This window comes from Periplaneta americana, chromosome 4 (assembly GCF_040183065.1).
Source record: "Periplaneta americana isolate PAMFEO1 chromosome 4, P.americana_PAMFEO1_priV1, whole genome shotgun sequence".
Taxonomy (NCBI): Eukaryota; Metazoa; Arthropoda; class Insecta; order Blattodea; family Blattidae; genus Periplaneta; species Periplaneta americana.
The window spans coordinates 146557108-146675875 of NC_091120.1; the positions used below are offsets into that span (position 1 = coordinate 146557108).

General features: G+C 34.7%; 1 protein-coding gene and 1 long non-coding RNA gene across 6 annotated transcripts; one reads left to right on the top strand and one right to left on the bottom strand.

The window, feature by feature from the left end:
- Positions 1–11873: 11873 nt before the first annotated feature.
- Positions 11874–91778, bottom strand: LOC138698277 (uncharacterized). 4 transcript variants are annotated; one of them, XM_069824066.1, is made up of 4 exons: positions 21933–21952; positions 19866–20067; positions 13529–13684; positions 11874–12518 (listed from the first exon to the last, which is right to left on the bottom strand). In XM_069824066.1, exons 2-4 carry the CDS (start codon positions 20043–20045, stop codon positions 12240–12242), a joined length of 615 nt encoding a protein of 204 aa, XP_069680167.1. In that variant the 5' UTR covers positions 20046–20067; positions 21933–21952; the 3' UTR covers positions 11874–12239. The 4 variants fall into 4 exon arrangements, with proteins under 4 accessions (XP_069680167.1, XP_069680165.1, XP_069680166.1 ...); XM_069824064.1 differs by lacking the exon at positions 21933–21952 and adding an exon at positions 91524–91663 and having other exon boundaries at positions 11875–12518; XM_069824065.1 differs by lacking the exon at positions 21933–21952 and adding an exon at positions 31788–31923 and having other exon boundaries at positions 11875–12518.
- A 48-nt stretch (positions 91779–91826) lies between these two features.
- LOC138698278 (uncharacterized) lies at positions 91827–97930 on the top strand. 2 transcript variants are annotated; one of them, XR_011331816.1, is made up of 7 exons: positions 91829–92163; positions 92291–92450; positions 93414–93570; positions 93677–93927; positions 94190–94315; positions 94542–94749; positions 94981–97930. It is a non-coding gene; the product is annotated as an uncharacterized lncRNA (long non-coding RNA). The 2 variants fall into 2 exon arrangements; XR_011331815.1 differs by having other exon boundaries at positions 91827–92450.
- The last annotated feature ends 20838 nt before the right edge of the window (positions 97931–118768 follow it).

Consider the following 118768-nt stretch of genomic DNA (forward strand, 5'->3'; position numbering starts at 1 on the left):
ATTAATTGTGTTCAGGCCTGTCGCTCAAATTAATACTTTTGCAAGAAAACTTAAAATTCGCAAAAATTCTCGTTAAAAATACTGTTGCAGATGGAGTACCTTTAACATAAAACATGTTGCCAAAGGGCAAGCTAAATGTATCCCCAAAATGATTTCCTGTTACTTTCAAAACGACATTTATAAAACTGGTAACTGAAGCCTTAGCGCGCGCGTTTGTGATGAAAAAGCTAGAGGTGGGCTTATAAGAAGCCCTTTAGTATGTCGTTGTTGAAGACAAAAAGACAAATATATACTATATATATATTTTTCGTAAACTAGTACTTTCGCCCATCTGAAGATGATGCCTAGAGAAACCAAAACGTTACATATCTTCTTATTTAACCAATCAGCCGCCATTGTAGATATAGGCTTTAATAAATTAAGAAAATGCATTGTTTTGAGTTCATCAGTTTTTTCAATGTTTGTCTTAATTTCACCTCTGTGGCGCCATCTGAAAATGTAACTTGATCAAGACCAGATTTTGCAGAAAAACGTATTTGACCAATGAAGAGTTATTTTGAATATAGACGTTTGTTAATATTATGAAATTATTTTACGACGCTTTATCAACTGTTGTGATTACCTAGCGTCTGAATGACATGAAGGTAATAATGCTGGCGAAATGAGTCCGGGGTTCAGCGCCTGAAGTTACCCAGCATTTGCTCTTAATGGGTTTAAGGAAAACCCCGGAAAAACCTCAACCAGGTAACTTGTCCCAACCAGGATTTTAACCTGGGTCCGGTCGTTTCACGGTCGGGCAGGCTAACCATTATTCCACAGCGGCGGACTTAAATAATTTTTCTCGTTAATCGCAAGCATTAAAAAAAAAGGAAAAAGCTCTGCATATAACTCAATGTTCTCTATCATCTGATATCTTCTATTGTCCCGAACTTTTCTTCTTATTTAACTAATCAGCCGCATTGGGATACGCATATTAAATATACATGTAAGAAGGCATTCTCTATTCTACATTCACTAAAAAGATTGTATCATTATCCATCTAAATTAAAACAGACGCTGGTACAGACACTCATTCTACCTCACTTCGATTATTGCGACGTTTTGTTCAGTGATCTCAGGATTGATTCCGCTCAGAAACTACAGCGTGTTTATAACGCGTGCGTCCGCTTCATTTGTAATGTTCGATACTATGATCATATCTCACCTTCTATCGAGAAGTTATCATGGCTTAGGTACATGAGAGGAGAAATGTGTACTCACTTTCCCTCTTACATCGAATTATGCACACTTCATCCCCCTATTATTTATTCGATCGTTTTCATACTCTCTCTCGCTATCATAATATTAATACTCGATCACAACGCGATAACACGCTAGAAATTCCACTTCACACATCATCTCTGTATTCCTCATCTTTCACTGTTGCTACCTCTGGTCACTGGAACTCTCTGCCGCCTGAGGTCAAGGGCTGCCGAACATTGAAATCTTTCAAATCCAAGTTAAAAAATTATCTTATGACGAGTAGCCAAATTAACTTACTATTATGACAAGTGTTGTATTGCATGTTTCCACGTATTCACATTTTTTTATGTTCTAGTGATATTTAACTTATTTTATATTTTTGTTTTCATATTTTCCGATAATGGTATATCTCTAATATGATAAGTTGAGCTATATATAATCATAATTTTCCTTACTGTGTGTACTTAAAAATATTGTATTCATCGTATGCTTTGTACTGCAATATTTTATTACTACTATTAGTTTTATTATTACTATTATTATCATTATCATCATTATTATTATTGTTCTTATTTTTTATCATGATTATTATTATTATTATTATTATTATTATTATTATCAATTATTGTCTTATTTTTATAGGTCTACTTTGTATGCCTAATTTATTTTGACCTGCTGTTCACATTTTATTATGCTCTTTTCTTTCTTTCTGTATGTTATATATTATGTCTGATTTCTTCTTACTTGTTGTTTACATATTATTATTATTATTATTATTATTATTATTATTATTATTATTATTATTATTATTATTATTATTATTATTATTATCTTATTCAGTTCTGTGTGTAAAATTGTAGTGTACTTTATAAATTTGTAGTGTTTTTGTAACGCAGTTTTTACTCCTGGTTGAGTGTTAGAGAAGGCCGTATGGCCTTAACTCTGCCAGGTTAAATAAATTATTATTATTATTATTATTATTATTATTATTATTATTATTATTATTATTATTATTATCTCCCGTTCAGTATACCTTTCAGTGCATCTTTCAGTAGGCTGTTTCTTCTTAGTCAGTAACCCAGCCAATTTATTTTCCTCTTTCTGATCGGTTTCAGCATTATTCTTTCTTCACCTATTACTGCAAGCACAGTTTAATTCCTTTAATAATTATTTTTATTAAATTTAATATAATAATATTGTTGAATTATTATTTGTATGTTTATAAATTTTAAATATAAGTTACTCAAGATTTCAATTTATTACAGACTAGCACAATGTGAAATTTATTTTGGTACTAGCCGTACCCGTGCGCTCCGCTGCACCTGTTAGAAATAAATATAAAGTAATTACATAATTAAAATAGGACGTTTGATCCAGGGAACATTCGTGTTTGTTAGAAGGATAAATCGTTTAATATGTTACTTAATTGAAATTGTATTTAAGTAATTAAATTGCGATCATTTTGGTCCAGAGAGCACTCATTTGGTGCAATGACAATTCCTTTAACATGTTTTTTATTTGTTATTAATGCAACTATAGTTTAATGAAGATTGACATATCATTCAGTTTTAATGTGTAAACTTTATATTACTTGCTATATGGTTCCATTGAATTAGGGTAATAACTTAATTTTAACCATCGTTTTCTACGTCTTCAGTAAATGGCGCTTGGCCCACTATGGTTCTGAACCCTTCAAATAACTTAAATAGTGATACAGCATAAACAGTGATATGTAATTATATTTCTTTCTTTCGAAAATGTAAGAATTCACGATCTCCTATGTACCATTGCCATGGAATGAATAAATATGTTTTTTCTTCCTACTCAAAAATTTTATATTTTGCACATGGGAATTACTGCAGGAACAACAACGCTACAATCTGAGGCGGCGTTGAAACGTATTGTATAGTTATTTTAAAAGTCTATCAGACCTACCAAATTTTGCATGGAATAAAACTTATCGGAAATAATTTTTAAGGAAACTTTTGTTATGTAATATTTTTCACAAAAAAAAACAATAATAAGCGAGATATTTCGATTTAATTCAGACCCCGTTAAATGAAGTATTTTGAATGCCATATAGCCTAAAATCTAAATTACAAGGAACTTAATTATATTTCAATTTTCATCGAAATCCGTTCAGCCATTATCGCGTGAAAAGGTAACAAACATCCAGACAGACAGACAGACATACTGACAAAAATTTCAAAAAAGCGATTTTCGGTCTCAGGATGAATAATTAGTTAACACCAACTATTTTTGGAAAAGCGAAAATTACCAGAAAATTTTTGGTTACATATTTATTATTATATTATATTATATTATATTATATTACATTACATTATATAAAAAGTGCGTTGATAACGGATGTACTCCGATAAGAAAGTTTTTAATTTGTTGTGGGGGCTCGTGAATCTCAGAAGCAACAACTTTTACAACAGCGCAACATAATCTGCTTGGCTCATTACCCAATTTTTTTTGTATTGCATTTATTGCATATATAGTCTATTTTATGTATTTTAACACGATTCGATTGAGCATAGTTAAAATTTGAATTATGAAATAATGGATTGCTGAGCTAACGTACTATTACTGCATACTAAATCAATACACTCTCATTGTTCGTTAATTCTCTGAGATTAAAATGAGTGTGTACATAAATATTATTTTAAGAAATACAGAAAACTAATGTACAAAATAGCCTATCAAATTTTCTGTGCATTAGAAGCTATTTTAATTTTATCTGTCCTCGATTTACTAAGAAGTTACTGTAATAACATTATAGCAGTATGTCCATCTAGAGAAACTACACTTTCCAATGGTGAAATAATAATTAATTATACAAATCGGTTGATTTAACTTCCGATATTACTTCATACCAACACAGAAACATTGTCTGTAGGCTAAGTTTAATAGCTTTCGATTGTTGCTGTCCAAAGCTCCTCTTTCGATTGTTGTTGTCCAGTGGCGGCTCGTGGGTACTGAATTCAGGGGGGCTGCATACAAAAATAAACCATGCAACTTACCTTATTTAAAGATTAGTTCCATGCGCCTTGTCTTGTACGTTGCAAACTTTTGAATCATCTTATTAAAATCCCATTATGTCGTTTAACATAGTCTTTACAATGTAAAACATAGCTAATGCTGTCAGTCTCTCTTCTCTCATCGTATTTCTGAGATAGGATTTTACTCTCTTCAAACACGAAAAGCAACGTTCTGGTTCGGAAGTAGTCATTGGTATGGTGATAGCTATGCGTAGTAGTTCCACAACTTATGAAAATGAGGCCTGCAAGTTCTCGGATAGAAGAAACTGCAAGAGCTTGACTACGTCACTGTTATTTCTGAATTCTTGTATCTGATACAACACAGTGAGTTCCGTTTTTAGTTTGTCTTTATCGAACATTGGAAAAAGCTTCACACATACATTTAAGTCATTTTCAGGAAATGTGCTTTTGTAGCATTCAAATTTTTCTTGGCACAGAAGAGAAGATAACATCAGATGATCTATGAACTGGAATCGAGTGTTAGCTTGTGTGAAAATTAGGTCACACACTTCCTTGGCTGCCGTAACCCTTGTCTGAATCCCTTCGACCTTATGACGCTTTTTAGGGTTTTCATTTTCACAGATCTCGCTGCTCAACTGTGCACTGTTCTGTATTATCTGTATGGCATTAACAAAGCTTGATATACAGAGTCGGCCTCGGTAGCATAGTCGGTTGCGGGTTCGATCCCGGCTCAGGTAGATGGCATTTAAATGTGTTTAAATGAGACAGGCTCATGTAAGTAGATTTACTGGGATTTAAAAGAATCCTGCAGGACAAAATTCCTGCACACCGGCGACGCTGATATAACCCTGCAGTTGCGAGTGTCGTGAAATAAACTATAATTTAATTTTTTTATATGCAGATTTGAATCTTAGAAATATCTAACTGGCGATAATATATCTACATGATACATCAATAAATGAAAAAAACTGAGCCAGAAATTGAATTCAGGATCTTCAAGAGTACGGACCAGGGCGCTTGCCTCATTTATTGTGATGTTGTTAAATGTTTCAGATTCCATTATGGTGGAGATCGAGAGAAGAAAGCAGGGATACTGGATAAATTAGCAAAAAATACGCGAGCTTTGTAGGTCATTTTGTTTAGCGGCTCTTTCCATTATGAGATTCAACTGATGGGCACTTAATTTCACATTTCTCCTGAATTGTTAAGGTACTGAACTGAACAGACTGTAAATATTGTATAGAATTAAACATTGTTGCACTTGTTATACTCACAACGTTAAAGAAAATGTATTTAAAACTGCGCGCTACTGACAAACTGCTGCAAATTTTGCAGCGCCTGGAAACTCTGGATTCGCGGCCAGGGGCAGCAGGGGGAGGGGTAAAACTAACGCGCAAAGCATCCGAGACGAGACTGGCAGCTCCAGGGGAGGAAGTGGCTTCACCAATCCGTCCTTGTCTCTCGTTTCGCTCTGACAGCACCAGAGGAGAAAGTGACTTCACTAACGATTGCGTGCATGTCATTGAGAGCGAAATTTAAAAAAAAAAAAAATTCGAGCCGCTAAATAGAGACTGTATAATAAATGTATTTCAGAACATAAAACGAGACGAGCCACAAATGTCTGGGGGTGCTGCAGCTCCGCAGCTCCCCTTCGAAAGCCGTCCCTGTTGTTGTCCAAGGCCCCTTATAGACGAAGTCATTTGTTATTTCATTGGACTGTCTTAGATGGCGTTATTTTAATTTTAAAACTCATTTATCTCATTAAATGTCAGTCCTATCAAAATTTTGTAAAGAATAAAACTTATCGGAAATCATTTTTAAAGAAACTTTTGTTATGTAACATTTTTCATGAAAATCAATAATAAGCGAGATATTTCGATTTATTTAATTCAGGCCCCCTTATAACCTCCCTTTTAAATAAAGTATTTTGAATGCCATATAGCCTAAAATCTAAGTTACAACGAACTTAATTTATATTCCAATTTTCATATAAATCGGTTCAGCCATTATCGCGTGAAAAGGTAACAAACATACAGACAGCCATACAAACAAAAATTTCAAAAATGCGATTTTCGGTTTCAGGATGGTTAATTATATATGTTGGGACCAATTATTTTTGGAAAATCGAAAATTACCAGAAAAATTTCGGCTACAGATTTATTATTAGTATAGATAATATAAAAATGCGAAATAGATTTAACAGTGTTAAAATATCTTCGTTTCTAAACCATTGGAATGAACTACGTAAAGATTACTTTTTGATCCTACAGCATTGATCTATTAATAACCATTAATAACCATCATTCGTATGAAGTTTACTTCATTATTTACTATGTAAGCCTTTAGAGTTTAATAGCTTTGTCTCTTATAATAAGCTACCAATTAAAATACAATGAATGTGCATAATTGAACATTTTCTCAATATCATCAAATTCTTACCTGAATGCAAAAACTAGGCACAACTGAATTCTTTACACTGGAGAAAACAAAAAAGTAGTTTTACATTTGCTAGACTCAACACCGGTTTCAATAGCAACACAAGTAACTTCTCTTTATTTTCTGGAAAGGTATTACATCTTCTGCCAATTAATAATATATTGTACGGTTAAAAACCAATGGATTTGGAAAAAGAAGAATTAAGTAGACATAAAAATGGATGGTTGTAACCCGTTTGAAATATTAATTTACACGTAGGCCTATGTAAGTAGAAATAGTAGTAATCAAGAGACTTTTACTGGCTTCGAAAGAATGAGGAAAGGTAGAATAGAAACCACTTATTATGTTTTGGCTTTTCGAAGTCGTGTTACATGGAACAATTCTATTGTCTCATTATATCTGTAAAGCCGGGTTCATTGGTACTTACAGAATTAATATTAACGCAGAGAGAAAATTGAAGGTTTCATAGCTATAGTGGGCCAAGCTCCATTTATTAAAAACGGAGAAAGCAAGGGTTAAAGTTAAGTGAATACTATAATTCAATGAAGATTGACTTATCATTAGTTTTAATGTGTATACTTTATATTACTTGCTATATGTTTCGATTGAATTATGATAATAACTTCATTTTAACCCTTGCTTTCTACGGTTTTAGTAAATGGCGCTTGGCCCATTATGGTTCTGAACCCTTCAATTCATGAAAAATATGAAGAAATGTGAACACTTATGAAGCATTAAAAATACACCAACTATTATGGGATATGAAAATATTTTTGCAGTTAATTGGATTTAACATATTTCGTGAATCGTGGAAATCCTTGTTTCCATAACTCTAGCTAGCATGGTTTAGATTTAGAACATGAAATTAGGTATTTTGTCCATCACCATTCTTTGACAATATACCAATAACATAATCTTAATCCATTTGGATTGTTATAATATTTCTTCACATTACTATATTTTATATTCTAAACTTCCTTGCAGGCCTCATGACTGAAATCGGCAGTTGACGGAATCACTGTAGAATACAATGTGGTGTACTGCAGTGATTCTCAACAGGTGGGCAGCTGCCGGCATCAAGAAGATTGAGAATGGCTGATGAAATGAGTTAGGATTAAGAACAGATAAACAAGTGATATTTTATTTCATTTTATTGCATAATATGAGTATTATATCTTTAAGAAAATGTGTGTTGCATCAAGATTTCACTAATATTGTCTTCAATAACAATCAGCCCAATTTCATGAACTTTTCTTAAGAGTTTAACAAATTAGGCTATACAAAAAGCGTTTTTTAAAAACAGCTACCCATTTATGCGGTCGGCATACTGTTGTTTCAAACAACCTCAAGGTTGTAATTGATCAGCGTCAACTACCACACCATCAAGATGTCTCTAGAAATTAGCAGCAATATATAGACCTATATGTATAGCTGTACTCATAATCCAGGTATTTCAGTTGAGAGTTGCATTCAGTCACTAACTAGCCAACTAGCATATTCGCTCAGTCACTACCTCGCTCATTAACTCATTTACTAACTCGCTCACTCAATAACTCATTTACTCACCAACTTACTCATTTACCCACTCAATAACTCGCTGGCTCACTAACTCATTTATCCATCACCCACTAATTCATTAACCCACGCAATAACTCTCTAACTCACTAACTCATTTGATCACTAACTCGCTCATTCATTCACTAACTACTCATTTACTCACTAACCCACCAACTCATTCGCTAACTCAACTATTAGCTTATTAACTCACCTGCTCACTCGCTCACTTACTCAGTCACTCATTAACTCACTCAGTTAACTCAATCACTTCTTCGCTCACTCAATAACTCACTCACCTACTCATTCAGCAACTCGCTAACTCACTCAGTAACTCACTAAGTCACTCACTAGCTCCTCCTCAAATATTCAGTGATGTTTTCAGATCATAGGGGAGAGGATGAAAATAATAACAGGTGTCTAGACGGAGCCATTGAACCGGAAAACGATATATTTTTGCATGGCAATAATTTGCACAGCCATTTAGCATTATTATTTTAGTGATTGCCATCTTTAACATTGTTTTTTTAATGTTATACTATGCTTTCTTAAGAACAGACTTCCTCATTACTGGCAATCGTTTTGAAAGAATGAAAGAATATATCTCCTGGGCAGCTCAGTCGGTAGAGCATTCGTGCGCTAAGCGAAGGATCCCGGGATTGATACCCGGCCGCGGAACAATTTTTCCCTTGAAATTATTCAAGTCTGCTTCACAGGGAGCTTTACCTGAAAGACAGATTTGCATAATGAATCTCAAGTTTTCCTTACTAGCTTACACAATTTTTTACCAACACTGGTCCTCACCTAACATAGGATTGAGCTGAAGTGGTATGTAATATCAGTGACGCTACAATAAAGACCGTCCGTCCGCGACAAAGAACCACACCCTACAGAGGCGAAAAGAACACGTTTCACGAATGAAAAATTATTGTTCACTGCAGAACAAGTCAACAGGTCAACATACAGACCCACCGGAAAGAGATACTTCAGACGCCCCAAAAATATCTGGGAAGTTAATTTCCCATTTACGCGGAACGGACCTTAAGGATTCTATCTTTGTATTCGATGATGATAATGGTGATGACGATGTCAACACAATAAATTGTGGCAAAGAACTGTTATTCTTTCGACTGAGCACCTATTGCTAAAAAATGTAGGGTTAGAGTTGGTAAAACATTGTGTTCGAATTAGAATGGAAGGTCTCACAGCTGTTTGCTTTTTATTGAACTTGAAGAGAAATTTGCTGAAAGAGAAAGGGGAAAATTACAATCAGAAGAAAAATAGTTTGTAAAGCGTAATCTGTGGAAGCTTGAATTCGAGGTTCTTCGGGCTGGATTGACTTTAAAACATCTGTGAAAAATCGTCAATATGATTGGAATCACAAAAAAAAAAAGTCAGGAATTGTTAATTTTATTATCGTTTTCTTCTGTACTCCGTAGTTAATCCTAAAGAATGTAACTTTCTAAACCAATTTTGATCTAAATTAAACCTCCAACAAAGTGACGTTAGATCACAACGAACTATGATACCTAGACGTTTCTAAATCAACGTAATCCTTTAACAGGTCATGTTGTGCCTACCTAAAAGTACAGCTCATGCATTTTATCAAGACACTCGCGATGCGCAGTAGGGGAACAACGTTTCTGTGAACCGGATAGGAGTAGAAGGGAAGGTCGGGCGTGTGTCTACCGATTCAAAGGCAAAGGCTAACCCATTCCCCTATAATTCGTAAGTAGACTCATCCGATCTCGTGCGCAGCTCTGTAGGAAGAGTGGGGGAGTGTCTGGACATAATGCATGAGTTGTACGACCTTTATTATATTTTCGAAGCCTTTATTAGAAAATTTGTTGTTTTTCTAAACATGAGAAGGAAATAGATGTATAAACAGTTTAAAAAACTAATGAAGGCTGTCAAGAAAGAATGTGATTTGTAGGCGGGGTCGAGTAAGAGTAAGGTTGTGTAATTTATCCATGACTGCATTACCATTGAAAACTCTGACACCAGCAATAATTTGGAAATATTGATGAATCAATCAGCTTCTGTGTGCCCGTTATAATGTATTGAATAACGGTGTCGTGCTGAGTTAAATTTATTGTTGGTAATGCCCTTCAACATTGTATAGTTACAATGTAGGCTATAATGGCTGAACCAGTTGCCAGTAATTCAAGGCTTAAACGTGATAAGAAACAGTTCGCTACCTGACATCGACGCTTCATAATGTGAGTACATTTTTGTAAAAAAAAAAAAAAAAAAAAAAAAAAATCTAGCATACATTCGATGCTTTGTGTTAGGTTGTTAGCTTAAAATAATTACACTGAACAACAAGATTTTGCTCCGACTTAAAACCATGTGTCCCTTATGGTTTAGTGTGCGCTGAATCCGAAAATGCATCTCTTTTCTTCGTATCACGTAAGGTTTTTAAGATATACTATGATTTCACTTTTCGATAAGCACTCCCCTAGGAAACATCTGGTGCTGGTTGAGGGTTGTAATCAAAAACAAAAGCTAATGCATTTTATGATTTTATGACTTATTTCCGGTGTCTTATGGTTGTTGGCATGTTCTTTTGTACTTCTAATAAATAAATAGATATTGGTCCCTTCTATTCAGTAAATTTCATAATAGTTCAAAGTGAGGTCTACGCAATGAACAAACAAGAATATGATTTTCAGTATTTAAAGCAAACGTTTACCATTTTGAGTGAATGCAGATTAAAAGGGTGCATTTTCATCGGTCCACAAATTCGCAAAGTTATGGCTGACTCTTTGTTTGAAGAAAATCTTTCCGTTACGGAAAAAATGGTATGGCGCGCTTTCAAAGATGTTAGCTCAAATTTCTTGGGAATTCTAGGGCACACAACTTCATAGAAACTTGTTGTGGAAACCATATTAAGTGCATATAAGAAAATGCGGTGTAATATGTCTCTAAAAATACACTTTTTACATTCTCATTTGGATTTCTTTCCTCCCTACCTTGGAGCGGTAAGCTACGAGCATGGGGAAAGATTTCAGCAATAAATATCTGCGTTATAAAGGAAGATCATCCAGCATGCTTGCAGACTATTGTCGATTCCTTGTAGAAGGCAGTCCCAGATCTAGTTATAAATAAATGTCATCCAGAAAATTCTTTTAAATGGTAAGTTCAAATTCCGACATTTTTCTCAATATACGCATGAAATATTTTTGTTGTGGTTGTGTTTTAAACTATGTAACATCATTTTTGTATTCAGTACACATTTTTCAAGTATTATGACGCATTTTTAATTCCTAGTGTGTTGTAATTATACCAGTAGGAGTGAAAAATTAAAAAAAAAAAAAATATTTTTTTTTTTCATAAAAAATTGAATTTATTTCCCACGAAAATGGCACGTGATGGAGCAATTAGGATTTTAAATTCAGATTTAAGGCACACATGTTAATAATACCGACCTATTTTTATTTCGGAGCAAGACAAAAAGTAAAAATTTGTTGTTCAGTGTTATCTGTTATGTCACGTCATTGGTCACCGATCCGTAGTGTCGGTGCGCTTCATTTTTCGGCGCGAACAAATGACAATCAGAGATCGGGGCGCGGTATTTTTTTTTTTTTTTTTTTTTTTTTTTTTTTTTTTTTTTTTTTTTTTTTTTTTTTTTTGCTGACATGTAGAGAGTTCGTGTATGGAACGAGGAATATGTTCATCTATGGGCCTTTTCCCTTCAAAATTATTTTAAATTTTTTGACTGGAATAAAAATGTTCTACCGATTGGATTTTACATGCTTTCTTCCTCGCGGCCCAAATTATCCTTGCACTTTCATACCTGTTACTTGATTTTCTTTTCCTTATATCAAGAACATAAGCATCACTATTATCCACTGATGAAAAGAGGTATTTTATTTTTAATTTTGAATAATTACTCACGTGTCTTACTACCATACACCAGCACTAATGTAATTTAGCTTATAGTTCTTGCTTTTTCAGTCATTAACCCGACACCCGTAAAGGTAGGCTATTGATCACCATCTGTTACTCCTCCACATGGCAATGTCTGGCGATGTTCTCTAGAGCTTTATTTCTGATATTGAGGAGTGATCCCCTGCAAGTAGGGCAGCTGTCCAGCCCTGGTTTACAAGTATGACAGATGCTGTGTCCATTCACGCATAGGTAGATTGGCGGGTGCATATTTTCCATGCAGACCGGGCAATTCAGTTCCACTAGTAGAATATTTTCGATGTCTTTAATCGGGTTGTCCGTCTGGGTCTGTTCTGCCACTGGTTTCCCCGAGCGTGTCCATCTCTTCAAAGGCTGCAATAGAATAAATCTTTGCTAATGTATTGTGATTATAAAATATTTCGTTGAACGCTTAAAATTGTCCCTAAATTGGAAAAGAATGCCGGCTATGAAAGGAAACTGAGACAGTCAATCCAATTATTTGCAAATGTTGCTTTATATGTTCATAAACTGCCAGATTTCGATACTTTCAGTACTAGGATGCATAATCAATAGATTGAGTACGTTTATGTAAATGCACGTATTCATTTTTATTCAGGATAAATATTATATAGGCCTAATGTAGCGACTATTGTGAATAAAAAAGTTCATATAAACATGTATCCAATTTTCAATGGGTGTAGAGATACAACTACTTGAATATTATACATAACAAACCTTAAAAAATGTATAGAGGAACGACATGTGGCTACGTACAAAGAAATAATACATGTTATTCTTCTGAGATTGTCTGAGGGCAGCACTGTTCATAATGGATGTAGAGAAACAGCTGTTTGTAGTTCCCTTGGCTACCAGGATGGGTATGCTCTTTTAGCATGACGACGCCGCTATACATTTTAGTCGTCAAGTGAAGATTTTTTGTCTTAAATGCGTTTTTGTCGTTTTATCAAATTGTTACCAAATGTCGGTTCAAAATAAAATGTTACATAATATAGCCAACCCGCTCCCTAGATCTCACAGCCCTTGATTTTTACCTTAGGGTCACCTTAAGTCGCATGTCTGGGCGTCACAACATCTGCAAGCCCGCATTATCGATGCCTGTCATGTGACGAAGGAAAGGTTGCAGTGTTTACATCGGAACTAGTTGGAACGCATTCATTCACCTGTGCCTGACTCTCGAAGACCGCCACATTGAGCATATTATTATGTGACATTTCTAATTTCAACTGGCATTCCTTATGTATGATGACTTTTGGGACACTCTGTGTATGTTTATAATGGTATCATATACCAGATCTTGTTATTTATAACATCTTCGGTCCAATAAACTCTGTATAAATAAACTTTTTATAATAGCTACTTACTTGAATTATCTCCCGGTTAATAACGACGTGTATTCTTCTGTAGAGGCATTCAGCAACTATGACGTTTCCAAGAACTCGGACATCCTGAATAGAAGAAGTGTTGGGCAGTACAGCAAGTCCAATAGCAGCTATATGGCACACATCTTCAGCATTTTCCTTTGAAAAAGAAGACATAGATCTATATTATCTGACCTGACATTAATAAGAAAATGAATTAATTTAAAATCCGTTTTAGATAAAAACAAACGGATGCCATTAGAAGGTATATAAATTTTAGTGACATATAGGCCTATTACGCAGTTATAGTAAACCATTTGACACGGAAAATGATCGCTCTACTGTAGTGTGACTTTGTCTGAATGTCGTTAGGATTAACGCGCGATTTACACAAGGAAAAATTAAGTATCGAGGATGAAGTCAAGTCGTAGCTATGACGTATCTATATGTCACGAAACAAAATATTCCCTACGAAACCTTTATAACAGCGGTAGAGCTCTTTCTTCTCGTTACAAAGACCAGAGTTCGAAGCTCTCTATGCGAAACGCATGCCCATGAACACAGCGTATACGATGATTTCCGGGTTATTGCAAGGTGGAACTATGCCTCATTATACTGTTTCTTATAGTTTCCAGACGTCATTATTTCTGAGTCTTGAGGTTTTCTTTTTTGCCACCAGATGGAGTATTAGCAACGGAACTGGCGACAGTTCTTCAAGTAGGTGAGAAATTATGCAAACCTAGATGTCCTTGTGCAGATGATGTCTTCTCTTGGGGGAATGGTAATGTCTGCTTCAACACGAATTTCACATCAATTTTCGGCTAGAACCAGATCGTACTCAAACATGTTATCCTGTAGTACGTCAGGATGTCAACTCTCTTACGTCATTAATTGTTAATCCACATGGCCTTTAGAATCAAGGCGAAGGATATGCCGAAATAATTGATCTTCTGTGTTTGTATAAAGAGTTGTGACTTTTCCTATTTGTCCGATATCAACGAAAATTAAAATATAAATTTTAAAGACTATACAATTCAGTATTAAAAATATCCAGACCTAAGCAATTTACACATTCTTAAGTTTAAAAATAAAGTGAAAATGTTTGTATGATATTTGATAAATTTTATTATTATTTTAAGTGTTACTAGCATTATATGTTACTAATATTTATTGTATCTATCTGATGGATGTAACCTATAAGATAAAACATTGTAATAAATATAAATAGATCATTTTCTTAATTAATAACAGTGTATATCTCTAATAAATGATTTCTTAGCATCGCCACAGATATACTTGATTGTACTTGTCACTATCTCTGTCACTAGAGAGTTCTTGAAATTTATATTTTCCCCGCCATTCATAAAATATTTTGATATGATACCTCTTGCACAAAAGGGGAGATCTATAACTGAAACTTGATTAATATATTTCAGTATTATTTGTATTTATCCTGGTAATAATGAACAGTTTGACTCGTAGACACTTTGTTTTTCAGCATTAACTTCCCATGATTGTATGAGAAGATTCGAAGAGAACGGCAGTTACGTAGACCTTCGGCTCTCCCCCCCCCCCTCCCCTATTACCAATAATGCATAACGCAATGTCAATACGGCGGTTGCTGTCGTCTGCGATACAACAAACTTTTCTGTTGATTTTCGAGTTTCGTCATTTTTTTCCTGGTTATTATACGCTTATTTAAGTTGTGTTAACTCTCGCTATGTGGTTTTATATTTTATTTGATCCGTTTTAGTATTTATTTTATTATTGTAAATATTTGTGTGTTATTATTATTATTATTATTATTATTATTATTATTATTATTAAACACAGAATAAATATAGGAAATACGTGTTATTATTCGGTTGAGAAGCTTTTGTCATCTAGTCTTCTGTCAAAAAATCTGAAAGTTAGAATTTATAAAACAGTTATATTACCGGTTGTCCTGTATGGTTGTGAAACTTGGACTCTCATTTTGAGAGAGGAACAGAGATTAAGGGTGTTTGAGAATAAGGTTCTTAGGAAAATATTTGGGGCTAAGAGGGATGAAGTTACAGGAGAATGGAGAAAGTTACACAACACAGAACTGCACGCATTGTATTCTTCAACTGACATAATTAGGAACATAAAATCCAGACGTTTGAGATGGGCAGGACATGTAGCACGTATGGGCTATAGAGTGTTAGTTGGGAGGCCGGAGGGAAAAAGACCTTTGGGGAGGCCGAGACGTAGGTGGGAAGATAATATTAAAATGGATTTGAGGGAGGTGGCATATGATGGTAGAGACTGGATTAATCTTGCTCAGGATAGGAACCAATGGCGGGCTTATGTGAGGGAGGCAATGAACCTCCGGGTTCTTTAAAAGCCAGTAAGTAAGTATTATTATTATTATTATTATTATTATTATTATTATTATTATTATTATTATTATTATTAATGAATTAATTTCTATTACTATCTTTGTATCATCTCCGTCACGGCTGTTCTATTATTATGATGATGATGATGATGATTATTATTATTATTATTATTATTATTATTATTATTATTATTGTTACTATTATTATTGTTGTTACTATTATTTCTATCATCAACATTATTATTGATCTCTGTAAAATTTATGTAGACTACTGGACTGTACCCGAGCACGAGCATAGCCTATGCTCATTTCGGGTATCTATTCATATGTATCATTTCAAATTTCAAAATGTAGATAATATTAAATAATTAAATTAAATTAAAACAATAAAAAAATTAAGATTGGTGAATGGAAGATGAGTAGTTTTATACATGCAGCAAACACAGAGAGAAAAACAGATAGATGGACAGATTGCGAACTCTCCGAAGGCAAAGAAATAACAAACATTTTGATAGAGACAGCCTCCCAGGTCATTTAAGAAGGATCAAAAGCGTAATCAGTGAACTCGACACATGTCGAGATGTCCTCAAAACACAATGTCGAAATCTCTCCGAGATCGAAAAGATCACAGCACACACGTCTGTGGCCTAATCTGTAAAATATATCTAAAATAACATTGGTCAACAAAATTAAACATATTTTTTGTTAAAAGACAAAGAAATGGTGATTCTTATAGCATTTTTCGTGCTGATTTCAGATCTGTATTTAGAATTTTCCTATCACCCAGGGTTTTTTAGTAATTATATGAAATGTACTTCAGACTTTTCTACTATCGATACCTTGTAACATTTTACCTAAATCATATTTATTTACCTAAAATGTGTGTGAAATAGATTTTAGGCTATACTTCACTTCAGAAACATCTCTTTTAAGTGTCCAGTAGTAGTCTGATACAATATTTGAGCTCCATTTATCCTAGTAGCGCCTTTCCATTTCATGAAAATTCTGGTGAAAACGCTTCCCATGTTCATCGCTCATTATCCGAAGGTTTTGAGGAAAGAAAAAATAGATGAGAATCCAAGAAGTTATTTTGAGAGATACATGACACTCCATCACATTATAGTTCTGAATCAGCTCGCTGACAAGTTCTCTGTAATCTTCTGATCTGTGGTTCTTAGAAAGTAACAGTCTGTTGAATGATCCTTAGGTTCCCGGCATATCATGGAACTGGAAAAAGCATATGACGGGATCCTTTTAGCTGCCAATTAATAGAATCACATGGAGCACAACAGATTTCCGGGACCCAGTTCATGTCCTCATCTATTTTTCAATCAAAAGAACACTCGTAAGCTCTTTTTTAAGTAGTGTAGTAGACCTAAAATTAAAAGTTAACTAATCACAAACATAACAAAGATTGTTTATGTGATTTATAGAGTATTTCGAGGTATGTCTCGCTTTATAAGATACTTTTACCACACTTAAAATTAGGACAGAGAAAACACAGGTTATGAAACTTGTTTCATGAATGTAAGTTCCATCTCAACTCAGAATTAATACTAACTCTGACAGTCTAAAGAGGAATAGAATTCATTTTTATGAATTCTGATTTCACAGGCAACAATGATCTAAAGTTATAAGTCAATTGTTAAGGCAATAAAATGAAATATTTGAAATATTTCCTTTTTATTACCATGTTAAGGACTGTTCATAGCAATAAAAATAAATAAATTTTTATAAAATTACTAAAAAAATGGTGGGTGATAGAAAAATTCTGACTTCACTTTTGGAGTCAACAGATGAAATTAAAAGAAACAGTAGAAACTGTTCATTTAACAAAATCATTGACTAGTGAATTTGTGCATCTACTAATATCACGCTCATCCAGTCAAAGAACAATAAACTAAAGATAGTACTGTATATTTTATATTTCATGACCGAAAAGGAAAGTGTAGCTCACATAAAATTGTGTTTATTGCCTTCTGTTAACGTAAAACACAAGTTGAAGCCACGAGTTTCACTTACACAGAGATTACAGACACAAACAAGACAGATCTTATAGGCTATAGTTAGAAATTTTTTCACTAGGAACAGTCTTCGAAATGGCTGCTTTTCTTAAAAGTGTGGAGATTTCCCAAATGTCGAGATCTACTAAAATGACCCTATAATTTCCTGACCAGATTTACGAAGAATGAGCATTCAAATTAAAACCTGTATAATAGGGTGGAGTGAAAGTATGAAGTTTATGGACTCAAAATGTAATACCAAGGAAAAGTTGTGGGATGATAATATCATAAACAACAATTCAAAATATTTTTTCTCTAAATTAATATATAGAGCATCATAATTTTGAAGTTCAGATTTATTAGCGAGAGAACATTCTCCAGTGATTTAATCTGAACAGGATACCAGGAACATGTTTAAAAAATACATGTTAAAAGACTGCATATTTTTGGTCCCCTGTTGTTTCATCTTGAAGTATCACAAAAATATCAATTCATAAGAAAATTGGGAATAATAATTAAACTCTTAGGTATGATATAATTAATATAATAAAATTAATGAAAATTCATTTTTCTTATGTTATATGGTATTTAAAGCAGAATATCTCTAATTAATATAAGAAATCTGACCTTCTATCCTGTATTCGCAATGCCAGAGGGACTAAACCCATCACAATTACCTACCTAACATGACGTAATGAAATATTATCTATGGGTGAAAAATGAATTAAAATCTGACTTCAGATCAAAAGAATCTACTGTTGGAGAGATTTCAGAAAGAGTTGGTGTAAAAACTGAGGAAATCCAGGTAAAGGCATAAATTCCGAAAGTCAGTCATACAAGAATATTAAACTGATTCGTGCTTACTATGATCAATACACGAACTTAATGAAGTCTTGTAAGAAACCACATAGTGACGACATCTAAAATTACAACATTGCAAAATTCAAAGAAGGAGCAAACAAACTATTTGATGTATGCAGTTGCAAGTGCAAAAAAAAAATATATATATTGTTTGACCTAATTGTGATAAAGAGCGCAGTGTTTCAAAACAAGAAAGAATGTTGATTTATTTACCACTCAGAAAAAATGAAAAAGAAAACAATAATAAATTCTAATTAAAATAGATAAATGGACTGAAATGGAATTTTTGTCATATTTTATGTAAAATACTATATATTTTGTCCCTTTGGATCCCCTAAAAAAGTACTACGCCTATATACTAAAACCCTAGTTTAGAGTCTTCCAAATAAAGTTTTAAATATGTGATTTTACAGCAATTCATTAGCTATGTAATGAAAAACAAAATAATAGAACAAATGTACAAAAAAAGCAACAAAAAAATTGTGATTTTAAGAAACTTGAAAGCCGTTGGGGCACCTCAAAAATTAAATATAGAAACTCCAAATTTTTCACACTCCTAAGTTACGTGAAAATACAGATTTTTCAACGATTACATTTAGAAAACAGATAAAAACAATTTCATGTATAGATTCACTCCACCCTACTGTATAACCCTTCTCAGAAAATTGAAAAGTTAAAAAATTTAATCCAATATTAATATAGTCATTTGTGATATAGGCTTACTATTTTAAAAAGATAGAACCAAATAATATAACCTAGTGGGAAAATAAGGAAATAAATTACAATTTTCACCCAAAATCCAATTCTATTCCACCTTAAATTATCATACAAAAAGTGATGTGTTTTATTGGAATTTAAATTCTTAGAATTGTGTAAGGACCATTAATTTAGTTAATTAATAACAACAAATCAAATGCTTTTGCTGCATCAAGAAACTTGTAGATTTTGAGTAGGAATAGAACCATCTATTAGATTAGAAGAAATCGCTGCACACATACAGGTAGATAACCTTAATTGTTGATATTGCTAATGATTCCTATACGATAAATAACAAAGAAACACTCTGTAAAATTTCAAGCACTTATAAAAATGTATTATCACTTATCATTATACACACCATTACGTAGATTAGTACCCTCTTCCACAAGGACTGCCGAGGATTCCGCATGACTAACTTGTCTATGTAGAGAGCAATAGAGATGGAGCCCAAACCGAAGATCATTCCAGACATTGTGGAGTTGGGTGAGAAATAGAGAACTGCGAGAAAGAGCACCAACACGAAGTCTTCCGAGTCCATCTTGTAAAGGGATGTCAACCATCTTAAATCAAATACATTAAAGAGTATCATTTCAAAGTTACACAACAGCTTTCAGGTGTGTAGCTTACCGACCATTGATCCTTCTGCGAAACATAATCTCGATACAATAACAGGAAGGTACGAGTTTTTATAATTGAAGAGTACACTGCAAGAATGATGGATGCCATTTGGAATACATTTTGCAGGAGAAGCAATTGAAAGTTTGAAATCCTTAGCGCTCAAAGCTGTGATTTTCCAATCATTACTGGACAGTGACTATCAGTGTTAATGCCATATAACTCTGTATGTTATGTCTTAAGCTATGCATTGACAGTCTTGGTTCATTTTCGACAAGAAAGTGACATCCATCATTCTTGCAGTGGACTCTTCAATTAATAATATCCATTTTATACCCTGTGACACAGAAGTCAGTTCACAAATGGGAAACATTACTCTAATTGAAAATACAATTGTATACAGTATGCAAATCTGTCTTTGAGATATAATTCTCTGCGAAATTATTCATGTATACAGTATGTTCACTACCGCAAATGTCGAATATGTGCTCCATTTAGGCCTACTTGATGCTGACATTCTTCTGTGACACTTAAAAGTGTTGCAGGTTGGATGTGCTGGATAACACGGGTGATCCTTTGTTTTAAGTTATCTATAGATGTAGGCTCTGCCTGAAAAAAACGTGCTGCTTCACAAATCTCCATAGAAAGAAGTCAAGAGGTGTGAGGTCTGGTGACCATGACAGGTCCACCTGGTCCAACCCAATGCACACCGAACATCTCATTTAGTTTCTGGAGAACTGTTAGAGCATAATGTGCCGTAGCCCCATCTTGTTGAGACCACATTCTTATTCGTTTGTTCAGTGGCAAATCATACAGGAATTCCATTACAGTGCAGTCATACAGGAATTCCATTACAGTGTAGTCCAACAGAAAATATATATAAAAAAAAACTATTCTAAAATACAATTCCCCATATGTGTGTTGGTTTACATTTGCATTAAAGAAATATGATGCCACAATAACCATATCATGTAGTATTCCACACCACGCCTAACTTTTGTAGCACCAGGTTTGTCAGCTTCATGCATCCATCTTGGATGTTTTTGGACCAGTATCATGCATTTTGTTTAGAGCGTGCCCATCCAGAAAGAATAAGCATTTGTCACTGAGCAGAACATGCTGAAGGAAGGATCGATCAGTACGCAAATTCTGTGTGATCTAGTTGCAATATTTTCGCCACTTAAGTGGATCCTCTTCTTGTATTGTGTGTAAATGCTGCACTATAATTTGTAGAGGTGAAAACGTACAGATTTCAGTATTCTGCGAACATATTCTCTACTGATACCACTTTCTCGAGCCACATAGTGCACTGATCTATTAGGGCTGGTCCATCTTAGCAATCACGTCTATTGCATTCTGTCCGGCAGTAGCAGATTTGGAACAACCAATTCGTTTTTTGTCGAGTACACTGAAAGTTGTTTTAAATTTATGCAATAATTTGGCTCCATTTTGATATGATGGTTTTGGAATGTTAGGATGACGATGATGAAACTCGTCTGCAGCTTGTCTTGTCCTGCGATTGTCCCCACAAGAGCAGTACTAGCTCCACTCGCTGTTCAGGCGTCAACCTAATCTCTTCAATTTAATACCCATGTTGGATCCGATTAGCTATATTGATTTATCAAATGTTTTTCACAAAAAACCGTAATAAACTTATCTGATATGATATTGTACTATTATATCAAAATAAGATAAGTTTATGACGGTCTTTTGTGAAAAACATTTGATAAATGATCTCATCAACTTTCAATAAATATCAGTATCACAACTGAAAACAATAAAAAATAATGTTACCTTCTTCAAAACTTACCCAACTCAAAATAACAACTCAGTAGGTTCAAAGAATAAACAGAAAAAAAAAGACAAACTATCTGTAGCATTATTGTTTACCGTATCATGGCCTACTTCAATTTATGTACAGAATCTATTCAGGAAATCTGATAAGGAGATGAGGTGGAAAATTCTAGCGGTACAAAAGCGGAATATGTACTGACAACCTAACATTACAATGAAAAAGGATCTTGGGGGAACACGTCATTATGTTACTTTGTGGAATAATTATTTCAGTTTTACAATTAGTAATGTTTCTCATTTGTCAACTGACTTCTGTGTTACACGGTATCAGTCCCCTGGAAATTTTCCTTGGCTATATCTAAGTCACTGCCTGCTGGATCGCATCTTATGGCTGCGTAACTGACTCCTTATTCCTCTTTCTTAGTATTGAGTTTTGCCTGGAACATTATTGTCCAGGTTCGACGCTAGAGCGCAGCAAGTAACTGCCGTTGGTTTAGCTGTGCTAAGTGTGCAGAGTGAATAATAATTTTTAATTTGAAATCTTAGAAGTAATTACAGTGTATGTAAGCAGTTGTTTATTAATTATGTGGTTGTTCTTGAACATAAATTGGAAGTAACTCGAGTTAAAATACATTTAATTTAATGTTGTTTTCTAAACAAAACTTTTTATAGGATATACAAAACTTGGTTTCCTAAACATAACAATATTAATTACTAGCCTTACCCGTGCGCTCCGCTGCACCCGTTAGAAATAAATATAAAGTAATTACATAATTAAAATAGGACTTTGATCCAGGGAACATTTGTGTTTGATAGAAGGATAAATCGTTTAATATGTTACTTAATTTAAATTACATCCAAATAATTAAAATGCGATCATTTTGGTCCAGAGACACTCATTTGGTGCAATGACAATTCCTTTAACCTGTTTCTTAATTTTTATTACATGCAACCATAGTTTAATGAAGATTGACATCATTTAGATTTAATGTGTATATTTTATTTTACTTGTTATAGGTTTCCATTGAATTATGGTAATAACTTAATTTTAACCCTTGTTTTCTACGTATTCAGTAAATGGCGCTTGGCCCACTGTGGTTGCGAACCCTTCAAATAACTTAAATTATATAATATAATATAATATAATATAATATAATATAATATAATATAATATATTATATCAGAAGATACTGTAATAACATTATAGCATTATGTCCATCTAGAGAAACTACACTTTGCAGTGGTGAAATAACAATTAATTATACAAATCGGTTAATTTAGCTTCCGATATTACTTCGTATAAACTCAGAAACATTCTCTGTAGGCTATCTTTCATAGCTTTCGATTGTTGCTGTCCAAGGCCCCTTATAGACGAAGTCATTTGTTTTTTAATTCACTACACGGCCTTAGATTGCAGTTATTTTAATTTTAAAACTCATTTATCTCATTAAATATCAGTCCTATCAAAATGTTTCAAGGAATAAAACTTATCGCAAATTATTTTTAAATAAACTTTTGTTATGTAAAATTTTTCATAAAAATCAATAATAAGCGAGATATTTCGATTTATTTAATTCAGGCCCCCTTATAACCACCCTTTTAAATAATGTATTTTGAATGCCATATAGCCTAAAATCTAAGTTGCAACGAACTTAATTTATATTCCAATTTTCATCGAAATCCGTTCAGTCATTATCGCGTGTAAAGGTAACAAACATTTAGACAGACCGACAGACACACAAACAAAAATTTCAAAAAAGCGATTTTCGGTTTCAGGGTGGTTAATTATCTATGTTAGGACCAATGATTTTTGGAAAATCGAAAATTACCAGAAAAATTTCGGCTACAGATTTATCATTAATATAGATAATATATTTAAAATGGTGTAACTTTTTCCTATTAAATCTGTCATCCATGGTATTACAGCAACATGAAGTGGAAAGGATCAGAACACTATATCTTGTATTTAATTATAACTTGATTTACCCCATACCTTTGGAAATATTATCTGTTTGCAGTATTTTACTCAGCATTTCTTTTCGGGGCTGGGAGAGTTCTTTTAATGAGCGCAAAATTTATCACACTTCGAATGGACATGTTTATATATGGGGAAGTTACTTTCTAGCAATACTGAACTTAATAAAACAGTAGGCCTAGTGTCCGTATAACATTTCCATGGATTTGAAGAAACTGGTACAGCATTTTACAAGTAGGAAGTTATCACAATACTGTCGTTAATTCGAACCGTGATTTCCAATAATCTCTTAGCTCGGTTACATATATTTCTTCGTAAATATGCTTAAACTTTTTTAAATATTTTATATTAGTTTCAGACATTATTTTTATTACATAATTGATTTTATTAATAATTTTAGTAAACGCCTGAAGTAAACATAGGTCTACTTGTATAATTGTATTTATGTGATAAAAACCCGTTAATTAGTATTTGTGTTTGGATGTAGTATCGCTTAGAAAAAAAAAGTTTTAAGTTCAGTATTAATATTACTACATATTAAGACTGTGGAAGGATCCGGACACCCTGGGCCATCGTTTCCCTAAGCCCTTGTTTCTTAAGGACATCGTAACAATATTTATTTTAGGGTACTTTGCATATACTGATAATGTTAATAGCGGTGGGAACTACCTGCCACCTAGCGGCAAAATAACTTTTTTCATTACTCGCACATAAACGATGATTGAGCAGGCAGTGTAAGCAAATACCTTACTATAATAATACCGGACAGCTAGCAGTTCTTCGCGCGAACGAAGCTGGTGCTGCTACCTAGGCGCCGGTGTGGAGATACTTGCGAAGCAAGCTGTAATCAACTGCAATGTATATTGTTGCTAGGCTAGTTAATAGTTTTATTAATTAGTGCTTGTTATAATGTCAGGGTGTATATGTGTTCTGTTTATAATTGCTACAATTACAGCATTACAAACTGCTCCAAATCATATTTTCGATTTCCGACAGTTCATAAAACGTGAGTCAACAAAATTCTTTATTAGGCCTAATGTCTTTGTCTCTGTGTTGATAAAACAATAAAAAATAGCTTTTTTATTTAGGCCTAATAAATGAATAGAAGTTAAAATATATTGGACATTTTAAGGTTTTAGCAAATTAAGTTTTATTGTTGTCTACATGCCTTTACTAATTATTACAAGCATCAGATTACTACCATTTTTATCTTTGCAGTTGTCAGCAATGGGTATATACAGCGTTATTGTAAATTCATTCAGAATTTTTTTTGTCTCACTAAAGCAAAGAAAAAATACGCAACAATTAATTGAAAATAATATGAAGCATGCAATATTTCTCATAATATGCAGCTCTGATATAAAATAATGTTACATTATATAGGTATTATTCAACATTTCTTAAGAGTTTCGTATATTATCCCACATTAGTAGGCCTAACTCACGTTTTAAACAATAGTCCGATTTCTGCTATGTTAATATTTGTATTTCTGGACGTAATTCCACGCCGCTCCGCTAGATGTCAAGTCCCCGATATTTCGCACTCAAGTCAATGCTGCTAGTATACAGCTAGGTCCGGTATTATTATAATAAGGTATTTGGTGTAAGCAGTCATAAGATGCGATCCAGCAGGCAGTGATCTAAGTACAAAATGGCAAGGTCTCAATTCATAAAGATCTTAGAGAAATTTCTTTTCTATTATTGCTTCTAGATGTAACATGTCTTATGACCTAAACCATTAAGAATAGAAAGAACTATGTTTTGCAGACTGAACTGATCCAGTGTTTAATTTGTAATGTCCAATATCTTATCAAGCGAAGAAATCTGTATTAATATTACTCGTACTTTCTGACCAGCTGTTTTGCGATGGAACACACCAGTTAAATGTATATAAAACGTTATTACCAGGGAAAGGATTTATATGTAAATACATATTTACTTATAAAGCTAATATAATTTATATTTTGCATTATCTTTATGTTTCACAATGTGTAGGGTTGAAAAATCCTACTTTTATTTTCCATATTTTTCCATATTTTAGAGTTTAGTACATATTTTCGTTAATTTCCATATATTTTCCATATTTCATATAAAACAGTCCATATTATATTAGGTTTAACAATAAAACAAAACAAAATTCCATTAACTTTTAAAAATACATTTCAACAATAGAGATTTAAACACATGTTCAGTAATCCCTTTAACATCAGAGTTATTTGAAAATTAGCAGTCCTATCAACAATGGGAAAGTAAGTTACAAAACTGTATTAATTTAATTTAAAATTTTTAACAGACTTCAGTTGTGCAGCTCAACAGTTAAATGCCAGTCAGAGTACACATAGGTTCAGTTTTGTAAATCATACTATAAAGACGGTAAATATGCCAAAAGTACGTCATTCAGTCAATTTAAAATCAAAACTAACAAGTTACATTTCAGAATTTAAAGAAGATGGTTTATCAACTGACAATAAAATATTATTTTGTAATTTGTGTCAGTGTGCAGTATCATCTACACAAAAGTTCCTGGTGCAACAACACATTACAACTAGTAAACATCAGGCCAACAAACAACTAAATTCCAAGCAGAGACAATTGTTTTTAACACAACCAACAACATGGAATGTAAGATCTGAGTTTAACATCGACCTGTGCCGTTCTCTCATCTCTGCTGATATTCCTCTCTACAAACTAAAGAATAAGGTCTTCAGGGAATTCCTTGAAAAATATACTCAACATACAATCCCGGATGAGTCAACACTTAGGAAGACGTATGCTCCATCCATCTACGATGAGACAATACAGAAGATAAGAGATGAAATTAAAGATAGTTCAATTTGGGTTTCCATTGATGAGACTCCCGACAAAGAAGGTAGACTTGTTGGTAATGTAGTTATCGGTTTGTTAAGTGAACAATATTCTGAACGAATTCTTTTACATTGTGATGTTCTAGAAAAGTGCAATAACAAAACTATAGTTAAACTGTTCAACGAAGCTATGGGTATCCTGTGGCCAAAGGGTATTATGTACGATAATGTGTTATTCTTTATTAGCGATGCTGCCCCTTATATGGTCAAAGCTGGACAAGCATTATCTGTTGTATATCCTAAATTGACTCATTTTACTTGTGTGGCGCATGCATTTCATCGTGTGGCAGAAGTGGTCAGAGACAATTTCCCTAAAGTAGATTTGTTGATTTCATCAGTGAAAAAAGTATTTCTCAAAGCTCCCAGTAGAGTTAACGTGTTGAAAGAAATGTACCCTGAAATTCCATTGCCACCAAAGCCAATTTTAACTAGATGGGGTACATGGCTAGAAGCAGTTGAATATTATGCCGAACATATAGACTCTATTAACAATGTTCTCCTTGCATTGGACTCTGAAGATGCAGTCTCAATTGATACTGCGAAAACAGTTACCTGTGACATAAGTGTGAAGAATGACTTAGCTCACATTCAGCATACATTTTCATGCATCATAAAAACGCTCAAAAGTCTCCAAAATAGGCACCTTTCACTATCTGAAAGTTTTGAAATTATAAATAGTACTGTGGAACAACTGAATCGTGGTAGAGGTAAAGTTGCAGATGCAGTAAGAGCTAAGGTGGACACTGTACTTTCAAAAAACCCTGGATATGAAGAACTACAAAAGGTTGTTGCTGTGATGAGTGGTGAATCAACAGTGAAGATTAACTTGGACTTATCCCCAGCAGACATTGTGAAATTGAATTATGTACCAGTTACTTCTTGTGACGTCGAACGCTCTTTTAGTCGGTATAAATCTATCCTCAGAGACAATAGAAGAAGATTCACTTTTCAGCACTTGAAAGAAATGTTTGTAACCTATTGTTATGGTAACAGACAATAAAAATTGTGTTTTGTTGAAACTACATTGGAAGATAAGGTACGTCCATTATATTTTTTGTTTAGTTTGATTAAAATGTACCAATATTTAACGTACATAGTCATTTTTTTTATAATTTTAAGTCCATATTTAATTCCATATTTTGGTAAAAATCCATATTTAATTCCATATTTTGGTAAAAATAACTACATATATATTTACATATTTCATATATTTTTAGTCCATATAAATCCGTTCCCTGGTTATTACGTTTATACTTCGACGGAACTTGTGAAAAGTATCTTATCGCAAAAAGTAAAAGGGAGAATGTTCACATAATGTATTGAAATTCGTTCTTATTCTTGTCCCGGCACAGGTATATCTTAGACTTTCGTATTGGGGATGAAGATACACAATTGAATCGTCAATTGCAGAAACCCCACATGTCCATTTGTGTATATTTTTCAGGAGACAGAAAAAAAAAGTAATTATCTTCGAAAGCTTTTGGTACCGGTACTTTAAAATTACTATTTTTTTACAAAAACATAATAATATCTAATATTTGTCATACATGAACTTTAATTTTTCCTTTAGAATTTTCGAAAAAAAAAAAAAAAAAAAAAAAATTGAATTGCCTGAACATGTAGATTTCTGCAATTCATGAATGGTAACAATCATTTCACTTATTTAAAACAATTCTGATGTGAAGAATATGGACGGAACGATTTTTTTTTATCTTCTAAACAACTTTAAATGTAAATTTAAGACAATAAACTGAGAAAGTACACAAACATTCAATAACGCAAAATTATGCGAATAGTGGGCCTATATTTGATTTCTCTAATGCCTGTAATCTATACAAAGCAAAGAGAAGCTCACTGAATTTTTTCAGTTTCTAAAAAAAATCACTTGTTCTGGACTTGTGGTGTTTCTCCAATTCACTGTATGCTTAAACGTGAAATGTAAGCCTACACTGAGTACTGGCCGTGTGGGATTTCTGCACCATTTGAAAGACCTATGTACTGTATGAGTATTACAACCACATGAAAAAAAAAAAAAAACAAAAAAACAAAATTTGAGACAAACTTAATCCCGCTACCTGTCTAATTAAATCCCATCTATCTTCGATTCTACTTCTAAGTCTACTTGCGCACTTACCTACCTAACTATCCACCTTTCTACATATATTCCTATCTACATTTCTACTTACCATTTTAACTACAATCTACAAAACCTACATATTTACCTGCCTATCTACATTTCCTACCGACCTGTCATCCTATCTTCCTCTTGTATACCTACCTGCCTATTTAAAAGTCTATACAATTGAATAGTGTGATCCCAAAACGCGTCAAGTCCATTTTTTTATCCACTGGTCTACGGACTGAGCGAGTTTTCAAGTGCCATGCACAATAACACAAACTTTTATACAAGGATTAATGTTGTTTTCGAAGAAAACAAGTTTAAAATATGATGGAAGTCTCAGACACAATCATATACAGGGTGTTTCCGGTCTAGTGTTATTAACTTTCAGGGATGATGGGGAAGGGTACATGTATCAATTTGAGATAAGGAACCCTGGTCCGGAAATGACTGAGTCGAAAGTTATAAGCAAAAATAGTTGTGTGAAAATGAAATAATTTTATTCCTTTGTACACCTTATTTATGTGTATTTATCTGTACATCTTACACATACTGTATTCATCTGACGTTGTTTACGTTGTCTACTTACAGTATTCCATTCAGTGCGCTGTCTGAAGTGTGGAAACAGGAAACTGCACTACAACAATGCAGATAATGTAATGTGTAACGGACATGATCGGTCCTGATATGCACATCTGTAGACAACAGTGTACATGTACAGGGACATCATTTTATTTTTACTAACATTTTTAATATTAACCTGCCTATACCTTTGGATTAATGGTTTAGAGCCGGAAACACTGTTTGCTATCCCCTTCCACGATTGAAGTTCGATGATTCTGGAGTAAAATACAAACAAATCACTTTACTAGGTATAGGAAGGAAGAAAAGTAGTTCATCCATTTACGTAAACTAGGAAATATCGTAATTTTGAATTTGATAATTTTCATTAGGTTTTTTTTTAATCAAGATACAGTACAGATTAACAATAAGTGTTCTTACTCAACGAACTGAGTTATCCATGCGAACGTATTCATTATGTAGTGTATATTATACTGTCTTCAGCACATTAGCGTACAATATAGAAAATGAAGTTAAATTGAAAAATAATCATAATACGGATATTTAAACACATTTTTTTTAAATGGTGGCCGTTCATTTCGATACAGGCTTCAGTTCTTTTGTGCATATTATCGCACTATAGACTATTGCATCTAATTCCAATTACCAGTTTCGTCCTTCGTACGAGTAACCCATGTTGAAATAATTCTATACATAATATATAAAAGATTACCTTACGTACTGTAAATTAAATCTTCACTTCTGCCCGACCCGCACAGATAATATTACTCAGGCATGCTATCTACTGTCCGTCCAAGTGGTTATGTCGTAGGATCGTAGAAAGGGGGGAAATCACGTGACAGTTAATTACTTTTATTTAAGTTATTTTAAACATTTGTGGGTGAGGGAAATCGTGATGCGACGTAGGCAAACGGACGACAGTACCTGTGCGAAAATATGATTCAATATTGAAAGCTCTTTCGTCACTGGAAAGCGCGAACATATTTCTGGAACGTACTATACTAACTAATTCAATACTGTTTGTGTTTACTACGACCTTAAGGCGACTTTAACTGTATACGCTTGGTTCTGTGAGGAGAACGGTTGGAAGTTCACTAGTAGAGGGGATGGGAGTGAAGTACATTAAAAAACTCAGGTACAATAAAAATTGAAGTAAAAATAAAATGATGTCCATGTACAAGTTGCAGTGTCCAGTCGATCAGTCCTTGTGAAATGGAAATGTACACAAGAGCGGAATATGCAAAACTGATTTTCGAATACGGATGAGCCAATGGGAACAGTAGACAAGCTCACAGTTTGTATCGGTACAAGTACCCATGTAGGAGATATCCGGCCCATACCATCTTTCCACGACTGTTCCAAAGGTTAAGGGAAGGAGGGCACGTGGTGCCAAATTACAATTCCATTTCCACACAACTATTTTTGTTTATAACTTTCGATTCAGTCATTTCCGGATCAGGGTTCCTTATCTCAAATTGATACATGTGCCCTTCTCCATCATCCCTGAAATTTAGTAACACTAGCCCGGAAACAGCCTGTATATACGTGTGTAAATTATAAAAATGGCCGGAATGGACTGAGCAAGTTTTGGGATTACAGTCTTCAATTCTATTATCCTACCTATAACTTAGCTACCTACAAGCATACCTACAAAATTAACTTAGGCCTACCCTCCATCCTAGCTACATTTTCACCTATTATCATTCTACCTTCGGATCTACATACTCACCTACCTACATATTCACCTATATACCTACCTACATATTCTCTTATCTACTTACCCACCCAACTACTTACATTCCTCCGTCCTACTACCATTTCCCTTTGGAATGTACTTTGCATATTCACCTGCCTACCCACATTTCCGCATATTTAATACTATTCTACTTTAGAATCTATCGATCCATCTACCTACATATGCGCATATTTACCTGTCTGCCTATATTTTCGCGGGCCTAGTACCATTCTATCTTCGAATACACCTATACCTATCCATCTGACTCTGTACATATCCATCTGTATATAATTAAATCTGTCTACATTTCGGCTAACTACAACCTGTGTACCTACCTACCTGTGTCTGCATGCTTACCTCCAAACGTACCTATCTGATAGTCCACAAACTTACCTGCATGCAAACTTAATTCCCTGCGTAGTCATTTACAGACTTGCTGACTGTCTACGTAACTGGAAACGTCCGTATTTTCATACTTATTTGGTCGTCTATCTGCAAAACTACTAGGAAACTTACCTGACTGCCTTCCTAATTGCAAACCTACTTGCAAACGTATTTGACTGCCTCTCTATCTGCGAACATACTTGCAAAACTTACCTGACTACCTACATACATTGCCACCTTTATGGCTTAATCTCTTGCGCGGTGGTCTTCCAAGCAGGCTGCCCTGGTTCTATCCCCGGCGAGATCATGTTGGAATTTGTGGTGGACAAAGCAGACATTGCAGAGGGTTTTCTTTTGTCGGGATAATCCCGTTTCCTCTAATAATACACCAATACTCTCCACTTTCCCTTCGTTTTATCTATTAGGCTTCTCTGCAAAAGTTAAAAACAGACCGCAGCAAAGGGTAGGCCCAATACGAGTTTACGATACTGGTAAAGGGACTGGGGATGCTGTCCTTGGGGGGGGGGGGGCTTATCAGGCATTCATCTGAGAACGGCACTTTATTCTGCCGAAGCTGAGACAGAACGGTCCACCTATCAGCATCGGATTCACAGATGCCACTCAGGCCGCAAATCGGACTTGAACAATCAATGTATATATAGAGCGCACAATGGGCCAAAGCAAGTTTACCTAAATGCGAAAATCCATCCTCGGTCCAGCCCTCGAAAAGTCAACCCAAGCTAAGCCAAGTATGCGTATCAACTTGCAAAGATACTTTCTTGTCTTCGTACTGAAAACTTAGTTGTCTGCCTAAACCTACTTGCCAACTTAGCTGACTGCCTAACTAGATGCAAACTTAGCTGATTGCCTAACTACATGCAAACTTAGCTGACTACCTAACTACTTAAAATTTAGCTGATTGCCTAACTACTTAAAACTCAGCTGACGTCTACTTGCAAACTTTGCTGACTGAGTACTTGCAAACTTAGCTGGCTGTCTAACTACTTACAACTTTAACTGACTGTCTAACTACTTAAAACTTAGCTGACTGCCTAACTACTTAAAACTTAGCTGACTGCCTAACTACTTGCAAACATAGCTGACTAACTACTTAGAACTTTAGCTGACTGTCTAACTACTTAAAACTTAGCTGACTGCCTAACTACTTGCAAACTTAGCTGACTGTCTAACTATTTGCAAACGTAGCTGACTGTCTAACTACATAGAACTTTAGCTGACTGTCTAACTACTTAAAACTTAGCTGACTGCCCAACTACTTGCAAACTTAGCTGACTGTCTAACTACTTAGAACTTTAGCTGACTGTCTAACTACTTAGAACTTTAGCTGACTGTCTAACTACTTAAAACTTAGCTGACTGCCTAACTACTTGCAAACTTAGCTGACTGCCTAACTATTTGCAAACTTAGCTGACTGTCTAACTACTTAAAACTTAGCTGACTGCGTAACTACTTGCAAACTTAGCTGACTGTCTAACTACATAGAACTTAGCTGACTGTGTAACTACTTAAAACTTAGCTGACTACCTAACTATTTATAAACTTACTCGATTTCTTGCCGGCATACATTTGTCTATTTTTTTTTCTACGTGAATGTCCGGTCGTGTGTTTTTCCATCCGTATGAAGACTGCTAAACAATCCGTCTCATCCACAAATCCTTCCATTTCACCAAAAACGTACTTTATCGTCTGTCTTTATCAGTGACTTTTTACATAGAACTAGGTCTGAAGAGAGAGGTTAAGTTATTTGGGAATTCACCGTCACGTAAAATGCAGTTCTTTCTCTTATTATCCTTGGGTTCTAGTTGTGCTCCTAGTGTTCCACTCGTCCTTCTCTTCTTTTCACTTGTATTCCCCTTGTCTTTCTATAATTCCCATTGTTTTACTTGTGTTATTACTTTCATTATTCACTTTATTGTTGTTTTACGGTCTAGATATTAATGTAATAACTACTGTAAGCCATTTAATTTTATTCAATTAGAATTAGAGTCTGGCTGGGCGGAAGAGAAGGCCTAGTGGCCTTAGCTCTGCTAGATTAAATAAGTAATAATAATAATAATAATAATAATAATAATAATAATAATAATAGTCTGTAAGACGACCGTGGCGTTCAAACTTCATGAAACTTATACCATGGCAGATCTAGTCCATCCTTTGCTTTACAGGGCCTTACCCAATAGAGGGGAGTGGAAAAATTGGATCGAAAATTGTGTCGCAGGAACTCTGCTGTTGGAATTTTCCATGGAATATCTATGAATACGAGATGTAATAATTTCACATACCGTTGCAATCATTCTCAAGACGTGCTTCTTAAAATAGAGTTATTCCGGAGTGAGCTGCCAAGGATACGTGTTCTCAAACTTTTGACGGCAGTCATGAAGTGCGAATGCGTAAAAGGTAATGGAGTAAAAATGAGGTTTATGTGGGTAGCAGTTTATTTTAGAAGGTCATGACAAAGCTTTGCAGCACAGTACTAGTAGAAGTGGAGGTAAGTTTTAATATCCTACAGTCGTATTTTCGGCACAGATATATGAAACCCCTTCTATGGACCATCTGTGCACAAGTCTAAACGTCCTCCTGTCCAGAAAAGGGAAGTAACATCCCTTTCCAACCATAACGATTATTACACAGACCCTCGAACGGACGGTGGAACAGTAGACGGGCGCGTGTTGAAATCCTAGTTGGGATAAGTTACCTGGTTGAGATTATTTCCGGGGTTTTCCTCTCAGCCAATTGAAGCAGAATTGCTGGGTAATTTTCGGCGTTGGACCTCTGAACTCATTTCGTCATCTTTAATTCACATATCATAATCATCATCATCATCATCATCATCATCATCATCATCATCATCATCATCACCCATACAGGAGCCCGAGTAAAGTCACGGTGCGGCGTGCTGTACCTGTACAAGAGCACGGTTGTTCGGCTACCCAGTCATTCACAGAATAGGAATAAACAACTCATTCGTACAAGAGAGAAAAATCCGCTTTAAAAATGTGATATTGCTACATTTCTTAACTTATAATTCTTTGTTTCACTTTATACTGATTTGTGTTGGAAATACAGTGAATGTGAAAAATTATAACGACCACGGAGTCTCAATGCTAGACAGTTGGGATAATAAGCCAGGGAACTCGATTCAATCTCGGTCGATCCTATATGAATTTGAGGGGTTCAGAGCACAAATAGTGTAACTCCACTTTTCATATAGGGTAAAGTTACCTAATTCCGTGATACCTCTAATCCCGTGATACTTTTTTCTAACTGGATGTCAGTCGAAGATTTGCTGTTCGATCATAGCGCCAGAAATCTTTCTCCAAAGGTTGCATCTTTCACCTACTTTTGAGACATCGGTAAACTTTGAAGTAAGATACCCAATCCCGTGACATTCGTGAAAAAAAAGTATCACGGAATTGGGAGTATCACGGCAATAGGCAACTTTACCCTAAATGGAGCTATTGACATATTTTATAGCAAACCGAGCGAGTTGGTTCATGCGTTCCGCATGAGACTCGCATTCGGGAGGTTTGTGGTTCGATTTCCGGACCGACCAACCTGACTGTGGTTTTTCCGTGGTTTTGCATAGTTACTTAGGCAAATGCTGGGTTGAAATTTTCATTGCCACTATCCATTTCCCTTCCCCTCCAGTGTAGGAAAAGAATTTAGATTTCATATCACATCATTCATTTTTCTCATTCATTCAATAGCCATATTCAGGTCAAGACGCATGTCTTCATTCGCTTACGGGAGGGCGTCCTCTCTAAAACTGTTCCTGAGTTCCAGGCCTTCCGCAATATCTCTACCAGAATTCATTCCTTAAGAGCACTTCCAAGGGCGCTTCGACACCTTGGAAGGGCCGTTGGAATGGATCCTGTGCTGTTTGGTCACTTTAGTTGTATGAACTTAGAGCGGGGAGGGTAGGAGCCCCCATTTGGTGAGCGGGTGGGGGGGTCAAATGCGGCCGGTGGGCTGGTACACCCTTCTCTTCATTTAGCCCATAAAATGTTGGGTGCACAATAGGCCTGGGTATGGCCGACGTGTAAAGGGCCGTCCTAACCCGCCCTAACTTAAGGTTATTATACGAAATATCGACTCCGCGCCCGAGCGAAACTCCGGATTGACAGGCAAGTGCCTTAGCCGACTGAGCTACGCCGGTGGCTTTCAATTGTGTTCGATTTATTTGTTTGTCAATTTAATGTTCCATATAAAGACTCATGAAGTTAATATTTTTTTGTAAATTTGTGTTAGACCTAAGTTATATATAACGATTTATAAACGCTATACTCGACTATAAAATATTTAGAAACTACTTATAAGACACTTCGTAGCTGTTATTCCAAAACCTTGTAACTTCATAAAACATTTCTCAGCAAGAAGAAACATATTTATAAAGCGCAAGCAGATGCTTTCACGAAATACAGCTATCAAAGTAAATCCTCGCACTGAACATTTGTCAGGTTTTGTGTTGTCAGAATAAAGAACCAAAAACTTGTATACGAGTATACAAACATTAACTATACGAGGTTTTGTATTTTGTCATATGAGGAAAATGTGTATGTTCATTTTTATAAGCGTTCAATAAATCATTTAGGATCGATATTTTGCAATCGATTAGCCCACAACCTCGATTCGGACGGAGGTCATTAGATTCACAAGGTGTTGGAAGAAAAGCGACGATTTGTAGGAAAGAAACCAGTTTCGTTTACTTAAAAATGCAGATCTTTATGAATGATGTATCAAAGCTTATTCAAGAATACATGCTCTAAAACAAAGAAGTTTGGGTAACTGTGTAATGATGGTATACAGGAAATTCAAACATAGGAATGGCTACTTTATTAAATTTACAATTCGAATAAGAGATTAATTTATTTGTGAAGTTATAAACAGTGTGTTACACAGCTCCATGGATACAAGAAAACTAGTTTAAGTACCTACGAAAATACTCAACTTAAAAGAAGGTCAGTTTTTTAAATATTAAATATGATTTTGTGACCATACTCGAATAAATTAATCTTATTAGATAATTTTTTTTGCTCGACCATATTATAAAACGCTCATTACATGTGACCCAACTGTATCTTAATGACATACATGAAAGTACTGTTATTCATTATGTTATTGCAACTGTCGATTTCCAACTAAGCATATACATATTGATTAATATCGTACTCGCAACATCTGTCAAGTCTTGAGAGCAAAAATCCAAAATGGCAGGCGCGAGTTTTGAAAGTGACATTGATCGTCGAATCACTCAAATAAACATTAACCCAACTTCAAGCATTCCACTGGGAACCATTCCCAAGATAAATTTCACAAACTGCACAATCAACAACGTGTATATGAAATAAATTAATTGTGTTTATGTTAATTTAATATCCTAATTAATTGAGTTAATTTCCTGTGTTTTAATGTGTATTGGTTTGAGGTTAAAAATCTCCAAACAAGCCCTGCAAAAAATGAATAAATATGGCGTACACTGCACTGTTGCACTACTCGGGAACACGCTGAAAAGGTACTCACACTCGTGCCATCTGTTGCAGTAGTCCAGAATACGCTGAAAATACACGCATGTTCACTATTTCATTATCACTAAAGAAACAAGGTAAGATATTTGTAAAAGACATTTAATTATGGTCGAACAAAAACAGTCGTATGCATCTTGCCTATCATGGTAATTAGGACGCTCGTTTCATAAACATACTCGCGTTTTAATTCCTACCATTATAATTGGCTCGTTGCATAATATAACACTCTATCACTATATTATCACTAACACTTTGTAATCAACCACAACTGTCTCGGTAAACTTTTCTAGTAATATTGTGGATATTCATGTCAAGGGCATAAAATATCTTACAAATTATTAATATCGAGTGCTTATAGTTCAATCCGTAACGATAATAATTTTATCAAAAAACATGTTAATGAATAGCCTATTTTTGAACACTTTAACAGACATAAACCCATCACCTATAGAAAAATCAGTACAATATAAATACATAAGCATATTCTGATTATTTCACACGAGAGTTAAAGAACAATGTTCATGAACAGTATTGTCAGTGACATTTGTTAGGTAGGTTCCAATATTTATTAACATTACGTACTTGAAAACTGTATTATTCTGTCCACACCGAAATAAAGTATGAGAGAAATATATAACACATATCTGTGAACCAAGTACAGTTATTATTTTCTGTAACATTATGGACAAAAATAAATCTTTCGAAATGCAATAAAAATGTACAAGTCAGAAGAGAATTAGTTTAGGAAGAAATTTGATAACTGAATTATTAATTAATTATCCAAAAGATTCTTGTACTTCTTTGTGAATTTACCCTACTAATTTCGATCATAATAAACAATTAAACCTGAATAATATGTCGCAAATCTATTTAAGTCTACAGATCACATGATTGTTGCTAATCAAGGAAATGATGACGTACACACTTCTCTGTTGTACTGTATGTAAGATTTGTAAACAATTCTAAAAAATCCTACTTAACGTTTATAAAGGTATTGTAGAATTAACAATAATAAGCAATGCCATTTTTATTTGAAGTATGACATTATGCTATAATATGCTGCCAAAGTTATTACCACACATGCACAGTTGCTTAAGTAGAATTATCCCAAAAGTTTACGAAGATTTGTTCATCAACAATGCTGAAAATTTACATTATTATATGTTAATAAATACAAAGTGATCGACATATCCTTTCCATAATTAGGATTAGTGAAGGTGATAAAAAGAATCGACAATGAATTGAGAACCATGTTATATAACGTCCCTTTTAACACATTCATATTTGAATACTAGCCGTACCCGTGCGCTCCGCTGCACCCGCTAGAAATAAATATAAAGTAATTACATAATTAAAATAGGACATTTGATCCAGGGAAGATTCGTGTTTGATAGAAGGATAAATCGTTTAATATGTTACTTAATTTAAATTGTATTTAAATAATTAAAATGCGATAATTTTGGTCCAGAGACCACTCATTTGGTGCAATGACAATTCCTTTAACATGTTTCTTAATTTTTATTACATGCATCCATACTTTAATGAAGACTGACATATCATTTAGATCTAATGTGTATACTTTATTTTACTTGGTATATGTTTCCATTGAATTATGGTAATAACTTAATTTTAACCCTTGTTTTCTACGTATTCAGTAAATGGCGCTCGGGCCACTATGGTTCAGAACCCTTCAAATAACTTAAATTATATTATATTATATTATATTATATTATATTATATTATATTATATTATATTATATAAAAAATGTGTTGATAACGGATGTACACCGCTAAGTAAGTATCTAATTTGTTATGGGGGCTCTTGAATCTCAGGAGGAACAAATTTTATTTTACAACAGCGCAACATAATCTGCTTGGCTCATTACCGAATTTTTTTGCATTGCATTTAATGCATATGTATTTTATGTATTTTAACACGATTCAATTGAGCGTAGTTAAAATTTGGATTATAAAATAATGGAATGCTAAGCTAACATATTATTACTGCATACTAAATCAATACACTCTTGTGGTTCGTTAATTCTCTGAGATAAACATTATTTTAAGAAATACAGGAAACGAATATACATAATAGCCTATCAAGTTGTTTGTGCGTAAGAAGCTATTTTAATCTTACCTGTCCTCACTTCACTCCGAAGTTACTGTAATAACATTATAGCATTATGTCCATATAGAGAAACTACAGTTTCCAATGGTGAAATAATAATTAATTACACAAATCGGTTAATTTAGCTTCCGATATTACTTCATACAAACACAGAAACATTCTCTGTAGGCTATGATTCATAGCTTTCGATTTCTGTTGACCAAGGCCCCTTATAGGCACCGTGCATGGGTCTCAAAATCGTACTGGTGGCGCCGCGCAGTGTCTCAATTCCTAATTAACCAGGGGCTCGCAGTCATTCACAAGTCATGTGCGATATATAAATTAAATGTGGCTTCTGCCGATAAAAAGTTGTAATATTAGTAAGAATGGGTTCATTGATTTATAGTGTGTGCCCCAAGGGCAGGTCTTTCACTGCAAACCCAGCAATCTCCAGTCTTTAATTTTTTTATAGACTCAGTGGAAGGTTCAGTGCTGCTAGAGGAGTGTAAAATGTTAACTACAGAGTTCCTGAAATATCAGTGAAGTTGTTTGGCATTTAAATCAGATTTCAGACCATTGAATGAGGGTGAACAGTCATATTACGAAAACATTGATATACTTATATTTGATGTCATGACGTGTGTAATATTTGCGTGTATAATGTCTCTATAAATTACGTATTTTAATGTGATTAAATTCTAAAAGTAGTCTTAATTACACTTCCTGAATAATGGGCGACTGGAAATTCTCTAAAACACAACACATATTGAACAATACCATCAACATACTACCTCTGATTGAGGTTCTGGCTGATATGTACATCTGTTATCAGGCTGTACATCTCACTTGACGATATGTGTCAGAGGAAGAACAATATTGTTTGTATGCATCTCAAGTCTGACTAGTGTAATATGTAGCTAGTCGGCGATATATGCAATGGAAGGGAAAAGCAACTGCCACCCTACCCCATGATATTCTGGCCTAGTTGCCTCATAAGTGGTGCCTTGTTGGTATCTCTTGTGAGGTTCAGACTTCTCTTTGGACAGTTGAATAAACAACAAGATGATGAACATGCGGAAGCAGTTCAATTGATAGTTTGTGTAAAATGTTATACTGTATATTTTAATTCGCTGAATGCACCTTTCAACATGAATTCGAGCACTGGCAACGCTGTAAGTAGTTTCGACTTCTTCAGCTGTTAATTTATCATCGTGCAGATACGGTGGATCCCTTTATCGGAGAGGTTTGTTATTATTCCGGGAAAACCTGACTTCATCACCACCTTCTAATAAAGTCAATAATCTGCAATCAGTTGTTATGAATGTGTCACTCGATCTGCTTCGGTAGCATTTCGATTTGAAGGCCACCATCTGATCCACATTGGGTGGCTGTTCCACTTCTGAACAATTAATTGTCACTCTACATTTTTCAATATTGCAGGCATTGTTTCCTGAATACTTTCTCTGCTAGGCCAAAACCCAAAATCACAGTAACCATTGTGGATGTCAACAACATTAAAGTGGCGGTAAAAATAAATTGTAATTATAATTGTACGATTAACTCCGAACATCACCCTCATAGCAGAATACGACAATCCAGTTTTCATTTTAATTTTAAAATATGAGTAACGATTTCCTTTACTAATCGCACTCTTGGACAGAATTTTTCGAAAGCTTTTGATGAAATTCACTAATAAAAATGGCAAAAATAATATGTATGATCTACATCTTGGGACGTTTCGACTATCTATGGTAGCTATTTTTGGTTTAAATGATAGAATTGGAAATATTTCTTATTATGATTCTACGGGTATGATTGTTTCAATTGGCAGCAATTTTAACAATATATTCGAAACCACAAATCTCACTCCCATTAAGTCTGGTAGTTCTGTCCCATCAGCACTTGAAATCAATAATTAAATATCGATATGAATATATTTAAAAATAAGTATATTATTATTTATTGTTGCTAATATTATACATAATAGATATGTAAAGAACTCAGTAATTATGTACTTTTTGAAATTTAAATGATAAATTCCTGTCGATGTTAACTTAATGGTTATTTATAAACATAATACTATATAGGCTACATTCTATTTTTTATACCAGGCCTAGTATATAGTAATACTATGATTACAAGCAGTGTAGCCTTATTTACTTTCGTCTGCGTACTGCATGGATCCACAATTAGCGTCGTTGCGCTTCAGTTTTCTGTTTTGGGAATGAATAAAAACAATATCGGTTGGTGTGTTCCTATAAGCATTACTACACTCAAGAACACAGCAATTTGCATTACCTTTCCGCTTTTTAGGATCATCCATATTTCTAATCATTTAACCTGAGATGTTAGGTATATTCATACGCTTCAAGCACAACTCTATCGCTGCTGTCCCGCAGTTAGTAACAACAGTCGCCACCAGAGGAGCTTGCATGGTGCCTATAGACGAATTCATTTGTTTATTTCATTACATCGCCTAGATGGCAGTTATTTTAATTTTGAAACTCCTTTATCTTATTAAATATCAGTCCTATCAAAATTTTTCAAAGCATAAAACGTATCGAAAATGATTTTTAAAGAAAGTTTTGTTATGTAACATTTTTCACAAAAATCAATAATAAGCGAGATATTTCGATTTATTTAATTCAGACCCCCTTATAACCCCCCTTTTAAATAATGTATTTTGAATGCCATACAGCCTAAAATCTAAGTTACAACGAACTTAATTTATATTCCAATTTTCATCGAAATCCGTTCAGCCATTATCGCGTGAAAAGGTAACAAACATACAGACAGACAGACAGACATACAAACAAAAATTTCGAAAAAGCGATTTTCGGTTTCAGGGTGGTTAATTATATATGTTGGGACCAATTATTTTTGGAAAATCGAAAATTACCAGAAAAATTTCGGCTACAGATTTATTATAAGTATAGATGATTGGTTAATTAATATTAACCCGGCACTCTAACAATCACACTCACATTCATACAAATTTTCAGACTCTAGACACCCAGATAATTTTTTTTCTTAAAAAAAAAATTCACCGAGAGCCGAGCCCGGGAATCGAACCGGGGACCTCCAGATCTGTAAGCCAGCACGCTCACCAACAGACCACGCAGGCATTCGGTTCACTTATGTGTCTTGCGAAAGCCACCAAATTTTATGGGTTAGATCAAGTTAAATCTCATTTAGTATAAAAAAATATAAGCTACATAACCGTATGAAAGAAATATACTGTATATATAATACAAAATTTACAACGTTTGTAAAATTTTTACCTCTTGCGCATAGTACGGATATCCTAACTTTACTATATAAACGAATTTTTATAAATGCAATTTTCTGCCACCAAATTTTATGGGCTACTTCATAGTTAAATCCATCTCATTTGATATAGAAAAATATGAGATACGTAACCGTATGTAAGAACTATACTGTATATCTAATACAAAATTTGCAACATTTGTGCAATTTTTACCTCTTGCGCATAGTACGCAATATCCTAACGTTCTATATAAACGAATTGTTACATGTTATATTTTAGCCAGGATGTGGATAGTACTCCACTGTAAATGAACCGGGGAGGAGAGCTATATCGTAGATATCATAGTTCTGGGCTATGGCTTTGAACTTGGTCAGTGGTTAGAAGTCCACTGTAAACGGACCGGGGAGGAGAGTTATATAGTCTGGGCTATGGTGGCTTCGAACTTGGTCGGTGGCAGGAACTCCACGTGAGACTTGGCGTTATTTTCTTCGTTGCTTTCTTTATTTATGATAAAAGACTGTCCGGACGATGGGGAATACATAACTGGTCGATCACAATATAAAGAAGAATCAGTAGGGACAATTAGTAGCCCTGGCCATCTCAAACGTCTGGATTTAATGTTCCCAATTATGTCAGGTGAAGAATACAATGCGCGCAGTTCTGTGTTGTGTAACTTTCTCGATTCTCCTGTAACTTCATCCTTCTTAGCCCCAAATATTTTCCTAAGCACCTTATTCTCAAACACCCTTAACCTATGTGCCTCTCTCAAAGTGGGAGTCAAAGTTTCACAACCATAAAGAACAACCGGTAATATAATTGTTTTATAAATTCTAACTTTCAGGTTTTTTGGCAGCAGACTGGATGGTAAAAGCTTCTCAACCGAATGATAGCAGGCATTTCCCATATATATTTATTCTGTGTTTAATTTCCTCTCGAGTGTCATTTATATTTGTTACTGTTGCTCTCTTACTATGGCATCTTAGCATTATAAATTGTAGGAAAGAATTTATGAAAGAAATTCAATTCGGCATCCCATAGCTGACAAATTGTGTTGTTCACATATGTTCGTATCGATTAGTTGCGCCTGGAAATTGACATTGAGTAAAGAGGAATGAATGACCTTGAAGGTTATGTTACAAAATGTTCGTTTATTTTGTCAATATAGTTTCTCTGAACCACAGAACTTTTTATGTGATACTAGCTGTACCCGTGAGCTCCGCTGCACTTATTAGAAATAAATATAAAGTAATTACATAATTAAAATAGGACATTGGGTCCAGGTAACATTCGTGTTTGATAGAAGAATAAATCGTTTAATATGCTACTTAATTCAAATTGTATTTAAATAATTAAAATGCTATCATTTTGTTCCAGAGACCACTCATTTGGTGCAAATATAATTCCTTTAACATTTTTCTAAATTAGTCATGAATGCATCCTTTAATAAATCACTCCAAATTAATAGAGTTGATTGTGTACGAATATCATTTTTATGTTAACCTTACTGTGCATCTTTTTTTTTTTTGTTAAGTTTATTTTATTCACGCCTTAACATCTGTGGTCATGTTGCATGTTTAGATTGTGTGGTTATATCAGTAGGCCGTTTTTACTCTTGTTGAGTTTCCGTTTCTATTGCGTGTTGTAGATGGCTTGTGTTCATGTAACCGATTATAGACTTTGATTGATGTTTTTGGTATTGGTAATTGAGGCGATGATGAATAATGGCATGTATCTTTCCAATCCGGCATTTGCCTTTATGACTAAGGTAAATCATGAAAAACCTCAGTCAGATTGGTCGGCCACGGGGTTTGAACCCGGGACCCCCGAATGCGTGTCTCAAATGCTACCGCCTGAGCCAACTCGCTCGGTTGTATATCATTGTTTATGAAAATAAAAAATGAGGTACCCTACATAAATATTATTTTAAGAAATACAGGAAACGAATATGGGTAAATTATGAGCGCAAGAACGCAATTTCATGTCGCTTTTTAAAATACCTCAGCTCCAGTGATCTCTATGGTAAAATGAGTGTATAAAATTAGAGTATTTTATATGGACCAAATAAAGTTGCAATAATCAAGCTATACAATATTACGCAGAATATCAAGTTTTCTGTGCATACAGATTTCTTTTCATCATACCTCAGTTCTCATTTGTAGCATTACACCCATCTAGAGAAACTACAAATTTCGAATAGTGAAGGTTAATTAGCTTCTGAGATTACTTCATACAAACACATAAAATATTCTCTGTATATTAATATTGATAAACGTCAAGGCCGCCTTAAATAGACGAAGTCATTTGTTTCGATTTCATTGTAGCCATCGTCGTAGTTCCTGTAATAACTTCTATGTGATATATCGATTTTCAGATTTTTGCTCTATTAAATAACTTAAATAGTGATGCAGCAAATAATACAATCTACTATATATAACTTAATTATATTTCTTCCGAAAATGTAAAAATTCACAATCTCCTATGCACTACTGCCATATATTTAATGAATTTGTTTTCCTTCTTACTAAAAAATTTAATATTTTGCACATAGAAGTTACGGAACAACGATACTATAATCTGAGGCGACGGTGGAAATGTATTGTATTGTTATTTTAGAACTCTTGTATATCCTTAAATATCAGTCCTATCAAAATTTTGCTTGGAATAAAACTTATCGGTAATCATTTTTAAAGAAACGTTTGTTATGTAACATTTTTCACAAAAATCAATAATAAGCGAGATATTTCGGTTTATTTAATTCAGGCCCCCTTATAACCCCCCTTTTAAATAAAGTATTTTGAATGCTATATAGCCTAAAATATAAGTTACAAAGAACTTAATTTATATTCCAATTTTCATCGAAATCCGTTCCGCCATTATCGCGTGAAAAGGTAACAAACATCCAGACAGACAGACAGACTTAAATATCAGTCCTATCAAAATTTTGCCTGGGACAAAACTTATCGGAAATAATTTTTAAAGAAACTTTTGTTATGTAACATTTTTCACAAAAATCAATAATTAGCTAGATATTTCGGTTTATTTAATTCAGGCCCCCTTATAACCCTCCTTTTAAATAAAGTATTTTGAATGCCATATAGCCTAAAATCTAAGTTACAACGAACTTAATTTATGTTCCAATTTTCATCGAAATCCGTTCAGCCATTATCGCGTGAAAAGGTAACAAACAGACAGACATACAAACAAAAAATTCAAAAAAGCGATTTTCGGTTTCAGGGTGGTTAATTATATATGTTAGGACCAATTATTTTTGGAAAATCGAAAATTACCAGAAAAATTTTGGCTACAGATTTATTATTAGTATAGATTTGCTATTACGATGCTGAATATGTAAGCACTCCTTCAAGAAACAAACCAAAAATTAATATTCCATAATGTTATTATTTTAACACCTTGCCGGCCTCGATGGCGCAAGCTGTAGAGACACGGGCTGTCTCTACCGCTTGGTCCAAGGGTTGTGTGTTCGAGTTTGCGTCGGGCATGGGTGTTGGTTTTGTATTAATTTAAGAAAAAGGAAACAGAAAAAATGAAATTTTAATACAAAGGAAACTTTAAGAAAATGGTCTCTGGCCGTTAGATTAAAAAAAAAATATACCCAATTATAAATACAAAAAAGGCAGTTTTAAGCACTATTAACATGAGGCTACTTGAGAGATATTTTAACACAGTGTACTGTTAAGGGCTTCCGAAGTTAGTCATGAAAGTTTCATTATGTTGTGAAAGGAATAATGTTATTTTGTTGTTATTTAACATTTAAAAGGCTCTGTTGTAACAAAGTGATAAATGTTATTTTTCGTTGCCATGTCATCTAGGCTATAACGTTCTGTTATGATGTGATAAAGATAACAGAATTGTTCATTTTTTAGGGTTCCTTTTTAAATCAATATAATAAACAATTGTTTTAAATTCCTTATGTTATCACACCAATGTAACCACGACAATATTTTTTTTTTTATTTGAGCTATACTTTAATATAAAAGTTATGTTATGTTACAACAGTGATGTGAGTTTTGTTATTTTTGTCTCTTTCTATTGTAGAATTAAATTCTGTTATGATCAAGGTAATATATTTTAATTTCTTGTTTGCTATTTCATTGTATGTAAAATTATGGAATGTTAATAGGGAACGAAACGAATTTTAATTAATAAATGCTGGGAAAGATATCAAAAACAGGAAATGGAGAAAGATTTTAAATGTTGATTCTCTGAATAACATGCTATCAGATGGCATGATATTGTGTCTTATATAAAGGCATATACTTCACTTTGAGAATTTGTGTAGTAGTGAAAATAGTGTCAATGCTAAGTTTGTTAGATGAAGATGATTTAAATTTTATAAGCAAATGGTTTCGCATACAAATACGTTATATAGGATGAACAATAGATATGGAATATTGCTAATAACTTCTTAAATTTAAATTTTACAAAAAAAAAAAAAGTTTATACAAAAGCTGTTGATGATAAACCATACAGTATGATACCAGTGTTCGAAAATAGTTAGCTATTCAGGCATACAGGACTTTACTTTTAAATAACATTCTAAGATAACCGGGGGGTAATAAGGCCCACCTAAGGAATAAAACGTTCTTTTTTTGAAATGGAAAAGTTTAGCAATTTTTAAATAATAGAATAGCATACTTTTATAGTTATCCTATAATATTTTACTTCAAATAAATATTCAAACAGACACATAAATGCTGTGAGCAATGAAAATTAACATCATGTCACTGGGCCTTATTTCCTGCTGTGACAGATAATAAGGCCCGCAATAAAGAATAAGTATTGAACACAATTTGGACATTCAAAGTCTTCAGTTTTTTCCTCAGTGAGAACTACACATTCATCGTGTACCCAACATTCACAAGAGACACACACGTGTATATCTACAAAAATATTCTCTTCGCAGACAGAACACATCAGTGTCCCCTGGCTGTTTACAAATCCTGAAATTGATGGTTCATCCAATGTCCTTTCTGCATTAGAAATTGTCAGTTTTTCGTTTGTTTTATTTCTTGCAAAAAAGATTGTGCTTCAGAGTTTGAACTTTATAGTTCAGGGACTTCTATGAACTTGTGGGCGTTTCCACGTATTTATTTCATGGTCCTTATTTCATGCTCTGTTACTTCGCGCCAATTTTAATTTATGGAGTGCTCATGTGCCCATTAGCGAAAGTTTGACGGTAGTCCCAAACTTCTTAATGTTTACACAATAACGTGCATTTAATATTATATTAACGATTAAATATCAACTTAACTTTTGCAGAATTTTATGAAGAAAGCAGAAATAATCACACATAACTTGTTGTCACCAGTCAGTTACAAACAAGAACGAGAATGTAATTTCTTTATGCCTCACTCGAATGCAAGAAGAAATAGGTCTTAAGAGCTGTTGCTCTCTTTTGCAAAAGTGTATAACTAATGGCAAAACTAGGTAGTTGGCCTTATAACATGCTGGGCCTTAAAACCCCCAGGTACCTTATATTAAAATTTACGTATCATATTTTGAATCTCCATTATATTTTACGTATGAATGAGTAGAAATTTTACCCATTCACCCGTTTCATGCATTTTAACTATTTATCAAACTTTTTTCCGCAGACTTAAAATTTGAGACAAATATGTAAAATCATGTTGAGTAGGCCATAAAACTAAATAAAACACTATGACTAACCAAACTTGGCAGCAGATGCTCAAAAGGAGAACTATTCACAGCCAAACCATATCCCAGTTTGATTTCGTGATAAACTGGGTCATTGTTTGGCTGTGAATGGTTCTGTATTTCCAATAGTTATACAAATTAACTATTTTATATTACTGCGACTCAAACTTAGAATTTACTATATAATCAACATAAACCAAATTGAGTTTGAGTTTCAGTGATTCTCGGCATCGTAATAGCAATTATTACAGCTTGTAACTCGTAACTTGTACGCTACTTGGCAAAAGATCTTAATTTAACATCCTTTTTATCACCTCTACCAAACCTAGAACTTTTCAACAGTGTTGTGATCCAATCTCACAGAACTACCTTATACATGCCTCATAACTTCTCGTGTTAAGTCTATGTAGATTGAGCTGTAAGCATGTTTATAAACATCGTATACTTGTTTTACGTTAAGAAATAATAAAACATGTTCTATAATCATGGAATCGCAAATGCTTTTGTTCTCGGAATAATAGTCACAAAAGTGTTACAGTTAATATTACTTAATTTCAGAGTATCAGTTCAGGGTATAATAGATGTTCCTTATAATAGATGTTCAAAGTTCACTTTTTCAATCTCCATACACGTCTGGATAATTTGTAAGCACGATTTCCTTGCCTCTTGTGACATCCAATTTGAACACTTTTCCATATATCTTCTGCATTGCTTACTGGTCTGAAAGTGACTCCACAGATGAAAGAAGTAGTGGACTGAGGTCCGGTCATCTCGATGGCCACAGCAATGCCACCGCATCCAATCCATCGTTGAGGCATTATTACCTCTGATGAGGCGGGAGAAGTTTGCTTGTACTTTATAAACTACCTTGCTTCTTATATTTAGTCGTACATCCTCAAGGAGAGATGGCAAGGTGTTATTATGGAGTGCAAATATGATATTTATTGTAAGGAATTCGAACTTAGCGTGAACCAACGAGTCTTCTACTCATAATTTCTGCCCAAATGTTTACACACAAATTCTCAAAGCTATCATTTAGAATGAGGATTGATGTTTTTCTTGATATGTTCATTCCAAAAGTTATTTACACCTTTTCTCGTGAGTGATACTTTGTAATCAGCACATGAGTGTTAATTGCAACTGTGAACACAATCTAGTAACGAAACACTATGGATACAACGGAGTGGAAAGGATGGTCCTGATCTGATAAAAAGGTAAAGGTATCCCCGTAACATGCCATTAAGGCACTTGGGGGGCATGGGGGTAGAGCCCCATGCTTTCCGTGAAACCAATTACTTAAACTTCATATTATTCCGACAAAGAAATATTTGCGACCTCACGTTTGTGGGATTTTATATACAGACTGCTCCATTTATCTTGTGCACCTATTATAACTTTTTGTTTGGATAGGTATTGAAATTTTTGTTTTTCAGAGTTATGTTAGAACGAGGGGCTAACATGAGTGTAGAGATTAGGTGCATGTAACTACATTATGCTATAAGATAAGCGTGACGTCATCAATTTTTCAAATAGCACTACATACTTTAATCATGTTACATTGATTACACACAATAAGACGAGTTCAAAAATGTATCACATTATCACCTTCCCAATCAATAACTACAACAAATGCAAAATGAATGCCATCAGAATGTGTCGTTTGTTGTGGTGCCCCATTCATCTTGTGCATTAACTTACACAAAACGAAAGACGACTGACGTCCGTACACGTTGTGTGTTGTGTGTTTGCTGTCTTAACATGTAAACAAACCACAACTGTCGACGACACAATTCACGTACAGTGACCTGTACGTTCTCCGGAACTGTCGGCACTCGACTTCTTCCTGTGGGGAACTGTAAAGGACAGTGTGTACCAGAACATTCTGACAACACCAGATGACATGCAGCAACGCATTCGACAGGCTTGTGTGTTCATTCAGCCAGCAACATGCCGGGCAGTCATACGGTCTTTCGGGGAACCCCTTCGAATGTGCATTAATGTGAATGGTCACCATTTGAAACATCTTATGTGACTCTCAAAGCATAACATTATCACATTGGAAGTACGGTTTTGTTTCGTTTTGTTGTTGTTATTGATTAGGAAGGTGACATTGTGATACATTTTTGAACTCGTCTTAATATGTGTAATCAATGTAACATGATTAAAGTATGTAGTGCTATTTGAAAAATTGATGACGTCACGTGTATCTTGTACCATAATGTAGTTACATGCACCAAATCTCCACACTCATGTTAGCCCCTCGTTCTAACATAACGCTAAAAAAAATCCAATACCTATCCAAACAAAAAAGTTATAATAGGTGCACAAGATAAATGGGACATTCTGTATATAACACTCAAACGAAGTTTTTAAATATACTTACTGCTCATTCTGTACATTTACATCACATCGTCTATCAAACCTACAAGTTTGTGTTAATATAACAACACCATCACCAAGTACATAGCCTATGTCTCATATGTAATGGATCGTTGGTATCTGCATAACAGTAGCTGACACTTAAAGGATTAAATATAAATCCATCACCAAAATCAATGACTCCAACCACCACCGACGAAGATGTCACTATGCCACCCATTTAATTACTTTTTAAAGTGCTTCGTAATATTTTACTTTCAGAGTAGATTGTCATGTAAATTTATATACTTAAGCACAAATGAGTTTAATAAACAGTGATGCAATATCTAAAAAATTGAAAATGCATTTTCCTTGTGTTTTATTTACTCATGAAATAACAATAATGACAACAAATAATCTCTTTAGCTGACAACACCTTCTTGTAAGTGCAGCATTAAGTATTTTGAGATATTTCGAAATATTTTGAATAGCTTATCATTCATTACAATAAGAGTTCAACTACTTTCAAGAATTGAACTTTAGTTCATTTCGATGTCTCTCAAATTTTAAGTACTGTACATAAGTACATATCTGTAATTATGACAAACAAAATGTAAATGTCTAAGCATGTGTTTCATAAAAAATAAAATTAAGCACTATAATATTAAACTATTGATAATATCATTCTTATAACTTAATTCCATGACTAGGACATACCGAATATGACCTGAGAATTACTTTATTAGCTTTGGTACGGTTTTATTATCAAATATGTCACAACATTCCAGATCTCTGCTTACTTTAGTTAGCCTTTTATTTCAGCTCTTTGACTTTTTTCTTGAGTGTTTAAATATATAGATTTAAAAAGGTAACTTCATATATTTTGGCATTATTTTAGATAGCTTCTTATTTCAGCTCTTTGACTTTTTTCTTGAGTGTTTAAACATATATTGTAGATTAAAAAAAATAACTTCATATATTTTGGCGCTATTTTAGATACCTTCTTATTTCAGTTCTTTGACTTTTTTCTTGAGTATTTAAAAATATAGATTAAAAAAGGTAACTTTATATATTTTGGCGTTAAAATAACGTAATACGAAAATAAAAAGACTATGATAATTTTATGATTTTGTGTATAAATATTTGTTCAATACTGTAGTGCAGTCGTGGCGAAAATGTGAGCAATTGTGGCTCGCAATGATAGCTATGCACTTCTCTTGCTTCCTACCTCCCCCAACCCACACCCTCTCACTCACTGCAGTCAAACTCCGTTCCATTTGTATGTATCTCTAACGTGCGAGTGGCGTATCGTCGCAATGTCTCTCTCGAAACCAATGTACCTGTACAAAAACCTCAAATAGGATGGGAGGACGCATTTTTTTTTTTGCTGCCAGTATGATGAGAATATTAAATGTATGATTTGTTCACAGGTATTACGAGGAAAATGGTTGTGTAACATAAAACGGTATTATACTACACGTCACTCATGAAACATTGAAAGGTTAAGTATTATTATTGTTATTATTATTATTATTATTATTATTATTATGATCATCATCATCATCATCATCATCTCTGTACGTCGATCCTTTTTCAGCAGATGTACGAATAATGAGGTTAGCTCACAGATTTACAATGTGATGTTAAATGAAAGCTAGATGTAAGGACTTGACAAATGTTGAACTTTTCAAATCTTTGCTAAAAATAAATATCCGAAGCTTCGTTCTTTCGCTTGCTCTGTTGAAGCCATGTTCGCTACAACTTCCGTTTGTGAAAAATTATTTTCAGCAATGAAAATAGTAAAATCCAAATTTAGATCACGACTGACAGACAAATACCTTCGTGATCAACTACGACTGGCAGTAAGTGACATAATTCCTGATTTTGAAACTCTGTCGCAGAGACATTCTGAAGACAGTTAATTTTAGGTTGTGATAATGTGTTCTATGTTTTCTTAATCATTTCTTTCTTCGTTACGCGTACTAAGTTAAACATTAGTTTGTAACCTTATACTGTATAACATTATATTTAAGTGCTTGACTAAGGAAAATGAAAATCCGTTAATAAGTCGGACAGTTGTTTCACTTCCCCTTCGGGTGTCCGTCTCTCTCCATAGGTGCTATGCACGTTGCAGATTACACAGTGGCTCGGCGCACAATCACATTTTCGCCACGGCTGCCGTAGTGTATGAATTACGTTTTTAAAATGAAATTACTTCACTAGAACAATCCAGTAATATGCGATTTCTAAGTTATAATTTTGTACTTGCCAGAAAATTACAAGTTCGCAGATGTACATAAATGCAACTGAAGTGGAAAAGAAATGACGGAATTGAAATTAAAGCCATCTGAAGAGAAAATAAAGAGATTTACTAATTTTAGTTGATATTCTATTAGTGAGAATGTAGACTGAACATTTCAATGGAGACACCGAACAGAAAGAAAGGAAATAAAAGGATTGTTAGGAAATATGCACACAGGCGAAAAAAAAAAAACAGAAGAATTGCAGCAGAGAGAGATGAGAAAGAAATGAAGAAAGAAAGAACGAAGTAAATGAAAGTAAACGAGCAAAACAGGGAGAGAAAGAGATAAAGAACATAAGTAGGAGAGATAGGTAAGAAGAAAGAGAGAGAGAACAAGAAATGGAAAGAGAAAAACAAATATAAAGAAGAAAAAGAAGGGCAGAGAAAGGAGAGAGAGTATAGACAAAGGAAGAAGTAAACAAGAAAGTATGAGACAGAGAGAGATGGAAATGGAGAAGGGAAGAAATGAATAATACAAGAGGGGAGGGCATTTTAAATTATTGTACACAATTTTAATGTATCTATGCAATTCGTATTTCATGTAATAACTTTTCAGACTTTGCTTACAGGGACATTCTAATGTCTCATGTAAATTACACGAGTTAAGGCCCATTTACAATGAAAAGTAATCGCAAACGCAAAGGATATACACGTTTAAGATAAACTCAAGACATAATGATAATCCACAATGAAATCACAAACGACATTACAATTAAACTCCAACATCCAGACTCTCTCTTTTTGTATATATCTATGTTATTGATTGAGTTGATAAAATGGATATTTTCACTAACTCCGTAATGATTGACAATGCAGCAGTGCAATGCTTCAACAATTGTATTAGTTATACAACTTTGATTACACAACTTTTAACACTAGGCCTATATCACTTCAGAATATGTATTATATATCTTTCGTGTGTTAAATATTACAGTACCTGGTTCACTAGTTTCAGCGTGTTATTGGTCATCTTCAGAACTGGTTGTTGCTGGTCTTGGCGTCTTTTGTTTGTTTCATGTGGGGGTGTGTTTGTGTAGTGTAATGTGGAGTCAAAGAGGTGTGTGTTCTGAAAGTGAGTTGTGTGTTGAATATTTCATTTGGATGTGTTTTTGTGTGTCTATATATTTCATATTGTTCTAGTGTGTTTAGTTTCTGGCTTTTTGGTTGAATATTTAGAATTTCCATGTCTGTGTTATGTCTCTGTGGGTGTGGTTAGCTACTGTGATGTATTCTGCATGTGTAGAAGTGTTTTGTAGTTTTGTTATGGCTGTGATGTGTTCTTTGTAACGTGTTTGAAAAAGCCGGCCCGGATGGTTCAAGCGGTAGGGTCACGGCATGTCCCTATGGCTTGGTCCGAAAGGTTGTGGGTTCGAGTCCCGCCTCGGGCATGGGTGTTGTGTTTGTATTAGTATAGTCTAAGTAAAACAAATGAAAAACGAAAACAGAAAACAAAATGGATCTTTGGTAAACGGTCTCTGGCCGGTCTAAATTAAAAAAAAAAAATGATCTGCCTGTCTGTCCTATGTAGATGTTTTTGCAGGTGTTACATTTGAGTTTGTATACGCCTGTGTGGTTGTATTTGCTTGTTTGTGTTGTGTGTTGAGATGTTTTTGTAGATTATTATTTGTTCTGTATGCGATGTTGTAATTTAATTTCTTGAATGAGGTTGCAATCTTGTGTGTGTTTTTGTTTTTGTATGTTAGTGTGATGTATTTCTTGTGTTCTTGTGTTTGTGCTGTATTCTTATTTCTTTGTGATTATGTGTTGTATTTCTTATTATGTTGTCTGCAAACAAAAGGCTCCAAGACGAGCACCAACCAGTTCTGAAGATGGCCAATAACAGGCTGCAACTAATTTACAATTAATGTTGAGAAATAGTCAGCTAAGCCTCTTGTTAATAACATAATATCAAAATATAATGTACAACAAATACATCCCTTCATTTCAACAACCTGTGTACGGTGATGATTTAGATTTTCGCATGATTTTATAGGAGAGCACAGAACACTTAACAAGAATTTTACTCGCTCCTTCGAAATTAGCCAGTTCATATTTGCTTTTACGACTCTACATTTAGTAATATCAGGTTTTTATATTTCTAGTAATTTATTGATTTTACTATGATCACATTGACTTCTACTCTCTGTATGCTTCTCTATTCACTTTCAACAAGTTATTGGCAACAGTACAATATATTTAGGACACCAATGTATTGAGATCTACTTTGTATGCCAACATCACGTATTCAGTATTACTTCATAGCTATGCAAACTTACGTCGTTTTAATTTGTTTTTAATATTTGACATCTTTTTATGTTGTTTTGGATTATTAATATTGTCACTGTCATATTTTTACTCTAGCTATGTCATTTCCAAATGTAAAGCAAAGTTTTTATAATTGATTTTAGATGACATCTGTTATATCTCGTACTGAAGATGCCCTACAAAGGGCGAAAACGTTAGTATTAAGACTAAATAAGATGTAACACATCAGTGTTTTCTTTTATATGTAATCAATGCTTAAGCCATAAGACAGAATAAATAATTAATTATGTTTTGATGTATGTTATTAGGTTGCAACTAGTTAACCAGGTACTGTAATATTTGAGCCGTTCAGAGCAGAAGTGGTGTAAGTCTAAAATGGGTAATGAGGGTTAAAGTAAGCATTCTGTAAAATACAGCGCAAAGTAGCAATTTTATATTCAATTTATTTAAAATATCAGTAGTCAGTGGACACCAAGAAGGACATATTAATTGCTACTTTGCGCTGTATTTTACAGAATTTTTACTTTACACCTCATTCCCAATTTTGACTTACACCACTTTTGCTCTGAACGGCTCATTTACACTCTAAAGATATATAATAGGCCTACATATTCCAAATTGTATTAGCTTCTAAATGCGCTCTCGTATAGAGTGATGTTTGCAATTCCCTCTAATCCGAACATGAAATCTTGGAATTTTGAATCTTTGACGTTATCGTTTGACGGTTGTGTTCATGTTAATGTCTATGTACAGTACGACTGAAATTCTGTGAATAATAATAGTAAGCGTGCCATGGCTTAGTAAACAACGATGATGCCAGTTGACTGACACCGAGCACATTACAGACGATAAGAGATGTCTGTCAAGCGGACGTCTTTAAACATGTAACAAAAACTGCAAGTTATTCGTCGGATTGAAAATGGCGAAAACTATTAACGTATCGTAAGTAAATAAAAAATTATGCTCCCACGTGATTTATAATGTCGCTGCCTGTCGGGCTAAAATTTCCACTGAAACTCTAAAGACAAGTTGGAATAAATTACTTAGATATGAAGTCGAAAGGGATATTTCTTAATAAATAAACCTTATGTAAAATATAACCAGTCATTATGCTGCAAGCACGGCTCTGATTTATAAAATACTATAAATTTTTCTTTAAGAGCGGAGTAAAACTATACGAGTAAGTTTGTTAGGAACTCTGGGTCGATTTCTAAAACACGGACGAAATTGAGGTTTCAAAACCCGGATTTTAAACCGCGATCGAGGTCTGGATCCTTATGCGATTTCTAAAACGAAGTCGAGACACGGCTTGAGAAGAAACCGAGGTTCGTGAATTTTTATGGCAACATAGCTAAGAATCGATTTTTATTCCTGTAAACAGTCGATATTAGAAAGAAATGAACATCGGGATTAATATAATTACTGAATTGCAGTAAGTCACATTCTTTTGTTCTCGGCTAAGATATTGTTATATTTACTAATTTACGTAATATATGTGCGTTTAAAATGCTAGTATTACTTAGTATTTAATAGGGAACGGATTTTTAGATACCAGAATGATATTTCCCAGATAATTAGCACAAATCGAGCGTTTATGTTGTAGTTTATCATTTGTTCATAACTACTACCAATATTAACTACCTGAAAACCCGTTTCTAAGGAATGAATAACCTAAATGATATTAACTGGATTAAAATTATTTCAATCGAAACTAAAATGTAATTTGGTTTTATTTTCATTTATAATATTACGTGGAAAGCCCTAGTAGCATAAAACTTAAAATAAGAAAACAAAATCACGTTTGATTTATATTCTTGTAGGCCCATATCATTTTCGAGTATTAAATAAAATGTTCAAAACTGCTGTAAAGACTAAGAACTGTTATAATATCTTATAGGCGTAAACGTATAATTAATATAAAATATTATATCTTACTTCCCTCAAAGCAACAAGAAGGTGTAAAAAAATTGTCATCCTGCCGCCTCTTACATTTCATTGCAGATTATTATTTATCATTCTTGCTAAATTTTGCGTTGATCCCTTCGAAAATCGAAATATTGGCCTGAAATTATCGTCGTTATAAAGTTACAAAGGATTACTCCTGTCTCTCATTACTCTAATCTGGTGATTTAACACGTAGACAGTAGACACAAATTTTCCTTCGATAATCACCCAGATGATCATCTACCTCCATCTTGTACACATGAAGCCGTGGTTTTAAACCTACCCCAGCCGGGGTCCCCATTTCAGACCATGATTTTCAGCCATGGGTCAGAAAAATGAAAAAGACCTCGTTTTATAAATTCAAACGCGGTTTAAAGACATAGCCGTGGTCTAGACCTCGTTTTAGAAATCGACCCTCAGTCCTAAAAATATCACAGCTCATAAAGGAAAATGGAAAGCTGTGTAGGCCTATTTGTTATATGAAGGTTTGATTTGTGTTTAGTATGACAGCAACCTTGCATTTTAGTATATCAAAATATATTTAATTTTACAGGAGATCAAAGAAAAACATTAATATCTTGAGAAGGAACAAATGTCTGAAGTAAGAGAGTATTTAAATATCTTCTTGTGAAGTTTATATCTATCCCTTGACTTAAGATGTGTTTGCAGAAGGTTCGGGAAAATCTATTTAATGAAAATCAAGTGAAACCTTATTTTGTTCATTTTTGTTGGCATACGAGGTTGTTGTTCAACACCATCGAAATGTTACATTATACGGAGTGATTCACGAGGAATTACCGCCACTTACGGGGCTTATTTCTGAAGTCATTCTGAGCAAAAAATGTTATATAAACATGGGTCCTAGTCTCAATATTCACAGAGTTACGTTTCGTTATTGGAGCGCATTGCTGTGAACAACGCGTGATCTAGGTCAGCGAGCAGACAGCAGCCAGCGCGAGCGGTACGGAAATCAAAGATGTGTTTGCAGAAGTTCCGGGAAACTTTATTTAATGAAAATCAAGTGAAATCTTATTTTGTTCATTTTTGTTGGCATACGAGGTAAGTATGCAGTTACGTAGAGCGACGAGTGTCGTTCACAAGCGCGCGACCAAGTGTATTGAAGCGGACGGCGACATTTTTTAAAATGTGTTGTAAATTCTCCAAGACTGTAAATTAGGATGCAAAATTGAAATGCAAATAATCAAGTCGGTGGAAGTGGTGTGATTTGTAATAGCCTAATTGCTGTGATAAGTGCGTAAGAATAATGTAATTTTCTAGTTAAAAGTAGGAAAAGATGTCTGTACGAAGCAACTAAGGAGTTCACAGCACATTTTTACCTGCACAATACTTATGATGAAATATGAGTGGAACGGAGAAAAATTCTCTCCGGCAGCGGGATTTGAATCCGGGTTTTCAGCTCTACGTGCTGACGCTCCGTCCACTAGGCCACATCGGATTCCCATCCCGATGTCGGTTCGAATCCTCTCAGTTTAGGTTCCGCCTCTTGGGTTCCCTCTAGTGGCCTACCCTCATGCACTGAGTCATAGATGTATGACATTAGCACAATGTCCACACATGTGCAGAGACGCACTCGTTAAGAGTGACTAAGTGGCCGAGATCCGACGGAATAAGCGCCGTCTTAAATCACCAAGTGATTATTTTTCGCACATCACAATAATATATGCACAATACTTGCCAGTTAAAGAAATTATATTTCTGAATGGTTCATTCTCTATTATTGTATTATTCTTTTACCTTCAAACTAAAGAAAAAAGTACTTTACTAACAACTTTAAATTGGTGTGACTCTGAAAATATTGGGAATAGGAACTATGTTTATATGATATTTTTGTAGTCAAAATGCCTTCAGAAATAAGCTCCGTAAGTGGTGGTAAATCCTCGTGAATCACCCTGTATAACATTGCGTACTATGATCATATATCGAAATATTTTCTACGACTCTCCTGTCTCCGCTTGCAAGATCGATGTTTAGTACATTCTCTTTGCCTGCTATATCGAATTATATATGATTCCACACCCAACCACCTTGCCTCTCGGTTTACTCTCCTAGCTTCACATCATAATCGTAATACACGTTCACAGCACAATCTGTTGCTATCAATACCACGTCATCAGACATCTCTGTACTCAAGTTCTTTCTCAATAGCCATGGCCTGCTCCTGGAATTCGCTGCCGCTGGAAATCAGGGATAGTCTTAGTCCTCAGTTGTTTAAAATTGGGTTGTTTAGGAATATTTCAAATGCACAGAATTAGTTTTTTAGATATAATATTTATTATTATTATTATTATTATTATTATTATTTTATACAGTAATTACTTTATTTTTCCATTAACACTAATATCTAGGTAATTGTCATTGTCTCAATGTAACCCGTGCTGTGCTAATCATACTAATTGTACTATTCCTTTAGATGTGAGATTACATTCATATGTATCAATTCTTTTTTTTAAAGTTAATACTTGTATACTAGAATGTATTTTCCTGTTTGTGATTATGTGTTCAATCGCTTTTTTATTATATTTATTTATTATTATTATTATTATTATCATTATTATTATTATTATTATTATTATTATTATTATTATTATTATTATTTTAAGTTAATACTGATTGTGTACATGTATTCACTCTCTGTTTTTTATTATGATGATGATGATGATGATTATTATTATTATTATTATTATTATTATTATTATTATTATTATTATTATTTGTATACCGGTATGTATTTTTCTGTATGTGATTTGATCCTGGTTGAGTGGAAGAGAAGACCTGATGGCCTTAACTCTGCCAGGAAAAATAAAATTATTATTATTGCTATTTATCGTACTATCGTGATTATGGGTCTTTTCCTAGTACGCCTGCATTGCTGCAACCTTGGTGAACAAAAAGAGGTGAGCACTGTCTGTGAATGATTTTATATAAAATTGGAGTTGTACTGTAGTCATTCTAAATGTCCCCCATTAAATAACCTGGCAGAACGCTTCTGTGTTCATGTTGAGTTTGCGATTACTTTTCATAGTGGATGGCTGTTTAATGCTAAGAACTCTACTTGTTCAATTCGACAATGTATTAACTCTGTTAGTCGTCGGCCATTTATACATTATGTGGAACAATCTCCATTTCGAAATGCAAGCTGTTGGCATCGTCAATGAAATCTTTGACTACATCATACGGAAGTTTTGCGCATTTGCATGATTTATAAATGTCAGTTACATCTTCACCTAAATGCCTAGCGAGATGAGTTAGAGAAATACAGGTAATGGAGTCATTCTTACTGAAAGAAACCGTGTATTTGAACCTTGATGGTTCAACTTTTGGAGCAAGGTAAAATATCGTACAGTACCATATACCATCTTTAACTTCTATGCGACGAAAAAAAGCTTCATTACGCACAAATACAGTTCTGAAATATTGAATAGTAGGGGAGAAATTCTTAATTGTAACCAAACTCTTCTCATTTAGAACGTCACCTTCTATTTTATGAGAGGATATCACATGTTCCCTGATGTCACCTCTGCAACCTTTCCAAGAGCAAACAGGGAAGTATGGGCAGAATGTGGGGAAGAAAGGACATATAAGTTCATGATGAAAAAAGCGCTGTAGAGTGTACATTTCTTGACAACCATTTTTCTTGTACGAGCAAGGATAATATGCATGTCTGGTGAGGTTTTCTAGAGCTATACTCCTAATATTCGTGAGCTTATGTCTGCATGTTGGGCATCTGCTCAGCTTCGGTTTGCAGGTTTTACAGGTGCTGTGTCCATTCTCACAGAGAGTTATAGGTGGCAGCATATATTCCATGCAAACTGGGCACTCCAGCTCTTTCAAAAGCCCATCATTGAGACTTTTGGTCATAGCGTCCATTTTGATATCTTCAACGCCTGGGGGAAAAGTAAACATAGCGATGTGTACAAGCTGTTTTTAAAACATTTAAATGTTTGAATAATCCTAAAATGTTGGGTAAATGGTGATGCCTTATTTCAACGATGGCGAAAGCGTGAATAGTGATACATAATGAATCTATTTTCAACTCATTTCTAATACCCACTTACCCCCCTACCACCGCTGGGCTAGCAGTTTCTCTGTACTCGTTGTTCTGATTGCTGGTATACGTGGCGGATTACAATGTTGCATTCAAAATTATACAGGGTGATTCACGATAATTTACTGCCAATTACGGAGCTTATTTCCGAAGTCATTCTGAGCAAAAAATGCCATAAACATGCGTTCTAATTTCAATATTTTCAGAGTTACACTAGTTTGAAGTTGTTTGTAAAATAAGTTACCTTTATTCTTCTGTTTTAAGGGTAAAAGAATATTACAGATGGAGATTTAACTATTCAGGAGTATCATTTCTTTAATTAGCTAGTATTCTGAAACTAAAAATGTATTGTCAGTTCCATAGTTGCTTTGTACAGAACTTTTTTTTTTTTTTCGATTTTTAACTACAAAATTACATTTTTCTTACGCATTTATCAAACAATTGTCACAAATCACGCCACTCTTGTAAATTCTTTAAGACTGTACATTAGGATGCATAATTAAACTGTAAAGAATCAAGTTCCTGAAGTCGTATGATTTGTAACAATTTTTGTGGTAAGTGCGTAAGAATAATGTAATCTTTAGTTAAAATTGAACAACAAAATCTGTAAAAATCAATTAACAACATATTCTTAGCTTCAGAATACTAGTCAATTAAAGAAATTACACTTCTGAATAGTTCATTCTCTATTTGTAATATTCTTTTACCCTTAAAACTAAAGAAAAAAAGTATTTTACTAACAACTTCAAAATAGTGTAACTCTGAATATATTGAGATTAGGACAAATGTTTATATGACATTTTTTGCTCAGATTGTCTTCGGAAATAAGCTCTGTAAGTGACGGTAAATCCTTGTGAATCACTCTGTATACCTCTAAAAAGCGAACACTTCATGAATATGGCGAATACAAAGTGTTTAACTTGTTCATCAGTAGCCTCCGTATTCCAGCTACCTAAGCTTATAAAATGGAATGAAGCTGCCTGATTCGAAGTATATGTGACGTCACAGCGAAGGTACAGGTACGTTCGTATACAAAATAGTTACGCATCCTCTGCACTCTTCGTCAAGAAGGTCAGAATCGCGACGCAGTCATAGTGAGTAGCCTTAAAGGTCATTGCTCCTACTAGATATTATTTCAATAACTACATCTTTGTGGCTGATTGAGGATTCATTACAGAGTTAAAATGCCTTAGGCAAGACCTGAAGCGTGTAATATTGCAGGGCATAGTTGAGGATATTTGAATAACATTTTCACTATTAATATAGACAAGATTACATATAAATTGTGTAAAATAAACGTGAAAGTGACAAAAACAGTGCGCTGAATGGACACTGCAAAACCAAAAGACACAGAAAGTGTGTTGAACGTAATCCAAAAGAACCACTAGGAGGCTACCATCAAAATCTGAAAATTATGAAGATATTAACTCGACATTTAGCATGGATTTGTGTAGCCTACCGTGATGTTCAGTGTCAACATCCCAAAATAAATTAAATAATCTACAATTTCTACAAAAGTACGTAGAGAATTAGTGGGTTTTCAATGAATAGCGACATATGCAATATCCTAATGAAACTCGAAACATTTTCAGACAATAGGAATATCTTGTACGTGCTACATCATGCACCAATAACGTCATGTGCTATTGAAAGAATTTCTTGCAATATAAATCATTTCAAGTAACATCCGCATGAGTTCAAGTTCCGTATTTTACGAATGCACGTTATTATTCACTGCAAAGATCACGACGAAAATGAACATCACGGCTCAGGCATGTGTTTACTGGTATAGCTTCAGAATGTCGGGAGTTGACTGTACTCCACGAACACACAACGACGACCTATTTCTCTATATCTTTATCCGTTGCATTACCTGTGTTCGGCGTACGATATACCCAATGTGTCTAAAGCTTCAGTCTTTAGATAGCTGGAATACGGAGCTATTCATCAGTGTTACTTTGAACATTACGGCGCAATATAAAAAGTCGTTACAATTTATGCCTATTATGAGAAATTACAAGGTTTGTTGTTAGAATTAGGTTTATTATTATTATTATTATTACTATTCATTCACGAGAAATTATTATTTTTGTCTGGGTGTAGTAGTCCTATTAGTTTTCTATATGATATTTTTGAGCATTCAAACTAGTCAAAATGTTGGGTCCCAAAGCTTCCAGCAAAATAATGTTGAAATTTATGGTACAATTCAGGAATTCATAAATAAACTTATTCTCTTGATGGAACAATTAAAATTAATTATTTTCCATGCTTAAATTCTCTTCCTCACATTCCTTCTAATAAAATGAAAAATTTTGTTGATGTTCTTGTAATTCTAAAAGATTAATTTTGCGAGGACAGATTCCCTGACTTAAGACTTTTGGGCCCACACTTTTAGAGAAGCGATTAGCGCGTCTGACCGTGAAACCAGGTGGTCCGAGTTCGAATCCCGGTTGGAGCAAGTTACCTGGTTGAGGTTTTCTCCGAGATTTTACCTCAGCCCAATACGAGCAAATGCTGAGTAACTGTAGGTGTTGGACTCCGAACTCATTTCACCGGCATTATCACCTTCATTTCATTAGACGCTAAATAACCTGAGATGTTGATACAGCTCGTAAAATAACCCACTACAAAAAGAAAAGACTTTTGGAGCACATTTCTTCGTAATATGTTGATCATTAGTCGGTAGTTAGATTATAATTAAGATAAAACTAGAATATAATATATCTTCAAAGAGAAATTACTAACTTACAACATGATATTATTACTCTTAATAAAACTAGATGTAAGGAATTAACAGATAGGCCCTACTCAGGCTTTTAATTATTTGTGTAAAAGAAGATTAAAAGATTCGTTTTCTTGCCTATTCCATTAAAGATATTTTCGATACAAAGTATGTTTGTGAACAACTATTTAGTTTAATAAAAAAGTTTTAAATCAAGATGCAAATCCTGAGTAATAGAAAAACATCTTTTTGGTCAGCGGTGGCTGGCAGTAACTGATAGGCCTATAAATCCTGAGAGACTAAAATACGAGTAATTATATCAATTTTTTGTCGTATTTGAGCACAGTAAGTTATACAGGGATATCATTTTATTTTTACTAACATTTCTAATATTAACCTGGCTATACCTTTGGCTTAAAGGTTGTGAACCGGGAACACCATTTGCTAACCCCTTCCACGACTGGAGTTCGATGATACTGGCGTAAGATCCAAACAAAGCATTTTACTAGGTATAGGAGGGATGAAAAGCAGTTCATCCATTTACGTAAAGTAGGAAATATCGCCATTTTGAGTTTGATAATTTTCATTAAGTTTTTGTTTAATCAAAATACAATACTGTATTAACAATAAGCGTTTTTACTCTCGAACTAAGCTGTCCATTCGGACGTATTCATTATGCAGTGTATATTATATTGTCTACAGCACATTAGCGTACAATATAGGGAATGAAGTTAAATTGAAAAATAATCATAATATGGATATTTAAACACATGTTTGAAAATGATGGCCGTTCATTTCTATACAGGTTTCAGTTCTTTTGTGCATATTATCGCAATATAGATTATTGTATCTAATTCCAATTACCAGTTTCGGCTTTCGTACTAGTAACTTATGTTGAAATAATTCTGTACCCACTCTATAAAAGAGTACCTTACGTACTGTAAATTCAATCTTCACTTCTGCCCGATCCGAAAAGATAAAATTACTCAGACATGCTATTTACTGTCCGTCCAAGTGGTTTTGTCGCAGGGTCGTAGAAAGGGGGGAAATCAGGTGACAGTTAATTACTTAACGAGGTCTTTTTATTTAAGTTATTTTAAAGAGTTGTACAATAGGCTATTACGTAGACGTCCAATTCCTAACAGAAATTAATGTTCTCAGAAAAGAGCTAAGACAGCCCGGCCACAAAGGGACGGGCAGAAGTGGGTGGGAGAAACCGGGATGCGACATAGGCAAACGGACGACAGTACCTGTGCGAAAATATGATTCAATATTGAAAGCGAACATATTTCTGGAACATACTATACTCACTAACTTAGTACTGTTTGTGTTTACTATGACCGTAAGGCGACTTTGACTGTATACGCTTAGTTCTGTGTGGAGAACGGTTGGAAGTTTACTAGTTGAGGGGATGGGAGTGAAGTACATTCAGAAACTCAGTTGCAATAAAAATTGAAGTAAAAATAAAATGATGTCCCTGTACAAGATGAAGGCATATTAATATGAGGCCTACTGCAATCTGAGAAATACAAATAAAATATGTGAAAGAAATAAATAATATTTTAGATCTCCATCATCATATTTTAACCTTGGTTTTTTTTTTTTTTCAAAACAACGCATATCCTTGTCTAAAAGTTTGTGTTATTGTGCACGTCACTTGAAACCTCGCTCAGACAGATGAATAAAGAAACTAGCCCAGTTCTTACTAGAAATGGATTGAACTCGTTTTGGGATCACACTCTTCATTCAGTCAGTAGAATATTATAAAACTTAGCAAATTTTTTATTAAGAATTTAGCATTAAAACGCGTCACCGGTTTGATCAGATTCGTTAGTTAGTAGTAATATTGTAGTTTATATGTTTTATTTCCCCTTGACCTTTAAAACACTCCGTGTCATAAAATTCTACAATGCACGCCACTGATGCGGTGAGCTTAGATCCGATAGAGTAACTGTGGACTCATCTTGCCAGCGGGTCAAGAGCATGCTCGTACGAGCAAAGCGTGCCCCGGTCTGCGCCTAACGTTTTTAAGCAGTGAATAATAATGCCACGAATTCCGAAAGACATGGGCTTGGTTACTCCAAATAATAGTAAAAAAAAATCCCGCCTACAGTCTTCTTGAATTTATAATTAAGGACCGGATTTTTATGTAATATCAAGATGTGAAATATGTACATATTTATGTAAGAAAAATAAGCTGGATATGTACCAAAATATGTAAAATCCTGAAAATATTTAATATCAATATCAAGGTATAGGATAGGTAGGACTCTCCAGTTGTGATTTCATAGAGCACCCTACTTTTTTACCGAACACTTGACACATTACTATTTTTCCATCTGTAGTGAAAGCTTCGACCATCGCAATCAATGATTTTATTTTTGTAGTTAGTTAAAAGCAGTAGATACACTCACTTGCACTTTATACTCTAAGTACTAAAACTAGAGAACTGAGTGAAATGAATGACACAACAGAACTGCAAGCACTGTTTCGCTTTACTAGATTAGGAGAAAATAAGAGGAGATATGGGACATATGCATTTTAGCTACTCCCTGTAAGAAACAAAGTATCTACTAAACCTCAAACTATAGGCATTTACAAACTGTTGTTTGAAAAGTGACATTCCTGTCTCATTCAGAAGGGTAGGATTATTCCAGCCGAGAACCATACTTTCTAATTGCTCGGAAAATCCCATTTCCGTATAGGTCTACTAAATTTAAAGTAAAGAATCTATGTAAAGATCATTAACTAATAAGAATTAATTAAAGTAAAGAGGTCAAGCAATAACCTGAAAAGCTATATATTTTAATCTTTCAACATCTTTCCAGTTTGTTCCTTTACTCCAGCTTCTTTTCAAAAGTCGGCTACTTTATTGCGGCTCATGCCAGACTTGACACGGTTTTTCCCTAGAAGGATTAGGAAGAGGTTGGGTAAGGTTGCAAATTGCACGGTAGCGACTTGTTAAGACGTGTGCAGAACAATTATAAAATATCCTTTCTTGGGTAAGTAAAAAGACATTTTAAATCTGTGTATTTCAAATTGTAAACTTCTTCAGCAGAAGTTTGTTTTTCTTTTTTTTTTTTCCTTTTAGAGAAGTAAAAATGAATAAAACCCCTAAATATGTATATTTAGGTAATATCAAGCCATAATATGTAATGTGGGGTAAATATGTAAAAACATGTAATATCAAATTTTAATATATTAATGGTAATTACAAGATTCGCAAAGATTTGTTATTTATATACGGTTAGGTTGAAAGGAATATAATATGTAATTACATAAAAATCCGGTCCCTATTTGGAAATATTAACATTTAGTTTTGCAGTGGATAGAGACACCAGATTTTCTGAAACATTTCTAATGAGACAAGGCATTTCAGGATGCTATACCATTCCCACAAATAATGTCCTGAATTATTCCCAAGATATCTCGTCTTTTATTTCTCAAGCGTTTATACAGTATATGTGCAATAATTTAGTATGAAATACTTTCTTCTTATTTTTACTGCTCAGTTACAATTTTTTTTAATCCTAAACTCTTGGGAGCTGGCAGTCGCTACACCCTGATCCATCCCCCACCCCTAAATGACACATGTGCATAGATAATCTGTTACCTCACAATTTTCGACATAAGCATAACTTTGCAAATTGCATTAAGCTATAATGCTTTAGCTTGCGCTGGATAGCCTATCTCTTCGTTTAGTAGTTTACTTCAAGATTATCTTGCATGTTTCGTAAAATTACAAAGGCCTTGACAGTGTATTATGTAATTAAATTACAAAAAGTGGAAGGATGGATGACCTTGAATGTTGTAATCGTACGGTAGCATGCATAAAAAGTCAATTGCTTCACCGTGACACGCACGAGTTCGAAGCGTGGACGTACTATTGCACTCATTGTGATGGTCCACCGTAAACTGACACCCTACCGCATTATCTCCAGGCTTAGTTGTCTCATGAGTGCTGCCATATTGGTGTCACTTATGATGTTCAAACCTGTCTTCGAACAGTTGACTAAACAACAATTATAAATTTGGCTGAAAATTTTCCCCTTATGAATTGTTATCATGAATTCATGGGTTTCTCAATTATACGTAGGGCCTATGGATTTATATCCATGATTCCGTTATAGGTAGACCTACTCAACGGACTACTTACTAGTATAATAATAATAATAATAATAATAATAATAATAATAATAATAATAATAATAATTTTAAGAGTTGGCCTATTATGCAAAGAAATTGGCCATCCTACTCCATTATCTCCTGGTTTAGTTGTTTTATGACTGATGCTTTATTCGTTGCCGCAGTGTTCAATATTTCAACAGTGAATAATAAGTCCATACCTCTTTATTTCGGGACACTATGAGAGAGTAGTTTCCTAATTCGCTCTCAAAAAAAATTTCGCTCGTAATTGGCTTGAGTATTTTTCTACTCATCTAAGATTTTTTGGCATAAATGGTTCGCTAATATATTTTCTTATAGGCCTAGTATTTGGTGACGAAGATAACTTACATATAAATTTTTATTTTAAAATAAAATAATAAACAAATTATATCTATCAAATTGTGAAATATATAACACATATGATATTACAGGTTTTTAACCTTTCCTTATCAAACTCAAAGTCAACTACGCTACGGTATAGACTTGCGCGACCCATGGATCTATTTTGAAGTTGAACAGTAGTAATGTTATAATACTATATAAATAAATATAACGCCTGTCTCTATGTAATATAATAATAATAGACCTAATAATAATAATAATAATAATAATAGTAATAATAATAATAATAATAATAATAATAATTTTATTTATTTATTTTATTATTTATTATTAGTATTTGTGTGCTGAACAACAGCCAGAGGCCAATTATAGTTCAGCACAATACACAAACAGAAGATAAAAAGGTGCAAAAACAAATAAATAATATCTTAAATAAACAAAAACATACATAAATAAAATAGATAACAAGAACAATAAATACTAATAATCAAAACGAAACTATACCTTAAAAGGATCTAAATTGTGCCCATGCAAATTGGCATATTTTATGCATCTACAGACTGGAGAAAGTGATTTAGAATTTCTGTTATAAAATTTTTTTTGAAATCTTAAACCTTTTGTAGGAATACGAAGGCTGATGTTGTTTATGATAGACTCACAATCAATATCACCCTTGATAACTTTGCAAAGAAATTGATAATCAAGATTTTGACGTCTAGAATAAAGGCTACAACAGTTAAAATATTTACAGGTAATCTCATAGTTAAAGTCAGAGGAATTGGGTATAAATCGAAAAGCATATAAGGAAATAAATTTTCTTTGAATATTTTCCAATTTCACCGAATCTGTTGAAGTAATGGAATTCCAGGCTACAGATGCATATTCAAGTTTAGATCGAACCAAAGTAAAGTATAGAATTAATAGTGACTCTGGAGTAGAAAAAGAATAAGTTATAGACCTTATTAAACCAGGCATTCTTATTGAATGATTAAATATATTGAACATGATCGTGAAAGTATAATTAGAATCGAGTAATACACCAAGATCTTTAATAATAATAATAATAATAATAATAATAATAATAATAATAATAATAAATTTCTATATGTTACTCATTTATTTATCTTACCACCTCTGATTGAGATTCTGACTGATATGTACAGTCCACACATGTGGAGTAATAGTTGGCACGCCTGACCATAAACGAGCGGACCCGGGTACAAATCCTGATTGGGGCAAGTTACCTGGTAGAGGTTTTTTCCGGGCTTTTCCCTCAACCCAATAACAGCAAATGGTGGGTAACATTCGGCGTTGGACTCTGGACTCATTTCGCCAAAGACTTATATGTACATCTGTTATTAGGCAGTAGCCTACATAGGAAGTGCAATTTGTCTGTATACATCTGAAGTGTAATTAGTGTAACATGTAGCTAGTCGGCGATGTATGGCAATGGAGGGAGAAAGGAACTGGCCACCCTATCTCATTATCTCCTGGCATAGTTGTGTCATAGACATAACTTAAGTGGTGCCATATTCCTATCACTTGTAAGGTTCAGACCTGCCTTTGGACATTTGACTAAACAGCAATAACTTATTTATATTTGGCCTATTATTTATTACATTACACGGAGGCCGGCAGTTGGTACAGCAGCTGGCTACGGACTGGAAGGTCCGGGGTTCGATCCCAGGTGGCCACAGGATTTTTTCTCGTTGCCAAACTTTCAGAACTACCCCGAGGTTCACTCAACCTCCTATAAAATTGAGTACCGGGTCTTTCTCGGGGGTAAAAGGCGGTCAGAGCGTGGTGCCGACCACACCACCTCATTCTAGTGCCGAGGTCATGGAAAGCATGGGGCTCTACCTCCATGCCCCCCAAGTGCCTTCATGGCATGTGACGGGAATACCTTTATTTATTACATTACAACTGTCCAGCCCTCGAAAGCCAATGATATGCGGTTACAGCCTATACCTAGGGCCTATATCAGCAATAAGTACACCGATTGCGGTACATTAAAACAGAGTTTGTGTTTCTATCAAAGACCACTTGTTTACAGAGGCGTTCTTGTGTCCGTTTCACTGAAATCAATTCAGTGTGCTTTCTGATCTTCGGCGCGACGTTCGTCATGGAAGTTATAGGCCCTAAAGTTTGTGTGTGCAGTGAAAAGTATAGAAATATTGTGATCGAAGGACACAAATTTAGATTTCGTAGGAAGTTGAAAGTGAACGAGAAGTCCCTGTAAGTCTTACATTAAGTTACCTATTACTGATTAACTGTAGATAATATTTTTAATGACAACAGTGTCTAAGTTAAATAAATTGCTTTAAAAAGTCAGGAAATTATCAATAGTTTAAGAAGAATTGTTAAGGAAGGAAAACAGTGACTCCTGTCTAGAGTTAGTCGTGCCGAGGTCATTGCGAAGCAGTCGAAACTCGAAAACTTTACAAATAATGGCGTGGATAGAATTCGGAAAAAAACTTGTAGTCTGTGCTATTTAAATAAAAATTTATGTTGATACCAAAATTATCCAGAAACTAGAACAGCTTGGGGTCTGTAAACATAGGCCTATAACTTAAGGTGGCTAACATCATTCGTTTTGAAAAAGAGAGAGAGAGAGAGAGAGAGAGAGAAAGAGAGAGGGAGGGAGAGGGAGAGAGGGAGGGAGGTAGGGGGAGGGGGGAGGGTGGAGGCACTTAATATAAGTTACCAACTAAAACGTCGTGACTTCTGTTATGACTGACGGCATAATTTGTGCCATAAAGTTAATATTATGAAACGACTTGCCAATGCTGTAATATTTAATGTTACATCACTGTTGTGATAGTAACTCCTTTCTTCAAATATCATGATATAAATCTACCCATCACTACAAATTAGATGTTTTTTTTTGCTGTTATTTATACTCGCTTTAACTTCTCTGGTCCATTTACAATGAAAATTAAACATAACGTAAGCGTTAACTCACGAATATAAACGTTAACGTAAAATCAAAAAGTCATACCATCATTCACGACGGGAACATAAACATAACCGCAAAGATACTTGGTAAGCATGGAAACATAAGGACTTATTTCATCATATTCTGTTGTAGACTATAGGCCTACTTCAGCGCTCTACGATTGTGTGTTGTTTGCAAATCACGTAAGCATAAACATGAAAGTTTGCAGTTTGCAAACTTTCATTTTATCGTCTAACGGTAATGTTAATGTCAGTGTTTATGTGAATCATTGTGAATGATCCCATTTGGTAATCTGACCACAAACTTGTGTGTTTAGGCCTAATGTTACGTTTATGTTTAATTTTAATTGTGAATGAGCCTTTAAGGTAGGCGCTCACTTACCGGAAAAAATTCGTTCGGTAAGTTCTGATTTTTATTGTAGTATTGCTCACTTGTCCGCATTTCCGAATAAATCTTCAAATAATGTTGTAATTAGGCCTAGGATTTTGATGGCCTTATTGACCTAAAAATCATGAAAAAATGTCCTAAAAGCAATGCATTTATCACCTAAAAAACTAAAAAAATATGCCCTTAAAAATGCCCTAAAATTGATCTTACATAATTGGCTTAGTAGGAAAAGAGTTTTTGTACTACTTAATATTTAGACTAGTAGACTAATTAAATTAAATTCTAGTACCAAGATTTAAGTTTATTTAATTTTACATAATTTTTTTCTAAGTGGTACACTTTAATTAATTATTTTACCTAATTTAGTTTCCATGTAGTCCACCACAAGGCCACTCTTATCAGGAATTAGCAGGTATCGAGGAGTCTTTGTTGAAGGGGTGGATGGAGTGTACTACGTTAAAATGGCAATATTTGTGTAGAAAAACGATTAAAATATTATACAAAATAATGGGTATTAGCCACCGGCGTAGCTTTGTCGGTTAAGGCGCTTGCCTGCCGATCCGGAGTTGTGCTCGGGTGCGGGTTCGATTCCCGCTTGGCCTGATTATCTGGTTGGGTTTTTCCGAGATTTTTCTCAACCGTAAGACAAATGTCAGGTAATCTATGGCGAATCCTCGGCCTCATCTCGCCAAATATAATATCACTATCACCAATTCCATCGATGCTAAATAATCTCGTAGTTGATAAGCTTCGTTAAATAACCAAGTAAAAAAATAATGGGTATTAATGGACTAAATATGTAGACAAAAGTCAAAGGAAATAAACATTATTTTATACTAATAATGGTGATTTATGGCCAAAATTAAATGAAAATGCCTCAAAAATGTCCGAAAAAAAACAAAAAACAAAAGATGCTCTTATGAGTTGAAACAGGCAAAAAAAAAAAAAAAAAGCAAAAAAATGCCCTAACAAATATGTCTTAAAACACTCAGCTTATCACATAGCACATAAATACTAAAGCAGCTATGTTTCTGGCTTACTAGAAGAAAGATGTAATTTCATCAAAATCCTAGCTTTATAATTTATCGCTAGAACGCATTATTTCATTGTACTGTTTTGAACTGAACCTGGGAATAAAATGATTAGCTCTGTAACTTAAACTATCAAGGACATACCTGGTTAATTTAATATTTTACCAATTTCATCCCATATGTTATTTTTCCATATTACTTTGCTATAATTCTAATTTCATAAATTATAAAGCTCTTTGTACTGTTGTACTTAATAAAATAAGCTTCTCGTCATTCATTTCATTATAGCCTAGTTTAAATATTACCGCCAATGGAGGTCTTGAATCGATATAGACTACAGTGTTTGGGTTTCTTGCACTCTACTGCAGTTGCGCGCTTATAAGTAAAAGTCCCTCCGGCTGCATTGGATGTCACGTAAGCTTATGCAAATGGTTTGTGTACCGGTGCTGTCGTGTATTTAGGTTAGTTTTTATTTTGAGTTATTAAATTTAATTAATGATAACTTAGGTTTTGTTTTCTCAACAGTAGCCTAATCAAACCTCGAGTGGGATTTAATTGACTATTACATGATTAGAAGAAAGTAGGCCTATATAAAGATTAGAAGAAATAAAGTAGACTACTCTAATACAATAAAATATTAATTGAACTGCTAAAATTCTATTTCACCAATGATAGCTTCACCAAAACGTTTGAATGGAGCCGCCATTTTCAGTTCACTATCTAAGACTTATGCGGAAAACAAATGACGATCGCAAAACATGTTTTATAGTAGGCCTACCGTAAAGAATTTGCAGTTTCAAATGTTGACAAACAAAGAAACAAATGGCAGGGAGATGATAAAAACAGAAGAAAGTATAAGCTTATGAACATTGTTGTGTTGTTTAGTCAACTGTCCGAAGACAGGTCTGGACCCCAAAAGTGACACCAATAAGTCATCACTCATGAAGCAACTAGGCCAGGAGATAATGGGGTAGGGTGGCCAGTTCCTTTGCCCTCTTAGAAGAGGTAAAGTACTCTAATACAATAAAAGAGGTATTAATTGACTTACTGAAATTCTATTTCACTAATGTTAGCCTAATCAAGACGTTTGAACGGAGCCGCCATTTTCAGTTGACTAAGACTTAAGCGGGGAGACAAATGACGATCGAAAAGCATGTTTTATATAGTACCGTAAAGAATTTTCAGTTTGAAATGTTGGCAAACAAAGAAACAAATGCTAGGGAAGTGATAAAAAATGCTAGGGAAGTGATAAAAATAAACAAATGCTAGTCCTTTCGTACCGTTTTATTGTTCAAAAGTAGTATGACGTAGTAAAAGTGTAATAGTGAGAATAATTCCAGTTTTTATTCGTAATTTTTGGTTCCATCTTTTTTTTTTTTTTTTTTTTTTTTTTTTTTTTTTTTTTTTTTTAGGTTTGGTGTTCTCAACGTAATTTCAGTTTTATTTACAAATTTCTGGTATCCAAGCTATGTTCATAGGTTAAGTATGTTAGGTTTGTTGTCTTCAGGATAATTTTAGTTTGTTTAGCTAGTCTACATGATTTTTGGATTCACTGGTTTTTTGGCTTATGTTAGATTTGGTATTCTCAGAGTAAATTAAGTTTGCTTACATAGTTTTTTTGGTTCACCGTCTGTTCATTTACCTTAGATTTAGTTTTCTACGGATAGTTTAAGATTACTTACGTAATTTTTGGTTTGATTGCCTTAAAATTGTTTCAAGTTGTCTAATTCTGAGGACGGTTCTTCCGTGTCATTTTGGGCTAAATTGACGATATTTAGAATATACCTAAGTTACGAGAGAAGTTTTATTCTTATTGCATTTGGTATTCACAAGAAACTAGTTCGATTAATTAAAATGTGTCTCAGTGAAACGTACAGGTAAGTCCGATAGGCCAGTTTCTGTCTGATGCTTTTCCAATTGACTGCGGACTAAAGCAAGGAGATGCACTATCACCTTTACTTTTTAACTTTGCTCTAGAATATGCCATCAGGAAAGTCCAGGATAACAGAGAGGGTTTGGAATTGAACGGTTTACAACAGCTGCTTGTCTATGCAGATGACGTGACTACTTTAGGAGGAAATCCACAAACGATTAGGGAAAACACGGGAATTTTACTTGAAGCCAGTAAAGACGTAGGTGTGGAAGTCAAAATACCTATATGATTATGTAACGTGACCAGAATAATTTATTGTTCGAAATGGAAATATAGAAATTGTAAATTTATCCTTTGAAGTGGTGGAAAAATTAAAATATCTTGGAGCAACAGTAACAAATATAGAATAGGCCTAACACTCGAGAGGAATTAAACGCAGAATTTACAGGGTGTTTCCGGGCTAGTGTTACAAACTTTCAGGGATGATGAGGAAGGGCACATGTATCAATTTGAGATAAGGGACCCTGGTCCGGAAATGACCGAGTCGAAAGTTACAAGCAAAAATAGTTGTGTGTAAATTGAATAATTTTATTCCTCTGTACACCTTATTTATGTGTATTTATCTGTACATCTTACACATACTGTAGTCATCTGAAGTTGTTTACGTTGTCTACTTACAGTATTCCGTTCAGTGCACTGTCTGAGGGGTTGGGACGGGAAACTACACTAAAGCAATGCAGATAGCGTAATGTGTAACGGACATGGTCGGTCCTGATATGCACGTCTGTAGACAGCAGTGTATGTGTACAAGTTCCAGTGTCTAGTCGATCAGTCCTAGTGAAATGGAGGAGTACACGAGAGCGGAATATGCAGACCTGATTTTCGAATACGGATGAGCCAATGGGAACAGTAGACAAGCTCACAGAGTGAATCGGGCAAGTACCCATGTAGGAGACATCCGGCCCATACCATCTTTCCACGACTGTTCCAAATGTTAAGGGAAGGAGGGCACGTGTTGCGAAATTATAATTACAATTCCATTTCCACACAACTATTTTTTGTTTATAATTTTCGACTCAGTCATTTCCGGACCAGGGTTCCTTTCTCAAATTGATACATGTGCCCTTCCCCATCATCCCTGAAAGTTTGTGACACCAGCCCGGAAACAACCCTGTACATGGAAAATGCATGTTATTATTCGGTTGAGAAGCTTTTGTCATCCAGTCTGATCTCAAAACAAGATGAAAGTTAGAATTTATAAAACAGTTAGGCCTATATTACCGGTTGTTCTGTATGGTTATAGAACTTGGACTCTCACTTTGAGAGAGAAACAGAAGTTAAGGGTGTTTGAGAATAAGGTGCTTAGGAAGATATTTGGGGCTAAGAGGGATAAAGTTGCAGGAGAATGGAGAAAGTTACACAACGCAGAACTGCGCGCATTGTATTCTTCACCTGACATAGTTAGGACATTAAATCCAGACGTTTGAGATGGGCAGGGCATGTAGCACGTATGGGCGAATCCAGAAATGCATATAGAGTGTTAGTTGGGAAGAGGGAGGGAAAAATACCTTTGGGTAGGCCGAGACGTAGATGGGAGGATAATATAAAAATAGATTTGAGGGAGGTGGGTTAGCCTATGATGGTAGAGAGTGGATAATCTTGGTGAAGATAGGGACCAATGGCGGGCTTATGTGAGAGCGGGAATGAACCTCCGGGTTCTTATTTATCTCTTTATTATTTTCTCAGTTGAAGAAGAATGGAATTCAATCGCACCTATCCCATCGCCGCCCCAGCTTTTATGCCGCCTACCTCACCACGCTTCACATAGATGCATCTTTGGAGACCGCCCCTTTCTTACCTGAGGAAGATTTTATTTGCGTTCCCTCCTTTTATCTCTTTCTGTCCATTCAGGTAAACGTGTTGTCTCCTTCCCATCCTCCCCCCCCCCCACCGCTGAAGTGTCCTGACTTGTAACTGGTAATACCCGCCCTGGAAATAATTCGAGATGGCGGCACTGTTTATAGAGGGAGGATTTTAGCATGCTATATTTTCATGTTTTATTCCTTAGTTGCAAATGATATGCTAAGATTATATAAATGCCTTTCAGGTTATTTGTAACCAATGGTCAATATTTTATAGTGTATATAATTATCTGCATAAGGGGTTAATGCATATAAACAGAGTGATGCCATTCTTTGAGATATTTCAAAGAAAAAGATTGAATATAATTTTGCTCGTTTTTGCTTCCTTTTCAAGACAAGAATTGTTTTATATTCATAGCGTGTTTTGGGAAAGTCATTGAATTAATTCTCAATAGCCTATGCTCAGTCAGTTTAAGAAAACAGAGTATTATCATAATAAATGATTGAAAGAATTTTAGGTGGTTCGTGGCTACTTTCGTCATTGACTCCTAGCAGAATGTGGTGCCCACAAGTGGCGAGGTAACACGTTAAAGTACAAAGTGTCCAACATTCCCGACTGTCCAACAGACCCTAATTTACCCTATGTTTGGAAGTAGGCCTAAATCTCGAAAAAATATATAAGACTTACATAGCATATATATAATTATATCTAGTGACCAGAACATAGTATGACATGGAAATATAAAAATTGAAAATTTATCTTTAAAGAGGTGGAAAAATTCAAATATCTTGGAGCAACAGTGACATGACACTGGGGAGGAAATAAAATGCGGACAAATATGGGAAATGCCTGCTATTATTCGACTGAGAAGCTTCAATTATCCAGTCTGTTAAAAAAAAAAAACTGAAATTTAGAATTTTGTAATACAGTTCTATGCCTATTGCCGGTTCTTCTGTATGGTTGTAATACTTGCACTCTCACTTTGAGGAAGAAAAAGAGATAAGTTTTGTTGGAGAATAACGTGCTTAGGAAAATATTTACGGCTAAGAGGAATGATGTTACAGAAGAATGAAGAAAGTTACACAACGCAGAACTGCACGCATTGTGTTCTTTACCTAACATAATTAGGGACATTAAAGCCAGACGTTTGAGAAGGACAAGGGCATGTAGCACGTATGGGTGAATCTAAAAATGCATGTAGAGTGTTAGTTTGTTAGACCTGAGAGAAAAAGACTTTTAGGGAGGTCGAGACGTAGATGGAGAATGGAAGATGGAGAGTGAAGTTACTTCTTGACAAGGTTCTTGTTCTTCGGACAGTTGACTAAAGAACAACAACAATTATGGTGGGGGGAGAAAAAAAACTTTACCGGCTCCCTGTAGAACGTTTGCTTGTCACAGTAATTGCATGGACTCTTATCAGGTAAAAGATGCTCATTTGAATCTGTTCAACAAGAAGATGCAAGTCATTCCTGTACAAAATGATTCAAATAGGCCTACTTATATGTAAATGTTTAATTTTGTTATGCCAGTCATTAACGTAATAATTCTTACTACTACTAATATTGATCACAATGTTACATGAAAATTATTGAAGAGAGCAATTAACTTATTGCATTTTTGTGTTAAATCTAACTTATTATTATTATTATTATTATTATTATTATTATTATTATTATTATTATTATTATTGATAAAAAACGGGAGTATAAGGGTACAGTGCATCAGTTAATTCTAGATTTCAAAAAGGCATATGACTCGGTTAAGAGAGAAGTTTTATATGATAGTCTTATTGAATTTGGTATTCCCAAGAAACTAGTTCGATTAGTTAAAATGTGTCTCAGTGAAACGTACAGCAGAGTCCGTATAGATCTGTTTCTGTCAGATGCGTTTCCAATTCACTGTGGGGTAAAGCAAGGAGATGCACTATCACCTTTACTTTTTAACTTTGCTCTAGAATATGCCATTAGGAAAGTCCAGGATAACAAAGAGGGTTTGGAATTGAACGGGTTACATCAGATGCTTGTCTATGCGGATGACGTGAATATGTTAGGAGAAAATCCACAAACGATTAGGGAAAATACGGGAATTTTACTTGAAGCAAGTAAAGAGATAGGTTTGGAAGTAAACCCCGAAAAGACAAAGTATATGATTATATCTCGTGACGAGAATATTGTACGAAATGGTACCTGGGAGCAACAGTAACAAATATAAATGATACTCGGGAGGAAATTAAACACAGAATAAATATGGGAAATGCGTGTTATTATTCGGTTGAGGAGCTTTTATCATCCAGTCTGCTGTCAAAAAATCTGAGAGTTAGAATTTATAGAACAGTTACATTACCGGTTGTTCTTTATGGTTGTGAGACTTGGACTCTCACTTTGAGAGTGGAACATAGGTTAAGGGGTGTTTGAGAATAAGGTGCTTAGGAAAATATTTGGGGCTAAGAGGGATGAAGTTACAGGAGAATGGAGAAAGTTACATAACACAGAACTGCACGCATTGTATTCTTCACCTGACATTATTAGGAACATTAAATCCAGACGTTTGAGATGGGCAGGGCATGTAGCACGTATGGGCGAATCCAGAAATGCATATAGAGTGTTAGTTGGGAGGCCGGAGGGAAAAAGACCTTTGGGGAGGCCGAGACGTAGATGGGAGGATAATATTACAATGGTTTTGAGGGAGATAGGATACAATGATAGAGACTGGATTAATCGCGCTCAGGATAGAGACCAATGGCGGGCTTATGTGAGGGCAACAATGAACCTCAGGGTTCCTTAAAAGCCAGTAAGTAAGTAAGTAGGCCTAAGTAAGTAAGTAATTAAGTATTATATTATTATTATTATTATTATTATTATTATTATTATTATTATTATTATTATTATTATTATTATGTAGCAGTATCTTCTTTTTCTTTTGGTTGGACTTCAGAAGTTGATGGTTCTGTTAAATGTGGGGATGAAAATGACAGTGCTTATATAGACCTATCATGAAAGTGAATTAATGCGTTATGATATTGGAGAAAATATGGGAATTAACATTTTTCATGAGTAAAATTGTGGAACATTTAGATTCCTTTGTGGGAATTACCATTGAAAAAGGTTGGCAACACTGGTTTTGTCCACAAAATAACCGTCAATCGAAACAATGGATCTTCCCTGACTATGACAGGCTTAAGCCAGCAAAAGTCAAAAGAGGCCGAAACAATGACAAGAAAATGGTTATTAAGCATCATTTTCGCCTATCCATCTCCCGTTTAATGGAAATGGTTACAAACACCAGCGTTTCGTTCAATGCAAATGTCTAATGTTGGTAGAGACCTAGCGCACACAAACAATAATAATAATATAATTAAAAGATTTTAAAAAACTCTCATGATACAAATTCTTTCACAGTTTGAATCAACATCCAACATTGACTACATAACCTTAGATGCCGTGTGCGTCTAGCATTGAAATAAATTCCACAGTACCGGATGTGGTGTGCTATAATTTTGCGAGAAAAGTGTAACTTGGAATCTATTCAAGCATGAGTCATAAACTTCTAAGTGAATATAAAATAGCGTCTTAGAGGAACGTAAAATGAAGTTAAACTATTTTTGTTTGAGCACAAAGAGTTTCAAAGGCTCATTTTGGCTTCTGAAGGTCGAATGTTATGAGATGCTAATTTCACTGACTGTGTGCACCCACAAGAATGTTTGCCTGTGATGATGATAATAATAATAATAATAATAATAATAATAATAATAATTTATTTATTATTTATTTATTTATTATTAATATTTGTGTGCTGAACAACAGCCAGAGGCCAATTATAATTCAGCACAATACACAAACAGAAGATACAAAGGTGCAAAAATAAATAAATAATATCTTAAATCAAGAAAAACATACATAAATAAAATTGAGAACAAGAACAGTTAATAGTAATAATCAAAACGAAACTATACCTTAAAAAGATCTAAATTGTGCCCATGGAAATTGGCATATTTTATGCATCTGTAGACTGGAGAAAGTGATTTCGAATTTCTGTTATAAAAATTTTTTTGAAATCTTAAACTTTTTGTAGGAATACGAAGGCTGATATTGTTTATGATATAATAATAATAATAATAATAATAATAATAATAATAATAATAATAATAATAATAATAATAATAATAGAAAGAATGTTTGCGGTTAAAAATGTAACATAGGTTAAAGGGAATGAAATAATTATTAATGCTAATAGAAATTTACAAATTATAAAAGAATATTGCAGGGAAAAATATCAAAATGTTAAGTTCTAAGTAAACTTATATGAAACGTGCAGAGGTAATATTGTAAAGCAATATGGACATGGACTATCCGTGTGCTTGGCGCCAAATGAAACAAGGGGAAGACAAGGAGAAAAGTGAAGGACAAGGAGAACAAGTGGAAGACTATGAGAACAAGTCGAATAGAAGAACAAGTGGGATAAAAATAATGTGACCGAGGGAAAGACAAGGAGAGAAAAAGAGGGATGACGAGGAGAACTAAGAAAAGTGAAGAAAAAAACGAAAAACGATGATAACAAGGTCAATATAAGGGGATCTAAAGGCAGACTAGGAAAACAAGAGGAGGACAAGGAAAACGAGGGGGACAAGAAGAACAATGGGAAGACAAGGAGAAAAGTGAAAAACGAGGAGAAAGAGGAAAATACAAGGAGAAAAACAAAAGACAAGGAGAAGGTGAAAACTAGGGAAACAAGGGTAAGATAAAGAGGACAAAGAGAACAAGGAGAGGATAAGGAGAAAAAGGGAAGAACAAGGAAAACAAGGGGAGAACAATGGGAAGACGAGGAGAAAAAATGAAAGACAAGGAGAAGGTGAAGACTAGGAAAACAAGGGGAAGATAAGGAGGATGAGAACAAGGAGAGGATAAGGAGAACAAGGGGAGAACAGAGGGAACAAGTGGAGGACAAGGAGATCAAGGAAAGGACAAGGAAAACATGGGAAGATTAAAGAGATAATGGGAAGACAAGAAAAAAGCAAAGACGAGAGAATAAACGAAAGAAAAGGAGAAGGTGAAGACAAGAAAATATAGAATAATTTCGAGGGAAAAATTGTTCCGGAGCCGGGTATCGAACCCGGGACCTTTGGTAGAGTGGTAGAGCGTTGGTACGTTAAACCAAAGGTCCCGGGTTCGATACCCGGCTCCGGAACAATTTTTCCCTCGAAATTATTCAAATCAACTTTACAGGGAGTTATACCTGAAATCTTGATTTGCATAATACACGTCACTGTTCGTTAACAGAAAGCCACAATTTAAGTCACACGGAGTTAGTGTGCACTCGAAGTTGGTTGCTTGACGGTTGTCAGCCCACTTTGAGGTCTGTGGATATAGAGGGAAAAATTGGATCGGTGTCGGTTAGAGTTCCCGAGTAGCTCAGTGGTAGAGCGTTGGTACGTTAAACCAAAGGTCCCGGGTTCGATACCCGGCTCCGGAACAATTTTTCCCTCGAAATTATTCAAATCAACTTTACAGGGAGTTATACCTGAAATCTTGATTTGCAAGAAAATATAGGCCTAGAAATGACTGACGCCGCGAGATGTGGAAGAATAATTATTGTTGAAATAGTCCCAATAGTCATTAAATAAAAAAAAAATGAAGTGAATTATGTGTTTAATGTGATGTTCCATACGAAATGCACTTTTATATTCATAAAGCTGTTGTTCACTTTGTGATACGGTAAAGAATACTTTATCATATTTCAAATTTGCTCCAGTTACGTCTTGTGGCGTAGAACGAACATTTTCACGGTACACATATTATTTTTCTAAATATACTTACTTACAAATGGCTTTTAAGGAACCCGAAAGTTCATTGCCGCCCTCACATAAGCCCGCCATCGGTCCCTATCCTGTGCAAGATTAATCCACTCTCTATCATCATATCCCATCTCCCTCAAATCCATTTTAATATTATCCTCCCAACTACGTCTCGGCCTCCCCAATGGTCTTTTTCCCTCCGGCCTCCCAACTAACACTCTGTATGCATTTCTGGATTCGCCCTTATGTGCTACATGCCCTGCCCATCTCAAACGGCTGGATTTAATGTTCCTAATTATGTCAGGTGAAGAATACAATGCGTGCAGCTCTGCGTTGTGTAACTTTCTCCATTCTCCTGTAACCTCATCCCTCTTAGCCCCAAATATTTTCCTAAGAATCTTATTCTCAAAAACCCTTAATCTCTGTTCCTCCCTCAAAGTGAGAGTCCAATTTTCACAGTCATACAGAACAGCCGGTAATATAACTGTTTTATAAATTCTAACTTTCAGATTTTTTGACAGCAGACTAGATGACAAAAGCTTCTCAACCGAACAATAACACGCATTTTCCATATTTATTCTATGTTTAATTTCCTTCCGAGTGCCATTTATATTTGTTACTGTTGCTCCAAGATATTTCAATTTTTCCACCTCTTCGAAGGGTAAATCTCCAATTTTTATAGTTCCATTGATATTATTGTTACAATATTCTAACATTTATTTTTATGGGTAATGTTTCACACCACTCATTTCTTCATCATATTCTTCCTGAGATGAAGCTTCCCAATTGAAGATTCGACTGTAAAATTCATTATAAGCTTACCCCAATGGAATATGAGACCGAAGCTTTTTCAGATTCTGTTATTTTCTTAATATGAATGGAGACTGAACCCTTTGTATAAGCCTTGTCCTGAGGCAAGGCAGGGGGAGCATTAAACTGGCTCAAACTAAATGTGTGAATCAAAGAGCCACCAACATATTCAGAAGTTATTACTTTGTCTTTCATGCCACATATTTTACAAGCGAAATGCCTGTATTTTGATAAGAGTGGAAGCTAACTTTCTTATCCTTTGGAATCCTTCTTCCTGATAATTCATCTGATAATCATATTTGCTTACCTATATTTCTTAAGCCACCATTTTTTTTTTCTTAAATTTAGAACATCATTTGTGGTGACTTGTTGTACAATAAAATGACCAGTTTCACTACTTTTCGTCATTAATTCACATTACTTTTGTCCTTTGTTTCTTTTTCTGAGGACATGGTTAATATATGTCCTAGGTTACAGCAACAATTATTATCTGTTCATATTTCAAGTCGGCCTGGGTAGCGTATTTGGTATAGCGCTAGTGCTCGAGGTTGTGAGTTCGATCCCCGTCCAGGTCGATGGCATTTAAGTGTGCAGTTGCGAGCGTCGTTAAATAAACCATAATTAAAAAATATATATATATATATATATATATATTTTTTTTTTTTTTTCATATTTCAACGTTGCCACATAAACAGTTTCACTATAAAATGTCCCTACTTTGCGTAAAGGGTATATTTGTAGTAGATGTGACCATTCTGCATCTTATAAGAATTTTCACATTCCTTTCCAACAGGTTATAGTGCAGTTATGTGTCCTTTTTACACAATTTCATAGAGCTAAAGATCTATTATTTAATGAAGAAAAAAAAAAACAACAACAACAAAACTGTAATTTTGTGTTGAATGTGCCCTTCCTGCATCTTTATATTCAAATCTTATAATTTTTCGCCTCTGTGTTTTAAGCATAATATGTAAAATTGGTTTCCATGTCTTGCTCAATATTAACTCATTGTCCCAATTTAACGCATTGGTGCAGATATCAATTTCTATGGCCCCTCTAATTACGCGTTCACAGTAGCGTAACCTGACTTTCTACCTAGGATGCTGGTCACACTGAAAAAAAAAATCGTGTGTCCATAATTGACGCAATGCTCAGCTATTGCAGACCTGTTCGGTTGATAAAATCTAATGCAGTGGTCGTCAGAACTCGCTGAAATGGGTAACGGGTAAGGAGTATATTCGCGTCGTGCAGAGGGGAGAGATAGAAAACATTCCCACCAGCAACCACGGATGCACGCTAGTGCCTCTCTTATTCGCGGGTAAGAGATGCTAGCCCGAGAGTACACTGTGATGATGACTGCTCATCTAATGTATCGAGTAAATTCTGATTTTCGTGTTTCAATATTACGTCCTGTTTGACCTATAAACTTTCCCACATTCACGAGCAATTTGGTAAAATTCCGAAATTTTGAGTCCTACGATGTCTTTCACGGGTTTGAAGTCGCTACTTTTCTCAGGTGGAACCGAGATTTGGTTTTGGATAACTTTCTGCTTGTTAATTCCATAGCTCGAGTAGGCTAATGGCTTTCACTGAAAACTCCTTCAGAAATTGAAGTTCGGAATTAATACTCTGTTCATCACATAGGCCTATCGTTCTTGTCCTATTTACCAGCATCGAGAGAATTGTCTGTTTATTAGACGGGTGGAGATACGATGAGGCATTCAAATATAGATTGGTATAAGTTATGTAGCTTTCCTGTACGCCTTGTGTGCTAGTGTGCCGTCTGGTTTTCTGTATATATCAATATCTAAAAAGTGTAAGTGACTTTGCGATTCTGTTTTCAAGGTGAATTGAATATTCGGGTACTGACTATAGATGAGATTGTGAAATAGATTTAGTTTCTCTAAACCGCGTGGCCAGACTACAAATGTGTCAACATATCGAAACCAGCAACTGGGTTTATACTGAGTTTGACTGTTAACTGAATTTTCGTAATGTTCCATGTAGAAATTGGCTATAATAATAATAATAATAATAATAATAATAATAATAATAATAATAATAATAATAATAATAATAATAATTTATTTATTTATTTAATCTGGCAGAGCTAAGGCCAGTAGGCCTTCTCTTCCGCCCAGCCAGACTCTAATTCTAATTGAATACAATTGATTACATAGTTATTACATTAATATCTAGACCACAAAACAACATGAAGGTAAATAATGAAAGTTGGATAAGTAATGTTAGTGTGACAATAATAAACATTGGTAAGAAATAGTGATAATAATAATGATGATAATAATAATAATAATAATATAATAATAATAATAATAATAATAATAATAATAATAATAATAATAATGAGATAATTTAAATATTTATTCTGTGATATACGAGTATGTAACCATTAAACATTGAGAAACCTGAAAGAGCTATTATTGTTAACAAGAATTGTTAGAAAAATATTTCGTTATTCTATTCTTAAATTGGTTTAATGTCTGACAGTTCCTGACATTACTCGGTAGGGAATTCCAAAACGTAGGAACAGCCACAGTGAAAGAAGATGAATATGAGGATGTTCGGTGGGAGGGAATGGATAATATTGAGGAGTGTTGTGATCATGTGTCTAGGTTATGATGGGTGGATAAATTTTGAAAACGAGATGCAAGATAGACAGGAGTGGAGAAATGCAATATATGAAAGAGAAGGGAAAGACAGTGGATTTTCCTACGATCTTCTAGACCAGTGGTCGTCAGCACTCGCTGAAATGTGCAAAGGGTACGCTGTGCTGTCCCGTGTGCACTGTCGTGCAACAGGGAGAGATAGAGCATAGGCCTACCCGCTAGCAGCTAGAGTGCACCTAGTGCACTGAGTTTTCCGCGGGTGAGAGAGACTAGCCCCAGCGTGCTTTGTGCTGACAACCCCTGTTCTAGACGGAGCCAGGACAACATTTCGAGGGATAGTGTTACGTGATCAGCCCGGCGAATATTGCAGACGAAACGGACGCACATATTATGAACACGTTGTAGTCTCTGCGCCGGAGATAATCGGAGATAAAGGAGAACCCATATCTGTCTGTTCGTAGTACTGTCCGTTAAGCGTGGAGAAGGACGACGTCAAGACATCTCAGACCTTAATGCAGGTACCGATAGAGACCAAAATGGCGCCGGTGGCGGTCCAAGCATGATTACCACGTGGTTTTGTTATGATGTTTTCTTGTGTTAATTACACCGTGAAATGGGCCGTTCGTGTTGTATACCGGGTTGTAATTCTAATAGTGGATCTGTGTCTCATATTTGAGCGTTAAGTTCCCGAAAAATAGTCTACAACCTTACTACATGACAAATGGTTTAGGTGCATAATCGTGACAATTTCCAAGTTAAGAAAATTACAGTTTGTTATTCTTTAGTCAACTGTCCGAAGACAGGTTTGAACCTCACAAATGATACCAACAAGGCACCACTTATGAGGCAACTAAGCCAAGCGATAATGGGGTAGGGTGATCAGTTTCTATCCTCCTAAAATGACAGTGTTACACATAAAACATTGTGAACCTAGATTAGTTTTTAGGAAAGATATTTTTCCTACTGTAAATGGTGATGCTTTTCGTATTCCTCGGGAAATTTCGAATCTTACCAGTGACGCCTTAAGAATCATATTTCCTAACCAACTTTCATACCGTACTGTCAGTCATTCTAGCGCCCAGAAATAATCCACATCAACGAAGAGGGGGACTGATGGAGAGAGAAGATGATTTTTTCAGGGAATGGTGTGAAAGGGATATTATTAGCACTTTTGATCAGTTTCAAAGTGATGTTCAGGAAATAAGTGTGGTTTCATTTATGACTGTTGTTTAAGGTGACTATGTTATTTTCTTGAACATGAAAGATGACAGTGTAGAAGAAATTCCATTATTAATAACTAAAGGGCGGAAAAATGTGCGTTATGCCTTAAGTTCAATATCAACAGACTATAGTGTTGTCAGTCACTCACGTAAACAGCTGCAAGAGAGTACAGTCTGGTAATGAGAACCTCATTAATCGATCTGTAACTACTGGAATGAAGCTGTAATATAGATAAGCTTATGATGATTTAAAAACTTATCTCAAATGTTAACTGCCACCGTCTGGATGATTAAAGGATGCATTATACTGAACCACAATATAACTTAACTTAAGCTTACATCCGTAAATTATCGAATGAGAAAGTTCGACGTCTCTCATTCCAACAGTTTTCAACATCGAAAAGCTACTTTCCGTGTCACAAGATGTTAGAGGTGCAAATGAAAAAAGCGCCGTAATATCGTCGCTTTTCCCTCCACTCACAATGTTACACATAACTGTATAACCAGTATTATTTTGCACAATTTGTGGAATTTTTCTTTCACTTGTTCTCCTATAAAATGTTGATTATCGAGTTTCTTGAACGGAATATTTGCAGAAATCATCATATTACATAAATCCACATTAAATTCAGATTGTGTATGTTTTTCACTATTTGATGTCGAAGACCTTTGTACGTTTTCGGTATGTTTCTTGCTGTTATAATGCCGCTCTGTGTAATATTTCCTACGTATTTTAATTTCACATTTGCGCATGGCACAGGAAATATTTTCCCCTTGCGGAATCAAAATCTCTCTTCCGTATTTATTTCTTAGAATGTTTAATTCCAAATCCTTCAACTTAGGTATTTTAAATCACTTTTACACAACACTACCACCTGCAAAAAGGCAATGAACAACATAGTAAACACCTGGCTTTCTTTCCCATACTACTAGAAGTTGACACTGAAGATCATTTGTTGGTTCCTACTTGTACTGCCGCTCTCTTGTAGTGCATTCATGTTATTGCGCATGTACCTGTGACGTCATCCATACTTCAGACCAAACTAACCTGTATCGCGTTGTAACGCACATTCTTCCGTCCTCTATTAATAACTATACAATGATACTGAACGAGGGAAAAAAAATTCAAACCACTTATCGAGAAAAGTGAAAAGAAGTCATGAAGAGTTATGCCTAAGTCTAAAAATGACAAAACATAAAGAATTGAAATTCAGGACGAATTAGGCTAATAACCCTAGGTTGCCAATATCCATCTATAAAAAATATAAAATATAAGCTGATTTATTATTATTATTAGGCCCTATTATTATTATTATTATTATTATTATTATTATTATTATTATTATTATTATTATTATTAGTAGTAGTAGTAGTAGTAGTAGTAGTAATAATAGTTGTTATTAGTAGACCTAGTAGGTCTAATATTGACTGACCTTGTTTAATTGTGTTATTGATTTTGGATGTGTTATCCTTTTGTACGCCCAACAACTATTAGTGAACGTTTGCATTTACTACATTTATACGGACTTCAGAGCATGATTTTCAACTTACTGAAAACTATTTTAAGGCTGCGTTTGCGCTGTCAAGTTCATAACTTTATAGCAATGTGTTTCTACTCGTACCGTAGCCTACTTATCTTGTTGTATCGCCTTTGAAATTGAACCTCACATTTCTCATAAATTAACGCTGGACGTGTATTTAAGACAAAATTCAGTAATTAAACTTAATAAATACGAAAAATATAACTATTTTGACATAAGGATATGGCGGAACCGTCTATATAAATTGAAGCGGTTGGACCGCAGCGGCGGCCATCTTTTTTCTGTATTAAGGTCTGAGTATTGAAGACGGTCTTGTTGTACGGCTTTCTCTCTTCCCTCTGTATGTGGTAACTAATAGGTTACGTTCATTTTCGTCTTTTTCTCCTTCAAAATTTTCTAGAATTCTTTCAGTGGAACAGCGAAGCCCGAAATGAGACAAGTGGCCAACAGGCTTGGAGCTCACATATTCAGTTTTTCTCAGCCCCGAACTCCCATGCAGGACGAGTTTTCGCGTACCTTTTAAAGTTTCTTCTTCCATTTCCCTCTTTCAATTCAAATGAACTCGCATCGTTTTTTTTTTTTTTTTTTTTTTTTTTTTTTTTTTTTTTTTTTTTTTTAAGTTTTATCCACGATCATGAATACATAACTTAACGCCTACATTATACATGTTATAAGAGCGCGTCACGAACAACACATCCGTTCAGGTGCAGAAGTTAAAATTCACTTGAAATTCAAACGACAAGTGCTCATGAAGTTGCAGTCCAGTTTTTTTGGTTTCTCACCCTCACGGACACAAGTGAAAGTCAATAGGTGTCCACTGTTCTGTTTCATACCCTTACCGGAACACTTGTTACGCGGCAATTTATTGTACAAGGACTGAATTAACGTAGTGAAAAATTGGCTTGACTCTAATCTCCTGTCCTTAAATACTAATAAAACTACCATTATCTTTAACAACGAAAGGTTTACCTGCACCTATGAATAATTATCACTTAGTAATACATAATATTTCATGTAATGAATTAACAAATAATTATTGTAATTACTCAAATCTAACACCTTCCACACAAGTGAAATATTTAGGAATTATTATAGATCAGCATTTACGTTGGGATAAACAAATTGATCTTATGTATACAAGTAAAAAAAGACAATTTATAAATTTATAATACTTCGAAATTTTATCACTAAGGAGGCATTGAGAATAATAATTTTAGCTTTAGTGGAGTACAATCATTAATACAATATGGTATAATAAAAATTTGTCTAACCAAAAATATGGATTACCCAACAAATTTAATTTATAGAGATTTTAAAGGATTAACTATTGAAGAAATTTATAAATATAGTTTACTAACTTATTACCAAGAAATCAAATAAAACATAAATCTAATTGACATGAATATCGTACTCGAAGACAAAAGTCTACTTTCCCATTAATTGAGCCTAAATGTCATACAAGTGCAGCTCTTAAATATGGTGTTAGTTTCGGCCAAATACTTTATAATAAAATTATAAAGCATTGTCCAAATTTGAAATAATTTAAAATTGAAGCTTTTAAAAAAGAACTTTATAAAATTATTCATGATATATAAATGTGTGTATTTTTTACCTTTCATTTCTGTCGACTATATTCATGTTTTTATTGAATATCACTGGCTTCTGTCTGATTGTCAATTTATATTAATTGTGTTTTTCTCTCTTTTTCTCTTTCTCTTTCTTCTTCTTCTTTTTTTTTTTTTTTTGCTCTTATTTGTTATTTATTGGCTTGAATTAAGTTACTTACTGTATTTAGTAAACTGTCCTTGTAAATTTTATGTTATATTATTCCCTAAGACCACATCGTACACGAGCCTGGGTCTTACGGTAGTGGCTAGAAACATTTTTGTTTTATAATTGTAATTTGCACTAGCTAGCTAGTTAGTTAAATAAAATAATGATACGTTGTTGAATGCGACTTAGGTTCAATCACAGGTACACCCATGTTGTTGTTGTTGTTGTTGTAGCTTCTTTGCTAGCAGCCTATAAACTGTATCAGGGTGCGAATTAACGGGGGGATGGGGGAATTGCTCCCCTGTTAGCTAATTAGCCTACCCACCTCTCTCGCTCTCTCTCTCTCTCGTCAGCCTGGTTGGCGCAGTTGGTATAGCGCTGGCCTTCTATGCCCAAGGTTGCGGGTTCGATCCCGGACCAGGTCTATGGCATTTAAGTGTGCTTAAATGCGATAGGCTCATGTCAGTAGATTTACTGGCATGTAAAAGAACTCCTTCAGGACAAAATTTCGACACACTGGCGACGCTGATATAGGCCTAACCTCGGCAGTTGCGAGCGTCGTTAAATAAAAAAAACATAACATATCCACCTCTCATAAAATCATACTAGCATCCCTGCCAGGGATAACTTCTATCACCCCCCCCCTCATAAAATACGAGCACCGTATACTCTATACAGTAAAAAGTAAGCAAAGAAAATAATATTTATGTAATCATCACCGGCAAGCTGACAACAATCAATAACTTAGGAATTACACATCTTATCTTAAGCCTGTTCATGTATATAATTATTATTATTATGATCAAGATGCAAGACAAGCAATTCAGTGCGACCAAGCGTCGAGCCGTATCGAATGAGGATAATAATAATTTTACGTATGGTATTCTCTATCTAGGATTCTATCCCCCCTCATCAGAAATTTTAATTCACCCCCGGAACTGTATGCATCTAAGTTATAACGCAATCAGTGCCATGCATACAGTATGTAAAGTAACCAAGGGAAAATGAAACATTAGAACAAAGATATGTTTCATTAATAAAATTATTATAATGTAAAATTAGCTTTCCCGTTCATCACATTAAATATGATATTTACTTGTACTAAAGAAGTTCAGAAAACCGGACTTCTAGCGTGTGGTCAACATGTCTGCCTACTGTCCAGTCGAAAATCGGACAGTTGGCAACAATAGCCGACACCTAAAAAATATTTTACAGAAGTTTATTCTGTCTTGGCTCAATTAGCGACACATAATCTAGTTTATTTCTTAATATCACATGTATTTTATAGGTACTTTAAGAATAATTTTAAATAATTACCTATATTTAACTGTTTATAACACTGTTCCATCAAGCCTGCCATCTTATCTAACACAATCGCACGTGTTGAGCACTGGATAACTGTTATGTTACACTCTTTCACCAAGCCTGCCACCCTGTGCGCTGCAAAAGTTGAAATCTCTTACCTGCAGCAACAGTCCGTCGAAACAATTATTTACCACTTTGCACACACCTCGTAACTAAACGTGGCCTCTTGCATGGATGTCATATGAAGTAGTCTGGTCGACCGTGCTATAGGGAAGACCAGGTAACTTGATACCCTAAGGGTGAAACCTAACCATTTTTCCCCCATTACTACAAATGCTAGTGGATTATGGTGATTTTCTAGTTTGAAGGTTGAATTTTCTTTTGCCAACTTCGTTTCGAATTTCGATACTGACAAATACTATAAATGGTAGTGATTTTGTAACCGGTATGTTGGCAGCTGAGGCAAATATCGACAATATTTGCCGGTACTGGAGTTCCATGAAATTAAAATTGTACTAGATTTCTCAGCCGGTTACTGGAAGATAGTGAAATTCGAACTTATTAATAATTAATTAATATTAGTATTAATATTAATACATTATAGTTATGTTATGTGTTGCGTTGTGGTTATAATTCAAGAATAGTCAGATAAGTACGAATGAATATAATATACTTGGGCGTGATAATGCACGTGGGTAATGGATAGAAATATTATTTCAAATTTTAATGAATTTCTTTCGTGTTTAGATTTTTATTACTATGTCAAAAAAATGAAATAGTGTTGCAGTGACTCCTCCAAGGAAGAAAATGTGTGGCATTCAGAGTACGCTTCAGAAATCTGTAGTTCACGTGTATAATGAGTTGAAGAAAGAAGGTAATGAAGAAGGAATTATGCTAACGGAGACAGCAATTACAACCAGAATAGGACAATTATTAGGAGTAAGTATTCTTAAGCATACATTTCAAAGTGGTATTCAGTTTTAGGAGTTTGCACTAATAATTTCATGATTGTGGTCAAACAAAACAAATTTTTAGGTTAGGCCTAATGTTTATTCAAGTCAGTGATTTTCATATTGCCAAACTAAATACATTTAAGATACTGTAATACTGCAGTAGGTGATAGCTTAAATACATTTACAAATTAGACGAACAAGTAATCAAACAGCACGAAAGTAAATTTCCAGTTTTCTCTTTTGGTATTAAATTAACCGTTCAGATCACAATTTACATGCCACATCGGCCGAAGAAAATACAAGTCATATTGTAATTATTAACTTGATATTGCAGCAAATATTACATGAATGTTGGCCTGTTATGGTGCTTAAAAATAATTCAGTTTTATATAATAACTATATAACATACTCTATAAAGCATAGGAACGTTGACTCTGGCTGAATAATTTATTCATGACTGGTCTAAGTAATATTAAATATGGTGTTTCTTCAGAAAAGCTACCCCACCCAAAGTACTTGTTAAGATATAACACTCGAGAGGATGAGGACGCACTACTGGGAAACTAACCATTTCTCTTCGTCCTGGACCTCTCGCATGTTATATTGGTAATTAGCAACAAGTTTGAGGGAGGGACTACAACAATGCATTAGAATATACAGGTAAGTGTCAAAGGATTTTTGTGCTGAAAGTATTTGTGGCTGTGCACTAAAACCACGTGTTCATCACTATGTAAATATCACAGAAATCAATTAAACAAAATAAAATTATGCCTTCTTTGGTGTAGCTTTTCTGGAGAATTACCTAAATATTAGCCTACTTAAACCTATCGTAGACCCAACCTAACATGTTGATCATTTTCTATTCATATAGCTGTAAATGTTGGTATTATGCATGAATTTTATGATATAACAATTTTTAGAAGTATTATGTTATTGTTTGTTATTACAGCTTGGCTTAACTACAGCCACGAAAGTGATCAATTCACACAAGGGGACCCCACTCGTGACACTAGGAAAACATAGACTACGTAAACATCCAGTGACTGATGCTGATGATTTTACGGAAGATGCAATTGCGAGATTTATTTATGACAAGTTACATAAAGGTAGGGAAGTTACAGGAATTATTGTGTTGATTTATGCAATGTAATTCTGATATTAGTCATAGGCCTATGTATAAAAATATGGCATAATTTTCATTTACTGTTACAGGGGAAGTACTAACAGCAGCAAAAGTTCTGGAACATATGAATGATGATTATGAAACATATTTATTTAGAGTATCCTTATCATCGGTGAAAAAAATTTTGAAAGAGATGAAATTTCTATGGAGCAAAGGGGATCCTTATACACATGTATGAGAAAGTGATGTTATTCGTTTTTAAGAGAATATATAAGAAATGTGGAGCGTGAGAACCCTAAACCCGTAGTATTCTTGGATGAGACTTGGATTTTTATGAATGGTAAATTTCAATGTATTGTGAGACATTGAGTGATTGAATTTTTTACTAACAAATAGATTAACACTTATGTGGAATATGAAATTGCAATTAATATAGGCTACTAGTAATGAATTCAGGTGGGAACAACATGTTTTGCAATTAATAGTTTCATATTATAACTAGAGGTTAGTTATAAAATTCTTGAACGGTTTTCCTGTCTTTAAAATTTTTGTGTCTCTTAGAGTGTCAATGTGAATTGCTTTTCTCTCTCTGTTTTTTTAAGTATGATCACCCACTTATTCATGAAATAAACCAGGTGAAGTTTCCAGTGACATGAATGGTGTTATTCATAGACCAACAAATGAGGGTGGAAGATTAGATGCCGGAACGAAAGGTGGATTTATACTCGGTAAGTTATATTGATTTATATTTTACGTAAATTTGGCAAGAGTAATTTTTTAAATCAGGGTACAAAAATATAAAAATTGGTGACTAAATAAAAACGTGGGAAAGCCTTTCACCAAAGAGGATCTCATGTCATGTCATGTTATGTTATGTTATGTTTTATTTTCTTTATTTAAATGCTGTGAATTCATGTGACGTAATTATATGCCCAGGTATAATTTTTATTGCAGGTGCTGATTTAATTTTTTCATGCAATTGAAAGAAAAGTCAGGACTACCATAGTGCTATGAATAGCCCTGTAGTTGAGAAGTGGGTGCAAACACAGTTGTTGACCTGAGAACATTAGGGCAATGCGTTATTGTCATGGATAGTGCTGCATATCATAGCAGACTTGTGAAAAATCAGCCAACAACAAAATGGAGGAAAGAACAGCTACTGGTGATTGCAACTGAATATAATAGATTTGTTGTACTAAATGATAAGAGTTGTACTAAATGATAAGAGTTGATGGTGTGAAATCACCTTTTGATATTACATTGCAATATTAATTTCCATACTTTACAGTCATTATTATTATTATTATTATTATTATTATTATTATTATTATTATTATCTTTACTACTACTACTACTACTACTACTACTTATAGATGCTACTTTTTTCTTTCAGGTGAAATTGAATCTACATAAGAATCCTAAAACAACAGAGCCTTGCCAATTACTGTTCTGAAGCTGCCTTGTCTTATGTGTTGTGTCTATATACAATTAATTCTTTCAGTTTTTTTTCCCCTTTAATGTAATGAAGTTGTTGGTTGATTGATACCAAGTGTTCAGCAGTTGATGTCATTTGTTATCTTGCACTCCAATATTTAACCAGATGATTGAAAGCTGTGTAAAGTTAAACAGTCAAGACAATGATCCATATCTTCATTGAGATTTCAGAAATGGCATGGGGAGATTCTGAAATATCAGTTCTTTGTAAATATTTGAGACAATCATGGCCTGTGATAATATGAGTACTGCCACTGTAGATTTTCATAGAAGTTCAGTTATTAAATTAGGTGTATTATTTTTACTATGTATTGTACTATATTTTTGTTTCGCTTAATTGATGAATTATATATGCTGTAAATTGAATAGTAGACTGTAGGTCTATAGCTTAACTGATGAATTGTATGTGCTGTAAATTAAATAGTAGGCTGTATACCACAAGTGATGAATTGTTTATGCTTGTAATGTGAAGTAATTTGCATGATATTTATTATCAGTTTCTGTATATTTCAACTGATTGAATTGTTTATACTTTTAAATTGAATTAACTTGCTTGCTATGTATTATATTTTATAGCTTAACTGATGAATAATTGTTTAGGTTTGTCAATTTAATAATCTGAGTGCCATGTACTTCATATTTTTAGTGGAGCCACCAATGTAGCTTAGTCAGTAGACTCGTTGGCCTGCAAATTCAGAGCTGCACTCGAGGGTAGTTTGGATCCCCCATTTGGTCTGATTAGTTGGTTTCTTCTGAGGATTTTCCTCCATCGTGGAGCAGACGCCGGATGGCCTATTGCAATTTTTTCATTTGCTTTAGAATCATTCCGATTTTTGTTACCACATTGTCATGTTCTGATCTTGTTATTCTTTTAACAGTGTGGTAAGATGCAGGTATAGATAACCTTACAGTAATTTTGCTACCTTTCAGCTACCTCATTACCTCCCACTCCATAAAGTTCATGGATCCACGGAAGTACCAGTCGTCGATGTAATTCGACCATTTTGCTTAAAATATTAAAACACTGTAAAATATTGAGATTTCATGCTGTTACGTCCATTACTGCAGCAAGAACATCTGATTTTGAATCTGATAGTATGACAGCCTTCTCAGATTTATGAAGTCGATACTGGAGATTTTGTAAGCTTAAAAGTGTATCTAAATTTTCACTATCAAAATTAGTCAGTGTTTGAAGTTAGTTAGTTAGTTAGTTAGTGGCGTTTAAAAAGGGCGCGTCAGCTACTATGGCTATTTGCGCCCTTATCTAAAATCTTTCACTAAACACAAACACAATACAATAACCAGAATGTTTAAAAAGCTAAAAAGCGTTGTCACGGTTAAAATGGGGCAAACAAGTGTTTGAATATAATTCCCTGTAAAAGGGAATATACTGGTATTGTACTACAACACCACTACATCTATGGCTTGGTAAACAGGATCCATCTATAAAAAATACTGTATGTAGTCACTCACTGACCAGATCATTTATCGTTTCTAATGATTTTTAAAATGTCTGGAGAAGTATCACATTTCTTAACATCATCTGTTAAAGTTAACTTATATACTATTCATTTTGAAATAACTTGGGATTGTGTTTTATTAGTAAAGTTTCCCTTAATTGAGCAAGTTTGAGTTCTCCAAGTAGAGTCAAAAAGTCTGTTGGGATTTTGGCTCAGTTTATTAATATTTGTGGACTGTGATTTTTTGTTCTAGACAACCATATTATCTGCAAATGATGAGATTATCATAAGATCTATTTCTTTAGTTAGACCATCGACATTAATATTGGAAAATGTATTCCTGAAAACAACAATGTGGGAAGCCCAGATGAATCTGTCTCTATTTACATATTTGTGACAATGAATCAAATAATCAAGTCACTGACCCAGTGTAACACTTTATCATGGACACCCTAAGTTTGCAATTTCTTAAGTGATTTATATCTACAGAGCCATATGATCCTTGAAAATAAATTAAAATTGTTAAGTTGTTTTGTTTTCTGTTTAAAATATCTTTAATATCTTGACTAAAATTTAAAATCTGTCCATTTGTTGAATGCAATTCTCTAAAGTCAACCCAATAAAATGAAAGTTAGTTACTAGATTCCAGGAACCAATTCAATCTATGAAATCATCTCTTCCATAATTTTGGCTATCATACTAGTAAGTGGTATCTGTCGATAACTCGAAAAGATATTAGTTGAATAATTGCTTTTCAAAATTGATGTTATGATAGATTTTCTCCAGACAGATATTGTATTTTAGATGAGATTACAAGATAAAAGTAGTGAGTTTGCTTGTTTGCCAACATGTTTAAGAAAATCAGCATGAGTATTGTCTGGACTTGGAGATGTTTTGGGTCTTATGTTATTAAATTAATAGTAATATTCAGTTCTTGATTAAATATTGTTATATAAAGTAGATAGTAGATTTAATATTTCTTTCAGTTTTTCCTTAATAGTCTGACGTACACAGATAAAACTAACAACCACACCACCAACTAATCTAATAGAAATTAAAATATAATTAAATGTAGTAAAAGTAATTAAAATTATAAATACACGTAATAAACCATAACCCCCTAATTTCAACAATATACTATTTTATTCCCTTTCACAGCTTGTAGATAATTATTAATTATAGTTATTACTTATTAGCATAATATTTATTGAACTTATTGGCTATTTCACTTCGTTTGAAAGATGTTATTGTGTACAAAAAGCATTTTTTGATGATCGTTTCATGCTGTATGTTGTGTATAAATCTATGATTTCTGGCCATCTGTTCTGTGTAATCCATCTTTTGTATAGAATTAATAAAATATTCTTTTGGTAGTAATTATTTTATTAATTGAGTATTTAATTTTCACCAGCTCACATTTCTTGAATCATTTGCTTTTTCTTATTTAAATTTAGGACACAAGAGCCAAAAAGAGACTTCACAGTTATGTATCATACATTTTTTCAATGACAGACGTGGAGTTGCAGAAATAATAAGTGTAAGTGTAGCATTATTAAGCAATTTACAAACAAATGAAATCTTTAAAAAGGTATCTAGAAGTGAAATTACTTATGGCTTTTAAGGACCAAAATTATTTTTGTAAGTTGATTTATTATTATTTCAGTTTTAGCATAGTTGTATTATCCATTTCCTTACTAATTTCAAAAGATAATCAGAAGTTCATTCGAATTCCAACCAAAAGTCAATTGGTTATTAATTTATCTACCTTTAGGAAGTACAGTATATGTACGCTGGAATCTTTGAAGTGAAGTGACAATAATTTAATTGGTCTTGGAACAGATTTGATTCTTGAATATTATATACTATACTTTGTTGTATATTTACGTCTAGTAACCTATTAATGCTAATACTAATAATAATGTAAAGGAATAAAAGAATAGAACATAGCAATACATTTCTCATTATTATTGAAACTATTTAGAATAACCTTCCAACATTAAGGTAAAGTACGGTGAGTAAAGAAGTCATTCAGTACATAGGATCGTGATTTTACTACATGTGGTGATATCTGGTAACAGTTGGCAACACTGACAAGGCGGAAATATTTGCTGTTTGGGAACTGAACTTACGTGATCCTCACTATAGCTGTGCCTGGCAGCTCGGTGACCTTGAGTAACCAGCTACGTCAAACAATGATTGCGCTCCGCTGCGAGCAATCGTAAAATTGTGGCTACAACATTCGAAGGCAAGAGTCTTCGAAGATGCTTTTGCAAATTAATGTTACAGCACTTGGTATAGAACAGTTAAAGAAGTGAACAAATGTAAATAAGTGTTATAAAATGTAAATAAACAATAGAAGATCGTTGCTTAACGTTAGATCAGAGGCTCGTGGGTCAAATCCAGCTAGGGTGGCGACTTTTAACACACGATTTCCTGTACGAAGGAAGAAAAACTGGAAGATCCGCAGGGTCATACCACAGTCTAGTATAAACAGTCACGAAGCTCAATACGTAGTAAATATGGATCCATAGATAGTTGCTAACCACTAGGATCGCTAATATCGCCTCATTACAGACAATGGGAAATATTACCGGCACAGTCTATTGTTTCTAGCACCCTCACAACTCAAGCTACGTGACTGTATATACTAGACTGTGGCCATACGTCCCGATGAGTCGAGATTGTTCTGTTTTGAGAACACGAAGTCTGTTCCTATTTTTAATGGTAACTTGTAAAAACTTTTTTAATTTTACCACATACTGGAGTCATGAGTTTAATTGAACAAATTATTTTATACACAAACGATCAGTAATCAATTCATTATAGGGTAATGGTTGAACACACGGTATTTTACCTCGTTACGAGGAGATGGGCAGGGCATGTGGCACGTATGGGCGAATCCAGAAATGCATATAGAGCAGCGGTAACGAAAACGAGTGTCGTGATTACATCGTGTAATCACAGACATTCAAACGGGTACGAGAAGTTTCCTGTACATTGCTGTGTGTTTCATTCACGTACTGAAGGTAAGCACTTGCGGTATCATGTCGCTCTACAAACTCTGTCTCTACAAGCAGTAAGAAGTGGTTTCGTAAAGAATGAGAAGGAGAACTTTTTTTGTTGTTCTGTCGGACAAAATGTAATATGTTTACTTTGCTCAACGGTTCAATTAAGAGTATATAGAAACATTAATTGCCACGCTGAATAATGTATTATTATTATCATTATTATTATTATTATTATTATAATTATTATTATTATTATAATTACTGACACACTATGTTTCTATAATTTATTCTTCTGTACGTGCATGAATATTGGTATTTTTAGACCTTCTCCCTAGAAGGATAAAATTATTAAGTTTTATATCAATTTTAATCTTCTAATCTTTAGATGAAGGTAACTATTTATTAGTTATTCATTTAATAATATTGTAGAAAAACTGATTCAATATTATGTGCCAACGAACTGTTAAACGCCAGGAATTGGCATGTCTTAAATCATAGCCACGAAGAGAAAGATGAGATAAATAAATGTAAGGAAGTTAGCTACCTAATGGGGTTTGAAATATCTCGTGCTCTAAAGCCTTTTAATAGAACAGAATTTCTCAAAAGAGTAATGATCAAAATAGCTTAAATAACTTGTCCATAAGAAGTTTTTAATTTTGTAAAACTACGAATTTCTAGACCAAGTATCGAGAGAAGAATTTAGAAAATTCCTGATTATATTCAAGAGGAAGGTTAAGAAAAGAAACAAGAAAAATTGTATATTATTCACTGGCTTTTGATGACAGCAGTGACATCAAAACTTGAGATTCTTATCCGCGGGATTGATCAAGATGTTAGCACAGGAACCACCACTGGTTGTAGTTTTCATGCCTCCGTTTCCTTACTTCATAGGCTGTCTGTCGCATGTAGGCCTAATCACTGCAGCTCGAGGTTTGGTCACAGCTGAGACAGAGTGTTAGTTGGGAGGCCGAAGGGAAAAAGACTTTTGGGGAGGCCGAGACGTAGATGGGAGTATAGTATTAAAATGGATTTGACGGAGGTGAGAGATGATGATAGAGACTGGATTAATCTTGCACAGGATAAGAACCGATGCGGGCTTATGTGAGGACGGCAATGAACCTGCGGGTTCCTTAAAAGCCATTTTAAGTAAGTAAGTAAGTAACTAGGGGCTCAGGGAACTTTTGATGTCTTTCCTTTTTCACCACCGAGGACGTAAAAAGCGTTTATTTAAATATAACTATTTTGTCAGTGTGGTATCGATAGACCTATTGGTGCAGATGAGAGAAGTTTAGAGCAAAAGATATCAGATGATAGAAACATTACGATACCTAGCCTGTACTATGTATCATATGCGGAGAGGAAGGCGGAATGTAGGAAAGATTGGAGAATGCTGGGTTTGCAATGAAAGACTTTTCCTTGGGCAGAAGACTATGAATGAATGAATGAATGTTGTTCATTTATGCGTTTGGAACTTCTTTTGGGAATTCATTCACCAGAAGAATACCTAATAGGAGTGTTATGAGGGGCTGTAATGCTGTAATTTTGTGTTTTGTGTAAGCTAATATAGTTTTGTGTTGTTTTCGTGTATGTATGGGTGTGTATATATACACGACCGATCAGTAATCAATCCATTATCGCAGGGGTTCCCAACCGGTTTGTCGCACCGGGGGCGGTAAACTGCACACACGTTTCAGGTATATGACCTAAAAGAAGGTAATTTACACACATGTAATTTGCACACACCGATTTTGTATATGTAATCTGCACAATCAAACAACCCAGGTAATAAAACAGGATGTAAATTGCACACAGAGCTATAATGGCATGTATTTCGTTTGAACATACTCCTACTACAATATTAACGTATTAACCAATAATTTATATTGGTAGATGGTATTTTGTTCGCTTAATGAATTCCAATCGGGATACATGCTTCTCAGTAAAATCTTTTATATTTCTCCCCATAGATTCTTTCTTCTTTAAGGATCCTTATTTTTAATTTTTGCTGCAGTAGATATCCCCTGAATTTTCACGTATATGTATATTTGAAATTCAATTAACCTATTTGTAAAAGTATAAATATCAGGATAAGCAGAGTAAAATGTCTTGTTGAATATAATATGACATTAATTAGTTGTACGCTGCAAGCTTTCTGTTTTAGCTGCCCAGATTGAAGGAGGAAACGTAGCGTCATCGTTTACATAGGTGTCTACTAAAATAAATAGTCACAAAAGTTATCTAGCTTTTCATCTTATGGCTTAATGGCCACTAAATCAGATGCAAACAGTCGCCGTCCTCATGTAGGTCTAAAAATTGTAGAGCGAATACAAATTTTAACCACCTGCCGATTTCAAAATCACTTTTATATTTGTTTATTAAACCATATTTCTTTTTAATCTGACGAAGCCAAGATTGACTTAGGTGGAATGTACATCCATTGACATTGGCTTCACTCCATACAACACTTATTGCAGCATAGGTAGCACTTATAAACAACTGTGTTCAAGGACCAATACTTTATGTTGGACTGCTGTGTAACTATCCATCTGAGTCAGTCTAATTCATACAGTACCTTTCTCCTTTCATCACAATTGTCAATTGTGTTTATCGCTTGTAACATTGGTTGACATTGCTTTCGATTTGTATGTCATTTATTAAAAAAAATAATCCGAGTTATGCTGTTTGTGCAGTATACATACGACCCTTACTACCTAGGTTTTGTTGTGTGTGCAGATTACAAGCCGCAAATGTACAGCAAAGATATAGGAAAAAATATAACTACCGTCGCGCGGGGTGACTTTGTGCCATTCGCGCATTTCATAAAAAACGTAAGGAAGTAGTCTCTAAAACTGTCACAAGGTTTTGAAGACTACTAAATGTAAGGAAGTAGACTTTAAAACCTTGTCACAGTCTTAAAGAATACTTCCATACGTTTTTTGCGAATGGCACAAAGTCATCCTCATGGCACAAAGTCACCCCGCGCGACGGTACCTGAAAAGTGTGCGTAGTTTACCTCCACCCTGTCGCGCAGCCCCATAGAGTGTGTCGCGAAATTGGAATTAAACAAATTTTATACCAACCAGAAAGTCTCTTTACAACGCATTTTTTATTTACAACGAAGTCTTTGTTATGGTACATTTTATTTTGAGATAGACTTTATCAATGAAACGTGAACAACTGCAACAATGCTTAGTAACTCGTTTACTCTTTCCACTTAAGAATAAATAGAATTTAGAATAGTTATAATATATTGGTCAATTTCAGTATGAGAAGATTATAGTGCGACTATTTTATGAAAAGTGCTTTATTTAGATTTTATCATGGACAAATTTTTAATTCGAGAAAGACAATCTGAATCAAGTTCTGGCTTAGAATTAAATAACAGCAGTGCTAATTCAATGTGGGCGGAAGTTCCCTTCAATATGGTTTTACGTGGCATGGAGATGAATATAAACAAAATCCCGAGTGTCTTATATGCGGAAATGTTTTGTCAAATCAGTCGATGGTGCCGAATAAACTAAAAAGACATTTAGAACTGCCGTTCTCAACGTCATACTTGTGTGAATCTGCATTTTCTACCAAGAAAATAGTGAAATCTAAACAAAGGAACAGACTGCTGGGTCTTAAAGATGATTTACGTGTCCTGTGAACCATCAGGCCACGTATAGAGAAATTCTGTGCAACCCACCAAGCGCAGACTTCATATTAATTTAAATAAGCGAATTTTCAAAAACGACAATAGAAGTCTTTCAACTGACATGTAACATAGATAGGTTGGGATTTTTGACACATACGTTTGTTTTTTTCTAATTCCACTCAAGTTGCTGCTTGTTTTTTTTTTGTAGGATTTTCGATTGCTTGTTAACATTGACCTAGCTAAACAGTTGATTTTCGTCACTACAAAGAAGTTATCAGTGCTTTTTTTCTGGCGGAACGCGCTGGAACGATGTTCCGGCACCTTTTTCTTACATTTTTCATCATCCATGCGAAATATGTGTGAATAACTATGTTTTTATATTCATTTTTCTTTGTATTCTGCTTAAACCTTGAAAGTCTTAGTTGGACGAATAGGAGAATAAAAACGACAACATTCCCGTGCAGTGAACAGTAATCATCTTCCCGTCCGCTATAAAATATTCTACACAGAGTTCCACCACCTTTTCCTCCAGAAGAAAATCATTGGCTATTGTTATTGTATTGTTATTAAGAAAAACAAATAAGTGTGTCGCGATATCATGGGCGTTCAGTAAACTGTGTCGTCAGTCAAAAAAGGTTGGGAACCACTGGTCTATGCTACTGGAACTAAGTGACAGCTGTGAGTAGTTTCGGAAGACGATATATGCAAACAAGACGAAGACTATCAGAAGGAAAATAAAGAATTAAATGCGCGAATTCGAAATGCAGTAAAACAAATGGGCAACTTAAAATACTTGGGGTGTACTAGAAGCAGTAATATGAGCTGCTGCCAAGAAGTAAAAAAAAGAAAAGAGAATAGCAATGGCAAAGGAAGCTTTTAAGAAGGAAAGGAGAAGTTATGTGTGGATTTTTTTTAAAAAGAACTAAGGAAGAGACTAGTGAAGTGCTTTGTAGAAAATGTGGCATTATATTATGGGATATTAGGAAGAAGTGAAGAGAAACGACTAGCATCATTTGAAATATGGGTATTAATAAGAATGGAGCGTGTGAAATGGACAGACAAAATAAGAAATAAAACTGGGTGCTAGGACGAGTGGGCGAAGAAAGAATAATGCTGAAACTGATGAAGACAGAAAGAAATTGACTGGGCGACTGGCTAAGAAAAAACTGTCACTGAAGGATGCACTGTAAGGAATGGTGAACGGAAGAGAAGTTCGGGACAGTTGACATCAGAAGACAGACATCATTAAGATGCGCGGTATCGATTGTATTTAGAGATAAAGAGGAAGGAGTAAAAGAGAGCAGACTGAAGAATGCTGGGTTTTGCAGTGAAGGATCTTCCATACGGCAGAAAGCTATGAATGAATGGACGAAAGAATGAGTGAATATTGATAAAGAGTGCTGTAGCCTACATTGTCTCGTAAGATTTCCTTAAAATGTAGAGTCAGGATATTTATAATTGAGACGTTCAGAGCAAAAGTGGGGTAAGTTAAAATTGAGTAATGAGGTTTAAAGTAAAAATTCTGTACAATACAGCGCAAAGTAGCAATTAATATGTCCTTGCTATCCACTGACTACTAATATCTTTAATAAATTGAATATTAATTGCTACTTTGCGCTGTATTTTACAGAATATTTACTCTAACCCTCATTACCCATTTTTGCTTTACACCACTTCTGCTCCGAACGGCTCAATTGTTGTAGGTGTTCACTTATGGCTTTTGGGGAATTTGGCTGAATTAAGACGAAGAAATGAGGAAAGAAGTAAACGGAAGAAAAGAGTACAGGGAGAGATGTAGAATGGAAGAAAGGAAAGAAAAGCATAACTGAGTTCGAAGAAGAGATAAAAATAATGTTATTGATTTTGCAAATAAGAAATAATTGCTTTGAGAAACTAGACGTTAAAGAACGACAGGTAGGAGGTTTTTTTTAATACATAATAAATAAAGAAGTAGTGTCAAAACCACTAGGTTTCTTGCGTACGCTTAAAAACTGAACAACATGAGAGGACAACTAAGTGGGACAAAACCACTAAATCAATATTCAGTGGTAATACCATCAGAATGAGAATAAGGAAAAACCAGTCAATAAACTGAAAGCCTAAGGATTAATGATGGATTTAGGTGTCCTGAATTTGGTGAACTGCCGAGGATCATAACTTCCTAATGATGAGATGAAAGGGTTGTTACTGGAATGAAGTTTCTGGTAGAAGGTCTTGTATCTTGTAGAAGATGAGTGTGGAGATAGTCAACCTGTAGATCTTCATGAACTTGTATATTGCTTGTAAACCAATCGCAGACATGAATGATCCGGAGAGCTCTGTTTTGCGTTGTTTGTAGTGGCCTGAGGGTAGTCCGAGGTGCATAAAACCAGGCAGGAGAAGCATAAGTAAGAATTGGAAGAATTATTGTCTATAGAGATTTGTCTTCTGTTTCAAACTGAGCACTGGAGATCGTAGTAATGAATAAATTTGAAAAGTGCGAGCAGTAGCTTTAACAGTAGTAGATTTGATCTGTTGTGTCCAGAGTAAGCGTTTATCAAGAATGACTCGGAGCAGTGTTGCCAACACGTTAAATTTTTTCCCGCTAAAATGTTGGTGAAATTCCGTTAAAAATCCGCTAAAAATTAAAAACAGGCTACATAACTTATTATAAAGACATGTTAATAAAATACTAATACAGTATCAACTCACCTGACGTTAAAACAAGAATAATTTGTCATCACCTCCCACCAAATCAATGTCCTCTGAAGCAGATGTAGTGGGTGCGAAATCTGTGGTTCGCTATGCAGCCATTGCACCCATGTTTTGCAAGACGTCTGCCGAAAATTCGTAATCGTGACAGCACTCGTTGAGACGTTTTAGACCTGCTCTTACAGTCAACACAGTGTTCACCATAGTAGTTAATCTATTGCGTAAAGATGTTTTTAAAACACTTAATTGACTGAAAGTCTTTTCCATCTCTGCATTAGACCAGGGCATTACCTGCTTCTAGTTCTACCATGACCAGAAAAGTAGAAACAATGCGACATTGCCCATAAGAAAAATACAGAACACACACAGCTAACAGTTTGGTGACACTTATGTCAGTAGATTTGTCCAGTAACACACTGAAATATTCATGCCATATGTCCTGTTTTAATTCCGACTTGAAATGAGGGAAAACAATATTCTTTATAATACCGCTACACTTCATACGATGAATACGCATAGTGGAGGCGTGGTCTGCTCCTTTAAAACACTTTTTCGTTAGATCGCAAAGGTGATCTGCTGATCTTATTGCGCAGTGATTCACAGCAAACAAAGTTAAGGCAGCTTCCGTAGCCGCACATTCATTAGTGCGTTAACTACGGGAAATTGCATTGTAGATTGTCTTTCACAAGAGAACGGCTTGGCAGCATTTAAATGTTTCTTACTTTTACGATTATTGAGAATATCTGACAATCTTGAATTAATATTAGACTGACAATATCTGCATCGCGCCATTGTTGGATCCGCCGGTATTTCAACCAACCAGTCTTTTAATAATTCGTTCGAGAGCCAATCGTTTCTAAATTTTTGTGTATATATATATCTTAACAGTTTCTTTAGACATTGTAACACTAATAACTTGTAATAATTTAAATTCACGACAACACTTTAGAATGATAGTAAAAATGCTAGTGTAATGTATTAAATAATATTAACACTACATGTATCACGCACACAGCACCATATAAGACTTCACATTCCCGGTTGAAAGATGAAACTGAGTACAGAAATGTTGAGCAGAATTAAGACAGTATTGTTGACTCATTTTATGATGAAATTGCTTCCTATGATTGGATGGTTCCAACATACTGTTTCGAATATCTGTGATTTTTAAATTAGTCTACAAACAAAAATGTAACCTCTATGTGTTGTGGAAAATCCGTTGGAAACCTTTGACACACTCTACAAAATCCGTCAAAATACCCGCTATCCGCTAAATGCAAATTTTTTCCGCTGACAACCTTTAAAATCCGTCAAATCTAGCGGAAATTCCACTAAAGTTGGCAACACTGACTCCGAGATATTTAACTTGATCAACATGAGAGATAACTTTCATACCTGGTTTTCTGAATTTGTGCACCATCTACCGAAGACTTGTTGCGTAATACTCGATACAGTCCGTTAACCGGTCCTATCTCCCTGAAGTATGTGGCGCCATAGGGCGGTGATTTTGTGAACTGTTTGATTTCTTGAAATATTTCCAACCTTCATAAGATGTTCTAGGTTTAGGAATCACTTTGTCTGCGTTTTTGAGTTCGGAAAGCATTATCTATTTCGTAACAGTACAATTTAACTGGCTGTTCAGAAATTCCTGTATTGTTGAATACGGAATCTGCAGTAGTGTCAAAACATGACCGCTCTTCGTGTTCCATATTCAGCATTTTCACTAAATTCCTACACATCATTGTTTCAGCTACATTGTAGATATGTCATGAAAATTTTCTTTCTACCAGAAACTAGAATTTTTTAATATAGAAACGGTCTACAAATTAACCGAGGAGATTCGCTAAAGAAATCAGATGTTATGGGAACACATCTCAAAACGTTAGGAGTGCTATTCATAGACACTTCGCTAGCCCGCGCTACGAGCCTGCTAAACTAGCCCCGGCTATCAACTGGTTACTTGTACAGGATTCATATCATATCATATCGCTAACACTGGCCCGCGTTAAGAATGTTTATGAATACGAGTGTTAGAGTCTAATTCCTTTATTTTAGTTGGTTATTTAACGACGCTGTATTAATTACTCGGTTATTAAGCGCCGATGGGATTGGTGATGGTGAGATGAGGCCGAGGATTCGTTGTAGATTACCTAATATTCGCCTTAAGGTTAGGAAAAACTTCGGAAAAACACAAACAGGTATTCAGTCCGAGCGGGAATCGAACCCACGCCCGATCGCAACTCCGGATTGGCAGGCAAACGCCTCAGCAGACTGAGATACTCTCACAGCTGTCTAATTCTTCCCGTTGCGTTGAAATATTCTGTATTCATCTCATAAGTGCACATATTATAATACGGTAATTTCCTTGTGTTAGAGTAAACCTTTGTCTTGTCTTTGTGCCAGGATACTAGAACAGCCTTCTTCCTTTGACCCTGAGTGTCATTGTTATTTTGTATCTGTATCTGTCGTATATACAGAATCCGCCAAAAAATATGTATATACTCTTTAAGCAACGAAAACTATTTATTATGTGTTTGTTTTACATTTTTAAATACTGATCACACATGTAGTAGTGTCTTCAGTTAAGCACATGATTACTTTAGATCAGAGTTTCTCAAACTTTTTTGAAGTGGGGACCACTTTTTAAGTCAGAACAGTTCCGCGGACCACATTACTCTTGTTCCCTTCGAAAGCAAATTTATAATTTTTGTAGCATATTTTAATACCAGTATACTTATATTTTAAAATAGAATTAATTAATTATAATACTTTTCTAATTACATTTTTTGTAACTAATCACAAGTAACTTGTAACAAATTCTGTGCATTGTTGATTCATCACTTGCCTATTAGCAGTTAGTTGTTTGAAATCCTTCTTATGTGGTACACGCTAGTAGTTGTCTATATGTTTATTAAATAGTGGCCATTATAAATAATGGAAAACTGGCTTTGATCCGGATCTTTGAAAAATCTTTGAAAAAAAAAAAAGAACAAGATGATACGCTTCATTTAGGCAGTGCTAATAGTTCAGAAGCTGTGTGTGAAGAAATATATTAATTATAGTGTCATTAAAGAAATATCTAGCCCTAGTGGTAGCTACTATTCAAAGAAAAAATATTTTCGCAAATATGACAAGAGTTATTTGGAACTTGGATGTACTTGGTGTGGCAATGAGAGTGAACCAAAACCTCGGTGCGTTGTTTGTTACGAAGTCCTTTTAAACGAGTGTATGAAACCCGCGAAATTGAAACGGCACTTAGAGACGAAACACGCAAGTGTAAAAAGTAAACCTGTCGAATTTTAAAATAGGCGGAATCTAACATTTCTTATATCGTCATCTGGAAAAACAAATAAAAAAATTAATGTAGAAACATGCCCGATTTTTAACAAGTAAAGATGAAATTTGGCACGTTCTATTATTGGTGTACGACGTACGTTATGTGTCCATTTCAATGTGCAGATTGGGTATCGGCAAAACTATTAAGAAAGTCATCAATACATCAAAAGGTTCGGCCCTCTGTTACGAATTTGGGTGGTTCCTGGCTGGGTTACAGGCTCGGCGCCAGATGTGCAAGGAAACGCCACATTCATAGTTCATAGTGCTTTAAAACCCCCTTTTGTTGCTGGGAGTAGAGTGGGAAGTGGGTAGACTGGTAGGGTAATAAATTTCATAAAATATTAGTACTCGGAGAAAAAGTGAAAGGCGATTGCCATGTGTCATTTCCAAACTCTGAGATTTTCAACTATAGTGTGATTGATACGCAATTCGTTTCAATTTTATTTTTTCTCGTCTTTTTTGAAGCACCACAAGGGTAGAACTCGAGGACCACAGGTGGTCCGCGGACCATAGTTTGAGAAAAGCTGCTTTAGATCACAGACACCAACTGGCTGCACGCGGTGCAATGTGCAGGTATTGAGTACGGTGCGAGCTCATTGCGAGGAAGCAGTGGACGCGTACAGTTTGTCCTCGGTAGCAGTTTGCTAGACTTTACAGCCGATTGCCTAAGTGAAGATTTCCTCGTCTTCCTAGGCGTGCGGCATGATTTCAGTGTTTGGTTCGACCTATGTGTGTGAAGCTTTATTTTCAGCAGGCAGGATTTGGAATTGAACGGGTTACATCAGCTTCTTGTCTATGCAGATGACGTGAATATGTTAGGAGAAAATACACAAACGATTAGGGAAAACACGGAAATTTTACTTGAAGCAAGTAAAGCGATCGGTTTGGAAGTAAATCCCGAAAAGACAAAGTATATGATTATGTCTCGTGACCAGAATATTGTACGAAATGGAAATATAAAAATTGGAGATTTATCCTTCGAAGAGGTGGAAAAATTCAAATATCTTGGAGCAACAGTAACAAATCTAAATTACACTCGGGAGGAAATTAAACGCAGAATAAATATGGGAAATGCGAGTTATTATTCGGTTGAGAAGCTCTTATCATCCAGTCTGCTGTCCAAAAATCTGAGAGTTAGAATTTATAAAACAGTTATATTACCGGTTCTTCTGTATGATTGTGAAACTTGGACTCTCACTCTGAGAGAGGAACATAGGTTAAGGGTATTTGAGAATAAGGTGCTTAGGAAAATATTTGGGGCTAAGCAGGATGAAGTTACAGGAGAATGGAGAAATTTACACAACACAGAACTGCATGCATTGTATTCTTCACCTAACATAATTAGGAACTTAAAATCCAGACGTTTGAGATGGGCAGGGCATGTAGCACGTATGGACGAATCCAGAAATGCATATAGAGTGTTAGTTGGGAGACCAGAGGTAAAAAAACCTTTAGGGAGGCCGAGACGTAGATGGGAGGATAATATTAAAATGGATTTGAGGGAGGTGGGGTGTGATGATAGAGACTGGATTAATCTTGCACAGGATAAGGACCGATGGCGGGCTTATGTGAGGGCGGCAATGAACCTTCGGGTTCCTTAAAAGCCATTTGTAAGTAAGTAAGTATGAAACGTAACAAAGGCCCTGAAAGAGTCAACCTCAGTCACCATAACTTGAAGTGTACATTAAAGGTTGAGAGTTGTGTTTCATTATGTCCAAATATAGCTCATATCGTACAAATCAAAATATGTCAGGAATCAAGAGCGTATACCGAGTAAACCTCAAAGTGTCAGACTCTTAATTGAGATATGTATCCATTGCACAATTTATATAATTTTAATTTGAAACTATCTTTTCAGTATTACCGTTGTATTTATCAATATGTTTTTGTTTACATTTTTTCAACATGCCCAGTGTATAAAATATGTAAGAATTTCATTTGTCAAAGATTTATCTTTTAACTTTCACTAACAATGTATTATTTCGTTCTTGTATAAATATACTTAAAAAGATGTTGCAATTACAGTAATGCCAAAGTTAAGTTCTATTTAGTTATATTGATACAAAGTATTATTTATATTTCTGTAATGTAGGCCAGGCCTGCAGAACTCGTTAAGTAGGGGAAATATGACGTCAGCCTCACTCCACTTCTATTGGGGATGATCGACTTCCGCGTAGAGTTATTTACATTCTCTGGCCGATCAGTGGCGGCATGTAATTTAAAAAAAAAAGATTGTAATAAATTCATTGTTTTTATAATGTGTTATCTCGTTTCAAGGTTTACAATTATGCTAGATTTCCTGTCGGTAGTTTCTTTGAGATATCTTTGCACCTAACCTGTTTTAGATTTTCGAAAACTTTCCTCCTATCATCACCTACGGAAATATAAATTTGTAACATTTAAATAATGAACCTTGAAAGTCACTATTAATTTCAATCCAAAATGAACACAACGAGTGACGTCCGTAATTTTGCAATATATAAATAAATAATCAACATACAGTTCATAATAATGAACTTACCCGAAAGTTTGTGCATTCCATAATTCTTAATATGGACTTTGTTGAAATGTGGTTTAATATTGAAATGACGAGTAGAAATAAATTGGATGGGACACAGTAAACAATCAATTATTTCGTCTTCAGCAACAAAATAATCATATTCCCATTTCCTTTGGAAGTAGTATTCCTTCACGGGTTTAGATTTTGCCATGTTCCAGTTCTCTTTAAACTGCAGTACGCATATTATTTGTTTGTTTGCTTATTTACTTATTTACTTACTTATTTAGGACTACTTATTTACTTACTGAATTACTTATTTATTTATTTATTTACTTATTTACTTTATACTTATTTACTTACTTACTTTTTATTTATTTATTTATTTATTTATTTATTTGGCTGGAGTCCGTTACAATGTTGAATGACAGCATTGACATCCGGTCATATAGCTATCACTCACTTATCAACGTACAATTTATTTATCGTCATATTATTAGTAAAACCAGTTAAGACCAGTATTACAAGTTTTATAAAAGCAGGAATTAAAACTCATAATAAATTCTTCAAATAAAGTAATTGGTGTGTTGCCTGCATGCACATTTCGGACTTATTTTATTTTAGTAGAATACAGAGAACGGAAAGACAAGTCGGGGACTGTACTTAAATTATTTTACACAAAAAGTGGATTTAATCGGCTTTACTAGTAATAGGACGATATATTCATTATATGCACACATACATTTTAAAATTTATTTTACATATCTTTTAATTTATTTATTTCCCTCATTCATTTTTCTCTTACTTTCTAAAGGTATTTTCGTAAGGATTTTATTATCTGTTCATTTGTAATTCTTGATAGCGTATTGTATACCTGCCGCCGCGAGATGCAGCCGAGCGTAACTAGAACGTCATGACCGCACTGGTAGAAAAGGTGGGTGGGGTAAGAAAGGGGAGGTAAGCAGTCGCTCTGAGGAGCTACAGTTCCGCAGGTCTGATGTAGGCTATTTGGATTTATTATTTCATTGTACCGAAGTACATATGATATTTCCATGCAGATAATCTGCGTCATCATACGATGAAAGAGTAATGGAACGGAGAAAAATTCTCTCCGGCGCCGGGATTTGAACCCGGGTTTTCAGCTCTACGTGCTGATGCTTTATCCACTAAGCCACACCGGAGGGAACCCAAGAGTTGGAACTCAATCAGAGACGATTCTGTCCGACGTCGGGGTTGTATCCGGTGTGGCTTAGTGGATAAAGCATCAGCACGTAGAGCTGAAAACCCGGGTTCAAATCCCGGCGCCGGAGAGAATTTTTCTCCGTTCCATTACTCTTTCATCGTATTTGCATTTAGTTGTTTAGGCAATAATTTAGTGCTGGCACAAACGGAATGATGAACACTGTTTACCAAAGAGCATTACGTATTCTTCTTTAATATACGATCGTCTTTAGCATACATGGGCACAATTTTCGGTTACGTGAGGCACTCGATTTGAAATAGTTTGTTTACTAGGAGAGGAGACTGCAGAGTGGGATGGGAAATATAAACTGCTGTGACCTGCGTCACCTTATCGTAATCGCTAAGGCGGTCAGTGGCGAATTATTAGGAAAGCGCTTGGTTAACTTTATTTAATTTGGCAAATTAATTCGGCAGCTTTAATCATAACTCTTTTTACTGCTTCTCCGTCGCTGAATTGATTTAAATCACAGACGAGAAATTGCGTTACTAGCCAATAATATTCCATCACGTTGTCTACGTTTATTTTCTTGAATATTCAGGCGTTTATCGAGATTACTTAATAGATTTGCACGTTCTCGACCTAAAATAATTTCAGAAAATCATATTTCGTTTTCTACGCACATTTATTATTTTTTAATAAATTTATTTTGGAAATAATACAAACAATATTTAATTCCTCGTACATTTTAATGCAGCTTGTTTAAGGTATAATGTCGTATTTAGTATACTATGCAAATGTTAAGATCGTAAAATTTCTTCGGAATAGTACGAAAAAATAGCATTTAATTTGTCTTACCTTCTAATTCAGCATGTTCTTTATGACATAAGGAGTAATTTCGTTGTATATTAAATTTATTAATGCCTAATAGGATTTTCGAGCATAATATACATCGTATGTTCTCCCCTTCTAAACAGCAAAAAAAAAAAAAAAAAAAAAAAACTCTTCCTCTCATTTCTCATGAAATAATCGTTTTCTAACACGTACACACTGCTTTGATAATGCCATTATGCCACCACTGATATTGCTTATGAAACTGATATAGAACCTGCCCACGCCTAGGAGCTACGTGAGGAAGAAACGGGGACTGTGAAGATGATGTCACTCAGAGCGATAAGCTCTGTGAAGGTCAGTGAGGCACAAATTCTCAAGTGAGGCACGATGCCCAAGTATGGTCTATAGTCTAATGGTAAACGCAATTATAGATTACAGACAAGCAGGACGCCACTGCGCTACGCCGACACATCCTACACCGTGTGCACAGAAGTAACACGGCATGCTTGCGAGTTGGTTGATGGTGGTTTAGATGTTAAAAATGTTCGCCGTTGGCGACCAGACACATAACGCAACGACGAGCTGTTGCCGCAGCTACGTCGGTCAATGTTTCAATGGAGATCGCTGCACATGTCGCTGTAAAGGTCCTCCAGCGTGCTCGGCTTACGTCTATAGACTTGATCTTTCACAGTTCCCCACAAGTAAAAATCATAGGGGTTATATCTGGCGACCGTGGGGGAACTCAATGGGTCCTCTTCGTCCAATGTAATGTTCCTGCACATTGTCATCCAGGAAAGCTCGTACGGCTAGGTGGTAGTGTGGTGGCGCCCCGTCCTGTTGGTAGAAGACCTCATAATCAGCTCCATAAAGCGCACATACACCTGGTAAAATTTATGTGCGTAACATTTCAAGGTACACTTCTCCAGTGGCAGTACCATCAAAGAAAAAGGGTCATACTAAGCCCCTAGATGATAGTCCACACCACACATGGTAGATTGATTGCCTTATCCACATGAACATGCTGATTTTCCGGTGCCTAGTAGACGCAGTTATGCCAATTAACTGTTCTATTAAGTTTAAACTGGGCCTCATCAGACCACACTAACTTCGTCAGAAATTGTTCGTCTTCAGTTACCATTCGCTGACATTATTCACAAAATTGCATTCGACGATCAGAATCGTCATCATTAATGCGTGCAGTAATCGTGGGATATAAACTTTCCACTTAGCAGCTTTCAGAATTCGTCGTAGGCCTACACTTGTACTGCTAATCCCCACTTCACGTGCACATTGCGTAGCAGACTTCTGAGGGGAAGTAACAAACCTTTCCAACACGAGAGCCGACGAAGCAAGACTTGTAGTTGTACGCGATCTTCCCGATCTTCCTTTGTGAATATCACAAACCGTTTCATGCGCCTCAAACTTGTGAATAATGCGTTTAATTGTTAGGCGGGTTGGGGCTTCTGTTTCGTACTCCCGCCTCCACGGACGCTGACTTTAACGGAATTATCAAACCTCATAAACCACTTCAGAATGCATTTTCACTGTTCGAACGTCAAGCGTGCTCCAGCCATTTGGTTTCTCACTATCGTGATGAAAGTAACGACATCTGTTGAGCGAAAGACCATACTACAACATACTCGTAATTTAAATCAATTGACAATATCAAATATCCCGATACAATCTGACAAAGAATGTATATATATATATATATATATATATATATATATATATATATATTTATTTATTCATTTGTTGATGAACATAACAGGCAATGCCCAATTACAATGTTCACGACTAACAAATTTTGACGGACTCTGTATTTTATTTCCATTAAATCATTTCTTAAGATGTTGATTAATGTGCAGGCCTGCAGAACTGTAGCTCTTGAGAGCGACTGCTTTCCTTCCCTTTCTTACCCCGCCCACCTTTTCTACCTGTGCGGTCACGGCGTTCTAATTACGCTCGGCTGCATCAACAGTCATTCTCGGGGCGGAAATCGATCATCCCCAATAGAAGTGGAATGAGGCTAACGTCATAGTTCCCCTACTTGCGAGTTCTGCAGGCCTGATTAATGTGTGTTATTTTTAGTTTTTACTTATATTTAAACAAGAAAAAGATATTTCTACAAAATTTAATTGTTTTAACTATGCAATGAATACCATTAATAACATTTTCAAAACTTCTCTTGTCCAAAAACATACAAGAAATAAAACCTATAATACATTGGCGAGACCTGTTCTCATGTATGGAAGTGAAGCTTGGACCATAATATATGTAAATGTGATGAACACCGAATCACTGCCAATGAAATTAAGTTTTTAAGAACTGCTGGCTATACTAGATTAGGTAAGAAGAAAAATTTGGATATTTTAAAGACTTAAATATTGACGGAATTTTAGAGAAGATTCAAAATAATAGACAGAAATGGAAATCTAATATACTCAGGATGCCTAGAACAAGAATACCACGCCAAGCACTAAATTACCGCCCTTTAGGAACAAGATCTCTGGGCCGTCCGCTGAAACGATGGAGTGAGACAGTAACAGGCCACCAGGCTTAATACGTGATAGAAAGAAGAAGAAGAAGAAGAAGATTTATATTTGGAGTTGTTTTTTATATTTTATGCTCGACCATGCCGAAATGTAGTAATTATACACCTGGTAGCAGCCCTTTAATGGACCTCATTAAAATACACCTATTCATTAAAGTTCAGATTTTCCATCAATCACAAACACCATTGGAGCAATGTGAAAGCGCAAGTATCGATTATTCTCGGATATGCAATTGAAAAACAACTAGCGAAACGTCACGGAAGCTGGAAATCCAATACTGTCGCAGAAGGTTATGTTCTGTTACTATAATAATTAGCGTTAATTGTAAATAATATTGAAATAAATTCAATTTGTCATCTCGTTTTTCAATGTCTAAATCAATTTCAAGGTTATATCAAGATTAATGTTCATTTTACTCTCTAGATTATATCAAGGTCAATGACATTTGTTCCTCGAAAAAAGTCAATACTTTCGCGTCTGCGCACATCTCACAATTTACGAGATATTGCACAAGGCCAATTCCGCTCTCCAGTCAGATAAGAATAATATGAATACTTATGAATAATTTCAAGTTAGAAATATGGCCTAGCATAAAAAGTCGTATGAAACTTGCCTATAATGGTAATTAAGACACTCGTATTAAAATTATGAAACTCGCTTGCGCTCGTTTCATAAACATACTCGCGTCTTAATTACTACCATTATAGGCTCGTTGCATAATGTACTAATTTTCATTTTATCACACATTGTTATAATATATTAGTTTAATTTCCATGATAATGATGATGATGTAAACTTTTCTTGTAGTTGTTTGTGAACTTCTCTTATCCTGACTTACAACGAGTAGCTGTATGGCGATTTGTCATATTATAGTAAAGTGCTGTGACTTAATCGTGGCAAATTATTGGATAAGTTCTGTGAACTGAGGGAGGAAACATCATCGTTCACGGAGAAAGAAGGAAAGTCTGTATCATAAGTGAAAAATGAAAAAAAAAAAATGGATTTATGAACTTGCTTTCTTAATGGAATTATCTCAATGCTTTAAACTGTATTCTACAAGGTAAGAACAAGATTATTACACAGTTATATGACAGAGTGCAGGCGTTTAATAAAGAAACCACCTCTAATTATGGAACGTTAGCTTAACTATAAAGATAAGTTACAGCACATTTTTCAAAATTATCAACGATATAGGCATACTAGTTTCTTAAGACTTTGGATTTCGAAGAATATATTCACACATCATGCGATCTGCGCCAGGAATTTCATTTGAGATTTAAATACTAGGAAAATTTTCAATTTGATTTTAGATTATTATTTGTAATTGAAACTTATTGATTTATTTTACGATAGTGAATTGAAGGACAAATATCAAAACAAAAGAAGTTATCTGACTTTTATATGAGCTTTTCATATGTTTGATTTCCCCCGATTGTACAGGCATACATTTTCGGATTCACATATCTGTGCGAACAGTAATTTTTTCGTATGATGAAGATAAACAAGCCACGTCATGGAAGCCAAATCACAACTTAAAATATGCTGTCACATTATGCATTATACAAACAATGGTTCAAAACGTTGAGAAATTGCTGGGGGAAAAGAGAATTAAACAAATCCTGAAAAATCAGTGCTAATGCCAGTGTTGAGTGAACTGGATTAATTTCTGTATTACTATTCCTACGGTTTTTATATGTTTTGTTCAACATTTTCCCTAACAGAAGCAGTTTACTCATTTACAGTAATTGTCAAGCATTGCCCAATAATTAACATGAAATGTGTATTACATTTCTGAACGTAATTATAAATTTATTAACTTCTAACTTTGTTGAAAATAGGTTACAATGTTTTTCAAATTGCTTAAGATAGTTTATTTACTTATTTCTATTTAGCCCGTATATTTTATCATCAGAAAACAATCATAAACCTATGCAGTAAAGTCATATTGTGGTCCTGCCTCTGAACGTCTTATCTGCCCTGTTACGACTTTCCCTTGTCTAGAGGGCGAGCGGGCAAGGCTTGATGACGACACAGTGCTCTGAGTTGGGGACCACTGTTATACTGCGTGTTCAGTTCAAAGTGCGTCATGGCTCGCTCTATGCCGTCATGTGGCTAGTCGTTGAGCCTAGAGAATTCAATCTTCCTACACTTCCACAGAGGCGTATTACTTATGTGCCAGAGAAGTTGCCTAGCAAGTACGGCGTTCATTCTGAAGAGTATTCACCGATACGTACGGTAACATCTGTAATGGCAGGAATGTGAACTGTTTGGAAACACGTACTGAGTGATTTTTTTCTTACTGTCGGGATATGTGGAGAGGGTTAAGACGATTACTTACGTATTTGTTGACATTAACTTCGACGGTCAACATGGACACGGAACATTTGATTTGTATTGTGGACTGTTGCCGTACGCAACCGATGATAACAAATACCCTGCGTACGACTTGCCCGCGCAAAACACAGTTCGAAAGAGGTTATGGTAGCACA

What these genes read in the sequence shown, in the direction of transcription:
- LOC138698277 (XM_069824066.1), bottom strand. Translation starts at nt 20,045, where the DNA reads ATGGACTCGGAAGACTTCGTGTTGGTGCTCTTTCTCGCAGTTCTCTAT. An exon ending in GGGTACTAATCTACGTAATG is followed by an intron (nt 13,685 to 19,865) that starts GTGTGTATAATG and finishes TCTTTTTCAAAG; the next exon opens with GAAAATGCTGAAGATGTGTG. An exon ending in TTAACCGGGAGATAATTCAA is followed by an intron (nt 12,519 to 13,528) that starts GTAAGTAGCTAT and finishes ATTCTATTGCAG; the next exon opens with CCTTTGAAGAGATGGACACG.